The 108,834-nt window shown below is 41.1% G+C and overlaps 2 protein-coding genes across 2 annotated transcripts; both read right to left on the reverse strand.

Moving 5' to 3' along the window:
- Positions 1–4,469: 4,469 nt before the first annotated feature.
- On the reverse strand, positions 4,470–33,992 carry LOC141462471 (plasminogen-like). The gene is made up of 19 exons (XM_074144302.1): positions 33,944–33,992; positions 31,137–31,272; positions 28,594–28,700; positions 24,056–24,170; positions 23,226–23,365; positions 22,532–22,652; positions 22,321–22,439; positions 21,245–21,407; positions 20,531–20,661; positions 19,602–19,767; positions 18,713–18,879; positions 17,677–17,825; positions 16,184–16,277; positions 9,985–10,105; positions 9,152–9,226; positions 8,648–8,788; positions 6,853–6,959; positions 5,823–5,968; positions 4,470–4,631 (listed from the first exon to the last, which is right to left on the reverse strand). The coding sequence occupies exons 1-19, from the start codon at positions 33,990–33,992 to the stop codon at positions 4,470–4,472; spliced, it is 2,409 nt and encodes an 802-aa protein (XP_074000403.1).
- A 6,764-nt stretch (positions 33,993–40,756) lies between these two features.
- LOC141462470 (plasminogen-like) lies at positions 40,757–67,049 on the reverse strand. The gene is made up of 19 exons (XM_074144301.1): positions 67,001–67,049; positions 64,051–64,186; positions 63,301–63,407; positions 58,220–58,334; positions 57,386–57,549; positions 56,739–56,868; positions 56,495–56,613; positions 54,882–55,044; positions 53,890–54,020; positions 52,837–52,996; positions 52,148–52,338; positions 51,114–51,262; positions 50,301–50,394; positions 48,277–48,394; positions 47,159–47,233; positions 46,466–46,606; positions 43,971–44,077; positions 41,944–42,089; positions 40,757–40,915 (listed from the first exon to the last, which is right to left on the reverse strand). The coding sequence occupies exons 1-19, from the start codon at positions 67,047–67,049 to the stop codon at positions 40,757–40,759; spliced, it is 2,454 nt and encodes an 817-aa protein (XP_074000402.1).
- Between the last annotated feature and the right edge of the window lie 41,785 nt (positions 67,050–108,834).

Raw genomic sequence — 108,834 nt, forward strand, 5'->3', positions numbered from 1 at the left:
GGACACCCTCACATTGGTCTGCTCCCCTCCCCCAGAAAGCCTCCGCCACAAACCCCCTGCTTCCCTCCCTGTTCAAGGGCTTTCTGAAATGTGGCAGCAGTCCTCCTCCTCTCCTTCCCAGGGCTTTCTGTAGGTTTCACATTCTACACAGAGCATTAACTCTGTATGTCAGATCATTAGCCCTGCTGCCCACTGGTGCCTCCCACCAGATCCGGCTGGGGTTCATGTGCCACCCCATTGTCCTGTGCCCTGGCCAGGGACCCCTGTGCCTCCTGAGGGAAAGGCTTTTTTCTGCTCTCCCCTGTTGGGTGCTTTTCCAACCCTCTCTTTCAAGGGCTGATCTTTTTCCTTCTAAAACATACTCTCTGTCCATGGCTACAAACCAAATTCCCTCTCCTTGACCACTGTCAAGATGACCTCCAGTTTCTGTCTTCTATCCATTATTATTATTTGTCATCTTTATTTCTTGGCCATAAATTATTTGGGTTGTTGACAGGAATATTAAGCTGTCTTGGGAAGATGAGCAGGGATGAGACAAGATCTTTGGTTATGGAAGGAAGTGTTAACTGGTCCTGGTTGTTTCAAACTGACATGTGGCAGAGTAGCTTGAATCTGTGGCTCTGCAAGCAGATAGCAGGGACAGCCTGCCTTCCCTTTCAGCCATACGACATTCATCAGGCATTGGATCCTGGACACTGACAGGTAAACCATACACTCCTTACAGTGAAGGACTTGAGAAGATGTGGTGTTCAAATGGTATCCTGTTACCAGCAGAGAATTAAATAAAAATTAAATAAAAAAAAGGAAAGCAAACAAGCTCTTGTAATGGCCTTATAAGCTCAGAAAATAGCATATTTGGCATAAGCAAATATGGGACTGAGTTTTGAAGGTTCATATCTTCATGGGTAGTGGTAACATTACAGTCAGTGCAGAGGAATGACTACTGCTCCAGTCTTACCATCTTAAAAGCACATACAGGCAGGTGCCTGCACAGGGGGATGTCCTATGGTGAGGAGTGTATTTTGCATTTCAACAGTTCCCGTCTCTCCCTGCCTTTCCTAGCAACTGCCCTGCCCATACCACCAACCATGCTGGAGGAAAACAGGACCTTTAATAGTAATCTTAGTCTAATATTTGCATACTTTGAGCAGTTAGCGATAAAAGGCTGTCTTTTAAAGCTGCTTCTAACTTCCCCTGAGGCATAGTTAAAGGTCAATGGGATGCATAGCACAAGTCAGTAGTGATTAAAATATATGAAACTAAATAGCGTCTCATAATATATCATCTGGCTAATTGGTGATATCTAGAAGACAACCCAAAACCGGAGCCACTGCTGCAGGGATAAAACTGCTCCTACACCAGCACAAGTCTTCTGCAGATAGCTGTAGACTCCCTGGGGCTGACTGGCAGGGACCAACTCTGAACTGGAAGCTGTGGGCTTGCACTGGCCGGGTGCTGTGTCTCAGCGCAGGGTGGGAGAGCTGGTGCCCAGCCGCAGAGCTCAGCCCTGCCTTCCTCGCACCCAGCCAGCCCTCACCGCAGACACAGCCCTTGGAGAGCCAGGGTGAGGCCATCAAATGCAATGCTGTATGGATGTAGGCTGTATGACTCCCTCTTCCTTTTAATGTTTCTTCTTCGTGAATTTTAAAATTTTTTAAATTGGTTTATTAAACACTCCAGCAGTCTGAGAAGGACCGTGGAGATTATTTAAAGCTATGGCTTGCCAAAGAAATGTTAATATTGTTTACTAGCTGCTGCTTGTGGACAACTAAAGTGTGCTGAGAAGTGAGAGACACAAAGACTTGTTTCTGGCCTTTCAGACTGTTCTTTATTTTGCATAGCATCATATGTTGCTCAGAAGAGAATATAAGTGAAATATTTCTGTATGTAAAATGGCTAGGAGTGGTGTCAGAAGTTTGGATGTATTTATTTCCTAAAAAACAATTATGTAAAGGACAGCAGCCTGTGTATGTGTTCTGACTTCTAGTATGATAGTACTTAACAATTTCAGGTAGAGTTTGTATTTGGTAATAGCTCCTGTGCTAACTCTTACCCCTAACAGGGGGTAACTCATCTCTGCATCAGAGATGCTAACTCATCTCTGTGAGACGTTGGGTTGCCTCATGAAGGTTGTGAACTGGGCAGTAACCTGTTGTACGACCAGCAGTTTGGTGGCCCTGGGGTTACACTGTTGGTGAGAGAGGACAGATGAGGTGGTGGAAGCAGAGTGAGAGCTTCAGCAAGGGAAAACCGTGGGGAAAACCAGCTGGAGTTGTGCAGATCATTGGACAGATGTCTTGTTTAAAAAGAGTTGTTATAAATTCCTATGTGCCTCAAATCATTTAATACATTGAGCCTTATGGGAAAGTTCTACAAACTTCTTAGGCGGCAGAACAGATTTCTCCTAAAATGCATGGGTTGACACTTAGAGGGCTGTTGTGATCCACCTCAGTGAGAGGCACCTCTTCAGGAGTGACCAAACACTGCCAGCTTCACTTGTCTTGCTTGTGTTATACTTCAGAGGCTCAGTGAGAGATGTGATGTGCATAGCAAAGGATCACCTTACCACTGCCAAAGACACACGTTCAACATGACCACAGAAACCCAGGAGCTGTGTTCTTCCTGCCTGCAAAGAGATTCCCCAGACCAACAAATGAGTGAATGTGCTGTTTGGTCCAAATGTGTGCTGCCACCAAATTTGCCTTGTTACTTCATGTAGTCTGTGTGAGTGGTTAGTGACAAGCGGCAATTTTTACTGCCATTGACACTCTCAGAGAAGGAAAAGATCACAATTTACATGCTTTATGAAGTGGGACTTCTGCAGCTGCTCAGGCATGTCTAGACATTTCTGGTGGGTTTGGCAAGGACAGCAGAGGTGGGTTTGTCAAGCCTACAAGCCAAGTACTAACCATGCCTGAAACAGTCCACATTTGAAGAGCTTTACAGGTCAAAGACCAAGCTGCAACACAGAATTTCTGTTGTTAGGGAAGAATCGCATGGATTTTTTGGCTGACTTAATGATCTGAATTAATAGATACAGAGAGTATCTAGAAGGGTATTTGAGCCTGGTGAATCCCCCCAACCAGAGGCGTGGGTGAGGAATGGAGCAGAGGTGTGGAGCTTTATCAGAGCTGTTCCTGCTCAGGAAGGCAATGCCCTGAGATCACTGCTTCTCCCAGAGTCAGACTCCAGGTGTAGAAGCCATAAACATCACCCTGCCACCTAACAGTTTTATAGCGCCATTTCCCTTTAAGTCTATAGGAGAAAAAAAAGAACTCCTAGGATGCAACCCTTCCTTTTTGTATGTACATGCATACAAAAAATAAAAAGACCATCTAAATTAAATGACATGCAGCTTGGCATGCCTGGGAGTGGACCTCTGCACCACAGAAAGTGGGCTAGACAACTCCCAGCCCAGTAAGCAGCTGTGTTACTTGGAGTACACTCGGCACACCCTGGGGGTGCAGGAAGGACACCATCCAGAGCCAGGGGTTCCTGGTGCCTGTGGGGTGCTCCCTGGCTGATATGCAAGGGGTGCAGCATGGAAGTGGGGGTTCAGAGTTAGCAAGTGTTTAACTTTGGCAAGTGTGAGCCAAGCTTTCCCAGGAAAACATTTCTAAAGGTTTAAGCTTTGATTTCCTATAACCACAGGCACGTGTACATCATTTTCTTTTGGAGAAGAAAAATGTACACGTAGCAGTTATATAGTGAGATAAAGTTATATAGTGAAATAAGTGGGTACTATGGACAAGAAAATTTTATAATACATTAAATGCATTGTCATTACTTGCTGTAATGACAGTTATTTCTCTGCCTTCACTATAAACTAACTTTGGGGTGAGGCTATTTTTTATTCACTGTTTTATATCTTTGATGCAACACTTGTAGTTTTGCTGACACACAGATTTCCATGTCAATAAAAAATATGAAAATACAAACTAAATGTCTTTCCTTCTTTTTTCCCCCCGTCTTGTATATTTAATTCTATTGGATATATCTAATAAAACACATGCATATAAGACATGTACAGTGAGATTCTTCCTTGGTTTGTATCATTAAGTTGTTAAAAGGTTCAGACAACTCGTAGAAAATGAGAAGCATTCTCCTTTCTTCATGTGTTGGAAGCACAGCATCTTGGGAAAGTCAACCTTAGAAGAAAAAGTAATTGCAGAACCTAATATAAGATTGAAATGCAGATGTCCAGTTACAGTTGAGGTTGGGATTTTTGATACATATTTCAGAGGTGGGTAAGTCTATTGTCAAACATAGCAAGCCATAGAACATACAAAGAGGGTAACGCACCGTCGGTTGGGTTTCTTGGCAATAACTGTTAATTTATAGCAATTTAAAATGGATGATCATATTTATTTTACTTTCTTATGAATGATTGTAGCTTTAATATTGCACTTGGAATCTTGTATTTCTAACGAGTATAATGCTTTCCAGGAGAGGACAGTCCATACCCAGGATCAGTTGTTTTCCATTATACTCTTAATCCAAGGAATATAGTTGGAAACTCGAACGTAAACACCAGGTTTCATGGGTTGGGCACAGCCAAGGCCCCAAGAGGTGACTCCATGTTGGACAAATTTATCTTGGTCCAGACAGACAAGAGGTCCTCCACTGTCCCCCTAAACAGAGAAAGAACAAGATGATTCCTTCACAGACAGATCCATGTGCTAGACTGGTGTTCTCACAGGAGGCACAGAAACAGAATTCTCTCTTGTGTGTGAGGGCCACACAAGTTATATGGGAGCTCTAGCCAGAGAAGAGTTCTCTAGGGAGGTTGTTGAACACTTTTGTAGTTGTCTCTTCCCATCACCCAGGTATTACATTTATTTTTGAAGTAAGGGGTTTTGGTGAGAAGGAATCTGACTGCCCTCGGTAACTTAAACTGTACTTCTTCCCTCAGCCTCTTCTCTGAGGTCTTCATGGCTTCCTGTTGTTACTTGATGATCCAAGACCAAGTGAATGCATGCACTCAAGCCATGTGTCTTAAGACATGAGTGCACACCCCTGGGCTGCTTGCCCGTCACGGTGCCTGTGCACAGGGTAGCTGTGCTGTGTTGGCAACAGCGTTGACCTGCCCACTGGGGCAGGCAGCCTGCTGTTTTCCCACTTCTTTACAGAGTCACCTTAGCTTTTCAGGGGGGAAAATTTCCATCTTGATTCAGTACATTAAGCTTTTCTAAGCCCTTTCATCTATTTAAAGAAACTAAAGAACTCAATTTCAAAACCTAGACTTCCAGAGAAAGCCTTCACCCCACACTTGTGAGGTGACCTGTTGCCAACCACATCCTTCCTTTTCAGCAAAAGGGAAGTCCAGCATGCATGTTCCCTCACCCGGTGTGATTTTCAGGCACTGGCACTGACACTTAGAATTTAGTAGTTCCTTTGAGCCTTGGTATGGCTGCATGGCAGGCCTCATACATTTTTCTTTAACTGCTAACTGAGATGTCTCAGGTTGTTAACTGAGGTAGCTTGGACATTAGAGTGGGTCTGGCTGAGGCAAGCAAAGCGGTCTTGGGAATAAAAACCAGACCTTTAGTTATTCTAAGTTGGCTTCCACGCACGTGGCTCAGGCAGCTGCGTATTACCATGTGCTCTGTAGTTCAGGCTTATCTGAACAATTACCTGCCTCACTTCCCAGCAGCAGACAAGGGAGCAAGGGAAGAGCAGAATCCAAGCGTATTTTTCAGCTTGTATGCCACATGGTGTGGCAGCATCCCAGGGCTAGTTCTGGGCCTCTGAGTCCAGAAAGCAAAGCGCTATTTGATTTGAATGGGCTTGCAACCAACTCTGATGCTCACAGACTCTCTTACCTGGCAGCTGTCTGTGCCACCATGAATATTCCCAGCACAGAGCTCGTGTTTTTTGACTCTCCCATTCAAAAATTCAGGGCGGTTGCATATTTTGTTCTCGATTACAGGGAAACCAGTTTCCTTTAAGTATCCATCACCACCAGTTCCTTTACAAATAAAACCAAAACCAAACCACAATAAATGACAAAGGTACATGAACATCTTCACAAAACAAACATCTAGATATGGATAAGCAGTAAAATAAGCATAGTGTGTACACATTTTGCATATACTTTCCATGCATAATACAAAGTGATACCAAACCTAGAAAGCATTATCACGATACTTATCACCCTCTACCACCCATCAAAATCCACGCTGCACTGATTGACCTTCCTGCTCCCACAGTATATCCATATGGATCCAGTACCCACTGATATTTGTGGGAGTCATTCCCAAGCCATTTTATTTCCCTGTATCTGAGTTTTCTTCTCTGTGGAAGAAAGGAAGTAGGAAATAAACAGTTGAAAATGGCAAGATGCGGACAAGCAAGGATGCAGAGAAGGTACTGATGCCCTTCTCAACTGGGCCAAAGTGGGAGCTTTTGAAAATAAGAGTTATGCTTTCATTTGTGTGAGATCTGAACCAGGCTGGTTGGGAAAAAAAATCATTCAAGAGGATGAGTGAGCTCACCTTCATGTGATTAAGAAATAGCCTAAATTTAAAAGAACTTCCCCTCTGACTGCGTAAAAGCCCACTTTGAGGAAAAGCAGAGTGGATTGAGAGATAAGAGTTGGCAACTCCTTAGGTCTGATTCTCCTCTTTTAGTATTGGTTTAGGGGCTTTCAGTTTACATGGCTCTGGACGATTTAGGAGAGTCTAAATCAGAGGGAGACAGTGGAAAGAATGGCAGTACCTGATGAATTTTGATGAAATAAGTATGCACGCAAGCTTGTGTGGGGTGTTTTTGGCACAAAGAAAACACACTTTGGATACAAGTATGTATCAACCTCCAAACACAAAGCTTTCAGATGTGTTAAATCTCTCTCACCTCTTGTATCCCCCCAGCCTGTCACGTAGCACTCCTCTCTTCCTCCTAACACAGCATTTTCTTTTGGCAAACAAACTGGGATTACATGATTATTAATAATCGCTGGGCTGAAAGAAACAAACAAGAGACTCAAACAGGAACAGTTATTAGCACAGTTATCCCTGATACCACCTTCAGGTTTCTAGCAAGATTTTATATATAGTCAACCTTTCGTCTTTGAAATCCTGAGCTTCAAGTAAGGAGTTTTTCTGATGTGCAAAACCTCTTTTATTTTAGGCTCTAATCCCCCAGAATATGATATACAAAGGGATAGGATCTGACATGGAGAACAGTCAGAGGCTTTTGATTCTCAAATTGCTAATATAAATCTAAGAGAATTTTTTGACTTAGGCTAATGCATAGCCAACAAAACCTAATTACAAAGCTACTTAGGGGTATGAATTAGTGGCATTTAACACATAGGTGTTAGCTTGCTGTCTGCATCCAGTCTGACTATTTATAAATCACTTTCAAACTGGACTCTTAGCACGCAATGAAACCCAAGTCCGTCTGACTTACCTCTGGGTGCAGCTAAGGCTAGGCTCAATTAAGAAGCCATGTTAATTGTGCTGACCCTGTGGCATGGTTTGACCCCAGCTGGCAACTATGACCATTCACTCAGTCCTCCCCTCCACCCCCAGTAGGGTAGAGAGAAGAGGGAGAAAAAGGAGGGGAAAAAAACCCCTCATGGGTTGAGATAAAGACAGTTTAATAGAACAGTAATGGAAGATAATAATAATAATAATAATAATGGTAAAAAGAATGTACAAAATAAAGTGATGCAATACAATTGCTCTCACCACCCAATGATCAGTTGCCCAGCCTGTCCCAATCAGCAATCATGGATCCCTGGCCCTCAGCCACCCCCCATTTCTATACTGAGCATGATGTCTATGGTATGGAATATTCCTTTGGCCAGCTTGTCCTGTCTGTGCTCCCTCTCAGCTTTTGTGGGAATCTGAAAAAGTCCTTGACTTACTACAAGCATTACTTAGCAACAACTAAATCAATATGTGTTATCAACACCATTTTCATACTAAATCCAAAACACAGCAGCTACAAGGAAGAAAATTAACTCTGTCTCAACTGAAACCAGGACACCCTGTGTCTGTCTTGGACCTGCGTTACAGCCACAGAAATCAAAGCACAAGCACCATATGTTCACATCTGCTTGCAGCTGTATGCATGTATTCCTTTTGATTGCACAGTGCCTCGGTGAGAGTTTCAGATGAATGGAAACAGATGCAAGAAGGGCCATACTGGGTATTGCATTAAACCTGCATACTGCTTGCCTGCACACTGGATAGACCTGCTGGAAGAAGAAATCTCCCCATCACGGCATGGAAATGGTATGGGGTGACATCATGCTGATATTGCAGCTTTCAATCCTCATTACCTTATCAAGGTAGAAGCATATAGGGAGAGGCAGTGAAAGCTCCTCCAGCATTACCTTCTCCTATTCTGCTGCCACTGCCTCACCTCCCAGCAGCTGTCACCCAGCCTGTTGCCAGCCTGGGTCACTGTCCCTACCCTCCCCCCTGCCAAGGCAGCCCTTTCCCTTTCTGAAGCCCTGCAGCTGAATCACCTTGGTTTCCACTGGAGCGTCTGCAGAAAGGGAAGAAAGAGAGGGTCTTAAATTGCTGACTGAACAGAGTATGTACAGAAACACACATTTCAGCAACCACTATTTAGTTAAAATACAGATGAACCAAACTTGTCCTGTCAGAACAAAGGAATGCTTCAGGTGAAAGGGTACCTGCTCAGTTTTAGCAGAGCAATGTCTGCCCTGTGTGGCTCCTTGAACAATTTTTCAACATCTCGCTTTTGCACTGATGCCTCTAATGCTCTTTCTCTGTGTAATCCAAGGTATACTTTATACGCAGATGGCCGTGAGGACCTAGTGGAAATGATTGCACATGGTGAGCTGGCAAACACACAGGACACAGACCACTTATGAGCTTATTGGGCACCTTGCTCTGTCAAAGCCAGAAAAGTAAAGACAGCTTTGATGTAAACTTAATTTTTTAATCCCTTATTATGGCACATGAAATCAATTGGGCAAAACAGTATCACTCTCATTCTTTGTTTCTTCAGTCAATCTGCTGTAATGAATGATGAATAGGCTTGGCTCAATTCTCAACTGTTTGCAAGCTGAATCGACAGACAGCTCACATTTATTACTGGGTCCATTTTTTTTCTCCTCTGATTTCCTATCATCTATTGTAGGAAAATGCTGGTGTAGAATATAATAGATACTTACTTTTCTAAGCAGTGAGCGGCAGTAAGAACCCACTGAGGGTCTATCAGAGTTCCCCCACAGAAATGCAGGCCAAAACTGTAATAGAGCAGAAAGGCTTGAAAAAGGCATTGGTTTAAGGTGGGGAAGTGATTTCTACTGCATTTTATCGGGTAATCTTTCTAACATGTACGCCTTTACAAACTAAAGACATTACTCCACATTTTCATTAAGAATCAGCATTTTGTTTTCCTTGAACAATAGTTCTCACAATGATGGTAGTGTTGTGTGGACATTTTTATATGTACATATGTACGAAGGTGTATGAAAACACCTAGGTCTTTGCTCTTAACTAGTATTTCTGTTACTGGAAAACCTTATGTGCAGTCATATATACCATTTTAGAGACTCTGGCTTTTATCTAGCCCTGACCACAGTAAGAAAACTCTGTAACTGGCCGTGATTCCTAGTTTTGCTAATAACTTTGCCAGTAGGATCAAATGCTTACATAGAAGGGCCCATCAAGATCTATTCTAGCCATACTTCAAACTGTTGTTTCTACTCATAGGATACTGATTCTACCGTAGGATATAGTGACACATTTGGAAACACTCTGCCTTTTAGAGAAAATGTTTCTGAAATTAGTGACTGTATTGATTCCAAAGGTATTTATCACAAAACAGAGCATTCTTCGTTGTCTAGATGGCCTTCTTTAAGACTAGCACATGAAATGTATAGCCTTGAGATATTTCTAAATTAAAATCAAGTTCAGAATGTTGCAGCCACATACTGTAGCATCCTATGAGAGGCAAAGGTTCCTTGAATGTAAAGTCTAATGCAATGGGGAATGGACATACCTTGTCCGGAGACTGATTTGCCAGGGCCAGGAGTGTGGATGTGAAATACACCCTGCAACAATCCTTTGAGCACACAACTTTGGTCTGAACTTGGATTTTCCACACTCATACTGAGCAGGAGCTACAAAATAAGGAAAAAATAGTCACTATAAGGAACCCAGGAATATTTGCTATATATTCACTATCTGCTCAGAAAATTAGAAGGTGAACCTGTTTCATTTATCACTTCAGCTTTTGATTCTCTGCAGACAATTATATACCCTGCACCATCAATATTTTGTTAGGTTACCTTCATCTGGAACACTTTAAAATGCCTGGCAAATTTTTTTCACATACGCTTCTCAGTGATCAGCAAATTACACATGAATAGATCTCCAGTGAGATAGAAAAAAACAGAATGGGAAGGAGAAGGAAAGAGAGAGAAAGAAAAAATAAATTCTCCCAACATCTTTAAATGTACTCTTACAGATGCCAGCAATGCCAAAGCTGCACTGGCAGCTGTTTTCAAACTAATCTTGGTGGTACAGCATGTGAAATTCAGTCACTGTCTCTGTGGAACAAAATCTTGTCCACTCTTATCTCAGGATCTTTTGGTACTTCACATGTTTCGGAGTTGTTAAAAAAGGGTAGCTCTTATTTAGCCATGGGAAACTGACTCTTATCAATGCAGAATTTAGAATTTGTCGTCAGCAAAAGGAACTAACTAACGATGTTAAAGGCAAAAGCCACATTTTCTCTGTTCTTTAGCTGAACAACTGAACAAAAAAAAACTTAAAAAGAAATTGGATCGTCAAAATGAATACAATAACCATGTGAAAATGCCATTTTCCCCCCTAAAAGTCCCAGCACAACACTTTCAATGCAGTATTATTTTTACAGTTACAGCACATGCATGTTATAGATCATCTTTCTTTCTCGTTTTCTCCATTTTGGGATTTTAATCAGAGCACATTTTCTGCTGCTCAGAGATGAGAGGATAGAGCAGGAAAAAAGTCATCCTTCTTTTGAATAGGAACTACCTTTCTTCCTGGCATAGCTTTTGCTGTTGATGGACATGAAAGGACTGGAAACCAAAATGTTTTGAAACTTTATCATTGTACACTTTGTTGCACCACCTCATTCAGAGTACTGAATGGTTTGATTACTAGTAACAGGCATTTGGCTAAATATTTAGAGCCAGATTTACTTTTCAGACATCGGATATGGTACAATATCAGATACAGGGGACGGAAAATCTGGTTTACATCCAGAACGGAACCACGTTACCAGGGAGTGCAAAAATTTTTGCTGGGATAAGAGCATTCCATATTCAGCCTGGCCACACACAGAGTTATGCCAGGTGACCAGGCAGGAGCAGGGGAAATTCCTGCAGGAAAAGCCCTATTTTGAAACACATGGCAAAACCTCCTTGAGCTTCAGTGGGCTTGAGGTACATCTTGTGCTGGGCTTCGGGCTTCCAAGGAATAAACACCATTCTTAAGACTTCATATACAGATTTTGAGCATCACTTCCCCACAACCTTAGTTTCCAATCTCAAGCCATTGCACTGTTTTAGATCAGTCTTTCAGATTAATCACTGAATGACCTCCAGTTGTCATAAAATTTAAAAGCGGCCGTACCGCGAGCTTCCCTCAGACCACGCGGAGAGCGACAGCGGCAGCGGTGAGTGCTGCGGCTTTAAACTTGATTTAGATCGAGACGGAGAAGGGGCCTCCCGGAGACGGAGAAGCCGAAGGAGAGCGGAGAGACCCGAAACGAGTCGGGATTCTCGCGAGGGAGCCGAGAGGCTGACGTGCCTGGGGGCGGGCCGGGCGAGCCGCGGCAAATTTAAAAGCGGCTACAGCCGCAGCAGGTTCAGAGCGCGTGCCGGGCGCACGTGAGCGCAAGGGCGGGTACGTTAGCGCGCAGGGGCACGTGCGCAGGACAAAGAGGGAGAGTCTGAGGGGGAACGGTCCGTTCGGGCTCAGGAGAGGAAATGGCAACGAAACGCCCCAAAGCCCCTGTGAAGAAGAATGTGGGAACTCAGACCGAGCTCCCGCGCCAAGACGCGGCCGTGCAGGTCCCCGGCTGCACCGAATGCCTGAGCCTGGCTGTGGTACCACAGGGACCCAGAGACACCCATTGTGTGCCATGCGAGCAGAGAAACGGCCTGCTCAGGCAGGTGGTGGAACTGAGAGAAGAGGTGGAAAGGTTAAGAAGCATTAGAGAATGCGAAAGTGAAATAGACTGGTGGAGCCGTACCCTGAGGCAAAGGCAGCAAGAAGAGGCTCTAATAAAAGTAGATGGTCCCCTCCCACCCTGTCACCAGGCAGAGAGAGGGGACTTAATAGAAAGGGGGGAATGGAGGCTGGTCCTTCCTCGGAGAGGCAAGCGGAACCCCCAACAGCCTCCCTCACCTTCCCAGTTACATCTGCATAATAGGTTTGGAGTTCTGGATTTTGGGGACAAGGTAAATGAGAACGAAGAGGACGATCTACCCAGTGAGGCACCCAGGACTAGTCACCCACCCCCATGCCTCAGGACCTCATCAACTAAGAAAAAAAAAAAAGGTGATTATAATAGGTGACTCCCTTCTGAGTGGAACAGAGGGCCCAATCTGTAGACCAGACCTGTCCCACAGGGAAGTCACCTGCCTCCCTGGGGCCAGGATTAACGCTATACAGAGGGAAAATCACTCCCTGGTTCAGCCCTCAGATTATTACCCACTACTGATATTTCAAGTGGGCAATGATGAGGTAGCCACCAGAAGCCTAAAGGCAATGAAAAGGGACTTCAGAGTGCTGGGACGACTGGTCAAGGGATCAGGAGCACAAGTGGTGTTCTCTTCTATCCCACCAGTCACAGGGATGGATGGGGGGATAAATAGGAAGAATCAAAAGATCAACTCATGGCTGAAAGACTGGTGTAAACGGCAGGACATTGGATTCTTTGATCACGGGCAGATCTACAGCTCACCAGGCATGCTGGCAGCAGGTGGGGGAAGCCTAACCCAAAGGGGAAAAAGGATATTGGGACAAGAATTAGCAGGGCTCATTGAGAGAGCTTTAAACTAGTTTTGAAGGGGGATGGGGTTGGAACCAGGGTTACTAAAGTGGTGCCCGGGAATAGCGTGCCAGTGCTGGTAGGTAAAGGTGCCAGCAAGGCCTTGCAGCCTGTTGTGGCAGTTGATGAAGGAGAGAAGGACACATGTGGCAGTGAAGACATGAGTAGTGATAAGATGGTAACTGCAGAAATGTCTGCACATGAACAGGTGGGAATTAGTGCTTTCCCTCCCAGAAAAATAGTGGGACAATTAGCCCAGCTGAAGTGTATCTACATGAATGCATGCAGCATGGGTAACAAACAGGAGGAGCTGGATGCCATCGTACAGCAAGAAAACTATGATCTGCTTGCCATCACAGAAACGTGGTGGGAGGACTCGCATAACTGGAGTGCTGTGATTGATGGTTACCAACTTTTCAGAAGGGACAGGCAAGGAAAGAGAGGTGGTGGGGTGGCCCTTTATGTTAAGAGCAGTATTGTATGCCTCAAACTTAGCAATATGCACGATGACAGCGTTGAGTGTCTATGGATAAGAATTAAGGGGAAGACCAATAAGGCAGACATCGTGGTGGGAATTTGTTATAGACCCCCAAACCAGGATATAAAGGCAGATGAAATATTCTATAAGCAGCTGGCAGAGGCCTCACGATCACTCCCCCTTGTACTCATGGGGGACTTCAACTTCCCAGATATCTGCTGGAAATATAACACAGCAGAGAGGCAACAGTCCTGGAGATTCTTAGAGTGCATGGAAGACAACTTCCTAACACAGCTGGTGAGAGAACTGACTAGGGAATGTGCCCTACTGGACCTGCTGATAGTTAACTCAGAAGGCCTTGTGGGGGATGTAAACGTTGGAGGTCGTCTTGGACAGAGTGATCATGAAATGATACAATTTCCAATTCTTGCTGAAGCAAGGAGGGGGGCCAGCAAAACTGCCACCTTGGACTTCCAAAGGGCAGACTTTGGCCTCTTCAGGAGCATGGTTGAAAGTGTCCCTTGGGAGACAGTCCTGAAGGGCAAAGGTGCCCAGGAAGGCTGGTCGTACTTCAAGGAGGCACTCTTAAAAGCCCAGGAAAGAGCCATACCCAAATCCCAAAAAACAAGCAGGAAGGGAAGAAGACCAGCCTGGCTAAATAGAGAGCTCTGGCTGGAGCTCAGGAACAAAAAGAAGGTTTATGATCTTTGGAAAAGCGGCCTGGCAGGCAAGGAGAAATACCAGGAAGCGGTGAAGATATGCAGGGGGAAAATTAGAAGGGCCAAGGCTCAAGCCGAGCTCATCTTGGCCACTACAGTTAAGAATAACAAAAAGGGGTTTTTTTAGTATGTAAACAGTAAAAGGAAGATTAGGGATAATGTGGGCCCACTGATGAATGAGATGGGCACCCTAGTGGTGGAAGACACGGAGAAAGCAGAGTTGCTGAATGCCTTCTTTTCTTCAGTCTTCACTGCTAAGGCTGTCCCTCATGAATCTCTGGCCTTGGAGGCAAGGGGGAGGGTATGGAGAGAGGAAGTTTTTCCTCCAGTAAAGGAGGACCAGGTTCGGGACCACTTGGCCAAACTGGACATTCATAAGTCCATGGGCCCTGATGGGATGCACCCACGAGTGCTGAGAGAGCTGGCAGATGTTATCGCTGGGCCACTCTCTATCATCTTTGAAAGGTCATGGAGAACAGAAGAGGTGCCTGAAGACTGGAGGAAGGCGAACATCACTCCAGTCTTCAAAAAGGGCAAGAAGGAGGACCCTGGGAACTACAGACCAGTTAGTCTCACCTCCATCCCTGGGAAGGTAATGGAGAGACTCATTCTAGATGTCATCTCCAAACAAGTTGAAGAGTGGGGGGTTATTGGAAGTGGGCAACATGGGTTTACCAAGGGTAAATCATGTTTGACCAATCTGATAGCTTTCTACGAAGCTATAACTGGTTGGTTGGATGAGGGGAGGGCAGCAGATGTCATCTACCTTGACTTCAGCAAGGCTTTTGACACAGTCTCCCATAGCATCCTCATTGGGAAACTAAGGAAGTGTGGGCTGGATGAGGGGACAGTGAGGTGGATTGAGAACTGGCTGTGTGACAGGACCCAAAGGGTAATGATTAAATGAGCAGGTTCAAGCTGGAGGCCTGTAACCAGTGGTGTTCCCCAGGGGTCAATATTTGGTCCAGTCCTGTTCAACATATTCATCAGTGACCTGGACGAGGGGACCGAGTGTATCCTCAGCAAGTTTGCTGATGACACCAAACTGGGAGGGGTGGCTGACACCCTGGAGGGCCGTGCTGCCATCCAGCGAGACCTGGACAGGCTGGAGAGCTGGGCAAGGAAGAACCTCATGAGGTTCAACAGGGAAAAGTGTAGGGTCCTGCACCTGGGGAAGAAGAATGTTAGGCACCAATACAGGTTAGGTGTGGGCCTGCTGGAGTCAAGTTCTGAAGAGAAAGATCTGGGGGTCCTGGTAGACAGCAAAATGACAATGAGCAAGCAGTGTGCTCTTGTGGCCAGGAAGGCCAATGGAATCCTGGGCTGCCAGGACCTAGTAGGTCGAGGGAAGTCATTCTCCCCCTCTACTCTGCACTGGTGAGGCCACAACTGGAATACTGCATCCAGTTCTGGGCTTCCCAATTCAAGAGGGACAGGGAACTACTGGAAAGAGTCCAGCGAAGGGCAACGAGGATGATTCAAGGATTGGAGCATCTCCCTTATGAAGAAAGGCTGAGAGAGCTGGGACTCTTTAGCCTGGAGAAGAGAAGGCTGAGGGGAGACCTTATCAATGCTTATAAGTATCTAAAGGGTGGGTTGAAGGAGGATGGAGCCAGACTCTTTTCAGTGGTTGCCAGAGAGAGGACGAGGGGCAACGGGCACAAGCTGGAACATAGGAGGTTCCACTCAAATATGAGAAAAAACTTCTTTACGGTGAGGGTGACAGAGCCCTGGAACAGGCTTCCCAGGGAGGTTGTGGAGTCCCCTTCTCTGGAGATTTTCAAGACCTGCCTGGATGCAGTCCTGAGTAATGTGCTCTGACATGCTCTGGGCAATCCTGCTTTAGCAGGGGAGTTGGACTAGATGATCTTTATGGTCCCTTCCAACTCTAATAAATTCAGTGAAATTCAGTGAAAAGGTTACAGGAAAGGGAGACACTAGTCTTTAAAAGAATAATTACGGCACTTGGGAATGTCACAGTATTCCCAGGCTTTTCTCGGGTCTGTTGTGTAGCACCAAGGTCCATTCACATCTCCATCAGGATTCCTGCAGTACTGTAACAAACAATAAAGACAACAGCTATTAACCAGCGGACAAAAAAGCCTACCAATGCATGTTTCAAAATAAAATCAAATTAAATTTGGGAAATATTTTTTACTTCCTTACTGGTAAGTGATTTCCAATTCCTTCTGTCAAAATTTGTTTCATTTTTCTGTTTGTTCTGTGAGTTTAGAAAAAAATAGAAGGAAACTTCTTCAACTGCCTTCAGCCAGTAAGCTTCACCAGTGCAAGCTTGGACCCCTGAGCACTCAAAAAGTAGATCTTGACCTGGGATAGGGTTTTCTAAAGCACTAAACTGTCCACTCCTCTTTCTACTGCAGTTAGTAGCAACAGTAGAGTCAGCCTTGAGGTCTTTTCACACCCACTCTGGTTGCATGGCTCTAGGGCAAGTGGGTATTGTGTAAGCTGCTCTTGCACAACTTGGTGGTGCCTCTGAGTCCCAGGGGCAGGGGTGAGGGTTCAACCTTGATGTGGCAGGCCTGGTTAGCTGAATCACTCTCTAGGTCTTACTGGCCATAGTCACTGATCTCTGCTCAATGTAGACACCTCTACACAACTGGATGCTACCAGATATTTCCTTTCCCTGCTCTGAAATACACCCTGTGTCTTAGGAAAAATGAGAAAATATTTGCTTCTCTTCCCAAGAGTCCCTGCCGAATGCAAGAACCAAAAAGTTATGTCAGGCAGATTTTCTGGGGGCGTTTCCCCAATGTGAGCTGGAATTCAATACAGGGTATGTGGTGCCATCAGAGGTTTGGCTAAAGCAAGCTCAAAAATCACGTACCTGGAGAAAAAATAGTTCAAGCTGGCAACATCAAACAAGTTCTTTATACAAGTCTAGTGAACTAGTGGTGAGTACATGTGTTAGTAATAGGGAGATGAAGGTCAGAGATTGAGAATCACTTACAGGATGGGTCAGATGCATGTATGTCCTTGTATGATGGGCTGCAGCAGAATTCGGAGGGCTAGAGGAGGAATTAGTAGAGGATGGGGGCTGCAATCTATCAGCTATATATCTCAAGATACTTGCACTGAACATTGGATCCCTCGCCATCTCACCCATCATTGTTACTACTGAAACCTATGACCCCAGGTGCTCTTCCTGGCAGAGATCCTGCCCACAGATCAACCTCAACAGTGATGAGAAGCAAATGCCCATCTGAAGCCCCTTGGCTGTGCTGCAGAAGCATTCAACAGAGTTTCTGGGCATCTATGTGTGCCACAGAAGTACAGACTGCTCATATCAAGAAGAATTAGCATGATCAGGTTCTTGGATTGAGCAGAGGAGAATAAATTGATATACAAAGACCTGGCATGAAGTGCTTGCTGAGGGACCATGAAGAAGACAAGCGAAGCTCAATGACAGCAAGTATTAAATGAACAGTTGCTTACATTTCTATCCAGGCCTGCTCCTGGATGAGTCAGGGGAGTGAAATAGTCATGGTTATGAGGTCTCTGAGAACTCCACTCTTGACAAGTCCTGCCTCTTGCAGTTTTTGCTACTGTGCCACGATAATCTTTACCATTTCCATGAATGCAGTCTGTGAAGAAAGAGGAAAAGGAAATGACTGTTAGCTGTGAGCTATTGGGCCACATCCATACTTGGTGGTGGTGAAGCAGAAATAAATTTGAGGAAATACTACTAGGACTTAACACGTCCTACATAATATGTATACAAGGAAAGAAGAACACTATAGTGTCAATTATGACTAACAATCACATTTTAATTTCTTTGTATTTTAAACGTTTTCTTCATGATCATGAGTGTCATAAATCAAAGAAGCTTGTGACTCCAGAAGCCAGGACCACAAAGATCATTCACTCAAAAAGTCATTTCCTTACTGACACTGATATCTGTCCAATGCCACATTTTACAGTAGGTAAAAAGCAGTAATACATGTTTAGCCAAAATTATTAGCCTTCTAACCAGAAGAACATGTCATAGCAAAAAAATGAAAGCTGCAGCACTCAAACCATCTACTGCACAACAAAATTGCATCTGAACTGATTTTAAAAAGCCAGCTGTCCTCTGGTGGGAAATGGAGATCTGGAAATGTGAATGCATGGCACAAGAAAAGACTTTTTTGGAACAGTTGCCAGCAAAATGCCATCACCTCTATATTTGCTGTCATTGCTAGTAGCTCTCCCACAGTAGTGTGAAGACTACTAGCCATCTGTTCCGTTGTGTTTCCAGTATTGCCAGATGTAGTAGGTAGAAGTTGCAATATTAATCTAAGGTCACATACAGAAACCCTGCTATAAAATTCTACAAGAAAGTTCAGAAAATTAAGAGAATGGACACAGTATTATATTAAATTCTGTAATTATCAGGAGTTTTCTGTATTTCATCCTCATCAAATTCTTGATGTTTCCATTAAAAACAGCTTGCTGGTTACAAGCATTTTTGGGAAGTGGAAGGTATTCTCACCAGTATTTGATTCCTGTGTTGTCTGAGGAGGTTTTGGTAAAGTAACTTGTACGTGGCTATTGCATCTTTTCAGGTCGCAGTACTCCCATCTCACACTGGGGTCGGTGGTGAAGCACCATGGGCGGCTATCAGCATCTGGGTTTCTGCAATAATTCTGCTTCAGGTCCCTACAAATGTAAGTATATTATATTCCCATCCATGCCACTGCTCTGAGGAGAACTTGAAAGAACATTCTAGAAAGTAGGTCTGCTACAGAGTTAACATATATCATTTATCATGTAAAATGTGTGACAGAAATCCTTCTTCCATCATAAAGAAATCAAGAAACATACACAGAATATTTAAATATGCCAAATCACTTATGCAGTGATTCATACGTGTAGTAGAATACTGTTTACAAATCCAGAGAAGTTAATGCACATATGTATATTAAAGATACAATTCTTTTTACTTTTTAAAAGACATTAATAGCTTTTAAGCAGAATTTTTTTTTTTTTGCATTTCAGAACAAATAAATAATAAATATTAGGAATAACAAAATAACCCATCCCTTTCTCAAAGCTCTGATGAACTGCAGACTATGAAGCAAAGACTTAAACTAGTGCATAAGCCCATGTATAGAAACAGTTCATTTCAGTATAAGGGAAAAATTATGATAACTCTTAATTCCTACAGAAGCAATGTAGAAACACACAATTAATTACTCTAAAGCATAATAGTGACAACTGTGGTTCGTTTCAACATGAGGCTAATAGAAAGGAATGGGATTATTTTTAAAAAGTACACTCCCTTCCCAGTTTTAAAATCATTGTTGTGTAATGATGCAAATTGAGATGAGTTGGTGAACGGTCATTGTCCAATGAAACATGGAAATGGGAAATACACATACGCATTTGGGAACCGGTCTGCTGTTTTATTGTGTCGATGTGGTGACATTGAGCTCCAGGCTTGACATTTCTTTCCCGTGATAGTGAAAGAAGCTGTGCCACGGTAAGTCACACCATTGTCTTGATAGCACTCCTCAGTAATTTGAGCCTGCTCAGGCACATCAACAGCTGTAGTGAATAACAGAAACCAGTCCCTTGCATCTTAATACTTTGATATTTATACATGAGCATAGAAAGCCAACAGAAAACAACAAGCCAGAGTATTTCACTGACCGCCACAGCACTCTGTAACAGAATCCTTCTCAGACTGTGGATCAAAAGGAAGATTTCCAAAAATGTTTGTAAAAATTTCATGATATGCTAGATTAAAAGCATTTGTATATCAATTTTACTGTCATGCATGGGGACTGATTTTAGCTAATGATCCAAATAATTCACATATGGATCCAAATTTCTCCAGGGTAGGGGAACGTCTGTGGCTTTGCCACAGATACATGTCTGGAACAAGCCTGCCTTGTGTAAGGAGAATTTTCTTTTGCTTTCTTTTTATGGAATCTTGGTTCAGTGCTCTTAAATTACCTCAGGTTTTGCTTTGGATTCAGTTTTTCAGGAGCTGGCATATAAGGCCAATTAACTTTTCCATGCAGCATTTAAAAATTTAGTGGTGGAGGGAACCACCACTTGGAAAAAGGAAAAGATCTCTGTTACTGCAATTTTTCCTGAGCTGGGTCAGTAGGTGACTTAAAACCTGCTGCACTTATCCACCAGACTGAACATACAAGCCTGGGTTCCATACCAGGCTCAGGAGTTCAACTGATACATAGCAATACTAAAAGTGACAGCAATAATACAACTGAGCAGAAGTCACCCAAGATTTTTCAAAATAAACCACGATGACCCTTCATTTCAAGGTTTTTCCTGTTGTTCTTACCCGGGGCCTCTTGTTCTGTCCCATCACAGAGGGGGATAGTGCAATATTCCCACCGGGCGGTTCTGTTGGTGGTGTAACACCATGGCATCTTCTCACCATCAGGATTTCTACAGTAGTTTTCTTCTAGGCTCCTGAAACAGAAAATTTGGGTAAGAAAAGCCTCCCACGGAAACTAGTAAAAATTATGAAAAACAGGAGAATGTACCTTGCTGCTTAGTTTACTGTTGTATTTACTGGTGGGTAAGTCTGCTGCCATTTACTGATGCCATTTACTAGATGAATAATTGCAATGCACTGGTGTTTTGGATGTGCTAAACCAGATACCTGCTATATTGATGGATGAACTAAGAGGTTGTATTTCATGTAGTACTTTGAGGCCAAGAGCAGCACAGCAGAAACATGGGGAGAAAGAATCTAGCCCCAAGCAAATGTCAAAATTGTAACTTTCTTACTCCACATTTCTTTACCTGAGCAACAATACAGTAAAAGGATGAACTGAATCATAGAATTGTTAGAGTTGGAAGGGACCTTAAAGATCAACAAATTCCCCGTCATGGTCAGGGACACCTTCCACTAGACCAGGTTGCTCAAAGCCCTGTCCAACCTGGCCTTGAACACTTTGAGGAATGGGGCATTCACAACCAGGGAAAAAGTCAATCAAGCAGAGCCTGAAAGTCAGAAGAGGACACTGAATAATGGAGAGGTTTCACTTACTTGCAGGGATAGTTTTCAGGAGTGCGAGCATGTCTGTGAGGAGATTGAGAACTCCAACGCTGACAGGTATTTCCCGATTCAGTAACCGATACTGTGCCTCGATAGTCTTCTCCTCTTCCTGATAGACACTGACGCCCTGGTGCAGGAACTGGTGGGGGTGTTGCTATTGCAGAAAAAGGACTGAAGTTTAGCAGTGCCTTCTAGACATAGAAAAAAACAAAGCCAAGAACACTTTGCATTTTATAATTTAGTGGGCCTTTTAGCTTTCTTGGCAGGGAAGGTTTAAAGACCAAAAATTTGGAAAGTCCAAAGGTAGAGAAAAGATCTAAAAATAGCTTAACTTTGCTTTCTTCCATTTTAACATATTCACAAGCAGTCAGACTGCCAGAAGAACATTTGCATCTGCCCCCTTTACAGTAGCCAGGATACAACAGAACCAAGTGCTAGCAGCCCCATTAGAACAAAGCTGGAAAGTGAGCAAATGGTAATACTATGAAGAGAACTGGAGTAAAAGGGACAGGCCCATCAGTGTTAGGTACAGATATAGGTGCAGATATAAAAGAGATGCACTCTAACTGGTGAGTGTTAGAGACAGCAAAGATGAGGTCTTGTGAGAAGCCCCAAGGAAAAGTATCATGACAAGGACAGGCCTTTAGCAGAAAAGGAAATTGAAAAAGTGGAGAACCAAATTTGAAGAGCAAAACAAAAGCCAAAAGATTTTCAGGAAGAGTGAAACTGTTTGACATCAAAAGAGGAACATCAGAAGAAACATCAGAACCATTGAAATGCCTGGTAATGGAAAAACACATCAAGGAGGGGAGATGTGCTCCAGGAAAAATCATTAGAAATGCCTGTGACAGAAATGTCTAGCTTCAAAAGAGTTATCAGAGGTTCATCTCAAGTTGGTTTTTTTTTTTTCTTTTTTTTTTTTTCTTTTTTCCTTTGAGATCAGTCGGCAATCTCTTATTCTCTCTTCTGTCTTTGGGACCTCTTCTACTTGTTCTACCTCCTTGCACCACCCTGAATGGAAGATGTCTAGATGTCTTTGTGTCTAGAAATCTAGAGGTCAGACTCACTGCAACGAGGAATGTTGCAATATTCCCAGCGTTTGGTAGGGCTGGTAGTGAAACACCAGGGCCGAGGTTCACCATCAGGATTACGGCAATAATTCATCTTCAGATCCTTCTCTGGAAAACTGAGCAGGAAAAATAATTTTAAAAAAATGTCACTAATCACTGTAACAAGTATCCATTGACGATAAACAACGCATCACAGGGTCTGGCTCACTTTTCTGGGAGGTATCCATGAGAGTGAGGTTGCTGGGAGTCCCAGCGCTGGCACTCAAGCCCAGACTCTGTTGTCGCAACTACTCCGTGGTAGTTTTCTCCACTGCAGTGCATGCACTCCACTGTAGGAGCAAGGGAGAATAAGGATAAGAGAGACAGAAAGTCCCTGAGGAGCTGGCCCATAAACACTTATACTCATCTCACATGAAGCCTGATCAGACCAAAAGCCTGAAGGACAGTCTCTTTTTTTGGCGAAGTAAAAGCTTATTTTTCTTGCTAAGGTAACTTCAACTAGTTGATTACGTTTATAAAAACCCCAACATTATAGACTATAGTTTTTAAAAGACCTAAATTAAAACTACTGAGCTATGATTGAAAATCTGTGCCTTGCTGCTGTTACATTTTATTGACTTCTGCACTAGCAACTGTCATTTGGTTTAATTCTAGGATTATGATATGTGAATACACTCATATAACATTTTTCTCTAGGAAAAAAATAAGATGACTTTGTATAGCTGGTTTGGGGGTCTTTTGATATCTTCCTTGTTGGTGTTGAAAATGTCTTTGGAAAGTTTCAGGTTGAACAAAACTCAAGTTTGGAACAAAGACTCAATTAAAAATAAAAGTATTTGGATAACTTCACACTCTCGAACAGATCTTCCTTAAAGGGAAAAAATCGGTATATGTATCCTGACCTTCACATTCTGGGATGTCACAGTAATCAAATCTGGTAGCAGGATCTGTTGTGTAACACCAGGGTCCCTTTTCATCATTATCAGGATTTCTGCAGTAGTTTTCCTCCAGTCCCGCCTTGGGATATTTTTCAGGTGTGTAACTGGAACAGAATGTAAATGGGATTAAAGAATAAGGAAATCAACCCAATTGTTCAGATGAGGTCTTGCATTAACTCCAGCTATTCAGTTTCCAGTAATTTTTGCTCAGCCAAGGTATCATGTAGAAAAAAGTCTTCTCTGGGACATGTTTCCTGGGAGACGCAATGCGAAGATATTTGTTGAAATGCAAGAGTTCTCTGTAACTTGAATGCTATGCCTTCTCAACAGGAGGTTACTAAACAAACCCAGTTGGGTGTGTTTTATTAAGTACAAAAAATACTGTTCTGCTAATTGTCTGGATTCACTGATAAAATTATGTACCTCTATCTCACATGCAACGTGTTATACCTTTAGCCAAGAGAAGAAGTTCTTGCCCTGGTGAGATTAATGGCAAAATTCTTATTTCAGTAGAACCAGATTCTTTCCTGTTTAGTGTTTTATTCATTTAAGGACCACAACATTTAAATGCAACTGCCAAGACTGACAATGTCCCTGTTGATCAGGTAGCCCCAGTTGCAGGTCTCTGAGTTACAACACAGATTAGACAATTATCTTATTCTAGATAAGTGTAGAAAAAATATTCTATAAGAAGACCGTGATCACCAAATAAATCACTTATAAGACTACTTAGCACATATAAATGGCTTAGCAAAATTTCAGAAAAACATATTAAAATATAAAAAAGGCCTTACTTTGGTTTATGGGGGGCATTATCAACCCACTTCTGGCATGGCACACCTTTCTGAGTTTTGGCTTCTGTTCCTCTGTAATCCACCCCTTTTCCCTCCTTGCATTCTAGAAGATAAACTGAAAAGATATGTGCTTAATTAATCACTATCATGACATGTCCGTTAGATTTTAACATATACGAAATCTATTGTCATGCTAGTACATTTAAATACATTCAGTCATATTTTGACTTTCTTATGTTGTCAAAAACAGATAGCTCACGTTGTAAAAACCTTCTAGTTATCTGTTGTCTAAGTTCAATTAATTAGCACTGAAAAATTTGTGTTAAAGCCAAAAACTTCCAAACCAGAATTCCAGAGAAATAAGTGTAATACAACCCAGTTCTTTTGAGAACATGCTATAGCATATTTAAATAATAAAACATGCTTTTAACATTTAAATATGCACTATAACAAAATAGAAACACACTTTCTTTTCATTGCCTCCTATGATGTTATTATAGTTATGCACTAAAATCAAACCTTAAAAGAGAGCCACATGAATTCTCCTGAAGAAGATAGTAGGACAGAATCACAGATGCATACACATAGCATTTTACCAGTTTAAATAAGTAAAATTTTTTAAGTTCATATAAATGCTGATGACATTGTTTCATTAAAGTTCACCGTGTCATGAATGAGATTTAATTAATTCATGATACGCCAAAACAATGACTCTCTGCTGTACAAGATAAAATGGATAGTTGTTTGATAGATGCTTCTGTATTCTTAGATTTTGGAACTTAATAGTACCTTCATGAAAAAAGAAAAAGGAGGAGTAAAAGAACTAGCAATGAAACCCTGTCTTTATATAAGTCAAGGACAATTTAAATGCTGAATAAGCCTGGGGTTTGTATTGGTAACCTTAAAAACATTAAATTTTTTGAAATTATTAACCATCAAATTAAATGAGAACTGAAAGCTCAATGTTGTCATTTTCTTCCCAGGAGGAGGGAGCAACCATAACCCCGTTGTAGCCTGTAAGATTTTCCTGGGAGACTGAACAATCCCCTTTCCCAGCAAAGAGCTGGTGACTGCAAGGGGACAACAGGCTTGCAAGGGGAGGGTCTACCAAGGCACGGCTGAAGGAACTCAGATCTTGACACATTCCCTCAGAGCTTCTATATCTGCAGTTTAGGGACAGTCACTGTCAGGCAGCATGTCCTCTGGCTTGGAAAACTAAGCAGGAAATTAATTTAACATTTCTCTATGCACAGGACATATTTCATCAGCCAGTTCCTCCTTTCTAGCTGCAGTGAAGCAGTCTGTCTTTTAGGCTGTGACCTGGATTGTCTCAATGTTTTTGGGTGGTGTCCAAAACAGATATTTGGGGAGACCCAGTTTTGCGTCAGCTTTTCTCAGCATCAGAGTTATACCAAAGCTGACATAGAAGAGAAGATTAAGATAAATCTGGAGAAACAATGTTATTTTACACAGATCTGTCTTGTCAATAGTGAAAAGAACTAATGTTTGAATCTGAAATAAGGTCCAGCTCCTCCGTGGGCTGATAGGTTGTTTAGATCTGGATTTATAGATGTACCTTTAGGCACATCTTTATTTCAATGTATATATATGGGAAAGTTTACTCTAGAAACTTTAGCTGGAAGCCGTTTGGATCCCTCAAACAATTTTGCAATAAATTAACATTAAAAACCTCAATAACTGAACATTGAATCAGTCAAGTGCTGACTCTCTTTGTTTGCATAAACTTTTGACCGTTTATATAACCTTTAGGTTTTTTTCTGTCTGATGACAAAAAACTAACTTTGAACCCCAAACTCAACCCGTGTCCCTTGGGTTAACTATTTACAAACAGATATGTGGATAACAATTCCCAAATGTTAGCTTTAATTCTTATTACTTTTTCTATAAGCCAGAGAAGGCTAACTTTCTCTTTTACATCACATACCATAAAAAAATAAATTTTAAACCTGTGAATTTTATACCAATTTTCATCCTTTTCTTTGAATGCAACAATAAAGAGCAATTAGGTTTCATCAAGTAATTGCTTCAACTGAAAAAGAAATAATGTTGGTTTCAGCAATGGTATTGCAAAAGCATCTGGGCACGTGAAAGGAATTTCCTTGAAGTATCAGGACAGCAGCAGCTGCTGGAGGCAGTGATGTGATCTGCCAAGGTAAAAGCTACATTTTCCCTTCTGTTCTGTAACAATAGATTAAGCTGATGTTATCATGGGTGGACACGTAATTATTTGAGACCCTCTGCAAATAAAGAGATGAGCAACAGAAAACCCATCTCACACATACACTATAGCCTGCGTTTTTCATGCTAACCATACCTAGGTCCATCTTTTGTTTTCTGTAGGTAGATGTGCAATTTTTGGACATTTTGCAAAACTTTTTGAAAGTTTGAAAAACTTTCAAAATTTGAAAAACTACAGTTTTTCACATCTTTACTGATGGGGTTAAAAGGCTTAAAAGGATGCCGTAATAAATCCTCACTGAATATTGCAGGACTCTCATTCAGGTTCTAACCTCAGCGAATCCAAGGAATGTCTCAAAAATAAAGCAGAATCAGTTTAGCTCCTGATCACAGCACTGAAGCAAAATTATTACAGATTATTTACAGTAAGTTATTTGTTGATTCTTTAAGATTTGTTACTTGACTATTGATTCATTCAATTTTCCTTCTACAATAGGAACTGCAGATTTCTTAGCATTACTTAATCATGAATCAGGGAAATTCTCACCAGCTTCTGGATATAATAAAAATATCTCATGTTCAAAACATTGAATCACCTATCAGTTATATATATAAAAAAGGCAGCTGGTTGTATGCTTCAGAAAATATCAGGCTTAAAAGGACCTTCAGTGGTCTTTAGTCAAAACCCCCATAAAAATCATGGCCAGCTTCTGAGCTGGATGAGGCTGCTCAAAGCTTTGTCCAGTCACTATCTGCAAGGATGAAGGCTCTGCAGCCTCTCTGGGCAACGTGCTTCAGTGTTTACCCACCCTCCCTGTGAAAAATTGTTTTCCTTATATCCACAATGTCTGAACAAAACCTCATTTGGATGTTCAGCTGCAATCCAGCTAAAGCTATTGAACTACTATCTAAAATCTTCTTGCAGGCACTATACACATAGCATTATCTTATGCTACAAGACTTTGCAGGTCAACAGAGGAGAAGGGATGCAGTTTGGTGGAGGTCATTAGTATTTACAGTTTAGTTATTGTGATTCTTGAGTTTTTGGTTAGAAACTGGCCTGTTGAAACCACTGCAGGATTTGCAGCAGCTGAGAACCTGGTTCTTTGTTCCTCTTCATGCACCTTTCTTTGCTGAAGATCAGCTTCTTGGTAGATACTATAGTTTCCAATTTTGGAATATTCTCAAAGGCATTAATGTTTTTAAAAAGTTAAAAATCAGCAAATGGTGAAAGGAAATGTTCACAAAGTCATTTAACACAGAACAGTAGTAATTTTATTCAAAGTTTACCACATTACCTTACATGTCTGAATGATCAGAAAGATCTTTTCTCCTTTGTGTATTACTTAAGTCAGAGAAAACATGAGACTTATGTTACATTAAAAATTAAATACATTCCCTCTTCCTTGTATATAGCAAGAGCTCAGTGCCTCATTACGTAATTCAAAAATAGTGTCAAAACCCAATCTTTTTTCCACATCTGGCATAAGGCGATAGATTTTCTAGAGAAAATAAAAAGATTGGATAGTTGTCGTTTTCAAAGACAGGCTTCGTATTTTCAGAAAGACTAGATCAAATAAATACACTTAAGTCACATAATCCTCATCTATGACAAAACTGATCAGAAATAAAACCTCTACAAAAGGAGAATACAAAATTTCACCATGTCAATTAATTATGTCATAGGTATATAGATTAGGATAAAAGTTTCACCAAATTCATTATTTGAAGAATACAAACACCACATAGCGACATATAAATGCTATAAAATTAGATCATTTTTATCTGAAGCATAGTTAACACTAACACTTCTGACAATGTGTGCAACTAAAATAAAGTTGAATTCTTGAGTCCCACCTAAGTAAACTGTGTATTTCCTTCGGTGACTCAAATGAAATTATTTGGTAGTTTCCACCAGTTTTCCAGTGGGCAAAGGTCTGCCTCAGAAACAATTACCAACACAAGTAGCTTTTCCTAGTACCCTCAGCAGAGACAGGGAAGATGCAGCTGTAGGTTATTGGCTGGCTTAAAAGGAGAGGAGAAGGGACCCTTAAGTACCTCCATTACTCCCAGCACCTTTTGCATACTCCAAGCAACAGTGCTCTTTTCTGCCTTGTGGACCCTAGGATTTAGGGAGCAGGAGAGATGCTGGAGCATTAATCTGGGGAAAAAATTGGTACCACTGCTATACAAGCAATGTGGAGGAAACAGGCCTTAGGTAAAGGTTGATCTACCGACTTTGACCTGGTGAAGGCTTAGCTCCCATTTAAAATAGGGTTATGTGAGTCCCACTAGAAAGCATATCTCAGTGAAATGATATAGAAAAGACATAAACATACTTCTTTTTTCATAAAGAACTGCATTAGTTCTTCTGAAGATCACTGCTGTTTTGGTATTCTCAGCCAATGTTAAACACTGTTGGTCTTTACTGGTGAATAAGAAGGCCCTGTTGAAATTAAGAGGAGAGAGCAATGTAAGAAACAATAGCTGAATGTGTGCATTATTTTCCTAAACACCTTTTCTGGTACTCAGTTATAATTTCAGCAAGCACTGCACTTCATTGATATTTAAGATTGTGTAATGTTTCACAAACCACTGAGTATCACAGCTCCCATTTTCAGTGGTGACTTTGACTCCTAAGTCTTCATACCAAACCTGGGTTGAAAGAGAGCTACATGAACAAATTATGACAAGGGATAAACAAGAAAGTTTATAACGTGCCAGAGGCTCCAGAGAACATGCTGGAGAGGATATGTGCACAAGGGACCTTGACCTTCTTTCAAAAAAATTGGTGGTCAGTCAAGAAGTGAGACATTCTAGAGTATTCAGCAGTTACCAAGAACAGGTAAAACACAACAAGCCAGGACCTAAAATTACCTTGTGATAACTGTTCTGAGTCATCGCATGTGAAGCAATGTAAACACTTTGTAAAACACAGCCATTTGTCTTTTCAGCAAGTACCTAGTCTGTAAGACTGCCAAACCTGAGTGGACGGCGTAACCTTTACACTAGCCTCTAAGAAAAACTCCAGAGAAGCTAAGTAATTTCTACGCCTAGCTTTTCTGAACCAAAAAAAGAGCAATAGCAACATGGCATTCAGTGGGTAGGTCTATATCAGGGATGTAAATACTGACAAAGCCCATTCTGTAGCTCTAATATCAACTGGCATGAGCCTGTTGTGTCTGTGCTTTTAAATCGGCACAGCTTCTCCCTAAAGAAGTGGGATCCCATCTGGACTCACTGGGTGTTTGGGAACACTGTCTGTGCACTCTGAGGAGTGTTGGGTGCCTTGCTTCAAAACTACACTGGGGACTGTTCCCCTCGATCCAAGCCCAGCTCTCGTAATGTTGAACTTGTAAGTAGGGATGTAGCGAGCGAGCGTGGTCCAACACACTGCTGAGGCAGGACAAGAAGTCTGAAGTACTGATCTGGACTCAGTGGTCTGAAGCACTGATGTGATGGGGCTGCGGTACTGGCCTGGTCTTAGAGCTCTGCCTAACCATTACCCTTCTTCCCCCAGATCCTTCCCTGCCAGATAGCATCTGTCCTGTACTGATTGTAATAGATCTCACGGAATTGACTGGCGAGGCAAGGACAAAGCAACCCTGATGTTATTCCAGTGTCAGGTGATGGTAGGCTCAGACCTGGGGCAGAGGCTAAGGAATGATACTGTATCTGAATATGCCTCAAAAAAGAATAATAATCCTCTGCACACTGTAAATATAAAATCTGAATATACAGACCTGCCCTCTCTGCCTTCCTCCCTGCACTCCCGAGACAAGTACTGCTGAAGCTCTGCAGTCTTCGTGTGATTTTTAGAGGGGAGTAGGGTCAAAGGGAATGAGTGGTACTTCACATGCTCAGTCAGCAAACCCCTGTCATCCTTCAGGGTTACATCTCTTTAAAAAAAGTCTCATTTTCCCTTTTGATTTATAACACAAATTTATAAAACACACATAAAAAGTCAGCACCAGGGTATCCCTGCCTTGAATAAAAGCTGATGGAGAACCAAGTGCTGGAAACAGCCCTGCAGACAGTCAGTCTGCTGGGTTCAAAAAGTTATGCTGCAGAAGTGGTAGATCTCGTGAAGATTAGAGGAGAAAACCTCCCTGCCTCACATGGGAGGACAGCCTCCTACCACAGTAATGGATACCTCTCCTCATTGCTCTGGGTGCCTGCTGTACTGCTGAAGCTCCGTGGGCTCAGAAGCTTTGGCACAGGGGGCTCAGAAGCCTTCGGCTCAAAGCAACAGGCTCCCCTGAGGCAGGAGCCTGAGCAAAGGCCCGTGGTACAGAGTGGCCAAATTCTTTCATGCTTTCCAGCCCCTTGGGCTTGGTTAAATGCAAGTGCAGAAAGAGGGCTTGGCTGGACGTAGGGTTTAGGATCGTTAGGGTTTAGGATCATTAAGGTTTAGATAGCCATCTCTTTCTCAAAGTAAACAGAAGTTACGTAAGTCCAAATTCTAGTAAAATTCAGAATAATGGATATATCTGCAAAATAATAGGTAACACAATGAACGTAAGAAATGCTGTTATTGCTGTCCTAAAATTCCAAGCAATTAATTATGACTTTTTATTGCAAAAGGAATGCAAGAGTCTTGGTAAAACCATGTCACATTGGTTTTCATTGTGCCAAGCTGTGCATCAAGATATCACAATGTTCTCCAATAAAAATTCAACATAATTTTCTTAATTTTTCTATTTCTGCTGTCTTCATCTATATGTCCCAGGCATTCTGTTTCTATACATCTTTCATTTTTTCCGGCAAATCTCAGACACACACACTCCTAAAAAATCCCTCAAAAGTTCAGACTGCTGATAAATAAGGCAGAATGCTCCATCATCTGCAATGAAAGATGTATATGGGAACCAGTGAATATTACCTGCAAGTAAATTTAGTCTCAGTTTCACATCGCTCTGCACATTCTTCTTGACTATTTGTCCTGTATACTTGCTTCTTTGGGTTGAGCAGCCAAGCGCCCTCTGTTCTCACATAGCTATCTAGTACACTTCCTTGCACTAAGAGGAAAAAGAGAGAAAGAGGTAAAAATGCGAATGCTGATAGGATTTATTTTAAAATTTCATGTTAAATTCTTTGTCTCCTAGTTGAGTAACATCATCATTTAATTGATAGAAACATTGGGTTAATCATGACAAAATATGGGTAAATCTTGCCTTCTTAGTATGGTAAAGGGTAGCATCACTGAAAACCCCATGTAAGGCAGCACATGGAAGTGGCTTCAACAGTGTTTTGTATCATTCTGAAAGTCATGACAAGTAACACAAACCTAGGCTATAAAGTGATGGGAACAGAGAAGACGACGCAAGGAGTGAAAAAAGTGAGGTGTTTCAGAAAGAAAATATTGGTCAGCCATACTTTGGAGAAAGTGGAGAAATGGGACTCAAGAAGGCTGTGAAACAATGATTTTCCATTGCTGGTACCTACCCACATGGAATGACTTCAGTTTTATCAGCCACCCCATAGCTGCCTCTTTTCAAATGCTCTTGCGAGAAACAAGCTATCTTTAGTCACTGGGGTTATCACTTTTGTAATAACTCTGTATTGAACTTACTTAACAATCAAGGTATCAGATGATGCCCTTCATTGCAGTGAATTAACACAAGTCATTAAATTGGTAAATAAATTCACCTAGCAACTTCTGAGATACAACTTCACATGAAATGTATAGGGTGCTAAAAAGTAAAGCTATGTTTAGTGGTAAACTCCAAAAACGTTTAAGTACAACCCTTCTTGTAAAAGACTTTGCCATTTAGTATTTTCTTTTTCTGTTACAGCTATGCAACCTCTGAGTGCTTAGCTATAGCTCACAAAACTGTGACTTTCATGACTTCCAGCTGCAGGGTCACAGAGTTGGATGAGTCCTGTGATTTTTACAGTTTCTTTATCAGATGAACATATGACTCTACTGACAAATGTTTGGCTGTGGGAGTTACCCGTTCTGCATGATTTCCGCCCCAAACAGACTGCTGGCCTATGGTCTTTGCAACACAGCTCAGTCCTCCTCTGTGCCTGTTTTTTGGGCCTTGCTTTAAGCAATTGCTGAATAAAAGGCATACAGGGTCTCTTCCAACCTAGACGATTCTATGATTCTATGAACCAGACCCTGGCTTCCCCCTCCTGCGTGACAGCCATGCTGAAAAGGGGAACTACTTCTTTCTTCATCTTTTCTGACCTTTCTCTTTCTCGGCCATAGCCCAATGCCAGCAGGAGGGACAGAAAGCAGCCTCATCGCACTCGGACCCACAGCCTGTGACTGGGGGCTCCATGGGGACGTTCAGTGAAATGTCCGTCAGGCTGAGGAAGGCAACTATTCCTCCCTTTCCCAAGTAACACTCTTTTGTAGTGTGAAGCAGGCTCATACGCCTCCTGGTGCAGCTTAATTCCTTCACCTGAGCACTAGCTCAGCCTGCAGTTGAGTATTTCATTTAAGATCATTTTGCACCTACAAGGCAGAATTGATAAAATAGGTACAAAAGCCAGTTTATGTTTTCTCTCATTTGATAAAGGATTTGCAAACAAAAGCAGAGCAGTGCAGACAAAAGCCCAACTTCTGTATTTTCCTTCCCCATATAAAATTCTTACTTATTTGAGAAGTGTATTTGATTTGAATGAGGCTGTTCTTCTGCAAAAACAAAGCTTAGAAACTAGAATTTAAATTAAGATTATCATATGTAACTTTAAATAATATCTACAATTTTTTTATGCTGGGGCATGTCTCTAACATCTCCAGCTAAAATCTACCTGTGCATTTTTCTAACTTTTACCTTTTTTATATTTTAAAACTACATATGTAAAATGCTTGTGTATTTTATTGGGGTTTTTTATATGTGTTGGCACACTCATAACTCTATTCTTAACTACAATTGTAGCAGTCTGTGCAATTATACAGAAGGTCTGAAATATGTGATATCTGAGTGCCATAGTTCACTGAAGTTTAAAATTTTCAGGACAGAGAATATTTTATTTGAAATTTCTGAAAGTTGCAATCTACTTAACCCAAAAAGATATATGTAAAGAGCACTCCTCAATTCTTGTGTGTTACAAATTATTTTGTACTACTTTCCACAAAAACAGCCTTGCAGTACCAAAAATACTGCAGAAACTAATGCTGACCAGATTTTGGTCTCCTTATCAGATGGAATGGAAAATTTCCTGTTAAGATTGTTGCTATGAAAAAGACTGAAACTCTAGCGTCTAGAACAATTTTTCCTTTTCTTTGTGATTTTGTTTTTCACAACACATTTACAAATTTTAAAGCAGTCAAAATGAGGATCACAGTACTTGGCAATAAGAGAGAAAAGAAACAACCCTAGGATAAAAGGCTGTTGAATCCAGAGACAGTCATGTCTTTGTAGCAAGCCTTTAATAGGCTGCTTTCCAAGGGTGCCCCCCATTTCTGTCCATGGGACATTTTTGCAGGGACCCATTTGTTCCCCACACAGACACCAAGGCTGTTGCTCTTCTGGCGTCTCTAACGAACGCAACACTGGAGCAACCACAGCTCTCGCTTTGTTCGACAGCAACTCTCACTGCCCGCCAAACCCCAAATGCATCATCGTCCAGGTTAAGTGGGGATGCAGGGATTTGAGGACTTACCTTCACCAAATGGAGCTTGCAAGCGTTTGTCCCCCATCTCACCTAGGCAAGCAGAAGGCAAAGGACTCTTACCTGAGCTGAGCAAGAAGAGAAAGAGAAAGGCAGCTTTGCTAATCCCCATTTTGGCCCAGCTGGCGGGTGCTGGAAGTTGTGTGTGTCGGTGCGCAAAGTTTTATTGACTCGCACTGGAATGAGGCGGCATCAAACAAACAAGGCAGGTAGGTTGAGTTAATCATTCTCCCATGCTGTGGCCCCCTTTGCTGTGGCGTGGCCATTCAAACAACCTTGAATTGGATGGATTACCAAATCAGACTCAATCATTTGTACTGGATGCTGGGAAATGTGAAGGCACTCTCCTGTTTTGTGGGGCACGTTTTGTTCTCAAATGGTTAGGTCTTTCTTTGCTAGATAGTAGACAGGAATAATGTTGTGGGAAAGCATGGTAAATTATGTGAACAGGGCAGAATTTGAATTGGTCCTGACACTGGAGTCCCAATGGCAATTTCAGCCAGACATACCTGTACTGATTTATAAGGACCAACTTAAATTTAATCTCAGGGTAAGCACAGTTATCAGATAACATTAACTCTGCAAATTAGTTTAATTTTACTTTTTTATTAAAGAATCCCCTCTCTTCTGTGTTTCCTTGACCTAGACTTTTCTTTTTTTCTTCTATTTGGGAGTAAGATTTAGAGTTCATTTTAGTTCAATAGGACAACGTTAGGTTTAAGGCCCATAGAGAGCTATTTAGTGTTCTGTCTTACCAGCCATTTAACCTCACACTGCATGCATAAAGTCATCCAGCGAGGGTGTCAGACTTTGTTCATCCATGTGTTATCCTGATTTCAACATCAGCTCACTCTGCATTTCCCAAGCAGCCTTTGCCTTGGAAAAGTTGCCCTGCAGCACCATTTCATGGCTTCTCTTGCATGTTAGCTCACTGGTGTCACTTCAAAACAACTTGTTGAATCAAATGTGCTAGTGACTCACTGGAGGCAGGAGGGGGCTGAATACTGGATGAGGTAAACAGGCTTGAATGGGCGCTGCTGGGTCATGCAGTTCAGTCTTCTGCAATTGAAAGTTCATAGAATCATGGGTTCCTTCTAAAAAATATTGAGGCCATCCACCTCCTTGCTGTCCCCCTTACTTTAAGTAGAATGTGTTGTACTGAGGGCTTAGGATAAAGCTAGGGGTGCAGGAGTAAATACATAAGAGAGGCATTCTAGTATGGGAACCAGATCAGCTGCTATTTTACAGATTATGTGAGAAATCTAGAGCTGATCCTGCTTGTGGTCCTGAGCTATTTTTCTCCTGTAGGGTGCTGCAATACCATGACATCTGGTTGTCTTAAAGCTGTTTTAATGCAACTTTTGAAAAACAGCAAAGTGTGGAATACCTGTAGAGGCTTGGGAGACCACTAATGCTAGCCCAGGGAGTTGTGTAGATGTGGCTCTTAAGGACTTGGTTTAGTCGTGGGCTTGGCAGTGTTAGCTTTATGGTCTTTAAGGTCTTTTCCGATATAAATGATTCTATGATTCTATGAAACAAAGCAGATGGGCCCAAGAGAGGAGCTGATGGGAGCAAGACTCAGCTCACAAAAACACTTGAAGGGTGACAGAGAGAAGGGGTTGGGTATTGTGCAATTTTATGTGGGATTGGGTTTATCAGGTTTTAGGAACAATTACTCATTTGGAAATAAGGATAAAATGAAGGAACAGCATACAAAGTAGGCTTCACTAGAAAGCAGACTTGTGAGAGCTACTCAAGTCTGGTTTAGCTCCATGTGGTTTTAACAATCTTAGCCCCATTTTCAATTCTCACTCCAGATCCTGGGTTCCCTCCCTCCTGCTCCACACCCCCTGACTCCCTGGCTGTTGACTTGTCCCCAGCCACAGCTAGCATCTGCTCGCCAGTCCCTGTGCCTCCTTCCCATCAGATATTATCAGATAGTATTTCTTTCCTTACTCCAATGCAAAATAAGTTTTCTGTGCAGCCCTGCCCTCTCCAGCACCTCTGCCACCTTCCCCATCCTTCTGTATCCCCCATTTCCACTAAGATATTTGCTGGGTTACTGCGTTATGGTACACATCCGGTGGTTAAAGTTAAGAAAAAAGCTAGATACATGGGTTGCATGCAGCTGTTTCTCCTGCATGGGAGAGGTTTGAAAACCTTGTAAAACTCTTTGATAAATATGATGTTTTAGAGAGTTTAATCGGATCAGCTTTTCCTACAGGTTTTCAAAACCAAAGGAAGTAATTGTGGTAGCCAAAGGTGTGTTAACATCTGTCCAGGACAGTTTGGGAACATTCACATGTATCATGTAAGCAAACACTGTTTTGCAAGCTTTCCCCATGTTAAAAGTCCACAGATGCTCCTTCTGGTCTGTAGCAGCAGCCACTTTTAGACCTGGCTGTTGTCCTTCTCTCAGTCTCATTGCCTTGAACCTGGTTAAAATGCACTTACTTTGGTGCCGATGCTCCTGATTTATTTCTGAGGAAAAGAAAGAAAACTTATATTGCCATTTCTTTCAAAGATGACAATGCAGGTTTGGAGAAATATTATTCATCTCTGTCTTAATGGATCTGATCCCGGGAAACTGAACCTGGAGATATTGCCAGCAATTGATCCTGATACAAAAATGCTCATTCTGTAATTTCTCCACGAGAAAATGTCAAAACAGGAGAAGTGCCTTTCATCTGCCAGACGGGCACTCCTCACTGCTGTCTTGTGACAAGGATGTGACCTCTCAAGGCATGTTATTTTAAAGGATGTCTTGTGAATTGTTGATTTATCTGTCTCCATTTGAGCCTTTCCTTTCCCCTCATAGATCCACACAGTGTCTAAATCTTTCCCCAGTTCTGATCTTGTGGTGTTTGTTCTCATTTATTTGACCACTGTGGGGCCTACCATAGGTGGAAGTTTATCAGATCTTATTTCAGAGTCAGGGTACATGAGTTAGCACAGTGGTTAAAATATAAACAACAGTAGGAGGCTTTTTAAATAGAAGTTGACCCTTGAAATTGGGTTTACTGTAAGGTCAGAAAAATCCCCTGCAAAAGAAATTGCAACAAATGTCAGAACACAGGTCACACCTTATTGAATAAATTCACATAAACATAATTTCCCTAAATTTCAGAATCAGAAGGAGTCAGAAAACAGCCACTTAGATACCAGTTATTTGCTAAGAGGAGAAAGGACCATAGGCAAGATTCAGTTGCTTGGAGGGGAAAATCTTAAAAAGCAGCTCTAAGGAAGAGCACAGCTGCAAGACTGGGGTGAGCGTGAACTAAAGGAGCTCACGTAAGAGCTCCAGAGGGTAATGCTATGGCATAGATCCATGGGTAGCTGGGAAATAAGGAAACTATTTTACTTTCTTTTCAAAGACAACCACAACAAGTGACAAAAGTGAGACTTACATAGTCCTGATTCTCAGAGCCAGGGGGAACTTTGGGCAGCAACCCCAGAGAGATAATGTGGATGGCTTTTAACAGCAGAAACTGCTGCACGTAGGGTGGGAAAGGGTTCAGGAAGGAAAAAGGTAGCCAATTTGAAAACAAATTCTGTCCTTGTTCGATACATGAAGGAACACAGAGGGCAGAAGGCCTGGTGGATAAGCTCATCTCTGCAATTTCGGGCTACAGATGCTAATGTATTCAAGGGAAGGAAAGTGATGGTGACAGTAAGGAGACACACTGAGGATGTTTTTCCAGCAGTGAAAGTTTTAGTCTTTGAGATGTTCATTTGTTCTGGCTGCTGCCAAATATAAAAAAACAGCAGAATTAAGTAGTGTATCACTATGTGCCAAAACCAGGACAGATGACTGATAGTAAGTCGAGAATTCCCATGCTGCAAGAGAAGAGCTAAAACCACAGTCATTTTCTCACCTGGAGAAAATAATGCAGGGTTTCCAGACTGTATTCTCATAAAAGCTAAAAAAATCCACCCAAGTCACAAAATGACATCCAGAAAAGGCTCAAATAACTGTGGAACCAAGTCAAAGAAGATTCAGAGAATATTTTAAGTGAAGACTGAAAGAGTCTTCAGCCCCTGAAACATCCTGTAGCAAGAGGACAGACTGCTAATGAATCACATGGACTTCTGGGAAAGAAACACGATTTCCAAACGTGATGCATAGTGACATGAAAACTGTGATATTTATTAGAGCATCCAGGGAGATCTACACTGATGGTCACCCCAAACATAATCAAATAGTACAGAGAGGTACTCTGACAAGAGTGTCTGGGGTGAATGGCCTTTTTTAAACCCTGAAACCAAGAACAATAGCTTTTGGTTTTACATGAAACAGCAGCAGCATTTCAGTGGAAAACGTGCGGGTTCGTTGGGCTCCGTGAGTGGTACGCAGCTGCACACATCTGTGCTACTGTGGTCTGTGAACTACAGGAGGACTGCACAAAACCTCTGCAGGCAATGGTGTCACCTAGGTTGGCAGACCCCCAGCAGGCACAGTTCAGCCTCTACTAGTGAAAAACAGTATCAAATACCTGAAATTTCCATTAGGCAATGCTTACAGGCACTGAGGAATGGCTTACAAGCACCAAGAGAAACAGGAACAATTTCTGGGTCTGGACAGTTATGATGGAGAATTTATGCCAATGTTTTTTGAAGGAACAGCACTACTGGCAGAATTTACAAAAACAACAGTACATGGGGAATAGAAAGCAAGTGCCAGATGGCAGCAAGCCTTTCATGCGCTCCAGGAAATATTGCGCTCAACAAGTTCTGAAAGCATCCAAGTTTATTGAGTGTACAACTCAAAAAAAGCCTTTGGGGCTGTATTACCCCAAGAGAACTAGGGAGAGATGCACCGAATACTATACTCAAGCAGAAAACTTGTGCAACTAGAGAGTGTTTATATTGGTAACAAAGCAAAAGGAGCTGTTTCTGCTTGCACACTTCAGGTTTTTGTCCAACCCTATCTCACAAGTTGATTAAGTTGGGTGAATGGTAACAACAGGCAACAGAAGTGGCCTGAAACATTCTCCCCTGTAACAGGCTGTTACACCTTCAGCTGATCACACAGGAAAGAGTGGAAGAGACTCACCACCATCTCCAGCTCCTGTGGGTCAGAGCACAGAGGTCTGTAACAGTGTGAGAAACTTCACGCTAAGGGCGACATCCTTTAAAAAGGTGGCCTTTTTCTATGGCTGCTATGGGGGTACACAACCACAGGTACACTGAATGGAAGGTCAGCAGGAGCTTGGAGAAGGGGTCAATATTCAGGATCTGGAAGGAATCCAAGAAAAACATGCTGTCAGGAAAGACTGGGTTAAAGAACAGTTAGTCAAACTGTATCATGATGAGCAAAGGAAATTGATGGGTGGGTCATAATGGAAATCATAAAGAATTGATAGAGAATATCAAGGAATGAATAGAGAGTCTGAAAGTTTGGTTTTTTTAACTCCACCTTTTTTTAAAATCCCCAAATGGGTTTATAGAGCCTAATCTCTGTAGAGTTCTTTATAGCAATAATAAAGTACCTAAATACTAGATAGAGATTTATAATATACTTTAAATCTGGCATACAACTGGAAGACTAAAAGAATACAGAAATCCTTGTTCAGATTGCAGGTCCATAGAACGTGTACATTTCTTCTGCTATTAGGTCAACACATACACTTTTTGGAAGTGATATGTTTTTAGTGATATATAGAAAACTGGAACAGCTGAAAAAGCTGGAACTAGCTTTGGTAACTAACTTCAACTCAATGGGACAGGTGGGTTTCTGTTGATTTCTGATGCTTCTGCAACATGTCCCACTAAGCAATTTCCTTTGGTCACTGCAGTACTGCTTGAAGAGTCTTTCTCTAACCCAACATTTCCTGACATCTTCAATAGCAGTCCTTTTCCACTGCTCTGGGTGGCAACCAGGCCAGGTTCCTTGTCTCTGGGAGGCTTGAACAACTTGGGGGTGCCCTTTCTTTCTCCACCTCTTTGCTGCAGAGTGCACAGGAGCACGAGCTGCCAAGCCTGATAAGGCAAGCACCGGCACCCTGGCACCCAGCTTCACTTGTCCAGCCCTCTGAGACATCCTTGCCTCTTCCAGAAATGAACTGAAAGAACGGTTTATTTTAATTCCAGAACTCTATCTCAGAGTTGAACTGTCAGTGTCACAGGTAGGAGCAGGATTTCTGTGCAAGTGTGTCACAAAGGTTAACCCTACCATATGCCATTCAACTCATCGCTTTGCCTGCCGGAGTGGATAGTTGATTTTTCCATGCAAATATCTAACCTAGGAAAGTGAGATGATCGCATAGTGCAGCACAAAGCTCTGCTTGGGTTGTAAGAGTGGGGGGAATTAGCCCCAAGAAGAAGCAACTCCACCAGGCCTTCATCCAGTTCCTGGCAGCGCAGGCACAGTCCAGCTTGGCCTTCTCTTACCCAAGGCAGCGGCTGGGTTTGGTTGCTATCTTCTTACTCCTGGCGCAGCAATAGAAAGGGGAGCAGATGCCAGTGATGGGGACAGGGACAGACCTGATTTGGGATAAAGTTTCTTGCATAGGGAAGACCTTGTACACAGAGACAGACCAGCTGCTTGGATCTACAGAGGAGAAAAGCAGTTGTCTGAACAAAGAGGAAGCAGCTTTCATCAGTTGGAGCATGTCTCAAAAGAGAGGGGTGAAGTAGGAACCTTACAGCTGCTGCCAAATGCAACATGGTTGACTGGTTACCCAGGCACAACACAGACACACTGACAGACAGTAATAATTGGTCAACTTGGCTATTGCTTTGCAATAACTCCTTATGCTCAGCCAGTAATGATATTTATTTAAGATTCTTACGAATTATTGCAATTTTAAAACCATATTTGAAATGCTGTTTCTGACACAGGGACTGCTGTCCAGAAAAGCTAGCCTGCATCCAGATTCAGTGGGCAACCATTGCATTCTTGATCCAAGACACAAAAGTAGGAATTCGGACAAAAACAGGCTTTGATGGCTGGGTACAGTCCAGTCCCCAAGAGGTGACTCCATATTGGACAAATCTGTCCTTATCTTGGCAGACCAGAGGTCCTCCAACTTCAGCCTAGGGAGGAGAAAAGAGAATAAGATGACTCCTTTAGTGATGGAGATACTAGGCATGCAAACAGCAAAATATGGCAGGAATAATATTGTGGTAACTCTGAAGGCCTCAAAATATGACTGAGGCAAGGGCTATAGAGAGAGGAAGAGTGTTTTATTAGACCTGCTGGAGTAAAAAAATAGCGAGGGGAGTTGTTTCCAAGATCCAGGCTCTGGTCTAAAGAAGAGAGACCCAACTACCAATCGTGGATGTGGGAACATCCACAGATTACTGTGAAGCCAATTACACAAAAAAAGGAAGTTTTTCAGTTTTCCACATCCTCTGACCTACTTGATCCTAGACAAAATGAATATAACTGTTATAATGTTGTTTCTTAAAATCCAGGCATGGCAGGAGATGAATACCTATGTTCAGTGATTTGCGTGTCTGTCAATGAATGCACTGTCTACATTATCAAAGACAACATTGCACAGGCAGTCTTGAACACTTACTTAGACAGACCAGCATTTGCTTTCTGACTCTGTCACCAAGTAGTTACCAGTTTTTTTATTGAAAAGCTCTCAACATGATCCCCTCCATTAAGAAACCCACATTTAAAAACTCTTTTCACATACTTGGGAAAATTAGAAAACTGGAAACACTTCAAGCTTTATTTAATCAAGGGATTATATAAAGATGTGATACAACTCCAGGCTGCGCCAGAAACAGTCATTAGTTTCCCCTCTGTCTCTAGGAACGAAGGAAAGCCCGGGCAGTATATCACAGGCTTTATTTCAGGTGGGACGGGGTATTCACAACACTAGGCTACTGTGAGTAGGATACGTCAGCATGCAGTTCTGGAAGGGAGGGGAAATTATCCTATGCCTTTTCCCTGCTATTCTGGTTGACTGTGTGAGTGAAGTGAAAAAAGCTATGTATACTTCAGTTCTTATGCTTCATGCAGAAGCCTTGAATTGCTGAAGCTATTTCTCAACCTTGAAAGTACAAATTGTTATTTGACCTGTTTACGCTCAAAGCTAGATTATTCTTACCTCGCAGTTACCTATGCTTCCAAAAGTAAATCCACCACAAAATTCATGATTTTTGACACTTCCGTTCAGAAATTCAGGACGATTACATATTCTGTTTTCAAGCAAGGGGAATTCAACATCTTTTAGTCTGTTGTCTGTATTAGTACCTTTATGAACAACCAAGAAATAACAATAAACAGTAGCCTGGGCATTGTGCTCCGGTGAAGCCTCAGTAATGAAAGGACTGGAATCTATCCCCAGCTCTACTATAGTCTCTGAGTCTCTGAGAAGGACCCCTCTGAGAAGGACCTTAGTAAATCTTTCAACTTCTTTGTACTTGCATCATACCTACCCTCAACAAGTAGAGGTTATTCTTTGCAAATTGTTACAAAACAAATGAAAACAGATGCTTAGTATTTTGAGCCTTTATCAGTTTATAGGCTTTTATTATGGTGCAGTAGCAATGGCTTGTTTATGGGGAAAAAAGTTAGCCTGGATATACTTTACATTTTTTTAACTCTTTCAAGCCTAAAGATAGTGTTTTCTAGATAAGGAGAATTTCTCTGAAGCCAAGGTTGAATTTTCCCCAAACACCATTTATTTAGATGCAGGGCTCTGGCTCTGCTCCCCCTCCCCTGCCGATTTCATGAACTAGTTGCATGACACGGCAGGACCCTCTTTCCCGCAGCCTAAATGCAACAACGGCCTGTTGATTTTTCCATCCTAATGCACTTCTGAAAGAAATCTCACCTGTACCATTTCTATTGTGGCTGTGATCACTAGAACGTAGGAAGCAGCTGCCACCGTGTGGCAAGCTCAACTAAAAACAAAAAAAGGCAGGGTAAGAAAGGGAAAAAAGGTGTGAGGTAAGCCAGTAAATACTGTCTATGCAGGAGAAAAGTGTTTCTTGATAATGCTGATGAGTTACACTAATAGTAGGGTGATTATCCTTAAGTGTTACTTTCATAGCACCAATTTTGTAGCTAAATGACACAAGAAGGGGAAAAAGGTACTACAGTCTATGTGAAAGGTTTTTACAGTGAAACTCAGAGACATGGACATGTTCTGTTCATACTACTATTACTTTTTTTAAAATCTGTGGATCTGCACACAAAGAAGAATCCATTAGCCTTATTTTACAGGCAGAGCATTAATAAGGTGCTGTGTGCAAAAAAGGTACAAATGGGGTGGGAAGGGGATCCCTGCCTGTAGCTCAGCAAGGCCAAAAGTGTGTACATGGTAGCCGGGACTGAGCGAGGGCAGATGCCAGTATCACTACTGGAAGCCGTGGGGATGAGGAATTGCCTCCTGGTGCAGCAAAAGGGAATCAGAGAGGGCTGGGCATTCTCAACCCTCATCATAGGTGGAGTGAGAGTTTGGCAGCAGGAGACCACATAGGTCAGTTTTTAACACTAGATTGTGAACAAAATTCAGGTAAGGGGTTTACTGACATTAAGCTTGAACTCATTTTGCCCGTGCCCCAAAGGTAGCTTGATCTGAGCAAGTTCTGGCTCAATGGTGTCATGGTTCCTGGGATGCCATCTTGTCTCACATACAAGGTCTTAAGGCTGGTGCTTGCCCATATATCCTATCAGTCTGGAGTGAACGTAGGTCCTTGCAGAAGACTATGCAGACAGTCATGTTTAGACTACAGGAAGGCAAGTGCAAGCTTCATTTAGATGCTAAATTTATATTTGAAGATCAAAATCAAAGGCAAGGGCGTTATTTGAGTATTGTCCTTATTTGTTCAAATAAAGTGTATACCTAAGCTGAAGAAAGACCAAAAGAGACAGAGATAAAAGGTGGTAAAGTCTTAAGTCTAATTCTTCTCTCTCTTTTCTCTTGTTCAATGAATTCAGTTTGTGTGAGTAATGAGGGAGAAAAATCAAGCTCTAAGAGAAAGAAATAAGAAGAATAATGTTGCCCTGTGGCCTATGACTTAGGTAAATCTTAAGTAAAATATGTTTTTCAGGTCCCATGAGTGCACATATTTTGGGATAGGATTTGAAAACCTGCCTAGGTTTTCAATTGCACCGAATATGCATTACCTCTTGTTTTTCCCCAGGCAGTTAGAAAACATACTGTGTTTCTTTCTACCATCAGACTGGTCTCAGGCAAACAAACTGGTTTTACATGGTCAGTAATTGTTACAGGACTGGAAAATAAACAAAGAATAATTAAAAGATGCTTAGAAAAATTACCATCAGTTTGTTCAGTCTTCATACCCAGAAGGCTCTGCATGGAAATGGCGTAAGGAAGGGCAGAGAAGCTGATGGTGCCTTAAAACTCTACAGATGGTTGTAAGATGGTGCCTAATCACTTAGAGAAAAAAGACGTTACTTACAGCAACTAAAAGTCTCTGGGATATGTTTGTGGGCACAGTCACAGTGTGAATGTGTTTGCAGCATAGTGCTAGAATGCTGATTTTTGGTTACCCCTGCAGTGTGTACAGGAACATGCAGAAGCCCAAGCCGAGCCCCTAGCAACCCTTGGAGCTAGTGTGAGCCTGACTTCTCTCAGGTCCTTCCTGCTACAGAGGTCGTGGACATTTTCAGGGACTTCACAGGAGGAGGGAAGGATGGATGAATGAGTAAATAAGCAGATATAGCTGAAGTTGCAGAAAACTCTTTTCTCCTCTGGTTACACGGGTGATATAACTGCGGGTGACATCATGCAATATCTCATACATTACTAAGCCTAGCACCTCAAAAAAGTAAATACCAAAACAAAACTCTTCCTCATCACAACATCGTGCCTGGAGGCTTCAGCACTGGAATAAAGCTTGATATGGAGTTGACAATGTCCTGGGAAGCAGTTCTGCAGAAGATGAAAACATTGCACAGGGAGGTCTTTACTTTGGACTGTCTGATCCCTTCCTGACTTTCAGATGTAGATGTGAAAAGATGAGGTGGCTTCTGGAAGGTATATTGCCCTGGGAGTCAGACAAGTGGAAACAGTGTCAGTACTGTGAAAGTACATCTAAAGAAGCTGTTAAATGAGATCTATCACTCTCAAGAACCTGCTCTGTGAAGGTTAGTTCTGATTGTGAAAGAGAGTAAAAGGATCTGAATAACTCCAGACTTTTGGTCAGGGTAAAATGAACCTCATAATCTCTTTTCAGGCCCAGATTTGTTGCTACTCCTATACCTGCATTTTGTGGCAATAGACAAGACTTGTCAGAGAACTGATGCAGGTCTGTGAAGATCTTGATCAAAATTATCCCAAAGGAGGGCTGATCTATTGAGGAGGACCATTGGTTTCAGTAGAAGTCTAGTCCCAGGTGAATTATGTACCATGCTCCTGAGCAGATGTGTGCTGTCTGGAACTTTATACTTCCATTTCAATGTCATATCATCCCCATTCTGGTATATCTTCTGAGGTCTTGTTTCCTGCTTTCCTGTTCATTTACCTACCCAGATATCAGAGGCCTCTGAGAAGGTGCCACTGTCAACCCAGTGTTCGTTGCAATCCTGTTTGAAGGCCAGTTCCTTGTGTGCCAAAAGGTTTATAGGTGTCAACTCGTCTTGCTACTGATGCAAAACTGACTACAGTGCTATAGCATGCAAGTGTCTACAGTGCAAATATACATAGAGCACCCAATGAAAGAGGAATTGAATGACAGTTACAAGCAGTAGCAAGAGTAAAACTGGTGGAGCATGAGTTCCTTCTACTCACCTGAAGTCATTGGGATTTTGATTAATCAAGCACCAGAGAACTGGAGTTGAAATTTAAGTGAAATTGTTCTAAGTTCTTTAAAGCTATATGGTGAATTTTTCAAAAGAAATGTCCTCTCAGGTTAAACATGATCTTTCGATGATCTTAAATTCATGTGTGGTGAGTGTAAGAACAAGAGGGGAAACAATGAATAAGTAGGAAAGTTTCAGAATCATTCCAAAAGGAACAAATAACATTGAAACAACTGCACACATTTCAGAGCAGACTGCTCAGACATCTAAGCAAGACACAAAAGATGGCTTCAGGCGATTACAGTTATGCACAGGATTTTTCACTGTATTACAAGCAGGATCTGGTTTTACTGAGTTGTTGGCCAAGTCTGCAGCCCATGAAACAAGGATGTGGCCTGTGCTGGAGCACTGCCAGGGAAACCAGACCCTTCTGCTTGCTCCATGCAGAAGCTGTGGTGCCTTCTGGCCAAAACCACAGTTGGAGCTCACAACCCTCAGGGCTGAGCAAGAAAAGCCTCCAAGCAGATCCTCCAGACACAACTTCGCTTTGGTTTGGCTCCACCCTCCCTGCTCCAGTGGAGCTGCCACTTAGTGGGTGGCAGTGCCTCCCATCCTAACTGGTTCTTGCCCTTCCTAAACTGTGTACGAAGCTCACATGGCTTCTGCCAGTGTGGGCATTCAGCAGGAGAGATGCTCAGAGTTTACCCTTGTACCGATGCCTATGCTAACATTCAAAGGGACTCTCACACTCTCCCATACCATCCTACGACCACCACTGAGAGCTAACTCCAGGTTAAGGTAACTCATGACTTCAGAGTACAGGTGTTAGGGGTATAAAACTTGAACTGAAATGGTACCTGTTCAACTTCAGCAAAGCAATGTCTGCTCCACTTGGTTCCTTTAATACTTTCTGAACACTTTGGATTTGCAGGGATGGCTCTGCTGCATTGAGATTCTGTATCCCAAGAAATACCCTGTAGGAAGAAGGCTCTGTTGACCTGGAAGAAATGACAACAGCAAGGTTATACATCCATATTTGTAATCAGGAATATCACTCTTACAAAACTCAGTGATTTCCTTGGAGAACTGCAATTAACAAGATGGTCAGGCTGCTGCTTCTGACAATAGATTCCCACATTTATTCTTGGGGAGAAGGAAAATGTAGCTTTTTTAACAGTTTGATTTTTTTGATGGTGAAAAATCCCGTCGGCTCTAAATAATGTGGCACCTTCTTGCAGTGTTCACAACTCCTAAAGCCCTAAGGTTATCTGCTAGCCACAGTTTTTCCAAGTGCAATTAGCACCAGCGCATCATTAGCACTCTTTTTGGCATGTTTTGGAGTGGAGGAGAGGGCAGAACACAGAAGTAACCTCTGTTGTGCTCTGCTGCTCTTTGACTGAGACAGGAGCAGAAGATGAAAATCAGCTTGCTGGCAAGAAAGACAGGAAATAATAGGTAAAGAAAGTGCCTTATTGGGTGCATCTTGCTCCTCTGTTGATTTTCTCACACAGCTTAGGACATGCCTGTCACGTGTTCCAGCAGATACTCACTCTTGCAAGCACTGAGCTGCGGTAAGGACCCACTGTGGATGTATCAGAGTGCCAGCACAATGGTGCACATTGGTACTAGAATAGAGAAGACAATCACATTAGTTTAAGAATGTATAGCCAATTCTTCACCATCTATGCTGTGCACAATGGGAAATATCCGCAAACTAGCAATATGCCCCTTATTCAAACCTTTTACCAGTCACAGTTTGTCAATGGCAAGAGAAATCAAATGCAAATTTTCAAAGGACAAGCTTTATTTGCTCCAGAACATCAAAGACATGAAAAGAAATTTGACACCCAGGTGAAAATTTTGCAAAAGGGCACTCTTGCTTTCAGGAATTTAATAAAAATAATTCTTTTTCCTAACAATTTCATTTGTGATGCAATGGGTTTGTACTCATGAGCAATTAATAAAAGGATAGATTTTTCTGATTTGTGGGGTTGCTTTGGACGAGTTTTTTAAAGAAACCTTACTATGATTTTTTAACTTTTCTAGGGATAATATTTATTATGGGGACTGTCAACAATACTATAGGAATTTTCATTAGCCTTACTGTAAGCATTTCTTCATCTCATGCTCAGCTACTCTCACTGTGACTGTGGAAATGGTACGCATAATTGTTTTTTCATACTGAGAGATGATGGCCTTCCTGTGGCTTCTTACACAATTAGACTGGTCACAATTTACATTTGAACCAGATTGGATGCTGGGTGAGAAGGGATGATCAAAATCCATTCATACACATTGCAAGTTACCTTCTATATTCCTGGGCTTAAATCCCCCACTGCAGAATGCAATTAACTGTCAATATCCTCAGTGGAAATTATTCCTTCCCCATTTCAGTAAATGAAGGTGTACTTAATGTCTGCAGTTCAAGTTTGCCCTCTAGAGATTTAGGAGAAAGTGGGAAGTTTGGGGTTAATGACCCAATAAGTAGATATTTGTGAACATTATGGTTTAAAAAAAAGGTTTCTTTTACTTGCTAAGGCATTTTATACAGAAGCCAAGACCAGTCTCCAGAAGCATATGCACTGTTTCCTGTCAGTCTCTTTCTAACGCCTGTTCCTTGTGAAACTCTGGTGCTCACAGATGGTGATACAGTCTGGAATACCAGTACCTTGTCCTGAGACTGACGTGCCAAGGCCAAGACCCCGGAGACGCATCACACATGTTATATTGATCACAGGCTCGCTCGCTCCTCATTGGGACTTTTCCACAGTCATGGTCAGAAGAAGCTACAGAATAAGAAAAGCTACAATGAAGAATTTTAAAGCAGTTCTGTAATGCCATCCACAGTGGAACTGGATGAAAAGAGAAAGGAATAAGACATTTTTTATTACCTTCCTTAGGCTTTCACTCTTTATGTTGGTTAACTGAAACTAAGGAAAGAACCAGAACCTTTAGACCCCATTTACATTTTCATTATCTTGAGCATTTAAGCCTGGGGCTAATGTATCACATTTGACATAACAAAATATTAATTTACCTGGAAAAAATTGTCAGCTATGTCAAGTATTTGAATGTGGTCAGATAACATAAATAAAACCACAATGAACATCTTGCCCCTCCCCCCACCCAAGAAAATCTCTAGGGATGTTGAAGGGAAAAGAGAGCTAAAAGAAGTGGAAGAGTTTATTTCCCAGACCAATTCAATATAATAACAATTTCTAAATTCTTCAACACATCACAGTCTACTCTTTGGTTCACTTCAAACCAATTCCTAGATTATAAATAAATCTGAGTCACTGTCCCCTTCTCATTCCAATATTCCCATTTTGCCCTCTCACTGCTCACTCTACTTCCTTATTAAACCGAATGTCTCTTTTTTAACTTTTTTTAATTTATTTTATTTTTGGGTAAGGACCCAAGTGGCACTTTGGGTGCTGCATATGGTACTATGGATGTCAAATTTGTTAGTTCCAGTATGAGACAACTAAAAAAAATCAAAGGCAAGAGACTGTAAGATTTCCCTACACTTTAATTTAAAAATTTTATATTCAAAGGCTGTTTTGAAAAGAGATCAGATCTCAAAGTGAAGCTCCACCACATCAATTCCAGGGAGCAAGTTTTTACAGCTGTGGCATGTGTTGCTTGTATGCCATTTCTTATTCTTTTTGCCTATGCAGCTCTTAGGTCTGGTTGGCAAAATTAAAGCATACAATCATAATGCATTGCTGCTTAGAGGAACAGATTAGATGGGCCAGCATGAAGAATATCCCATACCACTGAGGGAGTGACCACTCTTCACTATTTTGTATTGCTACATTGTCCAACAACCAGGGACCTGGCCTCTAGATGTTACTGTAGTAAAAATAATACATGAGATGAAGAAGAAATAGACTTTCCATATCCCTGTCAGATGTATTAAAAAAAATTAAAATTCTGTCAAAATGCAGGCAAGGAAGGGAAGAGCAAAGCAAATGAGAGGACTGGCAGGTGTGCCAAGCGTCACATTACAGCTCTTATTGATGCCTACTGCTGGGGTACTACAGAAGGTAAAATCTCTTTCACTGCCAAATTTTTCAGCAAATGCTACACCTGCTCAGTGTACTGATTACTATCCCAAAATAGAAAAAAGAATTTAGGAAATCTGCATAAAATATCCAGGACCAAATTCATTCCCTAGGAAATGAATATCTAGGAACAAATTATTTTAACATCCAGATCAGAATAAAAATTAGGTCAGCAGAAGATGAAAAGGGTTTCAAAGGATGTCATTTCTGGTGCTCCCCACTAACAGGAAAAGGGTATGAGCAGGTTCGAGACATTAGTCCTGCCACAAAGTGCATGGAAAGGCTAGTGTGCACATCAAGAAAATCCTCTCCTGTGTTTGAGGAGCCCAGGGAAGGAATACCTCTCTTCACAGCTTCACTGGATATTTCAAATTCAGCTAGCAACTCTGAGTGCTTAGCCTCACTGATGTTAAAGAGCACACAGATTGCTATCCATGAAATCTTACAGGTTATCTAAACTTTGGCTGACTGTTACAGGTGCCTGATTGTGTCATCTTCCATACAGACCAAAATTCAGATCTAAAGCTACTGCCTACTGCAGTTTTTTTATGGTTGGATTAAAAACATTTTGTAACTATCATAATAAGTTGTAGAAAGGGAGGAGAGAAGAGTCTTTAAGGATAATTACAGCAGCGTGGGATTTCACAGTACTCCCATTTTTTTTCTGGGTCTGTTGTGAAGCACCAAACACCATTTACATCTCCATCAGGATTCCTGCAATACTGTGATAATTACAAAAACAGAATGAAGAGTCCAAATGTTAGCCACAGTATGAAGAAGTGCATGTTTTTTAAAAAGTGTTGAACAAAAACTTTGAATTATTTCCCCCAAATACTTTTCCACTGGATGTTAAAGGCTTTCTGTTTCCTCTGATCATAAAATTCTTTCTTTCCTGTATCTCAAAACCATTAGGTGACATTAGAAAAATATAATAAAATTGCTATTTTCTTCATCCACCAAAAGTGACCCTAGCTCTAGTGCTTTATAAGGCATCATGAGAAGCAAAGGTTTACATAGTCTGACTAAGTGCTTCTCACTGAAACATTTGTTGTTGGCCTAATGCTTCTTCCCCTAACATCGGGGAGAGCAAGTTAGGTCAGCTCCAAGAATTTTCCAGAAGCCTACTTAGTTTGTGTCAAACAGCAAAAGGCATCACTTTGGGGTTTGCAGAAGTCAGGGAAGCCCTGTGTGATTTCTTTTGTTCTGCTTGCCTGTCAGCATCAACCCCATGGTGTACAGCCGCACTTGGAGCAGCAGCAGCCCAGGTAATGTAAGATGCATCCTTCCCTCTTTAACACTATTATAGGTCTGGGCTATCAAGGCAATGACTTCCAGATACACTTAACCTGGTCTATAAAGACTGAACATGAAGTGTGTACTCAGGGGTTATGGAGAACAGACACAATGTTCAATGAGACCAATGGCATTAGCAGTTGCTTACATTTTTATCCAGGCCTGCTCTTGGATGAGTCACAGGAGTGAAATATTTGTGGCTATGAGGTTTCTGAGAACTCCACTCTTGACAAGTCCTGCCCCTTGCAGTTCTTGCTACTGTGCCACGATAGTCTTTACCATTACCGTTAATGCAGTCTGTGAAAAAATAGGAAAGGAAACTATTGTTAGCTGCTGAATCTGTATACTTGCACACTCTCTAGTGTCTGTAGCAGAAAGAAATACAAAAATGCACCCTGTGATGTGATCTCTTCCTGGATGCACAGAGTAACTGAATTGGAAAAGAATTCAAGGAACTTCAGGCTAAACATTTTCTGTAACATATTGCAAATATCTGAAAAGACTTCAAGATTATTGCTAAACTGGTATCAGTAAGCACCTTCCATGAGAGAAGCATATTTCAGAGTTTGCAGCCCATTAGACTGAAAGAGCAATTTTTGCTTCCAAGGGCCTTGCTTCAGGTACTTTCTTCTGCTGCACATGAGTAAGGGTACGCAGATCCATTTAGGAACACATCTTTTACACAGTCCTGTCACTTTCCTTTGCAAAGTAAATAATCCATGGAAAGTTCTATGCTTCATTCAGAAAAGTCACACCAATTTGACCAACATGGACTATTAAATAAGGAAGCAATGAACCAGGATAGAGCTAAAACTCATTTCTCCTGGTCTTCATTTTGCAGAACTTAGTTACCTATCAACAACACAACAAGCTAAGGTCAACCTCCTGAAAATGTAAAGCACAGTACAAGCAAAATTCCTATGACAACAACATTCACTGGGATCATGAAACATCTAATGAAACACTGGAAATTTTGTGTTTTCCTCTTTTTCCCCTAAATGAAAAAGGTAGCCTACAGAATGCCCTATAAAATGATACAGGCTACGGGATATGACTGACTAAAGAGTACTCGCTGCAACGTAACGAGTTATGTTGCAGCCTTACTCAAGAATCATTTTGATAGGTTACTCTTTCCTTTACCCCCAGACTCTACAGGAGGTGACATTTATAGCCAGCTGTTACCAGATGCGGTGGGTGTAGTCAGGCCAACATTTTGGGCCACCCTTGCAGGGGGGTCATTTGGTGCGGGCTCTTGTGTATGATCATCACACCTCTTGAGATTGCAGTATTCCCAAGTCACGCTGGGGTCAGTGGTGAAACACCATGGGCTGTTATCACCATCTGGGTTTCTACAATAGTTGTCCCTCAAATCCCTGCAAACATAAGTACAGTAGTCAAGCTGCATAAGACTGAAAGTAATCATAGAAATATCTTGCCAAAAAGACATGGATATGTACTATGTAGATATAAATGCATTTATTAATTTTTTACTATTGCCAGGAAACACATTTATGGCTGTGATTCGAGTGGAGAGTTACATTTCACATGTACATCAGTCATGAATATATTTATGCATAAGGAAACATAATTAAACTACTGGCTTAAATTCTGACTGTAATATGTCAATGTTCTGAGTAGCTAAATAAATGCCCAATGTGCCAATAGTTTAATTTCTAAGTGCATATATATAGGCATACACAGTTGGGTGAATGTGTGAATTAGCAATAAATATTCAGGAAGATCCACATCTTGGAAAAATTCTCCTTTATAGATACATTCCTTGGCAGTGTTTTAAAGCATACATGTGCAAAAATAATACAATCAGCAACGATCATTGTCAGATAAAGCAAGAAAAGGTGAGATAAACATACGCGTTTGGGAACCTGTCTGGGGTTTTTTCATGCCTGTGTGGGAACATGGAGTTCCAAGCCTGGCATTTCTTTCCTGATACAGTCATGGAGGTTGTGCCACGATAACTCTGGCCTTTGCCTCGATAGCACTCCTCTGACAGGGGAACCTGCACAGGCACATCTGCAGCAAACAACAGAAACTGGTCTTTAGCATCACCATTTTATGTTCTTACTGAGTAAGAAGGCACAAAAAAGCATCAAACACACAGGGTGACAAAAACAAATGACTCATTCATACAAATAGCGTCCAGTGAGAGCATCGCAGCCAGCACAAAAAGTGGAAGGGCATTTCCAAAGACATTTAGAAAACTTTCACAGATTACCCTGTGAGAACCCAACCGGGACCTAACATACCCTCATGTATCAGATGCAGTTCATTGGAAGGTTCACCCCTCAGTTTCATTTTGGTATATGTGAACATGTTTGAAATAAAGATCAGAAAGCTCATATGAAAAATCCTCAAATGTTAGATGCTAGTGATTTTGCCCCTGATATATTTCTAAAATGGACATTATGTTAAACTTTAATCTTCTGTTATCCTTTTGATTGCACTAAGATTTTCTTGCTAACTTTTGTGCTAAAATGAATGGATGTTTCAGATGAGATTTTTATTACTTTGGAAGACCCTGTCTTATCTTTTTTGGCTATTTTCCAAAAATGGGACTTCCATTTATTTAGCACTTTTTAATCTCTTTAAACCTGTGTTTCTTTTTTTTGGTTAACTTGCTAAAAATGACCTTTCCCACTTTTGGGGAAAAAAAAAAACCGATATAAAAATATAAGCCTCTTTCATCCTGTGATTCTTCTGTTGGGTCAGCTGGTGATTTACATCCTCCACTGCACTTCCTTAACCATTGAAGGTCCAATATTTGGCAGCTTTTATAACATGTTAAGTAGAAAAACTGCATTAACAACAGTGACAAAGTGACTAAAAAATATTTAACACACAATGAGAAACAATAAATCTCTCACTGTTTTAAAGTCCTTATCTCAAGTACGGACCACTACTCATACCAGCAGTCCCTTGTTCTGTCCCATCACAGTGGGGAATTGCACAATATTCCCACCGAATGCTGCTGTTGATGGTGTAGCACCAAGGCCTCTTCTCTCCATCAGGGTTTCTACAGTAGTTTTCCTCTAAGCCCCTGAAAGAGAAAAACTGGCTTTAACTTCTCATAGAAATCCAGAAGAGTTGCATGCGAGACTGTTAACAACTACTGCATACAAAACTCAACTCATTTACTCTTTTCGAAGACAAATTACCTTGTGCATCACTGTTTTGGGACTAATCAGCAGCCTTCAAATTTATAGTCTAAATGCTGATGATATACGAAGAACTTTTCCAATGCTTACACTTTCTGCTCTTGTTTTTGAGGCCAGTAAAAGCTGACTTCAAAACTCAAGCCTCTGGTGTACCTGAGGGTAAGGTAAGAAACAGGCGAGGCTGGGTGTCACAGGCTGATCCTGCAAGTGCATGCATATGAGCACCGGTGCACGCTGCTCTCTGCCCTGTGATGATGGACAGGGTTTCACATGCCCAGGAAAACTTGCAGGATCTATTTCACAACCCAGAGGATCATAATACACAGCTAAAAGCCTGGTCAGCCCCAGCTACCCCTGCCCGTTGACAATCCTCCACAAACACAGCTCCTCTGGCCTTGGAGCACGAGGATGTATTGGAGTATTTGGACCTTGGAGCATCACACAGCCTGGACACAGCCAGGAGATTTTTGACATAAAAGTAGTAAATGCTTATAACTCTGCAGTGGGATGTGGAGGAGACAGGTGAGACAAGTACTTGAGAATAAAGTAGCTGGTTAAAAAAGGAATGCTGAAGCAAATTAAGAGCAAGATCTGAATAGAAGTAATGAGAGCTGACAAAAAAATGAGAAAACAGCTTATCAACATAGCTGGAGAAAACCTGTGCCACTCCTGCCTCTGCATCTGGACGTATAAGGAATAACCATGTTCTTTGGCACTTGTTAAAATGACGAGGCTCAGCATACTTGCAGGGATATCTGCCAGGAATCCAGCCGTGTCTGTGAGGAAACTGTGTGTTCCAGTGTTGGCAGGCATTTCCTGATTCGGTGATGGCTATCCTGCCTCGGTAGTCTTCTCCTTTCCCTGAAAGACACTGGGAGCCCAGGGCAGAGACTGGTGGGTGTGTAGCTGCAACAGGATTTAAAAAAGAAAAAGGAAAATAAAATAAAATAAAATTAAATTAAAAAAAAAAAAACCACAGCTAGGCAGTGCTTTCAAATTTATTAAAGCCCCCTGTTTTCTGTAATGTTGAACATGCAGAGGTGACATTTGTTGGAAGCCGGGGCAAAACCAAAGTGTGCATTTTCACAAGCAGTTGAGCTGCCAGATGTGCTGTGTCTGCCCTTTTACAGTAGTCAGTAAATAACTTTGCTGGGTCAAGCCAGACTTTGTGCCTGCAGTCCCCTGAGAGCAGTGAGTAGTCCTGTACAGTCTTGTAAAAACAAGTGGGATGAAGGGAGCGAATTAGTAGAACACGCATGGGTAGGGTGGAAGGGCAGAAAGGATAAGGATGAGGGCTAAGAAGAAATAGTGCGAGAAAGCAAAACAGTCTTCAGAGCTGGAGTCAGTGAACTGGGAAAGTGGGGCAGGAAGAGGATTGGTCTGGCATGTGGATTGGTCTGGCATGTGGGGAACGGCAAAGAAAGTAAGAGTAATGATCAGAGGCGCATAAACTCCAGAGGGCAGAGAGAAAATGAATCTACAGTGCATACCTATTATATATACTTGGTATATGGAATTTCACGAGGAGACAAGTGTAACTCTAAAAGGTTTGTCTGTTCCTTAAACTTTCTTTAAATCTTAAGCACAAAATGGAGATGCTATGGTAACTTTCACAATTTACTTTGTCATACAGAAGTCTATAAATAGTCATTCCTCCACCTGTAATTGAGCATGCTGAGGTGAACTACATCTAGCAAACACACGCTGCTGCTTAGAGCACTGGCAAGTGCAGATGAATAACAAAGCAAGCTCTAGAGATAAAAACACAAGAGTTTTTCTCAAAGTGCAGTCCAGTTCTACAAACAGCAATGCTAATCTTGTTATTCAGTGCTTTGGGAATGTCTGGATTTAGTGTGCTCAGCTCCATGGGTTAAGATAGCTCACTGATAAGTCAGGTTTTCCTCCCGAGGCCTGAACCTGTTTCTCAGGATTCATCCCTTGCCGAGATAAAGGCAGTCCTGATGGTGCTGGCCAGACCCAGGCACAATATCACAGTATGGCCACACAGCAGTTTAGGTGTTCTCCATGAGTTAGCAGGTCAGCTGAAAACTACCACCTGTTCTAAGCTGAAGGCCCTGCCTCTGGTAAATTGAAAAGTAATGTGATTGAAGCCAAATGAGGGTTTCCGTAACATCTCTGGCATTATTGTGTTTTGTGACACCTGTATCCTCACTGACCTTACATGATTTTATGCAACAGAAATTTAATGAGTGATTCTTCTCATTAATCTGCACTTTCCTGGTTCACAAGGGTTGCCTCAGGATACTCAGAATCACAATTTCTTGTCTTTCCCCTCCCTGCATCATTTTAATGGGAAGAGCTACCCTATGGAGTGATCTCAGGAAATCAAACTCACTGCAACGAGGAATGTTGCAATATTCCCAGCGTTTGGTAGGGCTAGTAGTGAAACACCACGGTCGAAGTTCACCATCAGGATTACGGCAATAATTCATCTTCAGATCCTTCTGTGGAAAGCTGCACATATTGAAAATGAAAGAGAAGCTTGTGAGTCAGCTATGGCTGGCTGTAGCAATTAGGCTGTCTGCAGGCAGGATCTCCTAGACACTGCAGGAGTGAATTTAGCACCGAGTGTGACTCACTGTTTCAGGGTAAATCCATGCATATGAGGCTCTTGGGCATCCCAACGCTGGCACTCAAGCCCAGACTCTGTTCTGGAAACTTCTCCATGGTAGTCTTCACCATTACACTGCATGCACTCCCCTGTAGGGCCTAGGCAGGATGAAAACAAAGCAAGGTATGCACCAGCCCATGAGTTCTGATCCTGATCTATTCATGGAAGGCTACAGACAAAGGAAAAGAGGGGTTTGCTCCAGCTAATGATAAATGGAATCCAGAAGACCATGCATTACAGCCTAACCAAATAATGATTCAGGGATATGTGTAATTTGGGAGGAGGATTTTGTCACGTATCTGTATATACTGGTAGCGATGGGAGTTCTGTATGTAACACAGCACTTGGGTCAATCTCTACTCTTGTTAAATAACTTGCTAGGGGTAAGAGTAGGACAATATCGGCAAATGGTTAAAAAATTTCAGTTCCTCCATAGTTACAAAATTACTTTGATAACTGGAGCCAATTAGGAAAACAACCTCTGTGTTGAGAACTTCTTAAGTTCCAGCTTGATCTAAATTAATATTTGAAATCAATCTGCAATAATAAAGCAAGAACAAATACCAGGAATAATATTACCTAGCCGAACACTCCTTCTCTGAAAAGTAAATATACCTTCTGCAGTGTGCGTGACCTGGCCCTCGCACTCTGGGATGTTACAGTAATCAAATCTGGTAGCAGGATCTGTTGTGTAACACCAGGGTCCATTTTCGTCCTCATCAGGATTTCTGCAGTAGTTTTCATCCAGGCCTGCATTGGGGTGTTTTTCAGGTGTATAACTGTAATAGTATTAAAATTCTATTTTAATTCCAGTAATGTAGTGAAGCAGAAGGGAAATGTCCAACTTGCTCAGCTATCTGTGGGCTCTATTCATTCACAGTAAAAATGAGAGAAACAGATTCCCCATTGTAGCCCATAAATGAAATTTGAAAAACCATTCTGTAACTACCATTATTTGTAGTTTTCTCCCTAGGTCCCAGTTGTCAGCGGTGAGTTACAGTCTATAAGGACTATGACAGTCTCAAAGGGCAATTACTGTCTTTAATACTTGCATCCAGGTGATCTAGTCAACTGACTCTGACCTGTGGCTCTACAATGTATTTTATATTGCTTTTTTTTTTTCCACACATCGTATGGAAGAGAGAAATTATGGTCCCACTGCCACCAACAGCAAAATTTTCACCATGTGTTGATAGAGCATTTCATCTTCTTAAGAGGCCCAGCATTTAGACACAACTTCTCTGGCTGACAATGCACCCTTTCCTTACCCAGATCATTGCAGTTCTCTGCCAGCAGAGTCAAAAGTAACAAGGCAGATGAAGATAAGGTTGTCTTAATAAATAACCTGGCTTTGATAACATGCACTATAAAGTTGTTTATACACATGAAGTTGGGGAAGCTTGGAAGAGATTCAGAAAAACATTAAGATAAATATAGATAAGGCCATACTTTGGGTTGTGGGGTGATTTTTCTGCCCACTTCTGGCATGGAATACCCCTCCAAGTCTTGGCTTCCATTCCTCTGTAGTCCTTTCCAATCCCTCTTCTACATTGTAGAAGGTAAACTGAAACGAAATTGGCTTGGTTAATTCAATAATGTTACAACATTGCATTTCTTGAAACTGAGAATCACTACCAGAGTGCACAGAAGTCTCATCACTGCAGCTTCAACACTGATACTCCAGTAGCAGGTCCCAGCATGACCATGTCTAGTCAAAAGCCTTGCTTATGAACTTCCTGATGTTGCCAGGTTCCTCATAAATTATTTTAGCCTGTCTAAATAAAAAAGCCAGACACATCTGACACCTGGGGAGAGGCAGTGGGAGGCTGTGTATAGCTGGGTCAGGAATGTAGACAACAAAGTGACTTCCCAGTTCAAATGGCAAATGAAGACCACCATGAATTTAGGCCTTGGTATTTGATCCCTCTTAAACAGCATTTTTAGTAGCATGGCTTCTTTCTGTTTTACCCCCACAGTCTCTTTTACTTTTCTGTCCTATACATGAGTTTGCTCATGAGTGGCCTATAACCACTGATAGTCTGTGTTTCTCATAAGAGGGATGGGATCAAAAGCCAAATTAAAGACAAAATTAAAGTTTGACTGGGGAAGATGCTCTGTAAAGAAGGACAAGTCTTTAACTGAGTTCTTAAGAAATGTTTCTGTGACTAAGTACCAAAACTTTGATTAACCCTACAAGAGGGTAAGCATCCCAGATGGCCACCGAGCCATAGTTCTGAGAGGCCACTTAGAACCAAAGGAAAAGATGCTTTTGGAGGTGTGGGTGAGAAGAAATATAACTCAACATAATGTAGTGAGCATAGCCCACAAAAGCTATATATCTGGGCCTTGTGGATTATTCCTACTATTAACAAGGAGGTTGGAAGCAAAAGATGATTCCTCATACAGGGTTTTCACATTAATATAAGGAAAGTAAAACTGTAACTGCCAGACATATGTTCATGGAGTTGCCTTTGTAACTATGGACAATCCAGACTATGGTCTGCATACAAAGTGTCTGTGTTGCAGTAAAATGTGAGTACATTAACATTGGGCGGCACAGCACAACCAGACAAACTCTTACACTCCCAGAGCGATGAGTCTTTTGGTTTTAAAGTAGATGTTTTGTACAGATATTTTCAATCCAATCCCAAGGAAAATGAGCTCTGACAAAGACTGATGCCAGAGTAGCTGCTATGAACTCCAAGGTGTGAATCAGGCATAGATGAGATCGTACAGTCACCATGAACCTAAGGGAGTGGCAGAGTCACGAAATATTCTGGAGATTGCTTTTTCCAAGCAGAACAAATTTCATCATATCTCAGCAGAAAGGAGTTTTACAGCAGCAATTTCATGGTGCTGAGGTGTCATAGTGGGGACAGAAAACTTTTCTGAGGCTTAAGGAAACTAAATGTCTTTATCTGCAAATTCAAGTTCAGGCTGTGTGACACTGGCTGTGATAATTAGATTGCTTCTAGGAAGGTGAGTCTGACTTTTACAATACACTTTAACAGCTTCTTGAGAAATATCTCTGATTAGAGGTGAATTGGGGCCATTACAAATACAAAATGCTGCCATTTGGACTATCCAAAGACTTCACAAAGATGTTGGCAGTAGTAGCTGTGAGTTTCGGAAGGAATGAGATAGTCCTGTACTTCTGCTAGTGAAAAATAGAAGGAAGATGACTCTACATCCTCTCTTTGAAAAAGCAGGGACTGTAACACTGTCACCTGAAAAAAAACAAAGGAACCGATTCTCTGACTGCTAGAGCTGAAAGCACTTCCTGCTGAAGCAGACCCCTGTGAAGACATTTCCCTAAGAGGACAGAGGTAGTATGTTGTGTAGCCACAGACAGGAGAAGAGGAGCTGAATGGCATAGCCAAGGGAGGCAGCTCGTATCCCAGGCGTCAAAGGTGGGACTCCGAGAGTGCAGAATGCGGCAGGAGATGAAGATGAGACAGGCAGTCTCCAAATGGCTGCAGATCATAAGAATGCTGGATGATGAGCAAATGATGCTCATTAGATGAAAATGAAGTGTCTGTGAGGCAGATGCTTTTTCCCCCGCTAGTATCTAGCAGCCTTAAGGCTCAGGTATAAGGGTTGGGTCATTTCAAAGAACCACCACCATTAGCACAGGGACAAAATCGGGAAAAAGAAAATAGATTCCACGTGAAGGGACTTGGTATCTATGACCTACCATCCGAGCTGTGGCAGTGCCTGACTGCAGCTTTCAGTGACATCGGTGCATGCTAAATATGAAGGAGACTTGATTTCTTCTGCTCAGTCTGCAGTGGGAGCTGAAAAAGCCAGCCTCTACTTTAAAATGCTCAAAGGTCTTGCAGTCACATCAAAGGACTGGTAACTCTGCAGAAGGGCAGCAGATGAATGCGTCTGCTCTGACAGCCCACACAGTGATGGCAGTGAGGGCAAGAGAGGTGGCTGCCCGCCGTGCCTAGGTGGGACACTTAGGTTCTCCCTGTGGAAGGACAGCAGGTAACCATGCCTCTGTCCTGGACCTGACGTGCGGACAAGTGCCTCCATTCATGGGGTACTCTCTGCCATGACAGGCACCTACAGGCTGATGAGCTGGTCCCTTGGTGTGAGAAACCAGACAGAGTCTCCTCCTGCAATGGGCTCGTGTGGTCACATTTCCTTCAGTCCTGGTCATGGCCACAAAAGAAAAGCTCCATATCCAAGAGGATGAAGAGAGAGGGGAGCAGACCCATATCTCACCCTACAGTTTCAGTTAAGGCTAAAAAGTAGACAAGACTAATCCATCCTGAAGCATGCGTGAGAGGGTGCCAAGCGAGGCCTTTTTTCTACAGGAAAAGGTGGCTCCAGTGGGGGTACAAGCAGCAAAGCCAAAGGCTCTGACTAAATTTCTAGATTAAATGTGCTCAGGAAGGTCACTGGGATGAACACTGAGGCTGGAGGCACCAGGCCTGTCTTCCAGGGAATAGTTTTGGAGGAAGCAGACAAGAAAGAAGAGAAACCAAGCAGCACTGCCTCCTTTTCCTGAGAGGCCAAGGCTCCTGGGTATAAAGTGGAGTCTTTTGCTGCTGACATGAGGATCAGATGTGTCTCTTCAGATGTTTCAGATATTTGGAAAAGCTTGAACAACAGCAAGCAAAGTAAAGGGGCCTGGATGAAATTAGGGATATCGTCTTGATTTGTACCAATTTAAGTCTGAGTTATTAAGTCTGTCTGGCCCTCTGTGACAGCATATAATTAGGGTCAAGGAGAATTATTTATTCACTTGGGCTAATTTCAATTTAATAACTAATGACTCGTGCATGTGTTTATTCGCTTTCAACATATGCAGAGGAATTTACAGCGCATATACTCTTCCTTTAGGCTGTTCTAGCCTCAAAGGAAAACCCCAATCAATTCTGATCAGTAAAAAAAAATCACATTTAAAATGCTGAGACATTGGCCACACCCATTATTTCTACAGATTTCATTCATGTTGGTAATTATTTTGTTGAACCTGCTTCAATATTCTTCTGTACTGGTGACTCACATATCAATGGTCTATGAGGAACACGTGAAAAATAAAAATGGAGAAGAGCTCTCCATAGGCTTTAGTCTTGTGAGGGCTGTTACTGGGGCAGGGGAGACATGACTATAAAGCTGAAGACTTTTGATAAAAACAACTGTAACAGTGATTTTGCCTTTTAAAACAGGAAGGAATCTGTCCATAATAACACTCAAGAATCAAGCAGTACACTTCAAATTCTAGCTTTTAAAGCTTTAATAATTCATTTGAGCTAAACATAAACTGCAAGTTATAGAATCATAGAATCGTAGAATGGTTAGAGTTGGAAAGTTCAGGAAAACTGGTGAGAAAATCTACTTGTCATTAACATAGAAAGAAGACACCAAGGAATACATATTGCACCATAAGAACAAAATGTCACTGGCTGATAATCAGCTAGAGGTTAAGCTAGTGCTTACTGAAGACAGCTGTTACAAACCGAGTCGCACCCGGTACTGTGAACCTGGCAACCCATAATCCATTCTAGTAGCAGAAGAATTAAATTACAGCTTTTCAAATGTTAACATTCTAGCTTTTTTGTTATGTTTGGGCCAGATCTCCAGCAGAAGTTAATGAACTCATCAGAATTGCATCAGTTTATATGTGCTGGGAATTTGGACACCAACTGCTTTCTCTTTAAAACTTTCATATGGCAAAAGGGATCTGCACCATGATTATTCATGTCTTTTCAGTTTTATGTATATCTTTCAAATGCTTCAGAATTGTAAAGACACTGAAAATAATTCTCTTTTCAAAGAAACTGAAGTGCTCTTACAAGAAGTGTTTGCTATTAATTCTATATATCAGCTAGGAATAGGAGCTTTCTTTTTCCCGGAAGACTTATTGAAGTTAGCGTTGTCACTGTATTATCTATGTTCCCAGAAAACTTATGAAGATAGTGTAACTAAAAAAAATATTTCTTTTTCCAGCTATATAGCATCTATTCAAAACTTAGAAAAGCACAAATTAATTAATTAAAAAAAAATCTTAAAATCAAGCCACTTATCTGAGCCTAAGCATAAACAAAAGAGCTTACAAAATGTGAACATTTTATTATAATTTAAAAAATCCCACAATTATAAGTCAATATGATATTTCAGTCAAATAATTCTTGACTGAATTATTACAAAGAAAATTAGATAAGTGGGTACATAGAAGTAGATAATCTTATAGTCTTGAAAATTTGTACAACTTCGCTATCTCCATGAAGCAGAGAACTGCAAATACTTGAAGGGCAGAAAAATGGATGATTTTTTCTTTGGAGTATCTGCCTGGTCCCAATAATATGTGACTAAAGCACTGAAGTATAAGTTCAAATATAAGAAGCCTTGATACTATATGTGAAATTCTATGGCAGTTTCAGCCCAGTTGATAGTGGGTGCAGGCCCTCATCGAAACTGTCACCACCGTGTCTGCTCCAGCATTGCAGCAGAGAATACAAGGATGTAGTTAAAACAGGCTTAATGTGTAAATATGTACCATCTTACTATATACATACTTTTCTTCTCATAAAGAACCGCATCCGTGCTGTTGAATGCCACTGTCATTTTGGCATTTTCAGCCAGAGTTAAACACTGTAGCTTTTTCCTGGTGAATAAGAAGGCCCTGTTGAAATTGAAAAGGAAGCAATATTGACGTAGGAAGCAATCTCATTAATTCAATTCAAATTATTCAACTTGTGATTATTTTTTCTATAAGTTATTAATTTACTAGCACTGTCTTGTATCCATTTATATCTTTCCGATACCGCAGTCAGTATTTGAGACACTGAGTAAGAGACTGATGTTTTCTATTGCTCTGAAGTGGCTGACTTTTTCAGGACATATGACTACATGAATAAGTTACTGTGTGGGAAGCTAGTTACTTCATTGGCAAAATGTTATTAACAGCATCCTAGTTACTCAGGTTAGCACCTTTCCCTGCAACGAGTTAGAAACATCTCACCCTTCTTTTGTGAAACAAGGCAACATCCAGCTAATGGGCGTAAGCAATTCTCCATGTAATTTTGGGTAAGAGCAGGAACTCGAGCATTTACTATAGGGTGAGTAATACACTGTAAATCCACCCTTTACTTGACCTTATGGTAATTTATGGGTGGAGACGAGCCACAAGCTAAAGGTACAGGCACAGGTGACACTGCTGTAGGCAGAGCTGCAGCAGCATGGGGATCTCGGTTCTGAGCAACAATAGGAAAATATCTTTGATGGACACCCACAATGACATAGTTTTAAGATTCAACAGGCATTACCTGCAATTAAAATTTCTTTCTGCTTCACATTTCTCTGCACATTCTTTTTCATTATTTGTCCTGTAAAACTGTTTATTTCGAGTAAGTATCCAAATGCCATCTGTTCTTAAATAGTCATCGAGTATATCTCCTTTCACTACAAGGGAAGGAAAGGGATGAGACATTAAAAACGAGCATTCTGCAGTTAAGAAAGTCTGTGACTTTGAGTCCCATTTTTCTTGTAGCATTGACAGGTGAAGGCACCATTTATTTTGTGGAATTCTGGGTAAAACATGATAAACTCTGAAAAAATTTAGGAAATTTCTGTCTCCTGACACGATCACAGCCATATGACCGGACCGTGCCATAGGAAAAAACAGCAGAAGGGAGATGTAGAGAAGCAGCTCTGAACGGAGTTATGTATAGGTTTGAGGTTGAGAACAAGAACTGTGAAACAAGAGTGAGAGGGACCAGGGAAAGGGACTAAATGGCGCCAAAAAAACCACCACTCAGAGAAAGGTGAAGAGAAGTGATACCAATATTAAAGTTTTGGAGAAGCACGAATTGTGAGGATGTAAGATTATGGCCTCCCATGTGAATGGCGCAGTCACTACAGTTTCAATGGTCACTGAGTAGTTGTTTGTCCTAAGCTGTCTTGCCCTGGAGCAAGAAACCTCAATCATAAGACAACTTTTACATAAGATGCCTTTTAAAATGGCCACCATTATTTTTGTTGTAATAGGTTGAGCAGACTTATTAATGAATCTGTCAGGCTGGATCTCTGCTGCAACAAATTAATTCAAGATTTTAAATTAGTTAATCAATTCATATTATTATATCTGAAAGCTACCTGTGCATAAAATCTCTATGATGTACCTGCTAATACATTTAACAGCTCCAAAATGTTGTTGCTCACAACGGAGTTTCCAATCTAACGGATTTTTTTCTTTTTATGTCTATAAAGATTCTATGTTTCTGTTACTAATTTCTACAAAAGTTCATTTCTGTATCCAGCGTCAGGTGGAAAAGTTACAGAAGTGATATGGTTTAAGTTTTTTACTTTTCGAGCTAGATTATTATTGGCAGATACAGGAAATTCATAATCTTGTACAACATTTTCACAGGTAATGTGAATCTTTCTTTTATGCAAACACCCATATTAGGCTCAATTAACCACAACATCACTCCAGTGTAATTAACTCCGATGACATATAGGTCATCACCTACCTCCACATGACACATATTCATATAACATAAAAGGTATTTGGGCCACTAATGAAAGTAAGATGATTAGTTGCCTGGGGGCAATCTTTGCCTCTGACTGTTTGCAGAGTTGGCTTAATGCTATAAAATCCACCTGTCTTAAGAAATCCCTGACACTGAGGCCTCCCATATCTGATTCTTCTCTTACAGTAGGACTATGTGGAGCACCAAGAGCCTACCAATTTCTCCTCGTGGACTCAGCAAACAAGTGTTTCCTTTCCTGGACTTTTTCCTAAGCTAACTGAGGCCACAGTTCCAGAATTGCAAGCGACCAGAATAGGAAAATATTACTTTCCAAACTTTATTGGCTCATCTTAAAACTATATGTTTGTCCAAAGAGCTCTACTTTGGATACTATTCCTTTTCAGTGACCATAAAAAACAATTTATTTCAATTGGTTTAAGAATGAACACACAAGATTTTGGATGACATGCATAAGCTAAAAGGCAGCACAGGTTGGCAGAAGCTTAGATAACAGAAAAGAAAATGTGATGTTAGTTGCCTGAAAAACACTGCAAAATGTAAACTTAAAAAAGAATACAATAGATGTAAAAATGCAAGTCTTTGTAAACCCAGACATAACACGATAAATGAACAGAAAATTCAAATATATGTGAGCAAACCAATTTCTCCTTTTACATATATATCGTTCCAGACTTGACCAGTACTAATCCAGAAGAAATAAAAAATAGTTTTAAGGCCGTTTTGTGGACCATCACTTTGGAAAAAGTGAGTTAGAGCTGATAACAATAAGCAAATAAAAATAACTGTCTTTTATAACCCAGCACAATCATACAATGATACATCCCTGTTATTCTGTCATATTAAATGTGTGAGCTCCTCGAAAATCATACAAACTGTACTGACATGTTTTTAACAGCACTTTTTAAAAGTCATTTAAGGGCCATACAATTATATGCAATGTTAAAGTACTAGACAATATGATATCTGATTGAAATCTGGTTGAAGTGTATACTACATGTGGAATATTTATTTATAGAATTTGTAGATGAGCTTGACATTCATACATTACTGTTAGTGGAACACCTAACTTCTTTTGGAGTTGTGAAAAAGAACTTTAGACATATTCCTGAAAAAGTTGATCTAGTTTACTGAAGATTAAATTTCTATCTACTGCCCCCAGGAAAACAACGGAGAACATTTTCTTGTGTTTGACAACCAAAAATGTGAAATTGCTGGAGCATAAAGGAGCTTTTTCATTTTTAATTTTGTTTTAAATATTTCATTTTAAAACTTTAAAACTCCTATCATAAGTGATGAAAATCAAGATCATTGTGCTTAGCAGTGGTTGGCAGTAAAACAAGCTTTAGCAGAGATAAAAAAAAAGCAGAGATAAAACCAGAGATAGCCTTCTCACTGACTGCTATGGATTTTGTAGCAGGCTTTGGGGCTGCTTTCCAAGGGTGCCCCCATTTCTGTCCATGGGACATTTTTGCAGGGACCCATTTGTTCCCTACGCAGACACCAAGGCTGTTGCTCTTCTGGCGTTTCTAACGAACGCAACACTGGAGCAACCACAGCTCTCGCTTTGTTCGACAGCAACTCTCACTGCCCGCCAAGCCCCAAATGCATCATCGTCCAGGTTAAGTGGGGATGCAGGGATTTGAGGACTTACCTTCACCAAATGGAGCTTGCAAGCGTTTGTCCCCCATCTCACCTAGGCAAGCAGAAGGCAAAGGACTCTTACCTGAGCTGAGCAAGAAGAGAAAGAGAAAGGCAGCTTTGCTAATCCCCATTTTGGCCCAGCTGGCGGGTGCTGGAAGTTGTGTGTGTCGGTGCGCAAAGTTTTATTGACTCGCACTGGAATGAGGCGGCATCAAACAAACAAGGCAGGCAGGTTGAGTTAATCATTCTCCCATGCTGTGGCCCCCTTTGCTGTGGTGTGGCCATTCAAACAACCTTGAATTGGACGGATTACCAAATCAGACTCAATCATTTGTACTGGATGCTGGGAAATATGAAGGCACTCTCCTGTTTTGTGGGACATGTTTTTGTTCTCAGATTGCTTGGCCTCATTTTGCTAAGGTAAAGATGGGCATCATGGTGGTGGAAAGTTTGTGAACCCAGGCACAATCTAATCTATACAGTCCTATATAGAATCATAGAATTGCCTAGATTGGAAGGAACTTTTCAGATCATCTAGTCCAACCGTCGACCTAACACTGACAAAAACTGTCACTAAACCGTATCTCTAAGCACTACATTCAGCTTTAGATCCCAACAGTATTTTCAGTCACAGACTCGCACTGCTTAGGTTGGAACTGTTTCTGATTATGCGTTTGCATAAGCCAGTCCCCAAAACCAGCCCCTGATAATGTTAACTGTGTATCAGAATTTCTTTAAACAATCACCAGTGTCCTTCCTGGGGAAAAGAAGCTTCCTTCCCTCAGCTGTTTCCCATTTCTGGGTTGTTTTTTGTCGTTCATGTCTTGTGAGGTGGTGTTCACTTTGGTTCAGTGTATAATGTGTCTTTGCCCTCCAGGCAAAGCTCCTGATATCTCAGGTCTGCCCAGACCTCAGGGTGCATGCAGGGTGCTCCACGCATTTCAGCAACACCACCTCCATCACCACCACGGGGCTCAGCTAAGGCAAGCTAGGCATTCCCAGCCAGAGTGCCCTCAGCAGTTTCAACTGGTTTGCCTGGCAAGTCGGTATAGCCTTCAGCTGGGGTTGGTGGGGAGAGGAGAACGACAGTTAGGAGCAAGGTGAGAATCCCACATATTCTGCTCTGTGCTGGGATAATGACAGTTCTGGAAAGACCACACGCAGCAGCCACATCCCTGTGAGCACTGAAGCAGTTGTCAGAAGGTACATGCCTCCAGGGCACAGGTGGGAAATTTACCGTGGGCTGCAGGGGAGGGGAGGACATGGGGAAGTGGCCTTTCTGCCTCAGCTCTGACCCAGTGCAGAGGGTTCTCAGGAGGGAGCCAGCGTGTAGCCTGCAATCAGGATGGGCAGAAGTGACACTAGTAAGAAAACAGATGGTTGGTCTTGGTGACTTTTGGAGCACAAGTCTTACGAGGAGAGGCTGAGGGAGCTGGGGTTGTTCAGTCTGGGGAAGAGGAGACTGAGGGGAGACCTTATCGCTCTCTACAACTACCTGAAAGGAGGCTGTAGAGAGACGGGGGTCGGTCTCTTCTCTCAAGTTACAGATGATAGGACAAGGGGTAATGGCCTCAAGTTACGCCAGGGGAAGTTCAGATTAGATATTAGGAAATATTTCTTTACTGAAAGGGTTATCAGGCATTGGAATGGGCTGCCCAGGGAGATGGTTGAGGCACCATCCCTGGAGGTATTCAAGAGAGGAGTTGACATGGTACTCGGGGATATGGATTAGTGTTGGGTGGTGTGGTGGTGTGTGGGGGTGTTGTGTGTGGTGTGTTGTGTGTGTGTGGTTTGGTTTTTGTTTTTTTTTTTCATTGGTTGGACTAGATGATCTTAAAGGGTCCCTTCCAACCTAGGTGATTCTGTGATTCTGTGATTCTGTGACTTATGGGGACATGAATAGAAAGAAGTAGGATTAGGAGACCATTTGGAGTGAGGAGGCCATGGAGGGCCTGAAGATTTCCCGTTTTGATTCAGAAGAGAGTTGGGGTCAACAAGAGAGGCAGGGGGGCATGACAAGCAGGGGTATAAACCATGTGGAGCCAAGCCTTGCTTGACACCAACAGCTCTGCCTTCAGATAGCAAATGCTGTAGACTATAGAGGCAGAAGTCTGAAGCCACTATAGATCTTAAATATTAGACCAATCAAAGACAGAGAGATTTTATGCCCATTTTCTATTAGAAATGATGGAAGCCACAAATTTGCTCATGAAAACTATGCTGTAATCCTACCTTATTTTGTTTGGGATTTTCTGGAGAATGTGCTGTCCTGGTAACATCCAGAAGGGCGCAGCAGATAATACTTTTTCACAAAGTGGGTGACATTAAATCCCCAGCATATGCAATGGTGTCATTAAGCACTAATGGTATGTTGTCAGGAGATGTTTGTCCATAGCTTGAAAAAATCCCAAGGGATTTATTATTTTGTTGCTCATATCACAGCACTAGCTTATAAGGAAATTTGTCTTATGCAAATATACTTTTTCTTCTCTTTCCCAGTTCTCCCTTTTCCTTCCCACCACAAGAGGCTTAAAGTTGATTGGTTTGAACTTATATAACATTAATATGTTCAAAGGCTTTATTTTCTCAAAGCGATATTCCATGTAGGAAAGACAGCATGCAAGCATGAAATACAGAGAAAAAAATAGAATGAGAAAGAGCAAGGGAAAAAGCCAAATATAACATTATCACTGTAAGATACTGAAATACATAATGAAGGTTATGACATAGTGAAAAATAGAGGCATCTATATATAACAAAAAATACCCACAAATTTTTTGAGAGCATGGCACAGATTTCATCTAAATAAGAAAAATGAGAAGGAGAAGAAACAACTCCCTTGAAAAGGAAAATAAATATAGATAAAATGAATAAATGAGTTGTGAGCTCAAACTAATGTTCTTAACTTAATTTGGAAATATATAGATATAGAGCTGCACAGTAATGATAATAAAAAAGAATTTGAATGTCAAGTGTCAAATTAGAAAATGTTTTCATTAGGCTTTCAGCTTGGAGAAAGAGAGAGATTTGTACATGCTTGCTTATTCTAGACCTTCGCTAGGGAACATTATGCAGCTCTGCTGCACTGGCTTGGAGTGTATATTTTCTTTAAGTGATGAACAGGAGACTTGTCAGTTAATCAAGGAGATAATTCCAGCCACTGATTTGGTAAATTCTGTCAGTGAAATATAAATATTTCTGATGACTTCAGAGGGCTTTTAGAAGGCCTTGTATAATTGTTAATTCAAGTAAAAATCAAGTTAAAGACTCTTGGGAGGAAAAAAATCTAGGAACAGAAGAGAAAATGAATGCATTTGCAAACAAGTGAGTGAGAAATCAAATATCCCTTATCAAGGACAGTTCCTTCTGTGAGTACATAATAACAGAAAAATTCCTCTGAAATCCATTTCTCTATACTTTCCTGAACCAAATAATGTGAGTCACAAGCTCCATGAAATATGGGAAAAGCTCCTTCTCCACCACGAGTTATTGTTTCCTCAAAGTACAGCACACTGAATCATTGCCCCAGGAAGGCTGACTGAGCAGAATAACTCTCTTCAGAGAAAGAAGAAAAATCTCTTATTTTGCAAACCACTCTGGGAACAATTAGAAATCTCCTTTCTCAAAACATCTCTAGTATAAGCCTACAAGCAACATCATTTCATCCAAGTGACAGCTCCCCCTGCCCAAGGGCACAGTGAGCACAGCCTGTTTGCCCGTACTTTTCACAACGTAATTGCAACTTCTGGAGTTGCCCCACCTTGACAGTTCAGTTGTTTTTAGCTGGAGTGCCCCTCAGCTATGATGAGGAATACACGCAAGTCAGACTTGTTTAGGCCTGATGTCCTGGCCTCTGCTAGTTCTCCTGCAGCTGGTGAGGGAGAGTTTGTGTCCTCCTGGCACCCACCATACTGGGGCTCTGGCTCCCACCCAGCAGAGCTCTCCTGCCTCAGGCTCTCGTCCACCCAGCCTCTCAGCATCAGCACCGGGGGCATTACCAGCACACTCACAGAACTGCTGAAAGCTCTTTACTTGGAATAGACAGATTTTATTAGATAATAAAATGCTTCAGAAAAACATCTTGACCTAAATGACCTTGCTAAATAAGAAACTGATATTCATTTTAGTCTTTATGACTCTGAACATATTGGTATATGATCAAGATCCACCTAAAGGACAGAGCATTCTGATGAAGCATACTCAGAGGAATGATGTCTTCATTAACAGTCATAAACAGCTGGTTGTCTAGGCCTAACTCCTTCCAAAATTGAAGGTCTCTATAGCTTGCTGCCTTTGAGGAAGGCTTGAGGCTCAGGCCTAGAGGTCATTTCCTCCTGCAATTGTTTGGTCCCATACTTTCTTCTCCTGCATGTGGATACAAAACACTGAATCTTTAATTTGAAATGTACTGCATACAACCAAAGAGTGAATTTGTGCCCTTTACTATAGCAACTGAAGGGTTGGAAATGGGTCCCCAGAAGCCACCTAGTCCGTATCCCTTCTCTCAAACGGAATCAACTCTACCATGGCATTCCTGACTGCTGCTTGAAAAACCACAGACTAAAAAACTCTTAGGATAGCAATTTCACACCCTTCTCAGGAAAGCAACTAAAGAATTTTCCTTAGAGTTAAGGCTTTCCTGATGTCTAACCTAAAGCTTTTTGCTGTAGTATAGTTCTTTCACATCTTACAGTATGTGAGAAATTAGCAAGGCATCAAATAGAATAGCAGAGTTGTAAAAAATAACCCAGGATACTACAAGCCTAATAGTTCCTTTGCATGGATTATGTTTACATAACCAATATAATGGCAGGCTTTTTTGAAATGCATTCAGACAAGTTTGAGCTGCATGCAGAACACCTCAAGTAGAACACATAAAACTAATACATATTAATTCATATTCACATAGCTAATACATATTCATTATATTTAATGATAAATTTTAGCATTGGTAAAGCAAGTAGGTGTATGACAGTAGTGGCTCAAAAAGCTGTTTGAGAACAAATATCTGAACTGGCATTATTGAGACAAGCACTGTGTCTCATAGGTCTCATAGCCCTCTCTTGAGCCACAATTTTATGTCCACCCCTGTGCCATGTGGCCCCAGACTCTACACCACCAGTTTTGCTCCAGTTGTACCAGCCAGGCTGCTCCTTATCCCAGCAAAGCTTGCACGCAGGCAACACAAGAAGGTCTACATCCCTGTTGTTTCCCATGTTGTTCATGTTTATCCTTCTCCTACAAGTGGTTCTAGATCACGTTAATCGTAGCTGCAAAGATAGACCTGCTGATACTGACACCTCAGGTGACAAATACACTCTTGGCAGATGGTAAACTTGGAGCTAAGGGCTTCTCTTGAGCTTTAGCAGGGGGTCCTGGTAGGTAGCAAATTATCGATGAGCCAACAATGTGCCCTTGTCACCAAGAGGGCCAATGGAATCCTGGGCTGTATAGGGAAGAGTGTGGCCAGTAGATCGAAGGAGGTCATACTCCCCCTCTACTCTGCACTGGTGAGGCCACAACTGGAATACTGTGTCCAGTTCTGGGGTCCCCAGTTCAAGAGAGACAGGAAACTACTGGAGAGTCCAGCATAGGGCAACAAAGATGATTGAGGGATTGGAGCATCTCCCTTATGAGGAAAGGCTCAAAGAGCTGGGACTCTTTAGCCTGGAGAAGGCTGAGGGGAGACCTTATTAATTGAAGGGTTGAAGGAGGATGGAGCCAGACTCTTTTTAGTGGTTCCCAGTGACAGGTCAAGGGGCAGCAAGCACAAGCTGGAACATAGGAAGTTCCATTTAAATATGAGAAAAAAACTTCTTTACAGTGAGGGTGATAGAGCACCGGAACAGGCTTCCCAGGGAGGTTGTGGAGTCCCCTTCTCTGGAGATTTTCAAGACCCGCCTGGATGTAGTCCTGAGTAATGTGCTCTAGGCAATCCTGCTTTAGCAGGGGAGTTGGACTAGATGATCTCTAGAGGTCCCTTCCAACTCTGACAATTCTGTGGCAACTTCATGTGAGAGGGTCTAAGCTACTCATGCTGTGTCTGAAACATGCTCAGACAGGGCTGGAGACAGCATAGGTACTACTGGGTTGAGTGTGGAGTGTGACTGCTCATGAAGTCTGCCAAGTGGCTGTGCTGTGCCGGCTGGGAGGATGCTCCTCTGGAGAGCTGAGCCGGTCGCCCCACCTGCCCTGCCTGAATGAGACAGTCACTTCTTGGGCATCGGCTCCTGTACGGGCTCAGACTCTCCATCCTCCCCACTGGGGAAATCACCCCATGGAGACAACCAAGAGGTGAGCAGGGGATGAAACAGAAAGGTGCAAACCCTTTCCTGTTGGCAAGGATGGATGGAGAAAACCATTCTGCTCCCTAAGGAACAGGGGCTGGGGGGAATCGGGGCTCTCTATGGGGGTCCATCGGGGCAGGGCCTGGCAGCCAGGGCCCATCCCACCCCCATCCCACCCCCATCCCAGAGCAGGCAGCTGAGGCACCAGGGCAGGCCCAGGCCCAGCATCAAGCACCTCCCTGGGGAGGGGGACAGGCCGAGGCTGGGCCTGACCATGGGCCTACAGGTGGGCCCAGCTCGGTGAGGCCTGAGGCTGGACAGGGCTGTGGGGAGCTGGAGACCAGCCCTGCTGTGGTGTCGCTGGGGCAGAGGCTGATGGCCCCAGGGGCTGACATGGGGTCCTGGACTGTGGGGAGCCCTGGGGGGTTGGGCAGGGACATTCTGGTCTGGTGGTGCCATCAAGGCCCTGACAACCACAGGCCAGGGAATGGAGGTAACAAGATTATTTCTGTATCTTGCACCCATGCCATGATTAAGAAGACCCTCTTTTCTGCACAAAGCAGTTTCATTTGTTATAAATGCCATCTGTCCAGAAGAAGCTCATTTAGTTTCATGTCTTTTAAATCCCTGTCTGCTCTCCCCACACCAAGCTGGCATCCAGCCCTGGGGGGAGGAGTCCACGGTCAGAGGCATTTCTGTATAGAAAAGTCTGCAAAAGCAGTTTCTTTCAGTGGAGAAACTGCAAATTCAGGACACGTGTCTGCCTGTTATCTTTGCACCCACAGATGCGCAAATGTAGCACTAATAAGGACCTCATTTTCTGATTTTTTTTCCATGCTTACATCCACTGTGACTTTTCCTGCACGGTGCAGGGCTGGGAGCTGGACTGGCACAGGGAGCAATGGCGCAATCGCCTCTTACAGCCCCGGGGAAGAACTTACTCATTTCACGGAGACATTTCACTGAGCAAAAAGATAATAATCTTCTATGGCATCTATTAGTACATGTTTTATTGGGTTTAAAGTAAATGTCAATACTGTACACAAGAACACAGCAAGCTACAACACTGGACAATATCTTACATGCATAACTTACGGACTATTTAGCCCTACATTCACTTTGTTTGCCCCATACCGTCCTGCCTGTATTATGTTGAAATTTATTTTTCTGTCCTAAACTGTGCCTCCTTTTAAAGAAGGAATCTTGTTCCTTCTCATCTGAGGGGAGCATTTCACACTCAAACCTCTCCTTTCTCCCTAATAGATGTGACAGTGATCAGCCACATGTCCTGTCATGGGTCTCTTTTCAGTAACTAGCTTATTCACTAGCATAAAATAAATGCCAAACAATTGTGATGACTGCATAAATTTAATTTAAATGAACTGTCAGCAGTCAGCTCTGAACGCAGGTAGGAGCTAATTTTGCCCAGTAAAATGAAAGCAATATATCGTTTGTCTAGTTGTAACATTAAGCCTAAGATGATCTCATCCTCAACTCCTGCTCTCCAGCAAATCTGAAACTTAGCTCATGTTGTTGGCAACCGGGCTTTCTAACGAAAAAAAAAAAAAAGGCTTATTACTTTCTTTCCTATAAAGGATGTGTTTTTAGGAAATCACAAGAGCTGAAACAGTTCCACCTCTAAAACCACTTTAGAATACGTGCTTTTGGATAAAGTCCCTTTTAATAACAGTTTTATTTTCCTTGGAAACAACTTGACGTTACATTCCTACAGGCAGAAGCTACTGGCCATTAGGACATGCTGTCCAACCCGTGCTGTAATGAACTATTTTTATTCTCCTCCCTTTTCTGTTGTGAGGTCATGCCACGTTCTTCCCTGGTGAGTTAGCAAACAGCTTCTCAGCACCACGATCCTCTGTTCCCTGTGCAACTGTCACACAGGTTCTCCTCTGGCCTCTCCCTGCTTCTGCAGTTTCAGGCTGTCAGGTTATGCAGATTTCCTTCTTGAGACATTAAGCTTTTTTCCAGAAACAATACAGTCTTTAGCTCTGCTGCTTCTTGGCTAGAGACATTAGGAGGAGGTATTTATGTAAAAAAGGATATAAATTGGCTGCCTGGGGTAAGAGGGAGGAGACACCTGTCTACCTAAAGGTAGGACAGTTACAGAAAATGTCCCTTTCTTCTTCCTCCGCAACCATGCCTCCATGTGTGGGAACAAACCCGGGGACAAAGCATTCAGGCAATGATGAAGAAAGCAAGAGGTCTACAGTGTGGCCCCTTAATCATCTGCAATATTTGCAGATTTGGGGGCTTGCAAATGCCTTTTTGAGGTTTACCTCTACATTTCCAAATTAAATGCATACTTAGGTACCTTGGGAAAGAGGCCTTGACACATTGTTCAAATGCAATTCCTATTCTACACCTGAAATTCACATTATCAAAGCAAAACAAACCCACTTGATCTAGTGAGCTGGAAATGGATTTAGCAGTCCATCTTGGGAATCCTTCCAGAAAGCATATTAGCTTTAATCACCCTTTACACAGGGAGATAAATTATTGTTTATGTTTGAAAAATGCCTTTTCTTTCAATGACCTTACCTGCTGCTAAAAAGAAGTGAGGAAAGAGGGTTACTACTAAAGCATCATCCAGACTTTTGTTCATAGTCAAGGATATTTGGCATTGCTATGATAATATGCTTGGCAAATAGAGCATGCAGCTGGACTGGAAAACTATTTAAAATTCAGCAACTCAGCTGTGTGGCTTGTTCAACAAATTGTTCTTCCCACTGAGCAGAGACTGGGCTTTTAGGGGACCCACTTTTAGTGGTCAGAATAGCAATCTGTCTATGTGCATCTTAAGCAAAAAGTCACAGGTAAGCTATGGCTAGATCTTTAGAAAGCTTAGCTAGCAAAGCCACATCAGTAAAAATCCTCATAAAGATATGGATATATGAGTAAAAAATGTACACAGAAGTGCAGCTTATGCTGGGCAGGACACAGCTAGAATCTGCATTAGTATGAACTCTTCTATAACTACATCTACTTTGGGGTATTTTTGTCCATTTAACTACATAGGAAAAATTAAAGTGGAAAAGTCTATCAGTTCAGTTATTTTCTAAAGAGGTGGAAATAATTTTGTGGACTGCGAATCCTTTGGAACAGAGTTCCACTCCATGCAAATAAAGGTGGAAAAGGCTTTTTGTTTGCTTGTTCTTGCTGTGATGGCGGTCTAAGAACATGGGCAAGAAAAGATTTATAGGTGGAGTTAATATTTTCTGTTAGGTCAACGAATACAGTTGGAAAACTAGACAAGTTTTTGTGCACAGAAGCGCTTCTTTGTGCCTAAAAGCTCACCTAATTTTTCCAGCCATGCCAGTTGGGCTGATAAAGTTGGTAGCAAGAGAATCAAGAACAGGTCAGTTCACAGACTATAAGACATATTATTTGCTTTGAAGCAAGTCTTTTTGTATAGGTTTACTCAGAATACTAAAATTTGATCTAGCTAACCAATTCCATTTTATAATAAATAGCTTATATTTATTATAATACACAAATACATAAATATTTTATAATAAATATGCAGAGATGAGCACTGTTGATATGATCCTGGAATTACACATCATCTAGAAGTGTTTCAGTGGTGGTTTAAATTCATTTTTTTTTCATTCATTTTCTAAGAAAAATGGAATTTGAAGCAGATTATTACTTTCTCCCTAATGGAAGTGATCTCACACACAGAACACCAAACTGCTGACTGGATTTAATCCAAACTTTTCTAAACAAGAACATCTGCTTGAAAGAGGCTAATGCTAGAAAATTTCTGAGAGCAAAACAGTATTTTCAACAATTTTGTGACTTATGTACAATAGCTGCTATAAAGAAATCGGTACAGTAATGATTTTTTTTGTTTGTTTGTTTGTTTTTAAGTTTTACTGTAGTAAAACACACCAGCAACTTTTAAAACTCTTTTGCATATTTCACATGGATACTTATGCATACTTTTGCATATTTCACATTTAGAACCATGATAAACCAGAAAATTTAGTTCACAGGCAAGGGTGTGACAATAAGAGCATAGTGATTAAGATGAAAGAGGGGTGATATTTTTAGGGGAGTGATATGGACAATTAATTTTGCAATGTCTTAACGCATTGGGTTTGAAAGCTTTGTAAGTCAAGTAATAGAGAAGTTTCAGCCTTGTGTCTTTATGAGACAATGAAGTCAAAATATGTGCAAAATTCATGTTGGACTACTGTTATTCTTCTAATAATATGAGTGATGAAAGCACAGTATTGTCCAGTCAAATAAGATAATCAGAATCTACTGTGTATATCTACTAATCCATATCGCATATAAATATATGTATAAAGTGGATACTCTAACAATAAAAATTGCAAGTTTGGTTGTTCAGTTAGAAAATGATCTGTTGCAATAATGTTCTTCCTGATATATATCATCTGCTTAGCTCTTGCCAATATAATGGACATGGCAACTGTTAGGGTTTTATTTTGTTAGAAAACTTACTCAGTATTAATACTTGTCTTATGCCATTATTCTCTTTCTACTGTACAAGTGTGCATTCATTATAATAAATCTAATAACTTCTACACATATTTTTAGGGAATAGTTATTCAATTGCTCTTTTTCATCTCTACAGAATATTCAATGTCAAAAATAACTGGGGTATTGCTCAAAAGCTTTCTCAGCTCTACTGAAACAGAAAAAGTAGCAAGTGAGAGCATGGGATAAAAGACAGCAACATTTTAACTGTTAATATTATACAGCCAAACTGGCTTTAGGATTGGGGTGGAACAGCACTCTTCCTGCCATACAGGTCATTCTAAGCAGTAAAGATTTTGCCATTGGAATTTATGAAACAGATGCTGAAGAGGAAAAATAAGATTCAGGCTGACCTTTGATATCTGTGTTGACTCTGCAGGGAAATGAAAAAGCAGGCTTTTTTTTAAAAGTAAATTAATGTGACCAAACAACAGGCAGCAAAATTCACAGTTCAAACAGTTTGAAGTCCTGAAAAATTATTTCTATCTCTTCTCTGCTCTCCAAGGAGAAGAGCAGGATGATGAAAGTCTTGTGCAATGGATATTTGAATCTAGTCCAGGGTGCTTGTTATTTAAACAGAGGGTGAAAATTATTCCTGGGGCTACGAATGCAGATGATTTTTTGGGTGTATTGACATTTCTAGACAGCTTATCAGTCTTTTTCTTAAAGATGGCACTTCATTATATTGTCAGAAAGAAAAGCAATGCTATTTATGACACATTCTGGGAAAAATGGTATTGTTTGGATGCAGGGGTGATCATTATGGAGTCACCTACTGAAGAATGAATGTGCCAGTGCAAAACAAAACATTAAAATAGCTATACTGAGATCTGATGGTTCTTTAGTTTAGTATTAGAAGGCATGGCAAAGACTGAAATGCATTACAGCTTCTTTGTTTTCTTTTCCTTCATTACATGTCTTAAATTATCATGGAGCAGTAAAACTTATTTATGTATCTTAATAGCTAATGGCAAAAACCTTCAGTAGCCCCACTGTGATATAAGTTCTTTCCAAATAGGGCAGAAGAATTACAGCTAGGCTGGGACTTGTTTAAGCAAAGCATCTAATACAATTTTAGAATCCCTAGGGAATCCTGTAGGGACTACAGCTGCCACTTCAGAAAGGACTTGATCTGCTTCATATCCTGTAACATTTCTGCCAACCCCATCCACATGTCTCAAAAACCTGAAGATTTCTAAATGACTCTAACCATCTATTTTTGGGTAGTTAAATCCTACCTCTGGTGTTTACACACTGAGACAAGGCGGGTACTAAGGATCTGATGTCATTTTTGCTTTGCATTGTAATCGGTTGTCAACAGCAGTGCTGAAGAGCTCTGAAGACTTGTACCAACCTGTCCAATGGCAAAGTTTTTGAGCTGGCCGTTTGATATGTGACTGCACCATGTGTACTCCAGCGCTGAGACTCAGTAACAGTTCTGAATTTGCCATACACAAAAATGAAGAAAAAGTCTCTTCCATTTCCACCAAACCAGACCCTGCAAAAATCCTGCAAAATGCCTATTGTATGAGAAACCTCTAAAACAGAAGGGTTCTTTGCTGGCTTTTCTTCTGCCTACACAGCATCTGGAGGAGAAAATAATTCTCACACTTGGCCATGATGACTGCTAGGTAAGTTCCAAAGCATGGAGACTACCAGAGCCACATACCACTGTCTTAAAGGCATTCACAGTCCAAAGCCTGCCTATGGAGAATCTCTGTCTCCCACAATTCAGTTTGATGCCTTCCTGACCTGTGGGAGGCCCTGAGAGAAAACTGGAAGTATGGCCATTTATAATGCAGGAGGTCAGTGAAAATGTCGAGGTCACAAAACACCTAGAACAATGTAACCTCTATGAGAGCTAGAAATAGGTGTAAGACTCAGCTACAGAGAGAATGGGTTGTTTTGAATGGGTGCTTCACCTGTTTGTATTGTAGAATGCACTGAAATACAGAGCATACTGAAAGAGGGGAACGAGCCATCAGTTTGGCTACTTCTCAGACTGTAAGTTTACAGTAATTTATAATGGATTATATTTATTTTTTATTCTTAAAATGTAATATAACTTTAATGTAGCACTTGGAATCTCCTTTTAAATATGTGTGTGTGCATACTGCTTTCCAGGAGAGGGCAGCACACTCCCAGGATCAGTTGGCTCCCATCGCGTTCTTAACCCAAGAAGTGTGACTAGAAACTCTGACAAACGCAGAAAGTTTCTTTGGCAGGACACAACCAAGACCCCAAGAGGTGCATTCATATTAGACAAAACTGTCTTGGACAAGACAAACTATAGGTTCTCCACTGTCTGCTGAAGAAGAAAGAATGTAAATATGCTAGTGATAGTACATCTCTAATCAATAATGTGCAGAAAGGAGGCACGGAAGTAGAGTGAATATATCACCACAACTGTACAAGGGCAAATAAATAGCATAACTTGAACTTTGGCTAGGGAAGACTTCTCCCTATCTATTACACCATTATCATAAATCTGTATGCTATAAAGGCATAAAAACTCTAGAGGCAGCCAGGAGCTAAGACTGGCCTTTTATTTCATGTAATTTCATTCTTCATTTAATTTCATTTCATTACTTTTCGTATTTTTATTTCATATTTTTATAGAAGAATGTGGGGGGTTATTTCTGCAAACAGCATATAATGAGTCAGGCTGCTTTTCTTCACTTCCAATCGTCCCTGTCCTCCCTTTACCTCTCTCTGCCAAGTATGTGATTCACCCCAGAGAGCTTTGAACTCTGCTCTGGAGTAAGAAGCAGGGTAGCCACATCAACAAGATACAGAAGCTAAAGTAATTAGTCTTAACAGCATCTGGCATAGACACTCCCAAGCTTGCGTGAGATAGTATGTTCATGTATTATATTTCATGGTTACTGAAATCCACAGAAGATACTGGCTCCTCTCCTGAGGTGGTGTAGCAGCACTAGTGTGAGTTAGTGAGTCCTCTGCAGCAGCTCAGGTGCTGACAAGAGTTTATCTGCAGATCTTTTTTCCCTGCATTGCAATCTGCACTGCAGGAGATCAATGTAACAAAACCCATGGAAGGAGAAGGTGATTTATTTTACAAAATGTCTAAAGGAGTTGATTTTACCCATTCATACTCATTCTTTTATAAACTTTATTTGCTCAAGCTCCTACACCCACATGCACTCAAGCACCTCTTGACCTCTATGCATGCAAGCGGTCTGCCCAGGATCACTGGTGAGGCACAAGGGATGCTGGTTTCCGAGTCCTCATCATGTCTCTGGGGTTATTTTTGATTAACAGTGGCTAATTAGTTTTTGGACAGATCTTTTACATCATTTAGGAGTCAAGAGCTGTAATGAGGTGGTCCTTTTCTACAGCCTGTCTTCCTGATCAGCTAGCAAAAAAATGAATGGCATAATGTGATGCACAGTCATGTAGTTCAAGTGCTAGAAAAGGAAGGGCAAGGCACGGTGCATACCTTTCAGGTCTTACATTTTAGATGGAGGATAGAGCGTATATCACCTGAGTAATAATCTAAGAGCTGAACTACAAAGACTAACAGAGAATTTTGATTTGCTTAGAGAATCAAGCAGAAACTTGAAATACGGTCATAAACAATAATACAGGAAATCAGTGAATATATTGACAGGACCAAAGAACCAGAAAAGTAAACTTCTAAGAGCAATGTACTTTCTACAAGCTTGCAATAAGGATAGAAAAAGATAAGCATAGTCAGTGTGTTAGGATGAAGAACTTCATACAACAGAGGTGAAGAACGGAGGAGTTCGTTGCGAGGGAACCATGCTGGCTGTTTATATTAGGAAGGTAGTAGTAGGTTAGAAATAGGTATGAAACTTTGAATTTAATCTCAATTCACTCTATTAGCTGGAAATTGGACCTAGATCTTTCCTAAGTTATTTTTAGTGCATTTGCTATCTCACCATCTACCCACATTACAGTCAAATCCACTTTCTACAAGTTCTCAGAGTCTGAGATAAGTGCTGAAGATAAGTGTGTTTGATAGGCAGGGGGGTGCATCCTCCAAAGGGCAACAATGACCATAGCCCAGTCTGTGTTCCCTCCCACTTTTCAGCAGTGCAATATACTCTCTGGGTGGACATAAATACTTGTGCATAACAAAGACTAAGTTTGAGAATTTCTTTCTATTGCAGTACTGAAAGGGAATGTTTTGTTACCTGCATTGTCCTTTTTCAGAGAATTATACCTTCCTCTTCCCCTTCATTGAGAGTTTTGCTCCTGTGAACTTGAGGAAAGGCAAGGGTTTCTGTTTGTTTCTGATTTGCTTTCATTTTATTCAGCTGTGGTTGTGACTTGTGACATCTCCCCTTGCCCTGGTGCACTCCCCAATCCTAAATCATTTGCCACTCTTACCACACCTTTAGTGCCACCTGCCATGGTGCCAGGATCATACTTTCTCTTGTTGACTCAGAATTACGCACAAAAGACTGTCTTTACCTCAGCAACTACACCTACAGCCTGTCTCAGAGGGTGATCTGTGTCCATGCCCAGAGCTGGATCTAGTACTAACTCCCTGGGTAAATACATATAGTCTTCTCCTTGACCCCCGTCATCCCAACACTGGAATGTTCTTGCAGTGATCCTAGTCCTTCCAGGTAATGATTTCAGTATCAGGATGTCCTTTGTCCATTTAAGAGGGGACAGAGACTATGTCTATACTAGTAAACTAAACATGGCCGGAGCCTGGGCTTGCACACTGTCCCGTGATGGTACAAGCTGTTCAGCAGTTAGCACATTCCCTGGCATGGCTCTGGCCCATGCTGGCTAGCATGGTCTCACGTAGTGCCAAGATATAGTTTGGGGGCTGACAGAGCCTAGGGACTTTCCCAGCAAGCAGTGTAACTGTCCATTTCATTCTTGATAAAACTTAACAATGTTTGTAGAGTCTTAACCTCAGGCTGCACAAATGTTGAGTGGCTGAGTAATGCCCGATGACATAGTATTCCTCTTTACTGGTAACGCATTAGAACATATATGCAACTGCAGAATATATACTTTTATTTTTTATTCACATTTGAACTGAACCATATATTTCATAAGTAGGAGCTTACCATAAAATGAAGAAGATTTTCTTTTTCATTGTCATAATTTTTAGGTCCAAGGACCCATGAATGCATGCACATGTGAATTTGAGTAGGGATTCCTATCTAGCAATAGCTCTACTGAATTCAGTGAGCATTTTCCCGCTTAAGTGCTTGCACAGTGAAGGCTGGATGGGACAGTGAGTGGAATGCTCTTCCCCTTCCCAAGAATTTTAAAGAGCTCAGTTAATTTCTCTGTCTTGAATCAGAACAGTTACAAAATCTCCAACAGTTTCACAAACAGAAACCTTTCACACACACACAAATTTGTTGATGAAAAAAGTGTGATTTGGGATGGAACAGAAAACAAGAGATGAGCTATTGGCAGGTTTGAACAGAGATTTATGTGGGAAGAAGTAACGATACACTGGAAGGATTTGGGGAAAAATGACAGATGAGAAAACTGAAAAGGACAGGAGTCAGTTAAATTAATTTTATTAGTCTTATCGTTCCCATTCCAGTTTACAACTATGAGTAGGCTTGCTAGCCATTGTGATTGCTTTGCCATGTAAAACCCAGGCCAGGCCACTGATAAATGTCAAGCTGTTCAGTTCTTCCATCTATTACTCTCTAATGCATTTTAAAGGCTCTTGCAGCTCTCTCAAATATTTATAAAGAGACAGTTTTGGAAAGCAGACAGCTATTTTGCCATATGTCTCAATGGCTGGTCTTCAATATGTTCTTGAAGAGTAATGACAAGTCTTAATTTTTTTAAGGGCAATTTAAAGGGATCCTCTTCATTTACATTTAGTCCACAATTTAAGTTTTGTGAAAAAATTACTAGAGAGTCATTTTTAATGTTTGGACACATGATTTTTTTTATTAAGCACATTCCCTTCTACTTGTAAGGACTGTAAGGCAACTGTGTGGAAGTAAGAGCAAGTGGCTAACATAACACAAAAACTGCAAAAACAAACATACACATTTGGGAAATTCCTTGCTGTTCTGTTGCGATGATGTGGCATCATCAAGCTCCAGGCTTGGCATTTCTTTCCTACGACAGAAAAAGAAACTGTTCTATGGTAATCCAAGACTTTCTCTCTCTTGATAGCACTCCTCTGGACTTGAAGACTGTGTTGACATATCAGCATCTGTAATGAACAGCAGAAATCAGTCTTAATTTCATTTATGTGCTTAGCCTTCAGAAAATAGGTAAAAGTGAGTTAGAAAAATCAGACAGATCAGTAAGCAGTCACAGGAATGTTTGAGAATAAAGACCAGAAGGCATTTGTAAGGATGTCTGGAACAACTTCATGCAACAGATGGTACTTGGTAGGAGCCCTTGCATTTCAATTTCAATTTCAACATTTCTGCATGCCGCATTTGTTTGTATTAGGGAAGCAAAACCTTCACATACAGTTCTAAATTGTCTTCAAATGTAATTTTTCAGGAGTTAGATTTAGGACATTAATGTTCAGGATTTAAAAAAAAAAAATAATTGTTTGTTATCCTTTTATTTATTTTTTTCTTTTATCCTCATTTTCACTTTCCCCCCAACACACTAACACATGCAGTAAGAGATGTGGTGCCCAGTATTTTGATTTTTACCATATATATTTCCTTTCGTTCATTTCTGATATGTTCTTATATTTACTTACATGTAAAAGGAAAAATAGAACTCTCTAATTTGTCAATCAGCAGACTTAAAACCTTCAGTGTCAGTTCCCCTGTGATCAAAAAGCCCTACTTCTACCCATGACTGAGGAACCTTTGCAGCATCCACACAAGATCAATAAACAATCAATGGTACTGAGCAGAGTTTTAGTAGAGATTTTTACAACACAAATGATCACCTTCCACTCTTACGCTTCTGTAGCACAGCTGTATCCCCTCCATCTTCCCAGGGATTTTTTAATGCTGTCTCTGGACACTCAGAAGTGCCATAATAGCCCAATCATGTTGTGTTGTTGGAGCATCAGGGCCTCTTCTTATCAGCTGGGTTCCTACAATAATTTATATCTAAAATCCTGAAAGAGAAATACAGAATGAAACTAACAGCTTTCTGGAAATCTGGCACCAGCTGTTGCATGAAGGTATAAAATGTTTTCCTGACCTGTTTAATATTAGTTTTATTTACTGGAGAGTCATCATCACAGATAAAATGTTCCATGCTTTTGTTCCTTCACACCAGAGACACATTATTTCAATAAACTACTGTTTTGGAAGTGATCAACAAACCATGCTTCAAGTTGTCTTGTTTAAACTTTCAGTAAAATATGCCGACTGTATGGTATGTGCACTGGTAGCTGCCCACTAAGACGGGCTCATATTCAAAATGCTGACCAGTCTCAGGTGCCTTTTGCACTGGATCAGGTACGGGGAGACATATTCTGACTTTTGCTGGGAGGACTTTACCTTGATAATACATTTTCAAACATAATTGGACTTCCAAAGTGGGTTCTGCACTTCCTTTTAACGCTTCCTTTTAACAGCAATCAGGCAGAAATATGACCAAACTGAAGATGATCCCACTCCAGCAGGCTCAAGAGTGTAGCATTGGCAGGTTGAATGAGCAGCAGTACTGGAAAGAAAAATGTGGATAGTCAGCTGGAAGAGTAAAATTGGAGAGAGCCGGGAAAAGTGAGGGTCAGAGACAAGAATAAGGTATGAGAAGAAGCAATGGAGGGTACAGAGAAGTGGAAGAACCCTACCCTACGGAGAAGCCAAACCAAAGTCCATTCTGCTATGCACAGTAACTGGACTTCATCAGACTACAACATAGTAGTGTCTGGGTTATGCCACGTGTCCATATGAACAAATTCAGCCTTATCAATAAAAATGCTCTAAATTCACATGTAAAGCAAATACCTGATTCAAAATAAAAAAAGCACAGAAGAATCTGAATATTCTTTCATAGTTAAATATACCTTACAAAAGAAAATAAAAATGGTAGAGAACATGTAGGGGAGAATGGAAGGAAGAAACTTACATACTCTGGCCTTTACATTCTGGGATGCCACAGTAATCTAATCTGGTAGCAGTATCAGTTGTGAGACACCATGGTCTATTTTCATTCCCATCAGAATTCCTGCAGCAGTTTTCTTCAAACCCCACATGAGTGAAAATTTCAGGTGTAAAGCTGTAATAGAAAGAAAAACACCATTACAGAAGTGAAATTATTTTTCCAAATGTTTGTGGCTCAGTTCATGCAACCTGAAAGCCAAGAAAATGGATACTCCTCTTGAGGAACTGATGTCTCTGCCTGAACAATTTTCCATAAGATAAACCGACAGAAAAAGTCTCTCCATCACCACTGGAATGCCCCAAAGAACCAACAGCCTCCAGTCCACAGTTTACAGAAACGCAACAGTCTCAAAGGGCAACCGTGCTCCTCTATTTTCATGCGGCTGATCTACTTGACTCTTATTGTTGTATCTATTGTTTCTAAGCTACAAGGTTTAAAAGAGTAATAGTTCACATAAAGAACTATGACATTTTCTTTGGAAGATACAGAGAGAGAACACTGAATAAACAACAGAGGGTTTCCAGTAACAGGAATGCCATACTTGTGTGAATCTACTTGAAGAGCAGCTAGACCTTCTTGCACACTTCTCACATAGTAACAATAACATATGGGCAGCAAAAAGGCTCATCAATGTAATTATACTATTGCAGTTTCATTTTCACCTACTATCTCTTACCTAAACAAAAAAATCCTGGCCCTATTGAGGTTAAGAATGAAATTCTTTTTTTTTTTTTTTACCAAGTGAGTGTTTTGCTTGAACAAGGACCACAAAAACTGGAAGCTTATGATGCCATTTTAACCAAAATGGGACAAATTACACAGTGTCTTAAAAGCTTATCTGTCTTGCTTATTTTTGTGGTAAAAGATAAAAGTTGCAGTAAGAGATATGTGGAGGAATCTTTTCATTATAAATTAACCTCAGCAATAAGTAACTGTCTTTGATAATCTATGGTGTAGAATTGCTTAAAGCACACTATAAATGGATAATTCTGAAAGGATCATTCATAATATTTAGACGAATATGAGACCAAACTTTGATACGTGGAGTGTGCCACCCTCCCACTTCTGGCATAGCACCCCCTTCTGAGTTCTGTCTTTTATTCCTCTGTAATCATCCCCGTTTCTTTTCTTGCACTTTAGAAGATAAACTGAAACAAAATCCACTGCTGATGAATCAATATCACTTTACATATGTCTTACCCTAACTGACGTTCTGCACTTTTTATAACATATTTAGCAAATTTCAAACCTCAGTCCTACGAAAACATGCGTGTTTTTTCAGTATCATCAATAAAAGAAAATTAGAGGTATTAACAGAGTACTTGTACAAGGAAACTCATTAAAGGTGTCCTGTTCTCATCAGGAATGCCCTGTTGAAACTGAGAGGGGACAGCACATGAAGAGCAATAGGCCATTTTGTTCAAGCTGTTCACCTGCTACAGTTTCTGTCAGTGTGTGATTTTATCTCCAGCTTCTCATGTAGCATTTGCATTGAAATGTTATTTCTTTCATTCGTGTTAATGGTGGCAAACTGAATAAAGCTCATTCTCCTGGGTGTGGTACAGGGTAGTGTTGCTGGAATAGGTAGTGAGGAACACAGAGGAAGGCAGGGCAGAGACAGAGCCTTCAGCAGTATAGTTTATTGCTTCTGAAGGCAAATATTACCTTAGTGCATGGCAGATGGGTTTCCCAATCAATGCCCTGAGACTAGGCACTTTTCTATTTTAGATCTCACTTGTAGCTTCCTTATCTTTTAAAGGCCTTGTTTACAGAGGAGTCATGAGGATAAATATATCCAAAGTTATGAATTAATCAAATGTGACAGCAAGGAGGACCTTAGAAGCACATAGACAGTGTCACAGATACCACTCCCTTACAGAATTACAAAGCCATCTGTGATTCTCTCCATCTCTAATCTCAAATTCCTTGTGTTCTTCAAAATGATTCCAGTTCAGCTACTCATTTTTGCTCATAAAGAAATGTGCATTCTAGCTGGTTTAAGCTGAACAGAAGAGAATTTGGGTAGGATGCATACTCAAATAGTAGTGAGACTTAACTGAATCTCTAAGCAGCAGCAAGTAAAGGAAAATGTGGCTTAAACTGACAAGGCCTTAAAAACAATTTAAAAACTGATTTCAAAACAAAAGCAATAAGCATCATTGTGATTTGAAGCCTTTTCTGTTATAAGCACAGGAATAGAACAGAAAAATTGATCAGGACAACCATAAAAATAAACTGATCTATTTGCCTTACAGACACTTGTCTTAGAAATGAACTTGGATTAATCCAAAATATTTAAAGGCAGCTTGACCAAAGCACTGTACCACATTACCTGGAAGTAACAAGGATGATCAGATAAAGTAATTCTTTCTTAATAACCCAATGTACACACAGCACATTCCTGCTATACTTCATCATTTTTCTATATATATTTATGTCATATGGCAGTTCTGAATTACTACATAATTGTACAAAATGTATTGACATGCTTGTTAATGGATCTTAAAAATGCAGCTACAGCAGTAAAATAGGCTTATATAATGTCTAAATGAAAGTATGCTTTTTTTGATGTTACATGAAAGCTGATTGTACTGTGTTCACTGCAATGTTTACTCCAAATGCCTAAAGCTTTTACAGGTCAGCTAAAAAGCAATATATATCTTTTAAAAAGTTTACCATATTGCTTAGCATTTTGTAAAACTACTTACATTTCCTTGAAAAACAAATCCTGTGACATCTAGGCAACTGAAAATTATATTTTAATCTGCTAAAAGCCTATTTTTTGCTCCTACTTTTATATGCAATAAGAAAGCCTCATGAAAATGTAGTCTCAGAAAAGAGTGACTATTCTGTGCTTTTGCTTATGCTGCTTTTTAAAAGTTGGGATTTCAGAAAGATTTCATAATAACAGAGGCAAAAAGCAGATACAGGACCTGATCCACATTCCAATGTAGTTTAATAGATATTTTATCTGAAATGAAATAGGGCTTTTTTGTAGGCTTTTAAAAGTCTAATTCTAAGAACATCTGAAAGACATCCTTGTCTAGACTGTATCCTTTCCCCAAAAATAATGATAAAGGGATAACCAGGGAAGTGACCCCGGTTAACAGGGTGTCCAAATATAGCAGTCTCTCTAGCACTCTCCCAGCCAGTCATTTTCATATCGGCTTGATTGCAGCTTAATTTCTCAAGCCTTATAATATGTGGTACTTGAGTTCTGTTTCTCAAGCCCATCCCTAAATCAAACAGAATCTTGCAGCAGCTTGTTAGGAGTATGGCACCCGCTTTCATGCCTGTGCCAGCTCCTACAAAAGATCTTTCCCAAAGACAAGATGAGAGCTACAGATGCTGTTGATACGATACGGGTCTTTTAATGAGGAACAAAGTTACTAACACTTGTGTTTTACATAGGCATATCACCATTTTCAGATGATAGTCAGACACCTTAATAAAGGTCCTTGATTTTTTGCAATCCTCAGCTACCATGGCTCTGATGTTCTTGCAGTGACTGTGGCTGTTCTTTAGCAAATCTGAAAATCACAATCTGACTTCACAAAATTGATTTTGAAAATTTTTGGTTTTAACTTCAGTAATTCAAATGTAAGGCAAAGAAATCTTATCGGAGCATAGAAATGCAAGACAAAGGCAACTTTGCTAATCCCCATTTTGGCCCAGCTGGCTGGGGCTGGAAGCTCTGTATGTAAGTGCATAAAGTTTTATTGATTCCCACTGGAGTTACGCATCAGCAAACAAATGTGGTAAATGAAGTTAATAATTTCCTCAGTTCCAATCTCCATTTTTTAATCTCCAAACATGACCTGGAATGTAAGATGTTACAAAATAATATTTAAATGTTTGTACTGGGTGCTGGGAAAGGTGAAGTTGCTCTCATCTTACTAAACATGCTGTTATTCTGAAATTGCTGTGCCTCATCTTGTTTAACAAAAGATGTAGATAATATTGCTGAAAATCACGGAGAATGTCTCAGAGCAGAATCGTGGACTCTGCATGTTCAACTCCAGTTGTCTGTGCTATGAAAGGGTTATCTGCAAGATAAGGAATATAGGACTGAAAAGGACCTTCAATCTAGTTCCCTGCAATTGGAGAGTTGTACCATGCCATCACACATAAAAAATTATCGAAGTCCATTGTAGAATTGCGTATGTTAAAAGCTTATCATCTCCTACATACTACTACAACCAGGAAGGCTGTTCTTAACTCCAACAGCTCTGGTAAATACGTGAAAGCAAGAACTGATGTAAATTGAGAAGGAGTTAGATGAGCTATCATTTACAGGACTACGCAATTTCACAGAATTTAGAGTGAATTCTCTCTAACTTAAATTTCTCTAATAGGATCTCCAAACAGAATTTTGCTTGCACTGAAAACTATTTGAAAGCACCTGGCAAAGCCTAGACGTGCAGTCTCCCTAGCAGAAGGCTCTGCCTGGAGTCTCAGTGGCTTATTAAAGCTGACTTTAACTTGTGGAAGTTCCTAGCTCTGGAGACAGAGAAGAGGTGCTTTAGTCTAAGGAGGCAGGTGCCACCTGAAAGCCAAACACATCAGGGGTGGGGAAAAACAGTTGAGCAGAGGGAGAAAAAGCAGTATGTAAGGTTCAGTTGTCCTTTGGCTTATAGTTATTATGCAACTGCAGTTTTCAAGAAAGAAGGATTGAAAACACCATAAAATGCACTATAGTCCTGGCATTTGACCTCAAAAAAGGGTCAAATTTCTTTACAGACCAGACTCTCTAGCACGTGGCTCAGCTGTATGATAGAATAATTAACATTGACCCAAAGCTTGACTATGTTCAGTATACTCAAGAACAAGAGTAGCATTCCACATTATCTTGACAAACTGGAGGAACAGTCAGAAAAAAAGGGCAGTGCAAGACCATAATTTTATCCAGACAAAACAGTTATGCAAAATGGAGTGGAAAATAGCTTGATGTATAGCAAGTCTGCAAAAAAAAGAGACTGAGCATTCCTGTTGTTCAGAAGCCGAAGAGGACTTAGTACCAAAATCATCCAGTTTTGGCACCACATTTCCAAAGACAGTTGGAGAGAGGACAGTAAGAACGGTCAATTATCTTGAAATATTGTCTGTGAAGAAAGCCTACAAGACACAGGTTTCTTGTCATCAAGAGAAAACTTGCAGTTCAGTGGCAGTGGGTAGACAGACACAATAGAAACCTTCAGGTGATGGATAAACTTAAATTTAAGATTGAAAGACTCGGAACAGACATGAAGAATAAGCAGCCTGGAACAGATCAGCTGAGAAGATGTCTTAAGGGCATGTTAGATAAACCTCTCATAGGACTGATGTAGAAAAAGTTGCACTGTTGTAGGAGACGGGTAGAATAGATAACCTACTTTCTCTGAAACTTTCTAGTATCTTGGACCTCAACTCTCTAGTCCTATATGTCCAGGAAGATGTGCTGTCTGGCACTTGGAACATGAACGGGACCACAAGCTCCAAAACAAATGGCACCGTGTCTTAGGCCACTTCCCCGTGTCTAATTTTCCTGTTTCAGTTTGAAGTTCAAACTTCAAAGTTTGAACCTTTGAAGAAGGTTTGATTCTTATTGAATGGATTTCAAGCAGCCCAGCTTTGTTTTCAAGCTGTCTGATAATGCAAATATCTTATCCTACAAGCTATTTTTGCCATTTTAATGTTTTATCTCTTCTGCACTGAGAATATACCAAATGTTCTCAAATTTTTTTAGATATTCAAGCACTTATGGCATTACTGAGTATCAGGGAAATTAAATTAGCAGAAAAATATGGTAAACCCTTTGGATTTGAGCTTTGGAAATGACAATCAAAATAAGATTATTATTTTTGAAATTGTAATCATCAAGTTCAAATAGTGAAGATTTGTGAAGATAGTGAATCCTGGGATTACTACAGAGAATAAACAATGAAAAATGAAGGGGATGATGCAGGGACTCCCCAAAAGGCAGATTAATAGAGGAATTTTCTGAAACTCAGTACCTCTCCCCTGAGCTCCAGCATACAGTCAGGTGAAATGGCAGCACCATTCCTGAGGAATATACAGGAAAATCTTCTGGTGTCCTGCTCCTACTAGAAAAGAAATGCAGAGCGGGATTCAACTTACCTAACTTTATCTTAAGTTAAGATATTAGGTAAATATGGATTTCTAACTAGTTTGTGACTAACTAGTCACCTTTTAGGTTCCCTTTCCAATTGAGGGATAGGTTTTTGTAAACAATTTGTCTGACTAAACATGTGTCTGCTTTGGGATGAGCCACATCCTGGGAATTCTCATTTCTCTCATTCACTACAAAAGGAATTTAGTGTGATGAACTTGGCAGGAGACATCTACACTGTAGATCTCTGCATTTGATCAGATAAGTCCACCTACAGTGTACATAGTTGCATTGAGACACAGCTTGCTTCACTTCCATCTGTTCTCAAGAATATGCTGAGCAAGTTCTCCTTCCACTTCAACATGCTCACCGTTAATGGGATGGGAAAAACAGAGAACCTTTGGGTCTTTTTATTTAGTCAGAGAGACTACAAGAGGTAACTGATCTGTCATCAAGACCCTCATATGCCTTTGGTCAGGGGACTGTGACTACACAACCTTTCTTTGGACAAGGTAGTCAAGCAGTCTCTTGTGCCATAATGTGAGCTTTTATATATGACCACAGACTCTTCTGTGTGCTACCTTTCTATTTTTATTGATGGTTCTTCTTTCTCATACCTAGGTAGCTTAAGGCTTCAGACACTTCTTTAAGTTATGAGTGGACAAATACTGACAACCAAGTGGCAGAATTTAGCTGAGAGAACAAAAAAGTGTAAGTACTTTCCCTTGCCTGGAAAAGGAAGAGACTCTGGGGAAGAGAATTTTACAGGAGTGCAGAGAGATTTTACATTCTAGACTGGAGTCACCCACCTGGCTATGAAGAGCCCCAGAAGCTGCTAAAGATTCAGCATTTTGACATTTTCTTGAAACAGGACAGTGCATGCCTGTAATGGTTTTTGTGATAACCTTTGAGGTACTGTGGTTCAGACTATTACTTATGATGATTGAAATATCTAAGGAGCTTTGCCACTAAAAATCTTTAGTCGGGATGTGCAATTGATATAGCATTCATTTATTCAATTTTCCATGCTAGTGGCACTCATACACACCTTGACAAAGTTTCCTCATTTTCCGCATACTGATATGTTCATACCATCAAAAGTTTTTTTAACCTTTCCATGTCTTAGGTTTATCACTCATTATTTTATTCTTTTTATTGTTTAGTTTTTATTGTCATATCATTAACTGGTAAGAATTTCTTTCCTCTGCACAAACCAAAATAAAAATGCTAAACAGACAAATAAATGACTATTAAATTTCATTCAATGTGTACATGAAAATGGGATCATCAAAGTACTGCTGTAACCAAGGGGAGTTGTCACAGACTTCAATGTAGTTGAAATACCATCCGCAGCAATATGGTGCAGGCAGCTGAGCAGACTTTAAAATGTACGGGTGTCAAGAAAAGAAACTGAAAAATACCTGATCTATTTGCAATGCTATATAAATATTCTCAGTTCATAGTAATGTAGTTTTTTATGCTTCAACAAAAGCATTACTACGTGTCCATTAACAGAAAGACTCTATTTTCTCAAGAAATTATCTGCTCCTTAAGGTATGGCATTCAAGCCTAATCTCATGCATACTTGTAAAACTCAAGTTAGTCTATGGAGATTTGTTAGACATTATAATCCATCATTTGTTTCTTTAGAATAATAGTGTATACTGCTGCTATTGAGAATATATAACCTGATATTAAAACAGTTAGTGCATTATTGATTTTCCTTTTCATGGACAAATTCAGTTTATTTGTGTTTCAAGATGTCTTGAGTCAGACTTCACAAATAAGACAAATATCTCTATTGCCCTTTTCATCTATTCTTTTACTCTATGCATAGGATACTGTACTGAGAAATGACAAATGAGTTTGAGGACAAAAAGAAAAAAAAACCCCAAATACATTTTTTTCCACTGGAAACACACACACATACTCATGTTCATGTCTTCTGTAGCAGGCAGCAGGTGAAGTCTATAAGGAAGAAGATCCTCTTCTTTCAAGGAAGAAGGAGAGCTCTCCACTGAAGGCTGCACAGGTATGGCAGTAGCACAGACATGGCTAGCTTCCACTGACAGTCTTTAATGTCAACAGTTACACCCTTTTTTTAACCTGTATCACTTCTTTCTCATGCTTACTGTATTTGTTGTTTCTCACTAAGATAGTGAGGACTGAAAATCACAGCTCAAGAATGTGTAACAGCAATGAAAATCTCTTCCTTCTTCACAAATTGTTTTCGTTTCCTGAGGGAAAAAGCGAAAATAGGAATAAAATGCATGTACCTTCTATGTACCTTCTAATTGGTCTGCCTCCAATTTACAAAATATTATACTGTGGTTGCAATTAACTGAGCATTATATAAGAAATGTGGGAGCCAGTTTTTTGTCCTTAGGCAGCAAAAAGTTATATAGTGTAAGTATAGACATGTGATCTGAAATCATACTTCAATTTGGGCACAAGATAGTACTGGTACATTTTTTGCCATTGAATTTGCTTTGGTCTCCAGACCAGCCAGAAGGATGGAAGTTAAAGTAAGCTTTGCTTTTAAAATCATCAAAACTAAATTTTTGCTGATCCAATCCATCCTTTGATCTTACTACATATCTGTACAAATTTTCTTTAAAAAAGTGCTGTTCTGTGGATGTCTGTAATAGTGCTGCTTGTGACAATTTATTTCAGAAAAAACTATAACAGCAGAAGTTCCAAAATTATAAAGATCCTAGTAACTGCATTGTTGTACATAGGCAGGAGGTATCTGGTTATTAACTGAGTTAATTCACAACTCCTTTGCTATTTCCTTGCCTATTCCACTGAGCTAAATTTATACGGAAACTTGATTCCAGTCCCTTCTCTATTCCCTCTGTTTCTTTCTCCCTTGTTGAAACGATTAAAAGGACCAGAAAGGAAAAGTGATTCAAGATTGAAATGTCAGTGCTGATGGAAAGAGAGGAGAGCTGTGCAATGGAGAATTTAAACATGATACCCAGAGACAGTCTTTCACCTGTTTTCATTTGTAAAGTCACAGAAACAGTAGCCATTATTTCCAGAGCTCGATTGCTCCCATAACACAAATGGTGTCTTGCTAATTTGAACCAGCCTCCAACAATAAACGGAGTAACAACGACAAGGAAGGTCCGAGTAAAGGTAAGAAAATTCAAGGTCTTACTCGTATCTTGCAGCTTGGGAGCCAGATAACTAAATCACTGGCAATTTCTTTCTCTCCCTAGGAAAGTAATTCATTATTGAAATGAGAACTGATCGGAATAGCTTTGTCTTGAATTCATCCTACTCTTACGGGTGCAAAAGTTTGACCCTATTAAGTGTATTGCTAGATGCCTGCTTCATTAAACCCAGGTGAGAAAAGAGGAGCAGACATCAATTAAAACATGGAGAGGACTAAGTAATTAGGAAATCAATGATGCAGACATTGTCAACAAAAGGGCAATAGACAAAGCTATGAAAATGCTATGAAAAGCATGAAGAAAAGCGGGCCAAAAACCAAGCTTTCACACCAGTTTGAACTAGAAGACCTCAGTACTCATTAATTAGAAAAGGTGCCTTAACATTCTATTTCATGTGCAAACACATTTTAGGGAAAAAAAATAGTGGGGGTAATGAAAGGACATGTATTTTAGGGTCTCAAACTTTTATGAATACTTAAAACTTGCTTGCAAAGATCTGACTCTATAAATACCACAATAACTGCAGCAAATGAAAAATGTGAAGCAAATGATGAGGCATATAATAGGGAAAGATGAAGATTCAGAACAATATATCAATAGGAAATATTTTTCAGCTTTGTTTTACTGACTTTGAACACATATATGTCTACTTTTGGTTCAGAGTTGCCAAATCCATTAGCCTGACAGCTGCTGCAGCTCAATGTTCCCAGGTCCAGCCCGTAGCGAGGCTGAGCACATATTCCCAACGTGCACACAACCACGTACACATTTACTCACACACACATGGCCAGCCACACGAGCATGGGACCCGCTTGTCCTGCCGGTAACCAGCTCTCAGCCTCTCTGACCTCTCCAGTAACTGGGCCAGGTTTATGGCTGCTTTGATAACTAGCTCCCAACCCTCTACCCTACTTACTGGCTAGTTGGGCTCAATACTCTCTGGTGACCACACACTGACATACACAGTCACACAATATACGCACGCTGCTCTCTCTGTTTGCCGCAATGACCCGTGGTGTCACTCCAGTTGCTGCACTTAAACCTCCAAAGACACATGTGCACACAGAAAAACAGAAATGTAGTTTAATGGGAAGGCAGGACAGACAGCACTGATCAGGTGGAGAGTGTGGCTAGACCCATCTGTTTACAGGCTATCAGCCCCTTTTGTCCCCTTTTCCCTCTGTTTTCCCACACTTGATCCTCCCCAAATAATGTTTAAACCTGCCTTTGTTTTCTCCCCTAAGCATCCCAAATTAAGTACTGTGCAATCCTAAAGTTCTTCCCCTGCATCCCATGATGAGTCCCACACCCCCTAGGCAGTAACCCCCCTTCAATCTGAAACAGATCTGGTGATAGTCCCCACCCCTTGGCTCATCTAGACAGGTTTTCCACCTGCTCCATGGCTCCTGCAGCTGCCCTGTGACAGCCCTGGGAGGAGCTGGGGTAGGGACTCCATTTCTCCTGCTGAGTTATTTGACCAAACACCTGAAGGTACTGGTAAGGAACTGCTTCTGACAGCCTCTATATACTTTCTGTCAAGCCTTTTATTATCTGATGTGTATGCCTTAGAACTGAGTTACAGGACCTTGGAGGAAAAAGAGCGTAGGGAACATAAAAGGAAACAATAGTATTTTTTAGACAACTAAATGGAAAATAGACATACAGCTCCCATTTTACATGTATTTTATTAAGGTAGGAAAAAGGATTTCAACACTCAGCTCTTTATATGTGAAGACTTGTTGTAAGCAGCAAGTCATGGTCTCCATGAAGTATGAGTACCTGTACACAGCCCTTCCAGCGTGGACACTAAGCAAGCTATTTCATTTGCTACTCTGCATTTTTTCCTCTGATATCTGATGTTTCACAGTTCTCTCTCTCACAGTCATGACAGTGAAAAAGGAGTAGGATAACAGTCACGGGGAGTGGTGTAACAGACAGTAGGCACAGTGTTGTTCACTGTATCGCAGTGTTCACTTGTTTTCCAAAGTGAATGAGCTTGGTGACCTTTAAATCTGTTCCTGCTGCTTCTGCAGTTTGTTTCTTACCCACTGCCACTCCACCCAAGCCACTGGACCCCAGTATACATTCGGCACAGCACAATTCTGGAAGAGAACATTATATATGCAGTAAGTAGAGGAACTTTCTTTAAACTATTGTGTTTTGCTTTATTTGGATTCCAGTCTTGCCTGGGTTTTTTGATTACTTTGGTAGCTCTTTTTTTTCTGTTTTGTTATACAAGACGCCATATCTAAAAGAATTGTTTCTTATTAATTATAACTATTGTCCTGATTAGGATTGCTATGAGTTCTCCCTGCAGAGATTGGGACCCAGGGCTTGATGCCATACAGCTAAGCAGGCCAGCAGAAACAGCTTGGAGGTGAAATGGAGGTGCAAAGAAAAAAAAATCTTGACCAAGATTAGGGAACAAGAGAGTGATAAGGCCAAAACCTCTGGTCACTTATGCTCATTGCGGAGTGCTGCCCATTTCTCTCACATAACTTCTCTCGCAACTCCTCGCCACCTCCCTTTCCACCTCTGGAGGGAGAGCACGGAGGAGGCAGAGGGGAGCTGCTGCCTTCTGCAGGCACCGCTGGCCTGGGCACCCCTGTGCGGTGGCACCCCAAGTCCTGCATGCTTAACACCAGCACCTGATGACCCACCTTGGGTAAAACAGTGCTTGCACTCCTGGTGAGTAAAATGAAGGTGACAACACGTGCCTATCTGCTTCCTCAGTTTCTGGGTAGTGAGCTTATGCTTGTTAACAGCTTTAAAAATGAAAAGCATTGCCTGTCTGCTCAGATAGTGTTACATGAGCTATTACTGAGCCTCAAGTTCCTACTGAAGATGTGGGGGGCTGGTATTTTAAACACCTAGCCTCTATGATTTTGTCCAGATCACCGTAAGACTGAGTTTAACTTAAAAATAAAAGAACCTCTGTATTTGCAGTAGAAAGTAAGGTCTCATTTTCTCGTCAAGAAATATTATTTTCTTCTTGTTCATGCTTTCCTGATCTGTGAAGCCCCAATGGTGTGGTACATTTCCAGAGGCACTTTAGGCTACATAGGGAGCTGTTTCTTAGGGGAAGTCAGACAATAATTCTATTTCTCTCTCCTTTTTTTCCTATGGATGAGAACAAGCAATCAGACTGGGTCATTTGAAAATTTCAGAGGGCTCTCTGCATTCTAGAAAACATAACTGAAGTGCCTACATAGTATTACTGCATGATATTAGTTACTTACATGAAGTAACAAACCATCAAGTTTATCTCAGTGCAGTTAGAACTTAAATAATTTCTGTATCTTGAGAAGATTTTGCTGGAAAACAAAACCGGTATGATGGTCTGCTGCAGCTTTTCTGAGGTATACATCCCATATATGCAAATTTGAAATTTTCAGACACATGAGGGCAAATGTAAAAGATCATCCTATATCCACAAAATACTCAAAATATATTTTGCTTTTGTAAAAGTACTTTGATTAATTATTAAAATATACCTTTCACAAGTACATTGAAAATTCAGATAATCTGGAATTTAAAGTGCTAAACAGGATGGCTTAACCTTCACAATACAGCCAGCTTTGGTGCTTTAAGATACTATTGCCTACATTTGACCATTTGTTCTCAGCTGTCTGCTCTGAGGGATCACCATCCTAAAAGAGCGCATCATCTGAGCCCTAGACGCCAGCCTCTGGGCAAAGTTGCCTGGCTGAGTTTAAAAGACCCCATCTGCCATGGTGCAGTCTAAGCTGGCTGCCTATGTTCAGGAAAGCAACCTGTGGGGGAAGCTCAGTTAGACAGGCAGTAGTCGTCTGCAGAAAAAAACCTACACTGCAAGGGACAGATAGGAAATGGTAACGTTTTAAGCCATTACAGCTGTTTCCAGATAAACCCAGGCTTAGATCACAGCCCGATAAACTGTTTCAGCTGTCCCTGAGACTGGATTATCCCCCAGACTATTTCACACCATTAACCCATCCTTCCACATTGTGCCATTAACAGGTTGGTTGGTTTTCTCGTTCGTACAATTTCATAGAACAGAAGAGCTTCACTGTAAAAGCACTGGAGGGGCAAAGCAGCAGCAAACAGCTGGGATGATAATCTTTTAATCCAGCTCATCATAAGTGTTCACCTGACTTCTCTTTACAAAGCAGACTGAAATGACTAAGGCAGCAGAAGAGATGGTGTGACTGGCGGTGGTAGCAGACATGTCTCTGGCTGCAGTCAGCGGGTGCAGGACGTACCAGGCTGTGACTAACAGGCTGACAGGGATAAGGCCATCCCCCGACAGCCAGAGGTGTGACTGCTTCCCACACCGCTGCTGCGGGTGCTCGCTTTCAGGCAGGCTTGTGTGATCTCCCACACCTCTCGCCGCACAGCAGCAACTCGGCACATAGAAAACCTGAGGCCACACGTGCGGTTGAACTGGGGAGACCTGCTGCCAGGGGTGCTCTCTGGCAGACAGCAGGGTGGTGTGAGCCAAAGGGCAAGGGAGGTGAAGCCTCCCCCACCCCACAGACAACCCATCAATACTGAGGAACGCTCCATAGCAGCTGTTGTTCTCAGCTGGTCACCTGTAATAACCCTGGTCAGAAGAGCAGATATCATCAGAGGCGAGCTCCCTCACAGGTCACCTCTGAGTCACCTCAGTGAGTCATCTCCGCCTGGTCTTGCCGCTGGCTACAGAGCCCCTGGCTAGAGAGCGGCACGGGAAGGAGCAGTCTCCTTTCTGTAAGTCTTTACTCCATTGTCCCACTGCTGCGGGTCCCTCAGCTTCTGCCCCAGCATGTCTTGTGCATGACAGGCGCAGTCACCCAGGGGGTGTCCGTCTGGCCAGGGTGCCCCAGCTGGCCACCTCTGGCCAGGAGGGCTGCTGACCATAAACGACTCAGGTAGTAAATCATTCCCCGGAGAGTAACGAGCAAACATACAGCAAGCCTGGCTTTTATTTGGCTTGCAATAGGGTCTGAGGAAAATGGCTTGGCCTTGCCATGCCACACATTTAGATGGAAATGGGAAAAGGTGCAGCTTCTCCTGGGTTGAGGGCAGAGCTGCAGCTCCTGGAGCCTGCCAGACTGCTTGGACCAGCCAGTGCAGGGGCAGTTTGGTGGACGAGCTGAACCAATAAGCCCATCTGTTTCACTGACGGGCAAGAAAAGCTTTTCATTTGGCTTGTGCTGCAGGTGCCAGTTCTGCCTAAGGATGTTCCTCCCCAGGGCTAAGCAGGGAACAAAGGGGCAGGGAACCAAGAGGTCTGACACAGACAATAAAAATAAATAGCGCAAACACTTCACAATATCAAGAAGTGCAGAGAAGGCTTCTATGCTTTCAGCCGGTCTCTCTGCATCATACTGTCTTAGTGCAGGAAAAAAACCCACAAAACAAAACAGCCAGGTCATACAATTTTTATGAGGGACTTCTGCCATTGTAGTAGCTATTTAGTTTCACAGGTAGAGGAGTCATTTAGGACACAAGAAGTGCATTACAAGCAAAGGAAATCATTTAACAGAAATAAAATGGTCTTGTGCACATACTGCAACAAAGGAAGTAGTTCTGCCTCTCTATGTAATGCAAACTTTCTTTTGTTATAATTGCCCATCTATCCAGAAGTCTTTTTAGCTTCATGTCCTTTTAAATCCCTTCCTTTTCTTTGCAGAACAAGCTGGCATTCAGCACCATAGGAAAGAATCCAAGCTCAGAGGCGTCTTTTTAGAGAAAAAACTGTGAACACAGTTTCTCTCAAAGGAGAAATTGAGTGTTCGGGGCACTTGGCTAGCTGTCATGGTTGTCCCTGCAGATGCACAAATGTAATACTAGCAAGGACCTTTTACATATTTTTTTCCATGCTTACGTTCACTGTGACTTTTCCTGCTGCATACAGGGTTGGAAGTTGGGCTGACAAACAGACTGTGTGTTATTATAATCACATTTTTTAAATCCTCTGGAAGAGCATGTGGGTTTTGCATTTCACTCTAAAGCATTTCATTAGGCAGCTGAGTAGCACAATAGCAGTTACCATTAATAAAATGTTTTTTGTCTTTTTTGTAAAATGACAGTCGCAGTACATGCAAATATCAAAAAAAGTACAGCCAAGTATTTTGCAATTTTTACATTTATTTTGCAATATTTTTATATATAAATATATATATGAGCAACAGGCTGAAAGAACTCAACTGAAAAAATTTGTGCTATCATTTTTGCAGGTAGTATTCAAAGGGTGGCTCCCCAGGTAGCTGTTGTGAATGTTGACTGAAGAGCAGGATTTCACTACAGAGCTAGAACCCATAGAAGGACAGAAACCCCCTTTTGTTTGCTGTGGGGCTCAGGCCTGTTTGCTTTTCAGTATCTTGCTGAGACAGTTTGCTGTCCCTGAGGGAAGGTGGGGACGAACTGCAGCTGCTCAGGTGACAGAAGTTCTTTGGGAGAACCGATGCAGAAGGACTGCTGTGGCAGGTCACATTGCATAGTTATTGGCATAGTTCACTCTGCATATTTTTTTGTCTTACACATAATCATAATTTCTGATACTACCTGGATAAATCACTTGGCAGTGTGTCCTAACATCTCATTGATACGCTAACGGTATAAAATGGGGTGATTCTAAGAGCCCGTCTCCTGTATAATCCAGAACAATCGCAGGTGATTCCTGAAGGACATTACAGAGGTAAAAATCAGGGATGTTTCCATGTTCATCTTGTACATATTTAATGAAAAGTTAAGCTCTATTGAATAATGTGCAAGAATCTGCCATGCAGGAGCTTTCAAAACATCATCACACAGCTACCTAAATTTGGCAAATATAGTCATCCAAAACAACTTTGGCATAGTTTTAAATCTGTTAGTCTTTAGATTCATTACTAGAGTTGCATATGCCACTATATTTTACAAACATGTCCCATTAAAGTATATGTAACATGTTCATATAGGTATGTACAGATAAGGTACAGATAGCAATATATAGCTCGAATAAAACAACACATGATTTTGCACCACAGAGACAGGATGATGCAAGTTTTAGAAAGGAAGGACATACAGGAATTCTAGGCAGAATAAGTCACTTGAAAATCAAAATGAGACATGGAGAAATTTCCATCCTAGTCTCTTCAAGGCAACAGTGCAGGCACAGGCTTGCATACAGGCTCTGTCTTGCAATATTGCTCTGTTTTATTTTAGAGAAAAAGAGTCTCCCACAAGAGATCCCTGTTCTAATTAGAGCAGTATACATTCTCTCTTTATAGCCTTCTCTTTGTTTGGGGGTTAGAGTGGGGTTTTGTACTGATCAATACAATGACAGACCCACCTGTGGTCTGTCCCGCTCTCCTGGGCTAGCACATAGGGACCAGCTGGTGCCCTGAGGAGGTGCAGCTGTGACTGACCAGTTCTTACACAAGCCACACTAGGGTGAGAAGAGTCTGGTTGCTTCTCTGAGTAAGGGTTGGCCAGGTTCTGATTCTGGATCCATATTTGCCATTTGGACTGGAGAAGTTTTAAGGAGTTTCTCTAGTGTTGAGGCTGCCAACACAGAACAGGAGGGACAGATTTTTAATGTAACAGTCTTAATTTGCATCTGAAATACATATATATGTCAGAAGGCACATACGGTAGAGAAGAAAACTTATCTGTACCACTCCAGATGATAGCTTTCAAACCCTGTATACTGGAATGAGGAAGTCTCCCAGATAAAGGCCCAAACAAATTAATTTCCAGCACTTCATTTGCTTCCTATTACAGCGTTGGATACAACACTGAGACTAGGAACTGACCGATATTGTTATTTATTTAACACTTACAATGTAGCAAGTGAAAAAGTCCAGCCAGATATCCACTGTTGTCTTAAACGAAAAGGAAAGTGATGATTTCTGTCCCAAAGAACCAACTGTCTAAAAGATAAGACACATTGAGTGGATAAGATCAATAAATAAATCAGACTGGGGCAGACAAGAGCAGGAAATGCAGGCAATTGGTTAAAGCTTGTCTGCTTTCAATAAGGAACACTTTCCACAGTTTTCCAATTACGTAGTTTATGAGATCACAGGGGCTTTCATTTTAAAAGGAAATAAAATTTTTGCCTGGTGAACCTGCCACTTTTGGAAGTTCAACAATTTGAATATTGTTGCTTTATGCATCATACTTAACGTAAGAGTGATAGAAGAGGAGGAGGAGTGCCTCAGAACAGCTCCTGTCAGTCTCTCTCACTGTGGAGGGGCAAACTCTGAGGAGTAGAGAACTTCAGATTCAAGAGGCAATGTTGCATATTGATCTTTGTGGACATGCCCTGCTAACTGCCAAGGTCTGGGTTTCTTTTTATAGCAGCTTAGCATGGCTTTTAGCAAGCATAAATATAGCTGCACAAATAGTGAGAAGCTATTTTTGAACATTTTGGTCACTGCTAAATACAGAATTGCTAACCCAAGCATTCAGAAGTCATGATTCAGGTCCCCAGAACGAGAAGGCTGGCCTAAGCATGTAGATCCCCTTTTATTTGCTGTCTGTTTGCTTTGCTTATTGAAACTTTAGAATATTTCTGGATCGTGTCTTCAAGCACTTTGCTTCAAAACTGAAGATAGAAATTTAATCTGAGTTTATATTTGCCACTAATTCACATGGCTCCTGGAGCTGGAACTTAAAATTTCTTCCTAATGCTCTAAGACAAGTGGAAATCTTGGGAAACATAGTAAAATAATTTTTCTGCATCATGGTCTCACCTCTTATTAGCTCTTTGAGAACAGTCAAGAGACTTTCTTTGCTTATCTGCCAAAGTGTACGTCATACTGGTAAATGAAATTTCTTTAATCAGAACCAGGAATGTCACCAGTGAATGGACAGAGCAGCAGAGGACTGAGGCACCATTCATCTCCCACCTTCCCCCGTTTTCAGAGCTTTGATATAAGGGGAGCACAGTGCCTCCCTGTACAGGGGTGACATTAGCCAACCCACGGCAGAACAGCAGCAACCTTCTGAGAGAGGCGCTTGCTCATGCAGCATAAACACGTCATGAATGTCACACAGCACACAAATATCATGGCACAAATGTCAAATACTCCGAGGAATACTTGCAACAGGCATTAGCTTAAACTTCTTTGATGAATGTTTTGCACAAGTAATTCCAATTTGTGACGCATTTGGGAGGGTTTTTTTGTTTTGCAATTTTAAAAGCTGCTAATAGGCTGCTCATAAGCAGAACAAGGATCTAACTTTGTTCAGTGAAATGAAAATAATAAATTGCTTGTCCAGTTGTAACCTTAAGCCCAATACGATTTAGTACATCCTCAGCTTCGACTCTCCAGCAAATTTTAAACTTGGCCAATGTTGCTAGCAACTGAGACTTCCTGCAAGAATGGTTTATTGTCCCCCTTCCCTTGAAAGGATCCATTTTTAAGCAATCAGTGTCATAAGAGCTGGTGACTGTTTCATTTCTAAGAGCACTTGAAAATGTATTTTTGTGGATGAGGCACCCTTTATTCACTATTGTATTTTTCCTGGAAACACCTCAAAACCAAATTCATACACAGTGAATACATTGGCCTTTTCAATAGTACAGATGAGCAAGCTTCCCTACTATAAAACATGTTTAGCATCCTTTTCTATTGCAGGACTCTCAACTGGTCTTTGCTGAAAATTAACAAACTTGTCCTAGCACCATAATACCTGATTATTGGTTTAGTAGCCATTCGCCAAATATCTCTTCTATCTTCTGCTTGCTCTTGTGAATTCCATGTTTTGTCTTACAGGGGCATCCTTTTGCCTAAATGAATTAACTAAACATATTTTTGTAAAAATACTGTAATAATGCCAGGTTATTTTTGTCTGTAGCTCTCAAAGATGGCCGTGTGTCTGTTTTACCCTCCCTCTGCTTAAAAGCTTCAGAGTCTGCTTGATACCTGTGAAGGAACAAATAGTCTGACAGGGAAGGGCATGGGCTGGGCTTGCACCACCCTGACCCGTTCCTGCTTGTTGAGCCAGCTAGGCAGCCCGAGTCAGAGGTTACGCCTTCCCGAAACAAGTGTAACTTGAATGCTCCTCCAACTCTACTGGAGAGCTTGGGGGGAAGAACCAGAGTCCCTGAACAACTTCTTGTGGGTTTTCTTCCTGTGCCTGAGTGTTGACATCCAACCACGAGGCAAAGCACCTCCCTGGTCACACCGTTTGTACCCCTGCTCTTGCAGATAGCAGGTAGCATGTAGCAGGGTTATGACTCATACCACAGTAACCTGAAAGTCAAGTCAGTATGGGCCACGCACTCTGCTACTGCCCATGGAGGTAAGGGGATGGAGCATCCGGGCAAGGGAGAGACGAGCAGACAAGTGCAATTCCCCTGCAGGCTCCCGGCAGGTCAGGACTCCGCAGAGCAGGAGCAAGGAGGCCTGCAGCAAAAACAAGCTGGCCTAGGATATGTCTGGCCTTCTGTTGTGACCTCACCCTCCTGCAGAGCCACAGGGATTTCTCGCCAGGTCACTGAGCTGAATTTGCAGCTCTTTGATTTTGCAAATGTTTTCTTTAAGGTCTAGCACTACCAAATGCAGATTAAATGCATAGCTACATGCCCTTGCAAAAATGTTCAGCGACACTGAACGTTGCAATTCCCTCTGTGCTTTTGCATTTCACACAGAAAATGCAAAACAGGACAGCTCGGTTTAAAGACCTTGAACTACATTGAAAAATGTTAATATTAAGCATCTTTCTTACTTGGACGGGGCTTAAGGGTTTGAAAAAATGTCTTTCCTTATCTAGCACTTTAAGAAAATATGAACCTTGAATATCAAGGGTTGCTGGTGGCCCTAAGGAGAACATCCAGGCTTTTGTTTGTTTATAAACAAGAAATCTGGGTACTGCTCTGATAGTATATTTGGCAGATGGGGAGCACGCAGCTGGATGAGCATCCAACAGCTAAACTGTGCAGTGCAGTCTGTTCCTTAGAGAATTCCTTGCCCTTGGCAAAAAAAAAAAAAAAAAAAGCATCTTTCTGGCACTGAAACTGGATCTTATTTTATTAATAAGAATAAATTTTTTTCCTACTTGTCTTCACAATAAATGAGACTTTCACAGTAAGCTAATCATGGGTGTCTATGATGTATGCCACTAGCAGCTCTATTATTGATTTAGTTATACTGGTAAAAAATGCACGCTGTATTATAGTTTTATGCTGCAATGGGAAGAGATTCAATTATGCTCATAAGTACTGCTGGAGCTGTATTTATAGTTCTGCCAGTTTTTCCCAGTATAAATACACCAAGAAACCTTTTTCAGCTAGGCAGATCTAACAGAAATTATGACCACTCTGAGCGAGGATGCTTTGGAACAAAGTGCCATGTAATCCAAGCACATGGAAGCAGAAAAATCAAGCAATAGACAGACGTGAGAAGCAGGTTCATAAATGTGTAATAAGAAATTACATAAATTAATCCGCAATTAGTTATTTTTAAGGCAGACTTCTTACTTTGAAAAAAAAATCAGCTAAATCCAGTGCAGTTGACTGTTGCTAAATGAGTACTTAAACCAGGTTAGTATAAGGCTCAAGATACACTAGGTGGGCAGTACCTACAGCATCCTCTTGTTTCTGCTACCCATCCTTTCTATATCTGTTGTATATAAGTACGATTACTAACAGAACCTACCATTAAATATTACATCTGGATGTGCCCTTTCTTGGCTGTATTTGTATTTAGCTAAGGATATTTCTTAATTTCCCCACCACCCCTATTATACAACAGCAATGTTATATATATTAAAATTAAAATAAATAAAAACAATGGGTGAAGTATGTTAAAAAGTAGCAGTTAGAAAACCTAGCGGATTTGCTTTGTAACATCATGTAGGTAAACTAGCTGATTCTTTATGTAGCTCTGAATATAGACACTGTACATTTAAACAGTATCTTTCAGTTTATTTTTATATGCAAATAGCCACATTTTCATAATCAGCTTCTAAGACTCTGACGATCAATATGAGCACAACCGGTTTATGTTGAATCTTCATATTTATGCTTGAATATAAGGCTCCATGGATGTCAAGCTACTAATCAGATTCACTTCTGGTTTGCACTAAAAATTGCAAATAGTATAATATGAAGAAAACTTGTCAGTGCACTTTAGTTATTGAGTTGTGGACCAAAATGCCAATGATTGAATAGGAAACGAATTCAATGACATATTTAAAAGGCTGGTTGCTTGTTACTGGTTTCTCAGGCAGAAATGTTTTAGATTGACATAAAGATCACTTGACCTTACAGTTCACAGGAAACTGGACTCTGTGCTGACAACACTACAAGCTGTGACAGTGACACCTACAACTTGCAGCTTTCTAGGAGACTCATATTCACTGCATTGCATCAGAGAGTAATTTTGTTAGCTCTGCCCTTACCCTCTTTAGACAAGTGATGAGGTAGGCAAAATATCCCTTCCTGAAGTCTATGATGTGAGCTGGTTACTTGAGGAAGAGAGATCCATTCACAGTTAAATCCTCTTATTCCACACTCTGGTTGGCAGGCTGTTGTGGGTAGGACAAGGAGATTTGGAATAGCTGCAATAAACATAGCATGAAATGTAACTCTGAAAAATATTAGTGATATAAATAGATTTTAGGTACTTGCGACACTAAACATGCTTAGAGGTTATTTTCAAATGCAAACAGTGTGATAAAATATATCAGAAAGCTCAGCTGAGGTACAGTGCCATGAATGGGGAATAGCACAGAGCCAATTCATTTCTTGGTTGGACAAACTTCACACAGGGAAAACCACTGTTGAAATCAGAGGAGTCTAAAGTTTTCAGAATCTGACTTTGTACAAATGAATAAGGGTGTCATATTCACTTCTTGCAGTGCAGTAAAGCTGACCACATCCAAATAACGACAAGCTTGGTCTATTTGACATGTAAAATGCAATGGTTTATAATCTATACAATTTGAATATCGGGATTTTGTATCACTTGAAGTACAAAACCAAAAGACATTGTTAATATTAATTGTTCTGTGAAAGTTTCTTAAAACAATTAACCGATGGTCCATCTATAAAAAAGAATTAAAAATGCAGTATGATCAGACTGGCTGTAGAACTTCATTAGTAAGAAATGACACAACTTCAGAAAGGAGGAGAATCCATATAGACCTTCTTTGTGCACCTTCTTCTGACAGGAATTTATAATTTAATATGCAGAAGTGGATACTTGACAGCAGCGTGAATGATATATTTTAGAATAACACTTCTTACCTCCAATTGTTACTTATTCAAAATCCGTAATTTTAAAAAAAACACAATTTGTTACAAAATTATATATAATACCAAAAGTTTTGTGGTGCTTTCTGCTTTCAAATAGTTGTATTTCCTAATGAACTTTCTGTATTAGAGATGGCTTGTAACTGAAAAGTATTTATGAGATTGATCACAAAATGGTTGAAGAGGAAAGGTCGCAATGCAAAAATTTTAACTGAAGTGTTATTCTTGAAATTTTAAATCCAGATAAGAATAGCAGTCCTATTCTTATACTAACCTTAACTGTCTCTTTAGAAATATAGTATGTATTAGAGTCATCTTCCATAGCTTATAGAATAAATATCTTCACATTCCATGAGTAATCACCTACGTCTAATAAGACAATGAGACACCACCTCAGACAGATGGGCTATAGCTCAAACATCCATCTAAAGAGTTAGTGTCCATCTAAAGAGTTAGTTAGAAGATAAATAATCCTGTGATCTCATCTCAGGCAGGTTACGGTTATGCAACATGTGATGAAGTTTTGTAAGTGACCCATACTGAATGCTTCCA

The sequence above is a fragment of the Numenius arquata genome, chromosome 2, assembly GCF_964106895.1.
Source record: "Numenius arquata chromosome 2, bNumArq3.hap1.1, whole genome shotgun sequence".
Classification (NCBI taxonomy): domain Eukaryota; kingdom Metazoa; phylum Chordata; class Aves; order Charadriiformes; family Scolopacidae; genus Numenius; species Numenius arquata.

Coding starts and splice junctions, on each gene's coding strand:
- LOC141462471 (XM_074144302.1), bottom strand. CDS start 33,992: ATGGGGATTAGCAAAGCTGCCTTTCTCTTTCTCTTCTTGCTCAGCTCA. Junction 24,171..28,593: donor AGTTCTTTATGAAAAAAGAA/GTATGTTTATGT, acceptor ATATCTTTTCAG/TTTATCTTCTAGAATGCAAG. Junction 8,789..9,151: donor GCCGCTCACTGCTTAGAAAA/GTAAGTATCTAT, acceptor CATTTCCACTAG/GTCCTCACGGCCATCTGCGT.
- LOC141462470 (XM_074144301.1), bottom strand. CDS start 67,049: ATGGGGATTAGCAAAGCTGCCTTTCTCTTTCTCTTCTTGCTCAGCTCA. Junction 56,614..56,738: donor CATGGATTTACCCTGAAACA/GTGAGTCACACT, acceptor CAATATGTGCAG/CTTTCCACAGAAGGATCTGA. Junction 50,395..51,113: donor GAGCAGGCCTGGATAAAAAT/GTAAGCAACTGC, acceptor TAATTATCACAG/TATTGCAGGAATCCTGATGG.